The sequence below is a fragment of the Conger conger genome, chromosome 7 (assembly GCF_963514075.1).
Source record: "Conger conger chromosome 7, fConCon1.1, whole genome shotgun sequence".
NCBI classification, from domain to species: Eukaryota; Metazoa; Chordata; class Actinopteri; order Anguilliformes; family Congridae; genus Conger; species Conger conger.
The window spans coordinates 57,355,994-57,485,993 of record NC_083766.1 but is presented as its reverse complement, the minus strand read 5'-3'; the positions used below and the strand labels follow the sequence as shown (position 1 = coordinate 57,485,993).

General features: G+C 45.4%; 6 protein-coding genes and 1 long non-coding RNA gene across 14 annotated transcripts in view; 1 reads left to right on the top strand and 6 right to left on the bottom strand.

Moving 5' to 3' along the window:
* Positions 1-11,263: 11,263 nt before the first annotated feature.
* LOC133133371 (dynein axonemal heavy chain 10-like) lies at positions 11,264-19,718 on the bottom strand. The gene is made up of 4 exons (XM_061249469.1): positions 19,229-19,718; positions 12,905-13,036; positions 12,264-12,367; positions 11,264-11,267 (listed from the first exon to the last, which is right to left on the bottom strand). The coding sequence occupies exons 1-4, from the start codon at positions 19,241-19,243 to the stop codon at positions 11,264-11,266; spliced, it is 255 nt and encodes an 84-aa protein (XP_061105453.1). The 5' UTR covers positions 19,244-19,718.
* An 879-nt stretch (positions 19,719-20,597) lies between these two features.
* LOC133132272 (dynein axonemal heavy chain 10-like) lies at positions 20,598-35,771 on the bottom strand. The gene is made up of 3 exons (XM_061247610.1): positions 35,684-35,771; positions 35,408-35,536; positions 20,598-21,184 (listed from the first exon to the last, which is right to left on the bottom strand). The coding sequence occupies exons 1-3, from the start codon at positions 35,756-35,758 to the stop codon at positions 20,957-20,959; spliced, it is 432 nt and encodes a 143-aa protein (XP_061103594.1). The 5' UTR covers positions 35,759-35,771; the 3' UTR covers positions 20,598-20,956.
* An 8,283-nt stretch (positions 35,772-44,054) lies between these two features.
* Positions 44,055-55,951, bottom strand: LOC133132170 (dynein axonemal heavy chain 10-like). Its single transcript, XM_061247403.1, has 4 exons — positions 55,850-55,951; positions 55,300-55,421; positions 55,024-55,155; positions 44,055-44,361 (listed from the first exon to the last, which is right to left on the bottom strand). The coding sequence occupies exons 2-4, from the start codon at positions 55,372-55,374 to the stop codon at positions 44,302-44,304; spliced, it is 267 nt and encodes an 88-aa protein (XP_061103387.1). The 5' UTR covers positions 55,375-55,421; positions 55,850-55,951; the 3' UTR covers positions 44,055-44,301.
* Positions 55,952-63,707: 7,756 nt separating this feature from the next.
* LOC133134059 (dynein axonemal heavy chain 10-like) lies at positions 63,708-80,235 on the bottom strand. 4 transcript variants are annotated; one of them, XM_061250446.1, is made up of 4 exons: positions 79,685-80,235; positions 76,269-76,397; positions 74,961-75,137; positions 63,708-64,032 (listed from the first exon to the last, which is right to left on the bottom strand). In XM_061250446.1, exons 1-4 carry the CDS (start codon positions 79,754-79,756, stop codon positions 63,973-63,975), a joined length of 438 nt encoding a protein of 145 aa, XP_061106430.1. In that variant the 5' UTR covers positions 79,757-80,235; the 3' UTR covers positions 63,708-63,972. The 4 variants fall into 4 exon arrangements, with proteins under 4 accessions (XP_061106430.1, XP_061106431.1, XP_061106433.1 ...); XM_061250447.1 differs by lacking the exon at positions 74,961-75,137 and adding an exon at positions 69,585-69,693; XM_061250449.1 differs by lacking the exon at positions 74,961-75,137 and adding an exon at positions 65,797-65,879.
* Positions 80,236-80,781: 546 nt separating this feature from the next.
* On the bottom strand, positions 80,782-83,321 carry LOC133134133 (uncharacterized). 2 transcript variants are annotated; one of them, XR_009709252.1, is made up of 4 exons: positions 83,275-83,321; positions 82,801-82,962; positions 81,820-81,922; positions 80,782-81,738 (listed from the first exon to the last, which is right to left on the bottom strand). It is a non-coding gene; the product is annotated as an uncharacterized LOC133134133 (long non-coding RNA). The 2 variants fall into 2 exon arrangements; XR_009709253.1 differs by lacking the exon at positions 82,801-82,962 and having other exon boundaries at positions 83,275-83,300.
* Positions 83,322-98,364: 15,043 nt separating this feature from the next.
* trim47 (tripartite motif containing 47) lies at positions 98,365-105,901 on the top strand. The gene is made up of 8 exons (XM_061248899.1): positions 98,365-98,566; positions 98,755-98,972; positions 100,216-100,261; positions 101,162-101,257; positions 102,417-102,641; positions 103,377-103,399; positions 103,501-103,616; positions 104,281-105,901. The coding sequence occupies exons 1-8, from the start codon at positions 98,378-98,380 to the stop codon at positions 104,808-104,810; spliced, it is 1,443 nt and encodes a 480-aa protein (XP_061104883.1). The 5' UTR covers positions 98,365-98,377; the 3' UTR covers positions 104,811-105,901.
* A 1,709-nt stretch (positions 105,902-107,610) lies between these two features.
* The window catches only part of trim3b (tripartite motif containing 3b), a 40,022-nt gene continuing 17,632 nt past the window's right edge, over positions 107,611-130,000 (bottom strand). Inside the window, exons 1-13 of one of the 4 annotated variants that reach the window (XM_061248294.1) lie at positions 129,271-129,472; positions 121,657-121,838; positions 119,045-119,285; positions 118,077-118,228; positions 117,387-117,567; positions 115,953-116,682; positions 115,292-115,395; positions 114,131-114,298; positions 113,870-114,038; positions 112,103-112,162; positions 110,885-110,955; positions 110,308-110,448; positions 107,611-109,820 (exon numbers count right to left, since the gene is read on the bottom strand). In XM_061248294.1, coding sequence (XP_061104278.1) covers positions 109,668-109,820; positions 110,308-110,448; positions 110,885-110,955; positions 112,103-112,162; positions 113,870-114,038; positions 114,131-114,298; positions 115,292-115,395; positions 115,953-116,682; positions 117,387-117,567; positions 118,077-118,228; positions 119,045-119,285; positions 121,657-121,802 — 2,316 coding nt within the window. In that variant the 5' untranslated portion in view covers positions 121,803-121,838; positions 129,271-129,472 and the 3' untranslated portion in view covers positions 107,611-109,667. Of the gene's footprint in view, positions 109,821-110,307; positions 110,449-110,884; positions 110,956-112,102; positions 112,163-113,869; positions 114,039-114,130; positions 114,299-115,291; positions 115,396-115,952; positions 116,683-117,386; positions 117,568-118,076; positions 118,229-118,847; positions 118,862-119,044; positions 119,286-121,656; positions 121,839-129,270; positions 129,474-130,000 lie in introns of those variants that run through there. The other 3 variants (XM_061248295.1, XM_061248296.1, XM_061248297.1) reach the window with 3 other exon arrangements.

Sequence of the window (130,000 nt, the reverse complement as noted above, 5' to 3'; positions counted from 1 at the left end):
GCACGAACAGGACGGCGCCGCGTTTGGCCGCCGGCCGGTAGCCGTCCCGCAGCGTATCGATGTCCACGGCCGTGTTCGCCGCCACCTTCAGCTTCTCAAACACCTGCCGACGTGTCCGGCACGAGAGAGGGTCAGACGCCAGGAGTGTGAAGAGTGACGAGAGAGAGAGCTCCTTTCTGAACCGTAAACAGGTTTGTGTGCCAACTTTAATAGGATTAAGCATTTGAATCCGTGCCATCATTTCAACATCTCTGTTCCACAGCCTCAAGAGTTTATACTGTGACTGCTCTAACTGGGGCTGTGGAACAGCCATTGCATTACATAACAGTGATTTAGCTGATACTTTTATCCAAAGCCATTCATACTTGATTGGACAAGGCAGGGGGGTACCCCCCGCTAGCAATGTGGGCTTAAGAGCCTTGCTCAGGGCACTTATTGACCTTATCGTGGCCACATTGGGTCCAGGTCCCAGTCAAGCGCCCTAGCCGCCAGGCTACAGGCCGCCCCCAGCCAGAACCACCCGGCTGTGGGTCTCACCTCCCTGGCCTTGGTCTCCTCCAGCGTCTGCACCAGCTCCTCCAGCGTCTGCACCAGCTCCACGCTGTCCAGCATGTTCCTGGTGGAGGGGGCCGGCTCCCGCAGGAGCGAGTCCTCCAGGTCCTTCAGGAGCCGCTTGTTCTCGCTGGTCTCCTGGATCAGCCGCCCCCGCTGATCCTCCAGCTCCTTCCGCTCGAAGCCCACGATCACGCTGAGGGGCTGATCCTCCAGGCCCTTCTGCTCGAAGCCCACGATCACGCTGAGGGGCTGATCCTCCAGGCCCTTCTGCTCGAAGCCCACGATCACACTGAGGAGCTGATCCTCCAGGCCCTTCTGCTCAAAGCCCACGTTCACGCTGAGGAGCTGATCCTCCAGGCCCGTCAGAGTCACTGAGACGCAGGAGAGCAGAGTCACACACACACACAAACACAGACACACACACACACACCCACAGAGGTTTGCACGAGCAATTAATGCTCAAAGCTGGTATAAAACCCAGTTTGACCATCTTGAAAATACCAGCTAACAGCTGTTTTTATTTTCAGCAGGGAACTTTAGTCATTGCAGATGGGAAATTTTGCCATATTATTATTAGTTCTGTAGCTATCCTGTTCAAGCGACAGCCAAGATAACGGTAGGAGTTAACTCACGTTTATATAAGTTATAACGTGAGGCTAACTAACGTGAACGTTATGTTTAACAAACTAACACAATACTTTATCGGCCTCCTGATTACTTACCAACTGGTACTTCATATTCAACCTCTTCTTCCCTTAAACACTTGGAAAACAGAGGCGTAGAAACCCCCTCTTCTTCAGTGATCTCGTTCAAAAAACGTTTATTTTTTGCGCGTCGTCGCCATTCCCACGACCCAACAAGTCCTCAAAATAGCGGTTGAGGTTGTCAAGATTAGCGGTTGAGGTTGTCAAGATTAAAACAGGCGCACACGCGATCTCGTAGATATTCCACGCGTGGGTCATCGAGTGACATTTTTCTGGAATTAAATTAAAAGTTACATTTCAGTTGAGTTGGGCACTGATAATATATTATTCCATTCAAACGCCTTCGAGCTTATCTACGTCTGCGACTGAAGAGACGCTTGTGGTTGTCTTGGCAACCGGTGCACTTCCTGTGTTTCTCGGGCTCGAGGCGAGCCTACGGCTACAGAAGTTTACTTGCACACTTTTTGCCTCTGTAAAAGCTTTTATCCACACGAAGCAGCCTAACAGCCACGGGAGGAGTTAACGCCTGAGGTCGCCAAGATATCTGGATGTGTGCATCTATTTTACCCGTCTCTTTGGGTGATCAGCTATTGTCATAGCTCACTCCTGGGCCATCCCAACTGTGATTATCCTGTGCCGGTGTATTGGTCCCTAATTTCAGACACCACTATCAGCACCTGGGGGTGGTCCCTCCCATTACTGAAACAGAATGCACTGAACTGTATACAGTAGTAAATCAGTGCACGTTTAAGAAAATTGGCTGAATGCATTTGACAACAGTGTTTTGTTGTTTCAATATCTGAAAAGAATGCATCCTTAAAACATAATATTTTGAACTGTAATTGCCTTGATAATTGTCCATTATCCAAAGACCCACTGCATTGGACATTTCGCAAGGTGGCTGTCATAGACTGAGAAGACTGCAAATGTCTTCCTCAAGAGTGAAAGAAGTTTTGGAGCAGCACTTAAGATGACAATTCAAATGAAATGTGTGTACAAATAGAGGGAGCGCAGGGGGTACTAGCAAAGTTCACAAAAATGTCATGAGAGAATCACATATTATTTATGCAGCACATTTTAAAAATTATTTTCAGAAATAAAACAGTAACTCCACAACAGTGTCTCCCGATGAAGGACAGATATGTGCGGAACGTAAGCCGTTTGTTTCAATCAATAAAAGTTGCAAACACAGCAGGAGACATTGTTTTATTTAACTTCTGGCTTTCGCATGTCTCAGGCACCTGTGGTCGACATGGTCAGGTGTGCCTGACCATGAAACATACATGAATCACTGAATAATCACTGAATCCCCGGCACAGAAGACCGGTGGCCACCCTTATCTGGGTCGCAGTCAGTTTCGTTATCGAATCGTACTCTTCATCATCGTCATCGCCGTCCTTCACCACAGCCTCAGTGTCGGCATACGTTCTGCTCTCGTCCAAAGCTTCCTCGGGAACGGGCCGCATAAAATCCTCGATTTCGGCAATTCCTACCCATTGCTCGAACACGCTGATTTCTCGCAGGGGGTCAAAGAGAGTCCTTTCCTCCATGGGCATTGTGGCCAGGCCTGTTGTTCTCCAGCAATTCCTGATCATAAAAAACATTGTCACAACAGCTGTAAGCCTACCGGTAAAACATATTTATATTATTAATTTCACTATTTATTACTTATATATATCTCCAGGTACCGCCGCCTCCTCTCGGGGTCCGCGTCACGCCTGGCGCGATACCGCCTCTGCCGTTCAGCACCAGACAGCGGCGGGAGACGGCCGTGTGAACGTGGCAGTTATAACATCCATCCATCCAAGTAATGTTACGACACCGCATGGTAGTTAAGGCTAAATGTTAGGCATGACCTAAACCTCCTAATGTTAAGCAGGCTTCAACCGAATTACATTACAACCGGAAAGTACAAAGTTTCTATAACACTTGACAAAATCAAGTTTAAAAATAAAAGTATTGATGCACTGGCAATTATGTTTACAGTTCATCGTGCGTAGGGCTTCTTATATCCGGGATACTCGAAGCCCTAACGCACATTGCCGCCTCTCACAGTCCTGAATGTGAATTACAACTGAATAAACGTGTCACGAGTAAATCGCAAGGCGTAAGCATGTGGATGTTATAACCGTGAATTGTCTAGCACTTTCTTAAAATTACTCATTACACTCCATACAAACTTGTTTGACCACTTACTGTTTTCCACATAACTACTGCTGTTTGGGGATACAATTCGTCAATATTTTTTGCAGGGCAAGAGAACGGGTTCAGCATAAATGCTATCTGTCAACTGTGTCTGTGTCTCTATCCGGACTACCCCACCGATAAAATTGATGATTGTGTAAACCACGATGTGAATATGCGGAACACTAACATTATAGCAGGCATTGGACGCATCACAGATTGCCATGACAACCCAGAACTCTGTTGATTCATGACGTAGCAGTACAGAGCGATTTGCTTGTGTTCCCTCTATGACGCAATAGTCTAATATTGATGTAGACTATATAAATCAGTTCATTAAAGAACGAATTTTGCTTAAAAGTGTATTTGAAGACTTTCAACAAGACGTTCAAGTGCGTCGTTTTTGAATGAAAAAGGTAGGCTACTCTGTTGTCTTATGTCAATAATATATAATATCAATATAGTGTTTGAGTGGTTGAAATGCAGGTTATTGGTAGTTGCTATGATTCTTTCCAGGCTACATTTTATAGCAATGCACACATTAATGATCAACTGCCACTTATAGGAGCAAGAGTACTTTAAACATTATTATTATTCTTGTGGGAAACTCTTAAATGACTATACGTTGGGCCTCATGCGCGAACCACTCATACGAACAGATGTCTTTTTGAAACGCTTAAATGGCGCATTCACCAATTTTCTAGTATTTTGAATTTTCATTGATAAACCTTCAATTTTGTTACACTTAATTCGCTTATAATAGGTTGTCAGCTTAATTTGAATGAACCTAAACATTTTCATTTGAAAAAATCTAAAAAATATTGCCTACGTGTAACAACGTTTGACCAATTATTATTATTATTATTATTATTGTTATATATACGTTTAATTTTTATGATTATTATTATTATTTATTTATTTTTATTCTAAATCAAAATCACAATGGACCATCATTCTGCTGAACTTTTAAACTATATCTATATCTTGCTTTTAACAAAAAAAAATCTTTAAACTGTCTTCCCCTTCCCTGCCGTTTTGAGACAAAGGATTAAATAATTAATCTACTCATTCAAAGGTAGTAAACAGGCTTAAACAGGAGCAATAAACTGTTTTAGGGTTAAACATCCTTTTCGTCTGTGCCCCATTGCAGAATCAACACCAACGAGCATGATCAAAGGCAGTTTACCTGCCCGGATTTCATTCTCCCGGGAAGAGCTCCTTCTGCTCCATGATCCGCTCACCCCACCACCGGATATCCCGGATGAGATTCTGAGGAGGAGAGGTAGGCCGGGGGCTTTATGGACCACTTTACCTTGATGTGTGCTTTAGGTGGAGAGTATTGGTTTGTTTCTGTATATTTTCTGTATAAATCTTTGACTTGTGAAATCTTGTTACGGGAATTTCAGAGCAAGGCGAGAGAACAGGAAGAGTCAGTGGAGACATCAGTACAGATGTCATCCTTCGCAAGGCGTTACATGCCTGGAAGTCATCGATCACAAAGGGATGGGGAGAACAGGTATTTTGATCACCATTGTATTTTAATTAATGAATAAATTGTATGAGAATATGAAAATCACAAAATATCCTCAAACTGTTCAACTGTCCACCTCTAGGTCTTACCTTCAGAAATTGTGACACAATTTTAGCAAAACAGCCTTCCACCTTCCCTCATTCTCTTGTTTTGAGAGCAGGAACTCGAAAAAACAGCTGCCGACACAAAGAAGTTAAAACTTAGTTGGACCAGGAAGAATATTCCGGAACAGGCCCCGGAGGAGACCGTGATCGAGGAGCTGTTCAGCCCAATGCTCAGCACAACAAGCTGGCCATCGAAAAGTTTGAGCGGCTCATGAACCAAGTCACAGAGCGCTCAATTAATACAGAGGCTCGGCTTGAGGGTGTCGGTAGTATGATCGTTGAGAAAGCCATTTGTGAGCTCAAATTTGCCAGCACCTATGCTTTGCTGTGTCACAGCCTTAAGGAAGTGAGTATGCTATGTCCATGCTATGGTATATGCTTTAGAGGTTACCTATTGTAACAGGTAAGCCTGGGACATTTGACTTTTAAATGTTTACTCCTGCCATTGATTGCCCTTGACTAAAGCATTGGCTTCAGAATTGCAGTTGGTTCCCAGGCTTCTAAGTAGCTAGGAGTTATATTCTATAGTCTTAAATAAAGCTACAAAAATTGCCTAAAAGCTACAAATGCTTGTTACTGTGGCAGTACCGTATATATCATTTATAATTAATTTGTACCATTTTTGCTTGGAAAACATACTCATTTGTACCCAAAGAGTGTAAATTACTCTACTTTCAGGGTACTTTTGGGAAATTTGATCCTTGAAGTACAAAAATGTACCTCCACTGTCACTATATTTCTGAGTGTATTTCTGGTTATGGAATCTGATCTTTTCATTTCTCCCTCTCAGGTCCCCGTCCCCTGCCTTGATCCCACATTCATCTTACAAGATCTGGATCTGGATCTGCCACAGGTAGCACACCTTTACTTCAGTTCTGGCCTCAGTTCGTAGTTGTTTAGAAATCCTTTCCTCCCTTCTTCCCTGTTTTCTACCTACCTTTTCTACTTTTCTGCCTATGTTTCAAAATTTCCTACCATTCTGTCATCTCTTCCGTTGCAAGTTAGTATGGAAGTATTGGGTAACAGGTCCCCTCTCTTATCTCTTTCAGAATAACTGGGTCCCCAGGAGGGGTGAACAGGGTCCGGTCCATAAGGATGCCGAGATGCAGAGCCAGCTGGAAATTATTAAGGCGGAGCAGGACCTCCATTCCATCACCAACACCAACCAGCCCTGCGATACTTGCCCGGTGAGACCAAAATATCTTTCCATCTTTGCTCAAAGTAGACTGCTTATCTACCTATATGCGCAAGACCAAAATATTCCTCTCCTACACAGAGAGTTAGTTTTTTTCCACAGCTTGCTGGAGGGATCACGGAATCTTCATCCTCTGTCCACCAATAGTAGCTTCCATTATACAAACAAAGTCATTTCAACACTTGCATATTTTAATGGTTCATATGCTCCAAATGCTACACCTCAGAAATATAAAATGTTGGTCTTGATTTGGGGGAAAGTTCATAACGTACCTAGACTATGGTAACACAGTGGATAGACCACAACACCAGGGCTATATAACGTATCCATGTGGGAATATGTTTGCATTTACACTCATCTCCTGTGACCCTCAGCCCTTGGTTGACCCGCCAACTGAGCCAACTGTGGTGGAAATCATCTCCAAACCAGCTGTGGAGGGCACTGTCTCCGAACTAACTGTGGAGGAGGCACAATCTCAACCAGTTGACTCCAAAACAGTTGTGGACAAGGATGAATCTGAACTATCTGACTACGAAACGATCGTCGATGAGGATGAATCTGAACTATCTGACTACAAAACGATCGTCGATGAGGAGGAGTCTGAACTATCTGACTACAAACCGATCATCGATGAGGACGAATCTGAACTATCTGACTACGAAACGATCGTCGATGAGGATGAATCTGAACTATCTGACTACGAAACGATCGTCGATGAGGAAGAGTCTGAACTATCTGACTACGAAACGATCGTCGATGAGGATGAATCTGAACTATCTGACTACGAAACGATCGTCGATGAGGATGAATCTGAACTATCTGACTACAAAACGATCGTCGATGAGGAGGAGTCTGAACTATCTGACTACAAACCGATCATCGATGAGGACGAATCTGAACTATCTGACTACGAAACGATCGTCGATGAGGATGAATCTGAACTATCTGACTACGAAACGATCGTCGATGAGGATGAATCAGAACTATCTAACTCCGAAACGATGATGGAGGAGGTTCAGACAGAACCCACTGACTCAGAACAACCTGTAGACGAGTCTGAACTATCTGACTCAAAAACGATCATCGCTGAGGACAAGTCTGAACTATCTGACTCCAAAACAATCATCACGGAGGACGAGTCTGACGAGGTTTGTCTCCACAGGACCAGCGGGTTTTTCTCCCAGAACCCTGAAATACATCAACAGCCTGCTACAGCCAGGCTTCACACGCCTCTCCTAAGACAACAGCAACATTTCAGAGGTCAGTTCCCCGCATGCCTATCTGTCATGGTTATGTTTGTGTTTCAGCGGCTAACAGGAGCGTCTGTCTGTTACTGGTGTCCAGCTGTCGGCCTCCCAATCTGAGATATTGGCTGTAGAGTAAAATCACTCAGGCAGTGTAAGGTTTCGGCATTGCTCAGCCCGATCCCTGGAGATCTTCCATCCTGATCCTGTTGGTTTTCATTCCAACCAAAACAAAACACACCTCATCTAACAGCGAGAAATGTACTTGAGCTGCTAATTAGTAGTATCAGGTCCACCAAATTAGGGCTGGAGTGAAAACCAATGGGACTGTAGATCTCCAGGAACAAGGTTGGGCAGCCCTGCAGAGTGGGATGGCTAAGGCAGATTGTGATCACCGTTTTTTTTCTCCATGCAGGAAGTTTGAACCAGGACTATAGCGTTAATGTAATGCCGAAATTCAAGCGTGCAATGAATGCATTTGAGAGCAGAATTCCGGTTGCTTGTGCACAGATTTATCGTGTTCACACCCAACCTCTGTGCGCACACTCAGATTTGGCCTACTTGCACAAAGATTTATTCTTTGCTTGCTCAAAAGTGGGGCGGCACGGATGGTACAGTGGGTAGCACTGCAGCCTCACAGGAAGTGAGTGTGTGAGTGCCCTGTGATGGACTGGCAACCTGTCCAGGGTGTATTCCTACTGGCAACCTGTCCAGGGTGTATTCCTGCCTTTCGCCCAATGTATGCTGGGATAGGCTCCAGTCCCCCTGCGACCCTGTTCAGGATAAGCGGGTTAAGATAATGGATGGATGGATGGATGGATGAATGCTCAAAAGTTGGGGGGCACGGATGGTGCAGTGGGTAGCATTGCCGCCTCACAGCAAGGAGGTCCTGGGTTCGAATCCCCGTCGGCCGGGGCCTCTCTGTGCGGAGTTTGCATGTTCTCCCCGTGTCTGCGTGGGTTTCCTCCGGGTACTCCGGTTTCCTCCTACAGTCCAAAGACATGCAGCTTAGGCTGATGGGAGAGTCTAAATTGCCCATGGGTATGAGTGTGTGAGTGATGGTGTGTGTGCCCTGCGATAGACTGGCAACCTGTCCAGGGTGTATTCCTGCCATTTGCCCAATGTATGCTGGGATAGGCTCCACTGAATGATGGTCCTGTCTAGACGACATTAGAGCAACATTACTGCCAAAAATCCAGCCAATATTAGCTGGAAATAGAAAAATGCCCGTTTAACCAATCAGATCATTACTGATCTCATTGGTTGGGTAGGTAAGAGGCATAGAATGATGGTCCTGTCTAGATCCCATCGGAGCACACGCAACATTAGCGTGATAGCCAGCAGAGTTCATAAACTGTGTAGCTACATCTCCTTCTGATTCTCACAGTTTGTGGCCATTTTTGTGTATCTGGCAACATGCATGAGCTAGCTACCTTATGTTTGCATACCACTACGTTTCGATAACATAACCAAGTTTGTCATTCGTACGGGCCAGTAAATACCCCTAATCTCATGCCCATTGATTCGCGCCAAAAATCAGACGTATGAGAGGCCAAGGGTGGCTACTCCCGTATCGCGGTAAGCCAATGATGCAGCAACTGCTGAGCCGAGAGCAGCAACTGATTAGCCAGCAGCGGTGACTGATGAGGCAGCAGTGGTGAATAAGAGGCCATGCAAGCAGCTACTGACACTCCATGGCCGGCAACTCACTCACTTAGACTGCCTAGATCCACCTGCCTAGACTAGCGTCCCACCTGCCTAGACTACCGACCCACCTGCCTAGACTAGCTACCCAGTGGGGTTGGGTCGCTAGTTTAGGTAGGTGGGTTGCCAGTTTAGGTAGGTGGGTTGCTAGTCTCGGTAGGTGGGTCGCTAGTTCAGGTAGGTGGGTCGCTAGTCTAGGTAGGTGGGTTGCTAGTTTAGGTAGATGGGTCGCTAGTCTAGATAGGTGGGTCGCTAGTTTAGGTAGGTGGGTCGCTAGTCTAGGTAGGTGGGTCGCTAGTCTAGGTAGGTGGGTCGCTAGTTTAGGTAGGTGGGTTGCTAGTTTAGGTAGGTGGGTCACTAGTTTAGGTAGGTGGGTCGCTAATTTAGGTAGGTGGGCTGCTAGTCTAGGTAGGTGGGTCGCTACTTTTTAGGTAGGTGGGATGCTAGTTCATGTAGGTGGGTCGCTAGTCTAGGTAGGTGGGTTGCTAGTTTAGGTAGATGGGTCGCTAGTTTAGGTAGGTGGGTCGCTAGTTTAGGTAGGTGGGTCGCTACTCTAGGTAGGTGGGTCGCTACTCTAGTTAGGTGGGTCGCTAGTTTAGGTAGGTGGGTCACTAGTTAAGGTAGGTGGGTCGCTAATTTAGGTAGGTGGGTTGCTAGTCTAGGTAGGTGGGTCGCTAGTTTAGGTAGGTGGGTTGCTAGTCCAGGTAGGTGGGTCGCTAGTTTAGGTAGGTGGGTCGTTAGTTTAGGTTGGTGGGTTGCTAGTCTAGGTAGGTGGGTCGCTAGTCTAGGTAGGTGGGTCGCTAGTTTAGGTAGGTGGGTCGCTAGTTTAGGTAGGTGGGTCGCTACTCTTTAGGTAGGTGGGTTGCTAGTTTAGGTAGGTGGGTCGCTAGTTTTGGTAGGTGGGTTGCTAGTCTAGATAGGTGGGTTGCTAGTCTAGGTAGGTGGGTCGGTAGTTTAGGTAGGTGGGTTGCTAGTCCAGGTAGGTGGGTCGCTAGTTTAGGTAGGTGGGTCGCTAGTTTAGGTAGGTGGGTCGCTAGTCCAGGCAGGTGGGTCGCTAGTCCAGGCGAGTGAGTTGCCAGCCTAGGGGTGTCAGTAGCGCCTGCATGGTCATTCGCCACTGTCTGCTCATCAGTCGTCGATGCTGGCTGATCAGTGCCGCTGTTCGGTCAGCAGTCGCTGTGTCATTGGCTTACTGCGATACGTGAGTAGCCGTCCTCTGCCTGTCATACGTCACATTTTTGGCACAAATCAAACCTCTTAAGATTTGAGGTATTTACTTGCCTGTAACAGTGACAAACTTATTATGTTATCGAAACATGGAGGTACGCAAAAATAAGGAAGTTAGCTCACATACATTGTCAGCACCACAAAAATGGCCACAAACTTGAGAATCAGGAGAGGTAGCTACACAGTTTGTGAACTCTGCTGGCTATCATGCCAATGTTGCATCGAACCGTCATTCTATGCCTCTTACCTACCCAACCAATGAGATCAGTAATGATCTGATTGGTTAAACGGGCACTTAGTTGTGGATTTCCGGCTAATATTGCCTGGACCTGGCAGTCATGTTTCTGTAGAAAGAACTTGAGCACGAACGGGCCAAGCTTTGAGAGCGAAGAGCATAATTCAGTGTGCAAGCAGGAGGAATTCTGCTCTCAGATTCATTGCTTGTGCGCTTGACTTTTGGCATTAAAGTATCGCCATCCAGGACCACTCGGCACGAAGAGGACGCTGCTGCTGCCCTGTCCCACAAACCCCTGCTCTCCCTGTGGGCTCATGAAATAAAGCTCACAAACATTAACAATGCTGTTTCGAGTCCTGCATGAGATCGAGCTCCTTCTCCCCTCAATGCTTTAAGGTCTAAGTAATGTTAGAATCTAGAGTTCGAGATCATTTGAAAAAGAGAAAAAACATTCCAAAAAACCTACTCTAAGGGTTAATGTCTCTTTAAGGCAGAGTTCTCTATGCCCTCTTAGGCATACATCAAGGATCATCAAATCACGGTCCTCGAGGTCCAGCAGTAACTGCTGGTTCACCACCCTTTACCTGGGAGTCAGGTGTGGAGACAGTCTGGCCGATCAGCAGCACTAATCAGCTCATTTCTCGAGAGAAAAGAAAAGCAGGGCTGAGTTTATATTTGAGGTCTTGATTTGATGATTAGTGCACTACATAATCCTTTGCTGTACTTTCCAACGTGCACTAGACATGTCAATCCACAGTATCCAAGTCTTAATCTTAGTCATTGTAATTGACCTTAATTTGATTTGTTATTATTGTTCTCACTTGTGTCTTTCCTTGTGTTATAATGCTAGGATGATATTTTTTGCTAGTTTTGTTTGGCTCGATGAGCTGTTTAATGTTCATGTATTTGCGTTGTGCGGTACAAAAACAGTTTTTAGATATAAATATTGTCAATTAATCAGATTAATCAAATAGGCCCTAGTCCTCATCTTTGTTGTCCTGTTAGCACTTAAAATTGTCCCTCCCTCTCATGTCTTTCAGCGCACTTGTCCCTGGTTATGGGTTTGCACTTTGTTGCACATCGCTCTGGATAAGAGCATCTGCTAAATGCCAATAATGTAATGTAATGTCATGTAATTACGTGGCCTTGTCTTTCGTTCCCTAAGTTTTACACAGCCTTGTGTTCTTTCTGCCATCTAGATGATATCGTTTTATCTTCTCACAATGTATTTGCATTCAGCCACCCAGTCACATATTTCGCAAACTCTCTCTCCCTCTCTCTTCCCAGTGTCTTTTTTGTAGCCATATAGACTGCCTCATTGCCCTCCACACCTTCATGAGCTGGTACTGTACCCATAATAATACCCACAGAGCTCCCAGCCTGCTCAGCTTTACAGCAGGAGACTAAAAGTTCTATCATGGTAAATTGCTGGCGTTTAATATAGCGCCTTTATCCAAAGTGCTGTACAATTGATGCTTCTCATTCACCCATTCATACACACACTTACACTCACACACCAACGGCAATTGGCTGCCATGCAAGGTGCCAGCGAGCTCGTCAGGAGCATTTGGGGGTTAGGCGTCTTGCCGAGTTGAGTGAGTGATCTTATGCACCATCTGTATACATCTGCAGATAATATACCCAGTTGTTCCCTCATTGTTTCCTCATCCAGCCCGTCCAGCACCTGTACACAACCGCACACAAAAAACAACGCCCTGACAGACCGCACATAGAAACAACAACGCCCTGACAGACCGCACACACAGACAACAACGCCCTGACAGACCGCACACACAAACAACAACGCCCTGACAGACCGCACACACAAACAACAACGCCCTGACAGACCGCACACACAAACAACAACGTCCTGACCGACCGCACACACAAACAACAATGCCCTGACAGACCGCACACACAAACAACGCCCTGACAGAGCGCACACACAAACAACAACACCCTGACAGACCGCAGACACAACAACGCCCTGACAGACCGCACACACAAACAACAACACCCTGACAGACCGCACAGAATCGCACACACAAACAACAACGCCCTGACAGACCGCACACACAAACAACAACGCCCTGACAGAACCGCACACACAAACAACAACGCCCTGACAGACCGCACACACAGACTGCACACAACCACTGACGCTGTGACCGTCTACACACGCAACCAGCGACCGTGTGCCTCCCTGTGGTTTCCAGCTCACCATGTTTAAGTCAGTCTGGGGAACGATGGTCTTGAGCTTCTCCTCCTGCTTGCCATCCACAACTCCGTCCACGATCGTGTCGATGCACATGGGGACATACTTCTCAAACAACCTGTCCAGCTCCGGCTGCTCCTGCCACGGAAACATAACAGAACATCCATTCACACATAGCCTAACGTTTACGTGTGTTACATGCGCTACAGCTAATGACAGAAAAATTACCTCAAACAAGCCGCTTTATTATTAAATTCACTCTTCAGGGATAGGCTCGCTTACCTTGGAGCCCTTGGTTTTGACCCACTTCTGCCAGTAGGGGGCGTACCGCAGATTCCTGGGGTCCATGAAGACCATCCCGCAGCGAGACACAGTGGCAGGGGAGGCGTGCTGCAGATCTCCCACCTGAAGCAGAGACTTTATCAGTGAAATCTACAATACTCACACTCACAGTCTTTCAAGAATTACTGCACCTGTTCCTCCCTATTCACTGGGAATGGAAGCCAGGGCAATAGCTAATCAGCTTGAAACTGGAAGTTATTATCTTTACATTTTATGCATGACTCCATGCAAATAAATAATGTCTCAACAAGTTTTTTTGTCTTGTAATGAGATATATTACTAAATGTTTTTTTTTTCTCTCAGGTAGAAAATGTTAGCTTTCTTTTAGTTAGGATTTGCATGACATGCTTTACCCCACTGGCAATTCTTGAAATCTCTCTCCTCATTGGCAATCTGTCTTTTTTAGCAAACAATAATAGAAATTTGAATTTAAGTGTAAATATAAGGCTAAAATATTTGTTAAGATTGACTTATTGTTTGGTTTCTGCAGTGCATACATTTCTTTCACTTGTCTCTAGGTCCAGGGCCCTGAGCGTGTACAGGTGTGTCTGTATCAGGTGTACTGTGTGTGTGTGTGTGTGTGTGTGTGAGAGAGTGTGTGTGTGTGTGTGAGTGTGTGTGTGTGTGTAGGTGTGTGTGAGTATGTGTTTGTGTGTGCGTGTGTGTGTGTGTACAGGTGTGTCTGTATCAGGTGTACTGTGTGTGTGAGTATGTGTTTGTGTGCGCGTGTGTGTGTGTACAGGTGTGTCTGTATCAGGTGTACTGTGTGTGTGTGTGTGTGTGTGTGTGTGTGTGTACAGGTGTGTCTGTATCAGGTGTACTGTGTGTGTGTGTACAGGTGTGTCTGTATCAGGTGTACTGTGTGTGTGTGTGAGTGTGTGTGTGTGTGTGTGTGTGTGTGTGTGTGAGTGTGTGTGTGTGTGCGTGTGTGTGTGAATGTGAGTGGGTGTGTGTGCGTGTGTGTGTACAGGTGTGTCTGTATCAGGTGTACTGTGTGTGTGTGTACAGGTGTGTCTGTATCAGGTGTACTGTGTGTGTGTGAGTGTGTGTGTGTATGTGTGTGTGTACAGGTGTGTCTGTATCAGGTGTACTGTGTGTGTGTGTGCGCATTCGTGTGTGTTTGTGTGTGTGTGTGTGTGTGTACAAGTGTGTCTGTATCAGGTGTACTGTGTGTGTGTGTGTGTGTGTGTACAAGTGTGTCTGTATCAGGTGTACTGTGTGTGTGTGTGTGTGCGCATGCGTGTGTGTGTGTGTGCGTGTGTGTGTGTGTGTGTGTGTACAGGTGTCCTCACCTCAAACAGCAGGGCACAGTGTCCCTGGAGGTGGATTCTCTCCTCGTTGGCGAGGGTCAACAGCGTGCTGTCGTCCATCACAGAGTCCATGTCCTCCACCCACAGGGCGTCCACGTCCCCGTAGAACAGGATGTCCCTGTGGGCCACGCTCTCAGGAAACAGCGCTAGGTGACGACACTGCTCAATGAATGAGGATCCATAATGTTCTATAATGACATAATGACAGTGACTGCTGAATTTGAAACTACTCAAAATAACAAGGCACAATGAAGAACGTCTTGGAAAACGAAAAATTCCATGTTGATGGAAATTACAATGTCATTATTTTACTATTTACAATTCCATGTCAAGGAAACAAAGTTGAATCTAACTGACATGATCACTGAACTAATTACTACTTAGGATTTCTCCATTGCAAGCTGTTTAAATGTTGGCAGTTAAAATGGCCCGTCAGTTCCTCCTACCTCCGTTCACTTTTTGTCCGTGGGCTTGCTGATGTCCCGGAAGATGTTGGACAGGATCCCGTCGGTCCAGTCCCGGGTGACCGGGTCCAGAATACCATAGAGCTCAATCACACTCATGGCTTTGGGGTTCAGACAGTACAGTTTTGTCACCAGCCCCAACCTGTGGAATTTTGAGGAAAAGCCACAATTAACAGGTCATGCGATCATTTGAGTCAGTGACACTGATAAACAGCAAACAATAATGATGGTCATGCTAATATGAACAGCAAACAGTAATGATAATAATCCTAATATGAGCAGCGAACAATATTGATGATAATTCCAATGTGAACATCCATCCATCCATTCATTATCTGAGCCCGCTTATCCTGAACAGGGTCGCTGGCGCCTATCCCAGCATACATTGGGCTAAAGGCAGGAACACACCCTGGACAATTTAGACTCTCCAATCAGCCTAACATGCATGTCTTTGGACTGTGGGAGGAAACCGGAGACACGGGGAGAACATGCAAACTCCGCACAGAGAGGCCCCGGCCGACGGGGATTCGAACCCAGGACCTCCTTGCTGTGAGGCGGCAATGCTACCCACTGCACCATCCGTGCCGCCTCCAATGTGAACAGCGACTAGAAATTAATTAAGGCTAATTTCAACAGCTAAAAGTAAGGATGGTAATGCAACTAACAGCTAATACTCGTGATGATAATGATAATTGTAACAGCTTAGAGTAATGTTGGCAATGCTAATATGAACAGGTAACAGCAATGACGATTATGCTAATTTGAACACTAATGGCGATGACGATAATGCTACATTGAAAAGCTAACACTAATGATGATAAAGCTAGCATGCACAGGTCGCGTAAATGACGATAATGCTACATTGAAAAGCTCTAGCGTGAACATGTAGCGTTAATGACGATAATGCTACATTGAAAAGCTAACACTAATGATGATAAAGCTAGCATGCACAGGTCGCGTTAATGACGATAATGCTACATTGAAAAGCTAACACTAATGATGATAAAGCTAGCATGCACAGGTCGCGTTAATGACGATAATGCTACATTGAAAAGCTAACACTAATGATGATAAAGCTAGCATGCACAGGTCGCGTTAATGACGATAATGCTACATTGAAAAGCTAACACTAATGATGATAAAGCTAGCATGCACAGGTCGCGTTAATGACGATAATGCTACATTGAAAAGCTAACACTAATGATGATAAAGCTAGCATGCACAGGTCTGCATACGCTATGCTGTGCTTGCATCACACTGGGCATGCTCTTCAGCACATTCATCTCTGAAGAACAGTCTGTCGTTCTGCTGCTCATTCGAGCTTCACTGGCCTGCAGTAAGCCACAGTTTAAACCCAGAATATACACAGTGAAGGCACTGATCCTCAGTGAGGTTTGCGTAGCTGAGCCCTTTGTGGGCGCCCCGCTCCTCACCAGGATGAGCGCGTTGCGGATGGTCTGGATCTGGGAGGAGATGACCGACAGCATGGAGGCGTGGATCCGGTTGAACTCGTGGAAGCAGCCCCAGGCCCCACACTGAGCCAGCCGGAGAAGATCTTCCCCATGGCCTGGAGAGAGGACACAACCACTCGTTATTACCATTCCGTGGCAGCTATTGAGCTGACGCTTTTATCCAAAGCGACTTACAGTTGATTAGACTAAGCAGGGGACAATCCTCCCCTGGAGCAATGCATGGTTAAGGTTCCTCGCTCAAGGGCCTAACAGCTGTGCGGATCTTATTGTGGTTACACCAGGGCTTGAACCACCAACCTTCCAGGTCACTGTACCGTAGCCACTAGGCGACATGCTATATGCTGCCCCCACCATTTTATATTCCTATTATTAGATCATAGACATAGGCAACATTTGTCTTAACTTTGACTTCAAAATAAATGTCCAAAAATTCACAAACGCGATTTGAAAAGTGCAGTGTCCACCAAAGCTAACTCACGACACTGATAAAAACTAAACACAAACCCTCGTATTTAATTTAAAAACAATCGGTTACTGAACCCAAGTGCATACGCAGACATAGTAACAGAAGTATAATCGCAGAGAGTCTCACCATGTAGTCCATGCCCTCTCCACAGTTGGTGACCACACACAGCAGGCCTAGGGCTTTGGCCAGGCCCTTAGTGGACTCAGTTTTACCTGTACCTGCAGGGCCAGCAGGGGCGCCACCCAGGTACTTTTACACTGATCTTTTACAGCGTCTTTTACACTGATCTTTTACACTGATCATTTACAGTGTCTTTTACACTGATCTTTTACAGCGTCTTTTACACTGATCTTTTACACTGATCATTTACAGTGTCTTTTACACTGATCTTTTACAGCGTCTTTTATACTGATCATTTACAGCGTCTTTTACACTGATCTTTTACAGCGTCTTTTACACTGATCTTTTACCGCGTCTTTTACACTGATCTTTTACAGCGTCTTTTACACTGATCTTTTACAGCGTCTTTTACACTGATATTTTAGGGCGGCCTGTAGCGTAGTGGTTAGGGTACATAACTGGGACACGCAAGGTCGGTGGTTCGGTTCCCCGTGTAGCCACAATAACATCCGTACAGGGATGCTTATTATTGAGCAAGACCCTTAACCCTGCTTAGTTGCTCCAGGGGAGTCTAATCAACTGTACGCCACTCTGGATAAGAGCGTCTGCCAAATGCCAATAATGTAATGTCATGATCGTATTGAACAGCTGGCTTGCCAACTTTGAAAACAAGCTGTTAAATTAAATGGACAAATTTGTGGGTGTCAACAATCTTTAAAATGGATATCTGATTGACATCTATATCTACAGTGGTGTGAAAAAGTGTTTGCCCCCTTCCTGATTTCATATTTTTTTGCATGTTTGTCACACTTAAATGTTTCAGACCATCAAACAAATTTAAATATTAGTCAAAGACACCCAAACAGAACAACACAGGGGGAAAGGAAATACTAGCCCTGAGGTCCAGGACTCCCCAGTGCAGAGAATAAAACACAGAATAGAGGTCAATGCAAACAAAATAGAGTCACTAAGATCATATATTAATAAAATGTACAGAAAATAACACTGGCTTTAGCAAGAATGTACATTTACATAGCGTGTACAGAATTGTAAGTCCGGTAACACTTTACTTGAAGTCTTCGACATAAGGCTGACATAAGTCATAACACTGTCGTCGACATGGCGTTCATCTGTTACAAGATGACATAACAGGTGATGTCAGTTCATGTCAAATGACGTATATTTCTGGTAAATGTTATGAAGGATGTCATATGTTGATATGACAGCTTATGTCACTTGCCAAATTTAGCTGAAGCCAAAGTGTTATGACAGCTGTCATAAGCATAACAGAATGCAATCCATAAACAGTCTTGACACTTTATGGCAAACAGTGCAACAATGTCATGACTCATGATCCATTAAGCTGTAGAAGCCATACCATGTTATAACACATATTGACATGACAGCTTTTGTTGCCATACCTAGCTAGCTGTGCTAGTTGAGGCCCAACTGTTTTAACAACTGATCATAATGTAAAAATGACTACCCTGGGGTAAAATACAGGCACGACCAGCTTGGAATACCAGCTACCAGCTGTTTCAAAACATAGCTGTTTCTAGAGCTGGTCAAACCATGTTGAGTATAGAGCTGGTCTAATGGTTCAGCCAACTGTTTCAAAACCTAGGGTGAGCTGTTTATTTTCCGCAGGGTATACATCCCCTTTTAGTTTTCATGATTAGAGCCGGGATTGAGCATGCTTATACTTCTAAAATGACAGACGTCGTTGCAAGATTTTACTGACAACAAACGGTTTTTTTTATTCCCGCCAGAGGACAAGCAGAGGTTTGCGCGAGCAATGAATTTAAAAGTTCGCTAGAATCTTTCTTCCGTTGGTTTAACATATCGTTAGCTAACGTTACATTGCTGCAATTTACACCATACAGATTAATGCTCAAACCTGGTATAAAATCCAGTTTGACCATCTTGAAATTACCAGCTAACAACTGTTTTTCTTTTCAGCAGGGAATTTTACAGTTATTGCAGATGGGTAATTTAGCCGTATTATTATTAGTTCTGTAGCTATCCTGTTCAAGTGACAGCCAAGATAACGGTAGGAGTTAACTCACGTTTATATAAGTTATAACGTGAGGCTAACTAACGTTAACGTTATGTTTAACAAACTAACACAATACTTTATCGGCCTCCTGATCACTTACCAACTGGTACTTCATATTCAACCTCTTCTTCCCTTAAACACTTGGAAAACAGAGGCGTAGAAACCCCCTCTTCTTCAGTGATCTCGTTCAAAAAACGGTTTATTTTTTGCGCGTCGTCGCCATTCCCACGACCCAACAAGTCCTCAAAATAGCTGAGGCTGTCAAGATTAAAACAGGCACACACGCGATCTCGTAGATATTTCACGCGTGGGTCATCGAGTGACATTTTTCTGGAATTAAATTAAAACATTTCAGTTGAGTTAGGCACTGATAATATATTATTCCATTCAAACGCCTTCGAGCTTGTCTACGTCTGTGGCTGAAGAGACGCTTGTGGTTGTCTCGGCAACCGGTGCACTTCCTGTGTTTCTCGGGCTCGAGGCGAGCCTACGGCTACAGAAGTTTACTTGCACACTTTTTGCCTCTGTAAAAGCTTTTATCCACACGAAGCAGCCTAACAGCCACGGGAGAAGTTAACACTTGAGGTCGCCAAGATGGATGTGTGCATATATTTTACCCGTCTCTTTGGGTGATCAGCTTTTGTCTTAGCTACCTCTCCTGGGCCACCCCAACTGTGATTATCCTGTGCCGGTGTGGTCCCTAATTTCAGACACCACTATCAGCACCTGGGGGTGGTCCCTCCCATTACTGAAACAGAATGCACTGAACTGTATACAGTAGTAAATCAGTGCACTTTTAAGAAAATTGGCTAAATGCATTTGACAACAGCGTTTTGTTGTTTCAATATCTGAAAAAATGCATCCTTAAAACATAATATTTTGAACTGTAATTGCCTTGATAATTGTCCATTATCCAAAGACCCACTGCATTGGACATTTCGCAAGCTGACTGTCATAGACTGAGAAGACTGCAAATGTTTTCCTCAAGAGTAAAATAAGTTTTGGAGCAGCGCTTAAGATGACAATTCAAATGAAATGTGTGCACAAATAGAGGGAGTGCAGGGGGTACTCGCAATGTTCATAAAAATGTCATGAGAGAATCACATATTATTTATGCAGCACATTTTAAAAAGAATTTTCAGAAATAAAACAGTAACTCCACAACAGTGTCTCCCGATGAAGGACAGATATGTGCGGAACGTAAGCCGTTTGTTTCATTCAATAAAAGTTGCAAACACAGCAGGAGACATTGTTTTATTTAACTTCCGGCTTTCGCATGTCTCAAGCACCTGCGGTCTACATGGTCAGGTGTACAAACCTTTATTCCCACAAATAACTTTCACAAAATACCTAGAAAAACTCCATAGACAAGAAACATACATGAAGACATGTTAGGAGGAACCACGCCCAGAAGGAGAGCCCACCCCACTCCAGGCAGCTCAGGGAACCAAATGCAAAAACATGCAGATACAATATTTTGAGATCATAGAAAGTTAGTTAGCAACATCAGCTACTGTCAGCTTCTGTCTATTTATTCTCACACAAATGGAAAATAACAGCACTCACTGAATGGCATGAACAAAAGTGAACACACATTTGTTTCACTAGCATGTGTCAATGAACAAGGTGATATTATTTGTTAACAACTTCAATAAAATAATAAACATCATTTATTTTTTAAATGGCAAAGAACAAAGTGAGTCTGCATCTGAACTTAATTAATGTAATTCGTATAAACTGAATCTCAAATGTTTCTATTCATATTCCGTTACACGGTCAAAAACCAACCTTTTAAGCTGCCAAATGAACTTTTGAAACTTTTGCAAAGTTACTCTTTTATAAACTTGTGTAGAGGCCCCCGGAGCACTGCGCCCTCCAGGATGTTGTAGACTTCGTTCTGGAAGCGATGAAGAAGACTGAAATCACTGAATCCCCGGCACAGAAGACCGGTGGCCACCCTTATCTGGGTCGCAGTCAGTTTCGTTACCGAATCGTACTCTTCATCATCGTCATCGCCGTCCTTCACCACAGCGTCAGTGTCGGCACAGCTGTAAGCCTACCGGTAAAACATATATATATGATTAATTTCACTATTTATTACTTATATATATCTCCAGGTACCGCCGCCTCCTCTCGGGGTCCGCGTCACGCCTAGCGCGATACCGTCTCTGCCGTTCAGCACCAGACAGCGGCGGGAGACGGCCCTGTGAACGTGACAGTTATAACATCCATCCATCCATCCATTATCTGAACCCGCTTATCCTGATCAGGGTCGCAGGGGGGCTGGAGCCTATCCCAGCATACATTGGGCGGAAGGCAGGAATACGCCCTGGACAGGTCGCCAGTCTATCGCAGGGCACACACCCCATTCACTCACACACTCACACACTCATACCTACGGGCAATTTAGACTCTCCAATCAGCCTAACGTGCATGTCTTTGGACTGTGGGAGGAAACCGGAGTACCCGGAGGAAACCCACGCAGACACGGGGAGAACATGCAAACTCCGCACAGAGAGGGGATTCGAACGGGGACGGGGATTCGAACCCAGGACCTCCTTGCTGTGAGGCAGCAGTGCTACCCACTGCACCATCCGTGCCGCCCCAGTTATAACATTTCAAACGGAAATCTCCAGTAATACCCAACTCTAACTCTTCAATTAGGTAAACTGTATGGTTTGTTTTGAGGGATTATTTACACTCCTAAACCACATTATGCCTAAAATTGCTCTGCATGCGATGAAGAATAAAAGACCTATGTTCACATTGCGCTTATTGTGCTATATTGCAAACAATTACATAAAGCGAGTAACTGATCTGAACAAATTGAAGACTGAGGTGAATCGGGTGAATTTGTGAAAACTAGCTATTTGGTACATAATGTAGGAAATATTCAACTATTAAGAAAGTTATAATGAGCATATTTCTTGAGCCAATGTGTCTGTATTGGTCATCACGGCCAACACAGTTCAGTAAATAAATGAAACTTTGAAATTAATATTTTATGATCTTGATAAGAGGATTGGCCAATTAACCTGAACGAAATCAACAAATGTTTAATAATTGAATAATTCACGCTGACCTTTCTCCTGATCAAGCCGTTATGTTTCATTCTACTTTAAGCCGACCTAAATGTGATCCAGTGCGTCTGCTCGGGAAATCGCGGACGCAGGCTGCAAACTCATGTTTGTTTGGCAAGTCTCAGAATTTGACAAGCATCTAGGTAGAATGGAGCATTCAGGAACTGTGTTCAACAAAGAACAAAGAGAATGGGATTTTCAGTTATTTTAAACCCTTTGTCTGTTCACCTAGAGCATCATGTGTTTGAACCAATATAACCATTCTCTGTAAGAAAACAACATCTACAGGCAATGTCCAAGTAATGTTACGACACCGCATGCTAGTCAAGGCTAAATGTTAGGCATGCCCTAAACCTCCTAATGTTAAGCAGGCTTCAACCGAATTACATTACAACCGGAAACTACAAAGTTTGTATAACACTTGACAAAATCAAGTTTAAAAATAAAAGTATTGATGCACTGGCAATTATGTTTACAGTTCATCGTGCGTGCTGCTTCTTCTTATATCCGGGATACTCGAAGCCCTAACGCACATTGCCGCCTCTCACAGTCCTGAATGTGAATTACAACTGAATAAACGTGTCACGAGTAAATCGCGAGGTGTAAGCATGTGGATGTTATAACCGTGAATTGTCTTGCACTTTCTTAAAATTACTCATTACACTCCACACAAACGTGTTTCACCATTTACTGTTTTCCACATACTACTGCTGTTTGGGACACAATTCGTCAATATTTTTTGCAGGGCAAGAGAACGGATTCAGCATAAATGCTATCTGTCAACTGTGTCTGTGTCTCTATCCGGACTACCCCACCGATAAAATTGATGATTGTGTAAACCACGATGTGAATATGCGGAACACTAACATTATAGCAGGCATTGGACGCATCACAGATTGCCATGACAACCCAGAACTCTGTTGATTCATGACGTAGCAGTACAGAGCGATTTGCTTGTGTTCCCTCTATGACGCAATAGTCTAATATTCATGTAGACTATATAAATCAGTTCATTAAAGAACGAATTTTGCTTAAAAGTGTATTTGAAGACTTTCAACAAGACGTTCAAGTGCGTCGTTTTTGAATTAAAAAGGTAGGCTACTCTGTTGTCTTTTGTCAATAATATATAATATCAATATAGTGTTTGAGTGGTTGAAATGCAGGTTATTGGTAGTTGCTATGATTCTTTCCAGGCTACATTTTATAGAAATGCACACATTAATGATCAACTGCCACTTATAGGAGCAACAGTACTTTAAACATTATTATTATTCTTGTGGGAAACTCATAAATGACTATACGTTGGGCCTCATGCGCGAACCACTCATACGAACAGATGTCTTTTTAAAACGCTTAAATGGCACATTCACCAATTTTCTAGTATTTTGAATTCATTGATAAACCTTCAATCTTGTTACACTTAATTAACTTATAATAGGTTGTCAGCTTAATTTGAATGAACCTAAAGACATTTTCATTTGAGAAAATCTAAAAATCTAAAAATCGTATAACAACGTGATCAATTATTATTATTATTATTATTATTATTATTATTATTATTATTATTATTATATACTTTTTATTTTTTATTTTTGAGTCTAAATCAAATTCACAATGGACCATCATTCTGCTGAACTTTTAAACTATATCTATATCTTGCTTTTAGCAAAATAAATCATTAAACTGTCTTCCCCTTCCCTGCCGTTTTGAGACAAAAGATTCAATAATTAATCTACTCATTCAAAGGTAGTAAACAGGCTTAAACAGGAGCAATAAACTGTTTTAGGGTTAAACATCCTTTTCGTCTGTGCCCCATTGCAGAATCAACACCAACGAGCATGATCAAAGGCAGTTTACCTGCCCGGATTTCATTCTCCCGGGAAGAGCTCCTTCTGCTCCATGATCCGCTCACCCCACCACCGGATATCCCGGATGAGATTCTGAGGAAGTGCCCAGGTGCTGTACAAAGCAGTTTTAACTTTAGATTGATGTGTGTTTAAGGTGTAATGTACTGTGTTTATTGAATTTTTATTTGTATTATTTTTTGGCTTTTCACTCATTAAATATTTGTCCTGCAATTTCAGAGGAAGGCATCAGCTGGGTTTCATTCCATGAAGACGTCAACCTTCACAAGGCAGAGGCTGCATGGAAGCCAGTGGTGAAGAAGACTGGAGGGGAACAGGCCCCGGAGGAGACCGTGATCGAGGAGCTGTTCAGCCCAATGCTCAGCATTCTCAACAAGCTGACCCTCGAAAAGTTTGAGCGGCTCATGAACCAAGTCACTGAGCTCTCAATTAATACAGAGGCTCGGCTTGAGGGTGTTGGTAGTATGATCGTTGAGAAAGCCATTTGTGAGCTCAAATTTGCCAGCACCTATGCTTTGCTGTGTCACAGCCTTAAGGAAGTGAGTATGCTATGTCCATGCTATGGTATATGCTTTAGAGGTTACCTATTGTAACAGGTAAGCCTGGGACATTTCACTTTTAAATGTTTACTCCTGCCATTGATTGCCCTTGACTAAAGCATGGGCTTGAGAATTGCAGTTGGTTCCCAGGCTTCTAAGTAGCTAGGATCGATCAAATGCAGAGGACACTGTACATGGTTCATTACAATGTGTCTTGTCTTATCTTAAAGGGATGCTATAGTTATATTCTATAGTCTTAAATAAAGCTACAAAAATTGCCTAAAAGCTACAAATGCTTGTTACTGTGGCAGTACCGTATATATCATTTATAATTAATTTGTACCATTTTTGCTTGGAAAACATACTCATTTGTACCCAAAGAGTGTAAATTACTCTACTTTCAGGGTACCTTTGGGAAATTTGATCCTTGAAGTACAAAAATGTACCTCCACTGTCACTATATTTCTGAGTGTATTTCTGGTTATGGAATCTGATCTTTTCATTTCTCCCTCTCAGGTCCCCGTCCCCTGCCTTGATCCCACATTTATCTTACAAGATCTGGATCTGGATCTGCCACAGGTAGCACACCTTTACTTCAGTTCTGGCCTCAGTTCGTAGTTGTTTAGAAATCCTTTCCTCCCTTCTTCCCTGTTTTCTACCTACCTTTTCTACTTTTCTGCCTATGTTTCATCATTTCCTACCATTCTGTCATCTCTTCCGTTGCAAGTTAGTATGGAAGTATTGGGTAACAGGTCCCCTCTCTTATCTCTTTCAGGATAACTGGGTCCCCAGGAGGGGTGAACAGGGGTCGGAAACCATCAGCCTGGTCCATAAGGATGCCGAGATGCAGAGCCAGCTGGAAATTATTAAGGCGGAGCAGGACCTCCATTCCAAGATGGAGGAGAGCAGGAACACCATCCCTGTCTCTTCTGAGTATGCCATCACCAACACCAACCAGCCCTGCGATACTTGCCCGGTGAGACCAAAATATCTTTCCATCTTTGCTCAAAGTAGACTGCTTATCTACATATATGCGCAAGACCAAAATATTCCTCTCCTACACAGAGAGTTAGTTTTTTTCCACAGCTTGCTGGAGGGATCATGGAATCTTCATCCTCTGTACACCAATAGTAGCTTCCATTACACAAACAAAGTCATTTCAACACTTGCATATTTTAAAGATTTTAACTGGTAGTGGTTCATATGCTCGAAATGCTACACCTCAGAAATATAAAATGTTGGTCTTGATTTGGGGGAAAGCTCATAACGTATCTAGACTATGGTAACACAGTGGATTTAGACCACAACACCAGGGCTATATAACGTATCCATGTGGGAATATGTTTGCATTTACACTCATCTCCTGTGACCCTCAGCCCTTGGGTGACCCGCCAACTGAGCCAACTGTGGTGGAAATCATCTCCAAATCAGCTGTGGAGGGCACTGTCTCCGAACTGACTGTGGAGGAGGCTCAGTCTCAACCAGTTGACTCCAAAACAGTTGTGGACAAGGATGAATCTGAACTATCTGAATATGAAACGATCGTCGATGAGGATGAGTCTGATCTATCTGACTACGAAACGATTGTCGATGAGGACGAATCTGAAGCATCTGACTACGAAACGATCGTTGATGAGGAGGTGTCTGAACTGTCTGACTACGAAACGATCGTCGATGAGGATGAGTCTGAACTATCTGACTACGAAACGATCGTCGATGAGGAAGAGTCTGAACTATCTGACTACGAAACGATCGTCGATGAGGACGAGTCTGAACTGTCTGACTACGAAACGATCGTCGATGAGGAAGAGTCTGAACTATCTGACTACGAAACGATCGTCGATGAGGAGTCTGAACTATCTGACTACGAAACGATCGTCGATGAGGAGGAGTCTGAACTGTCTGACTACGAAACGATCGTCGATGAGGAAGAGTCTGAACTATCTGACTACGAAACGATCGTCGATGAGGACGAATCTGAACCATCTGACTACGAAACGATCGTCGATGAGGACGAGTCTGAACCGTCTGACTACGAAACGATCGTCGATGAGGATGAATCTGAACCGTCTGACTACGAAACGATCGTCGATGAGGAGGAGTCTCAACTGTCTGACTACGAAACGATGGTTGATGAGGAAGAGTCTGAAATGTCTGACTACGAAACGATCGTTGATGAGGAGGAGTCTGAACTATCTGACTACGAAACGATCGTCGATGAGGAAGAGTCTGAACTATCTGACTACGAAACGATCGTTGATGAGGACGAATCTGAACCATCTGACTACGAAACAATCGTCGATGAGGATGAGTCTGAACCATCTGACTACGAAACAATCGTCGATGAGGATGAGTCTGAACCATCTGACTACGAAACGATCGTTGATGAGGACGAATCTGAAGCATCTGACTACGAAACGATCGTCGATGAGGACGAATCTGAAGCATCTGACTACGAAACGATCGTCGATGAGGACGAGTCTGAACTGTCTGACTACGAAACGATCGTTGATGAGGAAGAGTCTGAACTGTCTGACTACGAAACGATCGTTGATGAGGAGGAGTCTGAACTATCTGACTACGAAACGATCGTCGATGAGGAAGAGTCTGAACTATCTGACTACGAAACGATCGTTGATGAGGACGAATCTGAACCATCTGACTACGAAACAATCGTCGATGAGGATGAGTCTGAACCATCTGACTACGAAACAATCGTCGATGAGGATGAGTCTGAACCATCTGACTACGAAACGATCGTTGATGAGGACGAATCTGAAGCATCTGACTATGAAACGATCGTCGATGAGGATGAATCTGAACCGTCTGACTACGAAACGATCGTCGATGAGGAGGAGTCTGAACTATCTGACTACGAAACGATCGTTGATGAGGAAGAGTCTGAACTGTCTGACTACGAAACGATCGTTGATGAGGAGGAGTCTGAACTATCTGACTACGAAACGATCGTCGATGAGGATGAATCTGATCTATCTGACTACGAAACGATCGTCGATGAGGAGGAGTCTGAACTATCTGACTACGAAACGATCGTTGATGAGGAAGAGTCTGAACTGTCTGACTACGAAACGATCGTCGATGAGGACGAGTCTGAACTGTCTGACTACGAAACGATCGTCGATGAGGAGGAGTCTGAACTATCTGACTACGAAACTATCGTCGATGAGGATGAATCTGATCTATCTGACTACGAAACGATCGTCGATGAGGAGGAGTCTGAACTATCTGACTACGAAACGATCGTTGATGAGGAAGAGTCTGAACTATCTGACTACGAAACGATCGTCGATGAGGACGAGTCTGAACTGTCTGACTACGAAACGATCGTCGATGACGAAGAGTCTGAACTATCTGACTACGAAACGATCGTCGATGAGGAGGAGTCTGAACTATCTGACTACGAAACGATCGTCGATGAGGATGAATCTGATCTATCTGACTACGAAACGATCGTCGATGAGGAGGAGTCTGAACTATCTGACTACAAAACGATCATCACTGAGGACAAGTCTGAAATATCTAACTCCGAAACGATGATGGAGGACGTTCAGACTGAACCAACTGACTCTGAACAATCTGTGGAGGAGTCTGAACCAACTGACTCTGAAACCATCGTGGACAAGGACAAGTCTGAACTATCTGACTCCAGAACGATCATCGCTGAGGACGGGTCTGAGCTATCTAACTCCGAAACGATGATGGAGGAGGTTCAGACTGAACCCACTGACTCTGAAACCATCGTGGACAAGGACAAGTCTGAACTATCTGACTCAAAAACGATCGTCGCTGAGGACGAGTCTGAACTATCTGACTCTAAAACGATGATGGAGCAGGTTCAGACTGAACCAAGTGACTGTGAACAACCTGTGGAGGAGTCTGAACCAACTGACTCCGAAACAATCATCGCCGAGGACAAGCTATCTGACTCTGAAACAATGATGGAGGAGGTTCAGACTGAACCAACTGACCCCAACCAAACTGTGGAGGTGGCTGAGACTGAAATAACTGTGAAGGAGACTACCTCCACACCAACTGTGCAGAATGACTCGCCAGGTGTGGAGGAGAAGAGTGGAAAGGACATAGTGTCTGCTAACTGCAGCAGCATGGACACCAGTCAGTGCTGTGAGATCCCCATGGTGAGAACAGAACCTAATTTCTGCCATTCCTTTAGTTCATAGTTTCTTGTTAATGATTTTTAAGGTTCGAATTCCACCTTGATTGAATTAGGTGGCATATAACTTAAACATCTCAAAAGATGTGATCAGCAGTACTGATGTGGAGGAGCTGGGGCTACAGGGTTAATATATACTATAATCTATATTTTGATAACATTGTGCCAGTGCCTTACTCAAAACGTGTACTTGTATTAACTGCCTAATCATACATTCACTGTCATACCTCTCCATTTCGTTCCCCTTTTCATTTGTCATGTCCATGTCTGGCAGCAGCAGCTCCAAGCCAAAAGAAAGAACTTGGACCAACAGGGCTATCGTAGAGAACATTGGAACTGGGGTAGAGAACAATTCTGGAACCACAGGGAACACCAGGCCCATCGAGCAGAGGAGCGTTGGGGCTATGGGGAACGTAGAGGAGGAGCGGAACGTCGGAGATGTGGGGAGCCACAACCTACTTGGAACCATGGCGGCCGACGGCAGAATGAGGCCATAAACAGAACACCTCTGTCTGAACAAACCACGCCTAGCAACACCAGCCAGGGTGGCAACTTCGACCAACAGGGCTATAGACAAAACCGACGGAATGGATGCGAACAGCATGATTCTGGAAGGGAAGAACGTGGAAAACGCAGGGATCATGGCCACGGGAGACAACAAGGATTGTACCGTCAGGAATGGAACGGAAGGGAAGAGCATGGGAAGCGCGGGGAACGGCAGGTCTTTGGTTGGGAACGCCATTGGTACCGTGGGGAACGCAGGGACCGTAGGGAAAGCAGGGACCGTGGAGGAGATGAAAGTTCGCGCCGCGTAGAACACAGGGACCGTGGAGGAGAGGAACGCAGGGACCGTGGAGGAGTGGAACATAGGGACCGTGGAGGAGAGGAACGTAGGGATCGTGGAGGAGAGGAACGCAGGGACCACGGGGGAGAGGAACGTAGGGATCGTGGAGCAGAGGAACGTAGCAGATCTGGGGAGCCACAACCTGCTTGGACCCGTAGCGGCCAACAGCAGAACGAGGGCATAAAAACACCTCTTCCTGAAACTAAAAAGGCCATCAACACCAGCCAAAGTAAGTCTACGTACTCCCTTATTGACACACATAAACACACCCTCAACAACACCAGCCAAAATAGGTCTACAAACTCTCTCATTTACACACACAAACAAAACCCCAACAATACCAGCCATATATATAAGCATTTAAGTATCATGGTTTGTCTCCACAGGACCAGCGGGTTTTTCTCCCAGAACCCTGAAATACATCAACAGCCTGCTACAGCCAGGCTTCACACGCCGCTTCTAAGACAACAGCAACATTCCAGAGGTCAGTTCCCCACATGCCTATCTGTCATGGCTATGTTTGTGTTTCAGCCGCTTACAGGAGCGTCTGTCTGTTACTGGTGTCCAGCTGTCGGCCTCCCAATCTGAGATATTGGCTGTAGAGTAAAATCACTCAGGCAGTGTAAGGTTTCGGCATTGCTCAGCCCGATCCCTGGAGATCTTCCATCCTGATCCTGTTGGTTTTCATTCCAACCAAAACAAAACACACCTCATCTAACAGCGAGAAATGTACTTGAGCTGCTAATTAGTAGTATCAGGTCCACCAAATTAGGGCTGGAGTGAAAACCAATGGGACTGTAGATCTCCAGGAACAAGGTTGTGCAGCCCTGCAGAGTGGGATGGCTAAGGCAGATTGTGATCACCGTTTTTTTTCTCCATGCAGGAAGTTTGAACCAGGACTATGGCGTTAATGTAATGCCAAAATTCAAGCGTGCAATGAATGCATTTGAGAGCAGAATTCCGGTTGCTTGTGCACAGATTTATCGTGTTCACACCCAACCTCTGTGCGCACACTCAGATTTGGCCTACTTGCACAAAGATTTATTCTTTGCTTGCTCATAAGTGGGGCGGGACGGATGGTGCAGTGGGTAGCACTGCAGCCTCACAGGAAGTGAGTGTGTGAGTGCCCTGTGATGGACTGGCAACCTGTCCAGGGTGTATTCCTACTGGCAACCTGTCCAGGATGTATTCCTGCCTTTCGCCCAATGTATGCTGGGATAGGCTCCAGTCCCCCTGCGACCCTGTTCAGGATAAGCGGGTTAAGATGGATGGATGGATGGATGGATGGATGGATGGATGGATGGATGGATGCTCAAAAGTTGGGGGGCACGGATGGTGCAGTGGGTAGCATTGCCGCCTCACAGCAAGGAGGTCCTGGGTTCGAATCCCCGTCGGCCGGGGCCTCTCTGTGCGGAGTTTGCATGTTCTCCCCGTGTCTGCGTGGGTTTCCTCCGGGTACTCCGGTTTCCTCCTACAGTCCAAAGACATGCAGCTTAGGCTGATGGGAGAGTCTAAATTGCCCATGGGTATGAGTGTGTGAGTGATGGTGTGTGTGCCCTGCGATAGACTGGCAACCTGTCCAGGGTGTATTCCTGCCATTTGCCCAATGTATGCTGGGATAGGCTCCACTGAATGATGGTCCTGTCTAGACGACATTAGAGCAACATTACTGCCAAAAATCCAGCCAATATTAGCTGGAAATAGAAAAATGCCCGTTTAACCAATCAGATCATTACTGATCTCATTGGTTGGGTAGGTAAGAGGCATAGAATGATGGTCCTGTCTAGATCCCATCGGAGCACACGCAACATTAGCGTGATAGCCAGCAGAGTTCATAAACTGTGTAGCTACATCTCCTTCTGATTCTCACAGTTTGTGGCCATTTTTGTGTATCTGGCAACATGCATGAGCTAGCTACCTTATGTTTGCATACCACTACGTTTCGATAACATAACCAAGTTTGTCATTCGTACGGGCCAGATACCCCTAATCTCATGCCCATTGATTCGCGCCAAAAATCAGACGTATGAGAGGCCAAGGGTGGCTACTCCCGTATCGCGGTAAGCCAATGATGCAGCAACTGCTGAGCCGAGAGCAGCAACTGATTAGCCAGCAACGGTGACTGATGAGGCAGCAGTGGTGAATAAGAGGCCATGCAAGCAGCTACTGACACTCCATGGCCGGCAACTCACTCACTTAGACTGCCTAGATCCACCTGCCTAGACTAGCGTCCCACCTGCCTAGACTACCGACCCACCTGCCTAGACTAGCTACCCAGTGGGGTTGGGTCGCTAGTTTAGGTAGGTGGGTTGCCAGTTTAGGTAGGTGGGTTGCTAGTCTCGGTAGGTGGGTCGCTAGTTCAGGTAGGTGGGTCGCTAGTCTAGGTAGGTGGGTTGCTAGTTTAGGTAGGTGGGTCGCTAGTCTAGGTAGGTGGGTCGCTAGTCTAGGTAGGTGGGTCGCTAGTTTAGGTAGGTGGGTTGCTAGTTTAGGTAGGTGGGTCACTAGTTTAGGTAGGTGGGTCGCTAATTTAGGTAGGTGGGCTGCTAGTCTAGGTAGGTGGGTCGCTACTTTTTAGGTAGGTGGGATGCTAGTTCATGTAGGTGGGTCGCTAGTCTAGGTAGGTGGGTTGCTAGTTTAGGTAGATGGGTCGCTAGTTTAGGTAGGTGGGTCGCTAGTTTAGGTAGGTGGGTCGCTACTCTAGGTAGGTGGGTCGCTAGTCTAGTTAGGTGGGTCGCTAGTTTAGGTAGGTGGGTCACTAGTTAAGGTAGGTGGGTCGCTAATTTAGGTAGGTGGGTTGCTAGTCTAGGTAGGTGGGTCGCTAGTTTAGGTAGGTGGGTCGCTAGTCCAGGTAGGTGGGCCGCTAGTTTAGGTAGGTGGGTCGTTAGTTTAGGTTGGTGGGTTGCTAGTCTAGGTAGGTGGGTCGCTAGTCTAGGTAGGTGGGTCGCTAGTTTAGGTAGGTGGGTCGCTAGTTTAGGTAGGTGGGTCGCTACTCTTTAGGTAGGTGGGTTGCTAGTTTAGGTAGGTGGGTCGCTAGTTTTGGTAGGTGGGTTGCTAGTCTAGATAGGTGGGTTGCTAGTCTAGGTAGGTGGGTCGGTAGTTTAGGTAGGTGGGTTGCTAGTCCAGGTAGGTGGGTCGCTAGTTTAGGTAGGTGGGTCACTAGTCCAGGCAGGTGGGTCGCTAGTCCAGGCGAGTGAGTTGCCAGCCTAGGGGTGTCAGTAGCGCCTGCATGGTCATTCGCCACTGTCTGCTCATCAGTCGTCGATGCTGGCTGATCAGTGCCGCTGTTCGGTCAGCAGTCGCTGTGTCATTGGCTTACTGCGATACGTGAGTAGCCGTCCTCTGCCTGTCATACGTCACATTTTTGGCACAAATCAAACCTCTTAAGATTTGAGGTATTTACTTGCCTGTAACAGTGACAAACTTATTATGTTATCGAAACATGGAGGTACGCAAAAATAAGGAAGTTAGCTCACATACATTGTCAGCACCACAAAAATGGCCACAAACTTGAGAATCAGGAGAGGTAGCTACACTCTGCTGGCTATCTCGCCAATGTTGCATCGAACCGTCGTTCTATGCCTCTTTCCTACCCAACCAATGAGATCAGTAATGATCTGATTGGTTAAACGGGCACTTAGTTGTGGATTTCCGGCTAATATTGCCTGGACCTTTGGCAGTCATGTTTCTGTAGAAAGAATTTGAGCACGAACGGGCCAAGCTTTGAGAGCGAAGAGCATAATTCAGTGTGCAAGCAGGAGGAATTCTGCTCTCAGATTCATTGCTTGTGCGCTTGACTTTTGGCATTAAAGTATCGCCATCCAGGACCACTCGGCACGAAGAGGACGCTGCTGCTGCCCTGTCCCACAAACCCCTGCTCTCCCTGTGGGCTCATGAAATAAAGCTCACAAACATTAACAATGCTGTTTCGAGTCCTGCATGAGATCGAGCTCCTTCTCCCCTTAATGCTTTAAGGTCTAAGTAATGTTAGAATCTAGAGTTCGAGATCATTTGAAAAAGAGAAAAAACATTCCAAAAAACCTACTCTTCAAAGGGTTAATGTCTCTTTAGGGCAGAGTGCTCTCGACAACCCTATTCATACATTTTTTGCTACCCCACCTGCACTATCAATCCCTCTTAGGCATACATCAAGGATCATCAAATCACGGTCCTCGAGGTCCAGCAGTAACTGCTGGTTCACCACCCTCCCTTTACCTGGGAGTCAGGTGTGGAGACAGTCTGGCCGATCAGCAGCACTAATCAGCTCATTTCTCGAGAGAAAAGAAAAGCAGGGCTGAGTTTATATTTGTGGTCTTGATTTGATGATTAGTGCACTACATAATCCTTTGCTGTACTTTCCAACGTGCACTAGACATGTCAATCCACAGTATCCAAGTCTTAATCTTAGTCATTGTAATTGACCTTAATTTGATTTGTTATTATTGTTCTCACTTGTGTCTTTCCTTGTGTTATAATGCTAGGATGATATTTTTTGCTAGTTTTGTTTGGCTCGATGAGCTGTTTAATGTTCATGTATTTGCGTTGTGCGGTACAAAAACAGTTTTTAGATATAAATATTGTCAATTAATCAGATTAATCAAATAGGCCCTAGTCCTCATCTTTGTTGTCCTGTTAGCACTTAAAATTGTCCCTCCCTCTCATGTCTTTCAGCGCACTTGTCCCTGGTTATGGGTTTGCACTTTGTTGCACATCGCTCTGGATAAGAGCATCTGCTAAATGCCAATAATGTAATGTAATGTCATGTAATTACGTGGCCCTGTCTTTCGTTCCCTAAGTTTTACACAGCCTTGTGTTCTTTCTGCCATCTAGATGATATCGTTTTATCTCCTCACAATGTATTTGCATTCAGCCACTCAGTCACATATTTCGCAAACTCTCTCTCCCTCTCTCTTCCCAGTGTCTTTTTTGTAGCCATATAGACTGCCTCATTGCCCTCCACACCTTCATGAGCTGGTACTGTACCCATAATAATACCCACAGAGCTCCCAGCCTGCTCAGCTTTACAGCAGGAGACTAAAAGTTCTATCATGGTAAATTGCTGGCGTTTAATATAGCGCCTTTATCCAAAGTGCTGTACAATTGATGCTTCTCATTCACCCATTCATACACACACTTACACTCACACACCAACGGCGATTGGCTGCCATGCAAGGTGCCAGCGAGCTCGTCAGGAGCATTTGGGGGTCAGGCGTCTTGCCCGCCGCCCGCAGGACACGGAGTTGAGTGAGTGATCTTATGCACCATCTGTATACATCTGCAGATAATATACCCAGTTGTTCCCTAATTGTTTCCTCATCCAGCCCGTCCAGCACCTGTACACAACCGCACACAAACAACAACGCCCTGACAGACCGCACACACAAACAACAACGCCCTGACAGACCGCACACACAAACAACAACGCCCTGACAGACCGCACACACAAACAACAACGTCCTGACCGACCGCACACACAAACAACAATGCCCTGACAGACCGCACACACAAACAACGCCCTGACAGAGCGCACACACAAACAACAACACCCTGACAGACCGCACACACAAACAACAACGCCCTGACAGACCGCACACACAAACAACAACACCCTGACAGACCGCACAGAATCGCACACACAAACAACAACGCCCTGACAGACCGCACACACAGACCGCACACACAGACTGCACGCAGCCACTGACGCTGTGACCGTCTACACACGCAACCAGCGACCGTGTGCCTCCCTGTGGTTTCCAGCTCACCATGTTTAAGTCAGTCTGGGGAACGATGGTCTTGAGCTTCTCCTCCTGCTTGCCATCCACAACTCCGTCCACGATCGTGTCGATGCACTTGGGGACATACTTCTCAAACAACCTGTCCAGCTCCGGCTGCTCCTGCCACAGAAACATAACAGAGCATCCATTCACACATAGCCTAACGTTTACGTGTGTTACATGTGCTACAGCTAATGACAGAAAAATTACCTCAAACAAGCCGCTTTTTTATTAAATTCACTCTTCAGGGATAGGCTTGCTTACCTTGGAGCCCCTGGTTTTGACCCACTTCTGCCAGTAGGGGGCGTCCCGCAGGTTCCTGGGGTCCATGAAGACCATCCCGCAGCGAGACACAGTGGCAGGGGAGGCATGCTGCAGATCTCCCACCTGAAGCAGAGACTTTATCAGTGAAATCTACAATAGTCACACTCTCAGTCTTTCAAGAATTACTGCACCTGTTCCTCCCTATTCACTGGGAATGGAAGCCAGGGCAATAGCAAATCAGCTTGAAACAGGAAGTTATTATCTTTACATTTTATGCATGACTCCATGCAAATAAATAATGTCTCAACAAGTTTTTTTGTCTTGTAATGAGATATATTACTAAATGTTTTTTTTATTCTCTCAGGTAGAAAATGTTAGCTTGCTTTTAGTTACGTTTTGCATGACATGCTTTACCCCACTGGCAATTCTTGAAATCTCTCTCCTCATTGGCAATCTGTCTTTTTTAGCAAACAATAATAGAAATTTGAATTTAAGTGTAAATATAAGGCTAAAATATTTGTTAAGATTGACTTATTGTTTGGTTTCTGCAGTGCATACATTTCTTTCACTTGTCTCTAGGTCCAGGGCCCTGAGCGTGTACAGGTGTGTCTGTATCAGGTGTACTGTGTGTGTGTGTGTGTGTGTGTGTGTGTGTGTGTGTGTGTGTGTGTGTGTGTGTGTGTGTGAGAGAGTGTGTGTGTGTGTGTGAGTGTGTGTGTGTGTGTAGGTGTGTGTGAGTATGTGTTTGTGTGTGCGTGTGTGTGTGTGTACAGGTGTGTCTGTATCAGGTGTACTGTGTGTGTGAGTATGTGTGTGCGCGTGTGTGTGTGTACAGGTGTGTCTGTATCAGGTGTACTGTGTGTGTGTGTGTGTGTGTGTGTGTGTACAGGTGTGTCTGTATCAGGTGTACTGTGTGTGTGTGTGTACAGGTGTGTCTGTATCAGGTGTACTGTGTGTGTGTGTGAGTGTGCGCGTGTGTGTGTGTGTGTGTGTGTGAGTGTGTGTGTGTGTGCGTGTGTGTGTGAATGTGAGTGGGTGTGTGTGCGTGTGTGTGTACAGGTGTGTCTGTATCAGGTGTACTGTGTGTGTGTGTACAGGTGTGTCTGTATCAGGTGTACTGTGTGTGTGTGAGTGTGTGTGTGTATGTGTGTGTGTACAGGTGTGTCTGTATCAGGTGTACTGTGTGTGTGTGTGCGCATTTGTGTGTGTTTGTGTGTGTGTGTGTGTACAAGTGTGTCTGTATCAGGTGTACTGTGTGTGTGTGTGTGTGTGTGTGTGTGTACAAGTGTGTCTGTATCAGGTGTACTGTGTGTGTGTGTGCGCATGCGTGTGTGTGTGTGTGTGTGTGTGTGTGTGTGTGTGTGTACAAGTGTGTCTGTATCAGGTGTACTGTGTGTGTGTGTGCGCATGCGTGTGTGTGTGTGTGTGTGTGTGTGTGTGTGTGTGTACAGGTGTCCTCACCTCAAACAGCAGGGCACAGTGTCCCTGGAGGTGGATTCTCTCCTCGTTGGCGAGGGTCAACAGCGTGCTGTCGTCCATCACAGAGTCCATGTCCTCCACCCACAGGGCGTCCACGTCCCCGTCGAACAGGATGTCCCTGTGGGCCACGCTCTCAGGAAACAGCGCTAGGTGACGACACTGCTCAATGAATGAGGATCCATAATGTTCTATAATGACATAATGACAGTGACTGCTGAATTTGAAACTACTCAAAATAACAAGGCACAATGAAGAACGTCTTGGAAAACGAAAAATTCCATGTTGATGGAAATTACAACGTCATTATTTTACTATTTACAATTCCATGTCAAGGAAACAAAGTTGGATATAACTGACATGATCACTGAACTAATTACTACTTAGGATTTCTCCATTGCAAGCTGTTTAAATGTTGGCAGTTAAAATGGCCCGTCAGTTCCTCCTACCTCCGTTCACTTTTTGTCCGTGGGCTTGCTGATGTCCCGGAAGATGTTGGACAGGATCCCGTCGGTCCAGTCCCGGGTGACCGGGTCCAGAACACCATAGAGCTCAATCACACTCATGGCTTTGGGGTTCAGACAGTACAGTTTTGTCACCAGCCCCAACCTGTGGAATTTTGTGGAAAAGCCACAATTAACAGGTCATGCGATCACTTGAGTCAGTGACACTGATAAACAGCAAACAATAATGATGGTCATGCTAATATGAACAGCAAACAGTAATGATAATAATCCTAATATGAGCAGCGAACAATATTGATGATAATTCCAATGTGAACAGCGACTAGAAATTAATTAAGGCTAATTTCAACAGCTAAAAGTAAGGATGGTAATGCAACTAACAGCTAATACTCATGATGATAATGATAATTGTAACAGCTTAGAGTAATGTTGGCAATGCTAATATGAACAGGTAACAGCAATGACGATAATGCTAATTTGAACACTAATGGCGATGACGATAATGCTACTTTGAAAAGCTAACACTAATGATGATAAAGCTAGCATGCACAGGTCGCGTTAATGACGATAATGCTACATTGAAAAGCTAACACTAATGATGATAAAGCTAGCATGCACAGGTTGCGTTAATGACGATAATGCTACATTGAAAAGCTAACACTAATAATGATAAAGCTAGCATGCACAGGTCGCGTTAATGACGATAATGCTACATTGAAAAGCTAACACTGATGATGATGATAAAGCTAGCATGCACAGGTCACGTTAATGACGATAATGCTACATTGAAAAGCTAACACTAATGATGAAAAAGCTAGCATGCACAGGTCGCGTTAATGGCGATAATGCTAATTAAGTGGCTAACTGCTCTCTCTCTCCCACTCACTCTCACTCTCTCACTCACTCTCTCATGCTCTTACTCTTTCTCTCACTCACTCTCACTCCCACTTTAACTCTCTCTCTCCCACTCACTCTCACTCACTCTCTCTCTCTCCCACTCACTCTCACTCTAACTCTCTCTCCCACTCACTCTCACTCACTCTCTCCCACTGACTCTCACTGACTCTCTCTCTCCCACTCACTCTCTCTCTCTCTCTCACTCACTCACTCTCTCTCTCTCTCTCTCTCTCTCTCATGCTCCTGCTCTTTCTCTCACTCACTCTCTCACTCACTCTCACTATATTACTCACTTGCTCTCACTCTCTCACTTTCCCACTGTCATTGTCTCTCTTTCATTCTTACACTCTCTCCCTCACATTTAACAGAGGCCCAGGGCTTTGGCCAGGCCCTTAGTGGACTCAGTTTTACCTGTACCTGCCGGGCCAGAAGGGGCGCCACACAGGTACTTTTACACTGATCTTTTACACTGATCTTTTACAGTGTCTTTTACACTGATCTTTTACAGCGTCTTTTACACTGATCATTTACAGTGTCTTTTACAGTGTCTTTTACACTGATCATTTAAACTGATCATTTACAGTGTCTTTTACACTGATCTTTTACAGCATCTTTTACACTGATCTTTTAAAGCATCTTTTACACTGATCATTTACAGTGTCTTTTACACTGATCATTTACAGCGTCTTTTACACTGATCTTTTACAGTGTCTTTTACACTGATCTTTTACAGTGTCTTTTACACTGATCATTTACAGCGTCTTTTACACTGATCTTTTACAGTGTCTTTTACAGTGATCTTTTACACTGATCATTTACAGCGTCTTTTACACTGATCTTTTACAGTGTCTTTTACACTGATCTTTTACAGTGTCATTTACAGTGATCTTTTACAGCGTCTTTTACACTGATCATTTACAGTGTCTTTTACAGTGTCTTTTACACTGATCATTTACACTGATCATTTACACTGATCATTTACAGTGTCTTTTACAGTGTCTTTTACACTGATCTTTTCCAGCGTCTTTTACACTGATCATTTACAGTGTCTTTTACACTGATCTTTTACAGCGTCTTTTACACTGATTATTTACAGCGTCTTTTACACTGATCTTTTACAGCGTCTTTTCTTTTAGGGCAGCCTGTAGCATAGTGGTTAGGGTACATAACTGGGACACGCAAGGTCGGTGGTTCGGTTCCCCGTGTAGCCACAATAATATCCGTACAGGGATGCTTATTATTGAGCAAGACCCTTAACCCTGCTTAGTTGCTTCAGGGGAGTCTAATCAACTGTACGCCACTCTGAATAAGAGCGTCTGCCAAATGCCAATAATGTAATGTCATGATCATATTGAACAGCTGGCTTGCCAACTTTGAAAACAAGCTGTTAAATTAAATGGACAAATTTGTGCGTGTCAACAATCTTTAAAATGGATATCTGATTGACATCTATATCTACAGTGGTGTGAAAAAGTGTTTGCCCCCTTCCTGATTTATTTTTTTGCATGTTTGTCACACTTAAATGTTTCAGATCATCAAACAAATTTAAATATCAGTCAAAGACAACACAAATAAAAACACAAAATGCAGTTTTTAAATGAAGGTTTTTATTATTAAGGGAGAAGAAAATTCCAAACCTACATGGCCCTGTGTGAAAAAGTGATTGCCCCCCCTGTTAAAACATAACTTAACTGTGGTTTATCAAACCTGAGTTCAATTTCTCTAGCCACACCCAGGCCTGATTACTGCCATACCTGTTCTCAATCAAGAAATCACTTAAAACACTGGCTGTAGCCCCCGTCACTGGTCTTCAGCTGACTCACGGACCCATTGCCTTGTTTTTAATTTGTCAGGCACCTGGTTGAGGATGGTTTAATTTGTCACGCACCTGGTTGAGGAGGAGTTTCAGTATCAGCAAAGGTGTCCTTTCATCATTCCTGTCTGCAGCATCCCCGGCATCATGTCATTGGCCTGCTTAATGTCCAGAGGCTCAGTGATTGGCTCTGCAATCAGTAAAAAGCAATAAGAATAATAACAATAACAATAACAATAATAATAATAATAATAATAATAATAATAATAACTAGAAAAAATTCCAGGGAAATTTTAAGTGTGCTGCTGCTGGTGCCCATCCCTCACACAAACACAGATGTAACCCACAATTTGGTCCTCACAAAAATGGAGAACCTCATCTATACACTTGTGTGTGTGTGTGTGTGTGTGTGTGTGTGTGTGTGTGTATTTGCCCTTATGATAAGTTCATCATACACACACACACACACAGATCTAAAACAAAATTTGGTCCTCACAAAAATAGACATCCTCATCTATACACATGTTCTGGGCAGTTACTAGGGTGTCCTGGGCGGTTGCTAAGGTGTTCTGGGCGGTTGCTAGGGTGTTCTGGGTGGTTGCTAGGGTGGTCTGGGCAGTATAAGGGTACAATTCCCAAGGTGGCGTTGTCTGGCTAAGTATGGGTTGCCCAACCACACCCACCCTCCTGTTACAGTTAGCACAACCATTAAGACATGGACATAGAAATAAAACAGTTAAAAACCTCGGTATTTTCATATAATGTGGACAGGATGGAGTCAGTCAGTTAGCTAGTTATTTAGTTAATTATTCTTATTAATTACTTAGTTAGACGTGTTAGGCAGAGGCAGAACATACATACAGTTCAACAGCATCACAAACTACAGATAACAAACAACCAAATCAACACCTCTCTAAAATAATAAAAACTTTATAGAATATTACACTGCATTAGTTTTGGTAAATATAAATTACAGTGACAGTTCACTAATCAGCTGAGCTTAGTTAGTCAGTCAGCTGACTAGTTAGCCAGTCAGCTAGCTAGCTAGTTAGTTAGTTAGTCAGTCAGTCAGCTAACTAGTTAGCCAGTCAGCTAGTTAGTTAGTTAGTTAGTCAGTCAGCTAACTAGTTAGCCAGTCAGCTAGCTAGCTAGTTAGTCTGTCAGTAAGAGAGCTAACTAGCTAGTTAGTTAGTTAGCCAGTCAGCTAGCTAGTTAGCCAGTCAGCTAGTTAGTTAGTTAGCCAGTCAGCTAACTGTGACATTTTTTTAAATAAAAATAGACACAATGCCATGAGAGACAAAACATTACTTGAGGTTAAATAAATGATAGATTAGATAGATTTATAAAACAAATATAAATACATTCATTTCATTAAGACACCCAAACAGAACAACACGGGGGGAAAGGAAATACTAGCCCTGAGGTCCAGGACTCCCCAGTGCAGAGAAAAAAACACAGAATAGAGGTCAATGCAAACAAAATAGAGTCACTAAGATCACATATTAATAAAATGTACAGAAAATAACACTGGCTTTAGCAAGAATGTACATTTACATAGCGTGTACAGAATTGTAAGTCCGGTAACACTTTACTTGAAGCCTTCGACATAAGGCTGACATAAGTCATAACACTGTCGTCGACATGGCGTCCAGCTGTGACAAGATGACATAACAGGTGATGTCAGTTCAGGTCAAATGACGTATATTTCTGGTAAATGTTATGAACGATGTCATATGTTGATATGACAGCTTATGTCACCTGCCAAATTTAGCTGAAGCCAAAGTGTTATGACAGCTGTCATAAGCATAACAGAATGCAATCCAAACAGTCTTGACAGTTTATGGCAAACAGTGCAACAATGTCATGACTCATGATCCATTAAGCTGTAGAAGCCATACCATGTTATAACACATATTGACATGACAGCTTATGTTGCCATACCTAGCTAGCTGTGCTAGTTGAGGCCCAACTGTTTTAACAACTGACCATAATGTAAAAATGACTACCCTGGGGTAAAATACAGGTACGACCAGCTTGGAATACCAGCTACCAGCTGTTTCAAAACATAGCTGTTTCTAGAGCTGGTCAAACCATGTTGAGTATGGAGCTGGTCTAATGGTTCAGCCAACTGTATCAAAACCAAAGGTGAGCTGTTTCTTTTCAGCAGGGTATACATCCCCTTTTAGTTTACATGATTAGAGTCGGGATTGAGCATGCTTATAGACTTCTACAATGACAGAAGTCGTTGCAAGATTTCGCTAGAATCTTTCTTCCGTTGGTTTAACGCATCGTTAGCTAACGTTACATTGCTGCAATTTACACCATACAGATTATTGCTCAAACCTGGTATAAAATCCAGTTTGACCATCTTGAAATTACCAGCTAACAGCTGTACAGTTATTTAGCCGTATTATTATTAGTTCTGTAGCTATCCTGTTCTTCAAGTGACAGCCAAGATAACAGTAGGAGTTAACTCACGTTGATATAAATTATAACGTGAGGCTAACTAACGTTAACGTTAGGTTTAACAAACTGACACAATACTTTATCGGCCTCCTGATCACTTACCAACAGGTACTTCATATTCAACCTCTTCTTCCCTAAAACACTTGAAAAACAGAAGCGTAGAAACCCCCTCATCTTCAGTGATCTCGTTCAAAAAACGGTTTATTTTTTGCGCGTCGTCGCCATTCCCACGACCCAACAAGTCCTCAAAATAGCTGAGGTTGTCAAGATTAAAACAGGCGCACACGCGATCTCGTAGATATTCCACGCGTGAGTCATCGAGTGACATTTTTCTATAATTAAATTAAAAGTTACATTTCAGTTGAGTTAGGCACTGATAATACATATTATTCGAGCTTGTCCACGTCTGTGAAGAAAGAGACGCTTGTGGTTGTCTTGGCAACCGGTGCACTTCCTGTGTTTCTCGGGCTCGAGGCGAGGCTACGGCCACAGAAGTTTACTTGCACACTTTTTGCCTCTGTAAATACTTTTATCCACACGAAGCAGCCTAACAGCCACGGGAGGAGTTAACGCCTGAGGTCGCCAAGATATCTGGATGTGTGCATATATTTTACCCGTCTCTTTGGGTGATCAGCTTTTGTCAAAGCTCACTCTCATGGGCCATCCCAACTGTGATTATCCTTGCCGGTGTATTGGTCCCTAATTTCAGACACCACTATCAGCACCTGGGGGTGGTCCCTCCCATTACTGAAACAGAATGCACTGAACTGTATACAGTAGTAAATCAGTGCACTTTTAAGAAAATTGGCTAAATGCATTTGACAACAGTGTTTTGTTGTTTCAATATCAGAAAAATGCATCCTAAAAACATAGTATTTTGAACTGTAATTGCCTTGATAATTTTCCATTATCCAAAGACCCACTGCATTGGACATTTCGCAAGGTGGCTGTCATAGACTAAGAAGACTGCAAATGTCTTCCTCAAGAGTGAAAGAAGTTTTGGAGCAGCACTTAAGATGACAATTCAAATGAAATGTGTGTACAAATAGAGGGAGTGCGGGGGGTACTCGCAATGTTCACAAAAATGTCATGAGAGAATCACATATTATTTATGCAGCACATTTTAAAAATAATTTTCAGAAATAAAACAGTAACTCCACAACAGTGTCTCCCGATGAAGGACAGATATGTGCGGAACGTAAGCCGTTTGTTTCAATCAATAAAAGTTGCAAACACAGCAGGAGACATTGTTTTATTTAACTTCTGGCTTTCGCATGTCTCAGGCACCTGTGGTCGACATGGTCAGGTGTGCCTGACCATGAAACATACATGAATCACTGAATAATCACTCTTCATCGTCGTCATCGCCGTCCTTCACCACAGCGTCAGTGTCGGCACACGTTCTGCTCTCGTCCAAAGCTTCCTCGGGAACGGGCCGCATAAAATCCTCGATTTCGGCAATTCCTACCCATTGCTCGAACACGCTGATTTCTCGCAGGGGGTCAAAGAGAGTCCTTTCCTCCATGGGCATTGTGGCCAGGCCTGTTGTTCTCCAGCAATTCCTGATCATCAAAAACATTGTCACAACAGCTGTAAGCCTACCGGTAAAACATATTTATATTATTAATTTCACTATTTATTACTTATATATATCTCCAGGTACCGCCGCCTCCTCTCGGGGTCCGCGTCACGCCTGGCGCGATACCGCCTCTGGCGTTCAGCACCAGACAGCGGCGGGAGACGGCCGTGTGAACGTGGCAGTTATAACATCCATCCATCCAAGTAATGTTACGACACCGCATGCTAGTCAAGGCTAAATGTTAGGCATGACCTAAACCTCCTAATGTTAAGCAGGCTTCAACCGAATTACATTACAACCGGAAAGTACAAAGTTTCTATAACACTTGACAAAATAAAGTTTAAAAATAAAAGTATCGATGCACTGGCAATTATGTTTACAGTTCATCGTGCGTGCTGCTTCTTTTTATATCCGGGATACTCGAAGCCCTAACGCACATTGCCGCCTCTCACAGTCCTGAATGTGAATTACAACTGAATAAACGTGTCACGAGTAAATCGCGAGGTGTAAGCATGTGGATGTTATAACCGTGAATTGTCTTGCACTTTCTTTAAATTACTCATTACACTCTACACAAACGTGTTTTACCATTTACTGTTTTCCACATACTACTGCTGTTTGGGGATACAATTCGTCTCGTCAATATTTTTTGCAGGGCAAGAGAACGGGTTCAGCATAAATGCTATCTGACAACTGTGTCTGTGTCTCTATCCGGACGACTCCACCGATAAAATTGATGATTGTGTAAACCACGATGTGAATATGCGGAACACTAACATTGTAGCAGGCATTGGACGCATCACAGATTGCCATGACAACCCAGAACTCTGTTGATTCATGACGTAGCAGTACAGAGCGATTTGCTTGTGTTCTCTCTGTGACGCAATAGTCTAATATTGATGAAGACTATATAAATCAATTCATTAAAGAACGAATTATGCTTAAAAGTGTATTTGAACACTTTCGTTCAAGTGCGTCGTTTTTGAATGAAAGAGGTAGGATACTATGTTGTCTTATGTCAATAATATATAATATCAATATAGTGTTTGAGTGGTTGAAATGCAGGTTATTGGTAGTTGCTATGATTCGTTGCAGGCTACATTTTATAGCAATGCACACATTAATGATCAACTGCCACTTATAGGAGCAACAGTACTTTAAACATTATTATTATTATTCTTGTGGGAAACTCTTAAATGACTATACGTTGGGCCTCATACGAACAGATGTCTTTTTAAAACGCTTAAATGGCGCATTCACCAATTTTCTAGTATTTTGAATTTTCATTGATAAACCTTCAATTTTGTTACACTTAATTCGCTTATAATAGGTTGTCAGCTTAATTTGAATTAACCTAAACATTTTCATTTGAGAAAATCTAAAAAATATTGCCTACGTGTAACAACATTTGACCAATTATTATTATTATTATTATTATTATTATTATTATTACTATTATTATTATTATTATTATTATTAATTTATTTTTATTCTAAATCAAAATCACAATGGACCATCATTCTGCTGAACTTTTAAACTATATCTATATCTTGCTTTTAACAAAAAAAAATCTTTAAACTGTCTTCCCCTTCCCTGCCGTTTTGAGACAAAGGATTAAATAATTAATCTACTCATTCAAAGGTAGTAAACAGGCTTAAACAGGAGCAATAAACTGTTTTAGGGTTAAACATCCTTTTCGTCTGTGCCCCATTGCAGGCTTCTGAGAATCAACACCAACGAGCATGATCAAAGGCAGTTTACCTGCCCGGATTTCATTCTCCCGGGAAGAGCTCCCTCTGCTCCATCCGCTCACCCCACCACCGGATATCCCGGATGAGATTCTGAGGAGGAGAGGTAGGCCGGGGGCTTTATGGACCACTTTACCTTGATGTGTGCTTTAGGTGGAGAGTATTGGTTTGTTTCTGTATATTTTCTGTATAAATCTTTGACTTGTGAAATCTTGTGACGGGAATTTCAGAGCAAGGCGAGAGAACAGGAAGAGTCAGTGGAGACATCAGTACAGATGTCATCCTTCGCAAGGCGTTACATGCCTGGAAGTCATCGATCACAAAGGGATGGGGAGAACAGGTATTTTGATCACCATTGTATTTTAATTAATTAATAAATTGTATGAGAATATGAAAATCACAAAATATCCTCAAACTGTTCAACTGTCCACCTCTAGGTCTTACCTTCAGAAATTGTGACACAATTTTAGCAAAACAGCCTTCCACCTTCCCTCATTCTCTTGTTTTGAGAGCAGGAACTCGAAAAAACAGCTGCCGACACAAAGAAGTTAAAACTTAGTTGGACCAGGAAGAATATTCCGGAACAGGCCCCGGAGGAGACCGTGATCGAGGAGCTGTTCAGCCCAATGCTCAGCATTCTCAACAAGCTGACCGTAGAAAAGTTTGAGCGGCTCATGAACCAAGTCACTGAGCCCTCAATTAATACAGAGGCTCGGCTTGAGGGTGTTGGTAGTATGATCGTTGAGAAAGCCATTTGTGAGCTCAAATTTGCCAGCACCTATGCTTTGCTGTGTCACAGCCTTAAGGAAGTGAGTATGCTATGTCCATGCTATGGTATATGCTTTAGAGGTTACCTATTGTAACAGGTAAGCCTGGGACATTTGACTTTTAAATGTTTACTCCTGCCATTGATTGCCCTTGACTAAAGCATTGGCTTCAGAATTGCAGTTGGTTCCCAGGCTTCTAAGTAGCTAGGAGTTATATTCTATAGTCTTAAATAAAGCTACAAAAATTGCCTAAAAGCTACAAATGCTTGTTACTGTGGCAGTACCGTATATATCATTTATAATTAATTTGTACCATTTTTGCTTGGAAAACATACTCATTTGTACCCAAAGGGTGTAAATTACTCAACTTTCAGGGTACTTTTGGGAAATTTGATCCTTGAAGTACAAAAATGTACCTCCACTGTCACTATATTTCTGAGTGTATTTCTGGTTATGGAATCTGATCTTTTCATTTCTCCCTCTCAGGTCCCCGTCCCCTGCCTTGATCCCACATTCATCTTACAAGATCTGGATCTGGATCTGCCACAGGTAGCACACCTTTACTTCAGTTCTGGCCTCAGTTCGTAGTTGTTTAGAAATCCTTTCCTCCCTTCTTCCCTGTTTTCTACCTACCTTTTCTACTTTTCTGCCTATGTTTCAAAATTTCCTACCATTCTGTCATCTCTTCCGTTGCAAGTTAGTATGGAAGTATTGGGTAACAGGTCCCCTCTCTTATCTCTTTCAGAATAACTGGGTCCCCAGGAGGGGTGAACAGGGTCCGGTCCATAAGGATGCCGAGATGCAGAGCCAGCTGGAAATTATTAAGGCGGAGCAGGACCTCCATTCCATCACCAACACCAACCAGCCCTGCGATACTTGCCCGGTGAGACCAAAATATCTTTCCATCTTTGCTCAAAGTAGACTGCTTATCTACCTATATGCGCAAGACCAAAATATTCCTCTCCTACACAGAGAGTTAGTTTTTTTCCACAGCTTGCTGGAGGGATCACGGAATCTTCATCCTCTGTCCACCAATAGTAGCTTCCATTATACAAACAAAGTCATTTCAACACTTGCATATTTTAATGGTTCATATGCTCCAAATGCTACACCTCAGAAATATAAAATGTTGGTCTTGATTTGGGGGAAAGTTCATAACGTACCTAGACTATGGTAACACAGTGGATAGACCACAACACCAGGGCTATATAACGTATCCATGTGGGAATATGTTTGCATTTACACTCATCTCCTGTGACCCTCAGCCCTTGGTTGACCCGCCAACTGAGCCAACTGTGGTGGAAATCATCTCCAAACCAGCTGTGGAGGGCACTGTCTCCGAACTAACTGTGGAGGAGGCACAATCTCAACCAGTTGACTCCAAAACAGTTGTGGACAAGGATGAATCTGAACTATCTGACTACGAAACGATCGTCGATGAGGATGAATCTGAACTATCTGACTACAAAACGATCGTCGATGAGGAGGAGTCTGAACTATCTGACTACAAACCGATCATCGATGAGGACGAATCTGAACTATCTGACTACGAAACGATCGTCGATGAGGATGAATCTGAACTATCTGACTACGAAACGATCGTCGATGAGGAAGAGTCTGAACTATCTGACTACGAAACGATCGTCGATGAGGATGAATCTGAACTATCTGACTACGAAACGATCGTCGATGAGGATGAATCTGAACTATCTGACTACAAAACGATCGTCGATGAGGAGGAGTCTGAACTATCTGACTACAAACCGATCATCGATGAGGACGAATCTGAACTATCTGACTACGAAACGATCGTCGATGAGGATGAATCTGAACTATCTGGCTACGAAACGATCGTCGATGAGGATGAATCAGAACTATCTAACTCCGAAACGATGATGGAGGAGGTTCAGACAGAACCCACTGACTCAGAACAACCTGTAGACGAGTCTGAACTATCTGACTCAAAAACGATCATCGCTGAGGACAAGTCTGAACTATCTGACTCCAAAACAATCATCACGGAGGACGAGTCTGACGAGGTTTGTCTCCACAGGACCAGCGGGTTTTTCTCCCAGAACCCTGAAATACATCAACAGCCTGCTACAGCCAGGCTTCACACGCCTCTCCTAAGACAACAGCAACATTTCAGAGGTCAGTTCCCCGCATGCCTATCTGTCATGGTTATGTTTGTGTTTCAGCGGCTAACAGGAGCGTCTGTCTGTTACTGGTGTCCAGCTGTCGGCCTCCCAATCTGAGATATTGGCTGTAGAGTAAAATCACTCAGGCAGTGTAAGGTTTCGGCATTGCTCAGCCCGATCCCTGGAGATCTTCCGTCCTGATCCTGTAGGTTTTCATTCCAACCAAAACAAAACACACCTCATCTAACAGCGAGAAATGTACTTGAGCTGCTAATTAGTAGTATCAGGTCCACCAAATTAGGGCTGGAGTGAAAACCAATGGGACTGTAGATCTCCAGGAACAAGGTTGGGCAGCCCTGCAGAGTGGGATGGCTAAGGCAGATTGTGATCACCGTTTTTTTTCTCCATGCAGGAAGTTTGAACCAGGACTATGGCGTTAATGTAATGCCAAAATTCAAGCGTGCAATGAATGCATTTGAGAGCAGAATTCCGGTTGCTTGTGCACAGATTTATCGTGTTCACACCCAACCTCTGTGCGCACACTCAGATTTGGCCTACTTGCACAAAGATTTATTCTTTGCTTGCTCAAAAGTGGGGCGGCACGGATGGTGCAGTGGGTAGCACTGCAGCCTCACAGGAAGTGAGTGTGTGAGTGAATGGTGTGTGTGCCCTGTGATGGACTGGCAACCTGTCCAGGGTGAATTCCTACTGGCAACCTGTCCAGGGTGTATTCCTGCCTTTCGCCCAATGTATGCTGGGATAGGCTCCAGTCCCCCTGCGACCCTGTTCAGGATAAGCGGGTTAAGATAATGGATGGATGGATGGATGGATGGATGGATGGATGGATGGATGGATGCTCAAAAGTTGGGGGGCACGGATGATGCAGTGGGTAGCATTGCCGCCTCACAGCAAGGAGGTCCTGGGTTCGAATCCCCGTCGGCCGGGGCCTCTCTGTGCGGAGTTTGCATGTTCTCCCCGTGTCTGCGTGGGTTTCCTCCGGGTACTCCGGTTTCCTCCTACAGTCCAAAGACATGCTGGTTAGGCTGATGGGAGAGTCTAAATTGCCCATGGGTATGAGTGTGTGAGTGATGGTGTGTGTGCCCTGCGATAGACTGGCAACCTGTCCAGGGTGTATTCCTGCCATTTGCCCAATGTATGCTGGGATAGGCTCCACTGAATGATGGTCCTGTCTAGACGACATTAGAGCAACATTACTGCCAAAAATCCAGCCAATATTAGCTGGAAATAGAAAAATGCCCGTTTAACCAATCAGATCATTACTGATCTCATTGGTTGGGTAGGTAAGAGGCATAGAATGATGGTCCTGTCTAGATCCCATCGGAGCACACGCAACATTAGCGTGATAGCCAGCAGAGTTCATAAACTGTGTAGCTACATCTCCTTCTGATTCTCACAGTTTGTGGCCATTTTTGTGTATCTGGCAACATGCATGAGCTAGCTACCTTATGTTTGCATACCACTACGTTTCGATAACATAACCAAGTTTGTCATTCGTACGGGCCAGTAAATACCCCTAATCTCATGCCCATTGATTCGCGCCAAAAATCAGACGTATGAGAGGCCAAGGGTGGCTACTCCCGTATCGCGGTAAGCCAATGATGCAGCAACTGCTGAGCCGAGAGCAGCAACTGATCAGCCAGCAACGGTGACTGATGAGGCAGCAGTGGTGAATAAGAGGCCATGCAAGCAGCTACTGACACTCCATGGCCGGCAACTCACTCACTTAGACTGCCTAGATCCACCTGCCTAGACTAGCGTCCCACCTGCCTAGACTACCGACCCACCTGCCTAGACTAGCTACCCAGTGGGGTTGGGTCGCTAGTTTAGGTAGGTGGGTCGCTAGTTTAGGTAGGTGGGTTGCCAGTTTAGGTAGATGGGTTGCTAGTCTCGGTAGGTGGGTCGCTAGTTCAGGTAGGTGGGTCGCTAGTCTAGGTAGGTGGGTTGCTAGTTTAGGTAGATGGGTCGCTAGTCTAGGTAGGTGGGTCGCTAGTTTAGGTAGGTGGGTCGCTAGTCTAGGTAGGTGGGTCGCTAGTCTAGGTAGGTGGGTCGCTAGTTTAGGTAGGTGGGTTGCTAGTTTAGGTAGGTGGGTCGCTAGTTTAGGTAGGTGGGCTGCTAGTCTAGGTAGGTGGGTCGCTACTTTTTAGGTAGGTGGGATGCTAGTTCATGTAGGTGGGTCGCTAGTCTAGGTAGGTGGGTTGCTAGTTTAGGTAGATGGGTCGCTAGTTTAGGTAGGTGGGTCGCTAGTTTAGGTAGGTGGGTCGCTAGTTTAGGTAGGTGGGCTGCTAGTCTAGGTAGGTGGGTCGCTACTTTTTAGGTAGGTGGGATGCTAGTTCATGTAGGTGGGTCGCTAGTCTAGGTAGGTGGGTTGCTAGTTTAGGTAGATGGGTCGCTAGTTTAGGTAGGTGGGTCGCTAGTTTAGGTAGGTGGGTCGCTACTCTAGGTAGGTGGGTCGCTAGTCTAGTTAGGTGGGTCGCTAGTTTAGGTAGGTGGGTTGCTAGTTTAGGTAGGTGGGTCGCTAGTTTTGGTAGGTGGGTTGCTAGTCTAGATAGGTGGGTTGCTAATCTAGGTAGGTGGGTCGGTAGTTTAGGTAGGTGGGTTGCTAGTCCAGGTAGGTGGGTCGCTAGTTTAGGTAGGTGGGTCGCTAGTCCAGGCAGGTGGGTCGCTAGTCCAGGCGAGTGAGTTCCCAGCCTAGGGGTGTCAGTAGCTCCTGCATGGTCATTCGCCACTGTCTGCTCATCAGTCGTCGATGCTGGCTGATCAGTGCCGCTGTTCGGTCAGCAGTCGCTGTGTCATTGGCTTACTGCGATACGTGAGTAGCCGTCCTCTGCCTGTCATACGTCACATTTTTGGCACAAATCAAACCTCTTAAGATTCGAGGTATTTACTTGCCTGTAACAGTGACAAACTTATTATGTTATCGAAACATGGAGGTACGCAAAAATAAGGAAGTTAGCTCACATACATTGTCAGCACCACAAAAATGGCCACAAACTTGAGAATCAGGAGAGGTAGCTACACAGTTTGTGAACTCTGCTGGCTATCATGCCAATGTTGCATCGAACCGTCGTTCTATGCCTCTTACCTACCCAACCAATGAGATCAGATTAATGATCTGATTGGTTAAACGGGCACTTAGTTGTGGATTTCCGGCTAATATTGCCTGGACCTTTGGCAGTCATGTTTCTGTAGAAAGAACTTGAGCACGAACGGGCCAAGCTTTGAGAGCGAAGAGCATAATTCAGTGTGCAAGCAGGAGGAATTCTGCTCTCAGATTCATTGCTTGTGCGCTTGACTTTTGGCATTAAAGTATCGCCATCCAGGACCACTCGGCACGAAGAGGACGCTGCTGCTGCCCTGTCCCACAAACCCCTGCTCTCCCTGCGGGCTCATGAAATAAAGCTCACAAACATTAACAATGCTGTTTCGAGTCCTGCATGAGATCGAGCTCCTTCTCCCCTTAATGCTTTAAGGTCTAAGTAATGTTAGAATCTAGAGTTCGAGATCATTTGAAAAAGAGAAAAAACATTCCAAAAAACCTACTCTAAGGGTTAATGTCTCTTTAGGGCAGAGTGCTCTCGACAACCCTATTCATACATTTCTTTGCTACCCCATCTGCACTATCAATCCCTCTTAGGCATACATCAAGGATCATCAAATCACGGTCCTCGAGGTCCAGTAGTAACTGCTGGTTCACCACCCTCCCTTTACCTGGGAGTCAGGTGTGGAGACAGTCTGGCCGATCAGCAGCACTAATCAGCTCATTTCTCGAGAGAAAAGAAAAGCAGGGCTGAGTTTAGATTTGAGGCCTAGATTTGATGATTAGTGCACTACATAATCCTTTGCTGTGCTTTCCAACGTGCACTAGACATGTCAATCCACAGTATCCAAGTCTTAATCTTAGTCATTGTAATTGACCTTAATTTGATTTGTTATTATTGTTCTCACTTGTGTCTTTCCTTGTGTTATAATGCTAGGATGATATTTTTTGCTAGTTTTGTTTGGCTCGATGAGCTGTTTAATGTTCATGTATTTGTGTTGTGTGGTACAAAAACAGTTTTTAGATATAAATATAATCAATTAATCAGATTAATCAAATAGGCCCTAGTCCTCATCTTTGTTGTACTGTTAGCACTTAAAATTGTACCTCCCTCTAGGGTCTTTCAGCGCACTTGTCCCTGGTTATGGGTATGCACTTTGTTGCACATCGCGCAGGATAAGAGCATCTGCCAAATGCCAATAATGTAATGTAATGTCATGTAATTACGTGGCCCTGTCTTTCGTTCCCTAAGTAACGATAGCTTAGTTTTACACAGCCTTGTGTTCTTTCTGCCATCTAGATGATATCGTTTTATCTTCTCACAATGTATTTGCATTCAGCTACCCAGTCACACATTTCGTGAACTCTCTCTCCCTCTCTCTCTCTCTCTCTCTCCCTCTCTCTTCCCAGTGTCTTTTTTGTAGCCATATAGACTGCCTCATTGCCCTCCACACCTACATGAGCTGGTACTGTACCCATAATAATACACACAGAGCTCCCAGCCTGCTCAGCTTTACAGCAGGAGACTAAAAGTTCTATCATGGTAAATTGCTGGCGTTTAATATAGCGCCTTTATCCAAAGTGCTGTACAATTGATGCTTCTCATTCATCCATTCATACACACACTTACACTCACACACCAACGGCGATTGGCTGCCATGCAAGGCGCCAACAAGCTCGTCAGGAGCATTTGGGGGTTAGGCGTCTTGCCGAGTTCAGTGAGTGATCTTATGCACCATCTGTATACATCTGCAGATAATATACCCAGTTGTTCCCTAATTGTTTCCTCATCCAGCCCGTCCAGCACCTGTACACAACCGCACACAAACAACAACGCCCTGACAGACTGCACACACAAACAACAACGCCCTGACAGACCGCACACACAAACAACAACGCCCTGACAGACCGCACACACAAACAACAACGCCCTGACAGACCGCACACACAAACAACAACGCCCTGACAGACCACACATACAAACAACAACGCCCTGACAGACCGCACACACAAACAACAACGCCCTGACAGACCGCACACACAAACAACAACGCCCTGACAGACCGCACACACAAACAACAACGCCCTGACAGACCGCACATACAAACAACAACGCCCTGACAGACCGCACACACAAACAACAACGCCCTGACAGGCCGCACACACAAACAACAACGCCCTGACAGACCGCACACACAAACAACAACACCCTGACAGACCGCACACACAAACAACAACGCCCTGACAGACCGCACACACAAACAACAACGCCCTGACAGACCGCACACACAAACAACAACGCCCTGACAGACCGCACACACAAACAACAACGCCCTGACAGACCGCACACACAAACAACAACGCCCTGACAGACCGCACACACAAACAACAACGCCCTGACAGACCGCACACACAAACAACAACGCCCTGACAGACCGCACACACAAACAACAACGCCCTGACAGACCGCACACACAAACAACAACGTCCTGACAGACCGCACACACAAACAACAACGCCCTGACAGACCGCACACACAAACAACAACGCCCTGACAGACCGCACACACAAACAACAACGCCCTGACAGACCGCACACACAAACAACAACGCCCTGACAGACCGCACACACAAACAACAACGCCCTGACAGACCGCACACACAAACAACAACGCCCTGACAGACCGCACACACAAACAACAACGCCCTGACAGACCGCACACACAAACAACAACGCCCTGACAGACCGCACACACAGACCGCACACACAAACAACAACACCCTGACAGACCGCACAGAATCGCACACACAAACAACAACGCCCTGACAGACCGCACACACAGACCGCACACATAGACTGCACGCAGCCACTGACGCTGTGACCGTCTACACACGCAACCAGCGACCGTGTGCCTCCCTGTGGTTTCCAGCTCACCATGTTTAAGTCAGTCTGGGGAACGATGGTCTTGAGCTTCTCCTCCTGCTTGCCATCCATGACTCCATCCACGATCGTGTCGATGCACATGGGGACATACTTCTCAAACAACCTGTCCAGCTCCGGCTGCTCCTGCCACGGAAACGTAACAGAACATCCATTCACACATAGCCTCACGTTTACGTGTGTTACATGTGCTACAGCTAATGACAGAAAAATTACCTCAAACAAGCTGCTTTTTTATTAAATTCACTCTTCAGGGATAGGCTTGCTTACCTTGGAGCCCCTGGTTTTGACCCACTTCTGCCAGTAGGGGGCGTTCCGCAGGTTCTTGGGGTCCATGAAGACCATCCCGCAGCGGGACACAGTGCAGGGGAGGCATGCTGCAGATCTCCCACCTGAAGCAGAGACTTTATCAGTGAAATCTACAATACTCACACTCACAGTCTTTCAAGAATTACTGCACCTGTTCCTCCCTATTCACTGGGAATGGAAGCCAGGGCAATAGAAAATCAGCTTGAAACTGGAAGTTATTATTTTTACATTTTATGCATGACCACATGGAAATAAATAAAGTTTTTTGTCTTGTTTTTTTTCTCTCAGGTAGAAAATGTTAGCTTGCTTTTAGTTACGTTTTGCATGAAAAAATGCAAAATTCCATGTTGATGGAAATTACAATGTCATTATTTTACTATTTACAATTCCATGTCAAGGAAACAAAGTTGGATCTAACTGACATGATCACTGAACTAATTACTACTTAGGATTTCTCCATTGCAAGCAGTTTGAATGTTGGCAGTTAAAATGGCCCGTCAGTTCCTCCTACCTCCGTTCACTTTTTGTCCGTGGGCTTGCTGATGTCCCGGAAGATGTTGGACAGGATCCCGTCGGTCCAGTCCCGGGTGACCGGGTCCAGAATACCATAGAGCTCAATCACACTCATGGCTTTGGGGTTCAGACAGTACAGTTTTGTCACCAGCCCCAACCTGTGGAATTTTGAGGAAAAGCCACAATTAACAGGTCATGCGATCATTTGAGTCAGTGACATTGATAAACAGCAAACAATAATGATGGTCATGCTAATATGAACAGCAAACAGTAATGATAATAATCCTAATATGAGCAGCGAACAATATTGATGATAATTCCAATGTGAACAGCGACTAGAAATTAATTAAGGCTAATTTCAACAGCTAAAAGTAAGGATGGTAATGCAACTAACAGCTAATACTCATGATGATAATGATAATTGTAACAGCTTAGAGTAATGTTGGCAATGCTAATATGAACAGGTAACAGCAATGACGATAATGCTAATTTGAACACTAATGGCGATGACGATAATGCTACTTTGAAAAGCTAACACTAATGATGATAAAGCTAGCATGCACAGGTCGCGTTAATGACGATAATGCTACATTGAAAAGCTAACACTAATGATGATAAAGCTAGCATGCACAGGTTGCGTTAATGACGATAATGCTACATTGAAAAGCTAACACTAATAATGATAAAGCTAGCATGCACAGGTCGCGTTAATGGCGATAATGCTAATTAAGTGGCTAACTGCTCTCTCTCTCCCACTCACTCTCACTCTCTCACTCACTCTCTCATGCTCTTACTCTTTCTCTCTCTCCCACTCACTCTCACTCTAACTCTCTCTCCCACTCACTCTCACTCACTCTCTCCCACTGACTCTCACTGACTCTCTCTCTCCCTCTCTCTCTCTCTCTCTCTCACTCTCTCTCTCTCTCTCTCTCTCTCATGCTCCTGCTCTTTCTCTCACTCACTCTCTCACTCACTCTCACTATATTACTCACTTGCTCTCACTCTCTCACTTTCCCACTGTCATTGTCTCTCTTTCATTCTTACACTCTCTCCCTCACATTTAACAGAGGCCCAGGGCTTTGGCCAGGCCCTTAGTGGACTCAGTTTTACCTGTACCTGCCGGGCCAGAAGGGGCGCCACCCAGGTACTTTTACACTGATCCTTTACACTGATCTTTTACAGTGTCTTTTACAGTGATCTTTTACAGCGTCTTTTACACTGATCATTTACAGTGTCTTTTACAGTGTCTTTTACACTGATCATTTACACTGATCATTTACAGTGTCTTTTACACTGATCTTTTACAGCGTCTTTTACACTGATCTTTTACAGCGTCTTTTACACTGATCATTTACAGTGTCTTTTACACTGATCATTTACAGCGTCTTTTACACTGATCTTTTACAGTGTCTTTTACACTGATCTTTTACAGTGTCTTTTACACTGATCATTTACAGCGTCTTTTACACTGATCTTTTACAGTGTCTTTTACACTGATCTTTTACACTGATCATTTACAGCGTCTTTTACACTGATCTTTTACAGTGTCTTTTACACTGATCTTTTACAGTGTCATTTACAGTGATCTTTTACAGCGTCTTTTACACTGATCATTTACAGTGTCTTTTACAGTGTCTTTTACACTGATCATTTACACTGATCATTTACAGTGTCTTTTACAGTGTCTTTTACACTGATCTTTTCCAGCGTCTTTTACACTGATCATTTACAGTGTCTTTTACACTGATCTTTTACAGCGTCTTTTACACTGATTATTTACAGCGTCTTTTACACTGATCTTTTACAGCGTCTTTTACAGCGTCTTTTACACTGATCTTTTAGGGCAGCCTGTAGCATAGTGGTTAGGGTACATAACTGGGACACGCAAGGTCGGTGGTTCGGTTCCCCGTGTAGCCACAATAATATCCGTACAGGGATGCTTATTATTGAGCAAGACCCTTAACCCTGCTTAGTTGCTTCAGGGGAGTCTAATCAACTGTACGCCACTCTGAATAAGAGCGTCTGCCAAATGCCAATAATGTAATGTCATGATCATATTGAACAGCTGGCTTGCCAACTTTGAAAACAAGCTGTTAAATTAAATGGACAAATTTGTGCGTGTCAACAATCTTTAAAATGGATATCTGATTGACATCTATATCTACAGTGGTGTGAAAAAGTGTTTGCCCCCTTCCTGATTTATTTTTTTGCATGTTTGTCACACTTAAATGTTTCAGATCATCAAACAAATTTAAATATCAGTCAAAGACAACACAAGTAAACACAAAATGCAGTTTTTAAATGAAGGTTTTTATTATTAAGGGAGAAGAAAATTCCAAACCTACATGGCCCTGTGTGAAAAAGTGATTGCCCCCCCTGTTAAAACATAACTTAACTGTGGTTTATCAAACCTGAGTTCAATTTCTCTAGCCACACCCAGGCCTGATTACTGCCATACCTGTTCTCAATCAAGAAATCACTTAAATCACTGGCTGTAGCCCCCGTCACTGGTCTTCAGCTGACTCACGGACAGCAAAGGAATGTGCACCTGCAAGGGGAGGGGCCCCCGGGTCAGAAAAGGCTTAAGCCAGGTGTGCACAACTCCGGTCCTCCAGGGCCGGTCTGCGCACTGGTTTTTGTTCCAACCCATAGGACCTGCCTGACAAAGTGAAGTAGACCAAATGATCCTCAAAAGCTACACATCATGCCGAGATCTAAAGAAATTCAGTAACAAATGAGAAAGAAAGTAATTGAGATCTAGCAGTCTGGAAAAGGTTATAAAGCCATTTCTAAAGCTTTGGGACTCCAGCGAACCATAGTGAGAGCCATTATCCACAAATGGCTTCCCAGGAGTGGCCGGCCAACCAAAATTACCCCAAGAGCGCAGCGACGACTCATCCAAGAGGTCACAAAAGACCCCACAACAACATCCAAAGAACTGCAGGCATCACTTGCCTCAGTTAAGGTCAGTGTTCATGACTCCACCATAAGAAAGAGACTGGGCAAAAATGGCCTGCATGGCAGAGTTCCAAGACGAAAACCACTGCTGAGCAAAAAGAACATTAAGGCTCGTCTCAATTTTGCCAGAAAACATCTTGATGATCCCCCAAGACTTTTGGGAAAATACTCTGTGGTCTGACGAGACAAAAGTTGAACTTTTTGGAAGGTGTGTGTCCCATTACATCTGGTGTAAAAGTAACGCCGCATTTCAGAAAAAGAACATCATACCAACAGTAAAATATGGTGGTGGTAGTGTGATGGTCTGGGGCGGTTTTGCTGCTTCAGGACCTGGAAGACTTGCTGTGATAAATGGAACCATGAATTCTGCTGTCTACCAAAAAATCCTGAAGGAGAATGTCCGGCCATCTGTTTGTGACCTCAAGCTGAAACGAACTTGGGTTCTGCAGCAGGACAATGATCCAAAACACACCAGCAAGTCCACCTCTGAATGGCTGAAGAAAAACAAAATGAAGACTTTGGAGTGGCCTAGTCAAAGTCCTGACCTGAATCCTATTGAGATGCTGTGGCATGACCTTAAAAAGGTTCATGCTCAAAAACCCTCCAATGTGGCTGAATTACAACAATTCTGCAAAGATGAGTGGGCCAAAATTCCTCCACAGCGCTCTAAGAGACTCATTGCAAGTTATCGCAAACGCTTGATTGCAGTTGTTGCTGCTAAGGGTGGCCCAACCAGTTATTAGGTTTAGGGGGCAATCACTTTTTCACACAGGGCCATGTATGTTTGGATTTGTTTTCTCCCTTAATAATAAAAACCTTCATTTAAAAACTGCATTGTGTGTTTACTTGTGTTGTTTTGACTAATATTTAAATTTGTTTGATGATCTGAAACATTTAAGTGTGACAGACATGCAAAAAAATAAGAAATCAGGAACACTTTTTCACACCACTGTATATAGGCCAAGGCAAGAGTGTACTACAGATCGCATTGTTAAAATTCTATATTCAGCAGAATACACTTTTCAAAATTATATTAAATGTTGAAATAATGGCATGGATTAAATTGTTTAACTATAAAGTAGTGCCTGCACAAACACCCAATTGCACTTCGTGCATTTCGTCACGGATCATGAGCACCCCCGTGGACTCCTTGTCCTTGGGCTGATGCCCCCCCTGGCTGTAGCCCCCGTCACTGGTCTTCAGCTGACTCACGGACAGCAAAGGAATGTGCACCTGCAAGGGGAGGGGCCCCCGGGTCAGAAAAGGCTTAAGCCAGGTGTGCACAACTCCGGTCCTCCAGGGCCGGTCTGCGCACTGGTTTTTGTTCCAACCCATTGCCTTGTTTTTAATTTGTCACGCACCTGGTTGAGGATGGTTTAATTTGTCACGAACCTGGTTGAGGAGGAGTTTCAGTATCAGCAAAGGTGTCCTTTCATCATTCCTGTCTGCAGCATCCCCGGCATCATGTCATTGGCCTGCTTAATGTCCAGAGGCTCAGTGATTGGCTCTGCAATCAGTAAAAAGCAATAAGAATAATAACAATAACAATAACAATAACAATAACAATAATAATAATAATAATAATAATAACTAGAAAAAATTCCAGGGAAATTTTAAGTGTGCTGCTGCTGGTGCCCATCCCTCACACAAACACAGATGTAACCCACAATTTGGTCCTCACAAAAATGGAGAACCTCATCTATACACTTGTGTGTGTGTGTGTGTGTGTGTGTGTGTGTGTATTTGCCCTTATGATAAGTTCATCATACACACACACACACACACACACACACACACAGATCTAAAACAAAATTTGGTCCTCACAAAAATAGACATCCTCATCTATACACATGTTCTGGGCAGTTACTAGGGTGTTCTGGGCGGTTGCTAAGGTGTTCTGGGCGGTTGCTAGGGTGTTCTGGGTGGTTGCTAGGGTGGTCTGGGCAGTATAAGGGTACAATTCCCAAGGTGGCGTTGTCTGGCTAAGTATGGGTTGCCCAACCACACCCACCCTCCTGTTACAGTTAGCACAACCATTAAGACATGGACATAGAAATAAAACAGTTAAAAACCTCGGTATTTTCATATAATGTGGACAGGATGGAGTCAGTCAGTTAGCTAGTTATTTAGTTCATTATTCTTATTAATTACTTAGTTAGATGTGTTAGGCAGAGGCAGAACATACATACAGTTCAACAGCATCACAAACTACAGATAACAAACAACCAAATCAACACCTCTCTAAAATAATAAAAACTTTATAGAATATTACACTGCATTAGTTTTGGTAAATATAAATTACAGTGACAGTTCACTAATCAGCTGAGCTTAGTTAGTCAGTCAGCTGACTAGTTAGCCAGTCAGCTAGCTAGCTAGTTAGTTAGTTAGTCAGTCAGCTAACTAGTTAGCCAGTCAGCTAGTTGGTTAGTTAGTTAGTCAGTCAGCTAACTAGTTAGCCAGTCAGCTAGCTAGCTAGTTAGTCTGTCAGTAAGTCAGCTAACTAGCTAGTTAGTTAGTTAGCCAGTCAGCTAGCTAGTTAGCCAGTCAGCTAGTTAGTTAGTTAGCCAGTCAGCTAACTGTGAATTTTTTTTTTATAAAAATAGACACAATGCCATGAGAGACAACACATTACTTAAGGTTAAATAAAAATGATAGATTTATAAAACAAATATAAATACATTCATTTCATTAAGACACCCAAACAGAACAACACGGGGGGAAAGGAAATACTAGCCCTGAGGTCCAGGACTCCCCAGTGCAGAGAAAAAAACACAGAATAGAGGTCAATGCAAACAAAATAGAGTCACTAAGATCACATATTAATAAAATGTACAGAAAATAACACTGGCTTTAGCAAGAATGTACATTTACATAGCGTGTACAGAATTGTAAGTCCGGTAACACTTTACTTGAAGCCTTCGACATAAGGCTGACATAAGTCATAACACTGTCGTCGACATGGCGTCCAGCTGTTACAAGATGACATAACAGGTGATGTCAGTTCATGTCAAATGACGTATATTTCTGGTAAATGTTATGAACGATGTCATATGTTGATATGACAGCTTATGTCACCTGCCAAATTTATCTGAAGCCAAAGTGTTATGACAGCTGTCATAAGCATAACAGAATGCAATCCAAACAGTCTTGACAGTTTATGGCAAACAGTGCAACAATGTCATGACTCATGATCCATTAATCTGTAGAAGCCACACCATGTTATAACATGTAATAAAATACAGGTACGACCAGCTTGGAATACCAGCTGCCAACTGTTTCAAAACCTAGGGTGAGCTGTTTATTTTCAGCAGGGTATACATCCCCTTTTAGTTTTCATGATTAGAGCCGGGATTGAGCATGCTTATACTTCTAAAATGACAGACGTCGTTGCAAGATTTTACTGACAACAAACGTTTTTTTTTTATTCCCGCCAGAGGACAAGCAGAGGTTTGCGCGAGCAATGAATTAAAAGTTCGCGAGAATCTTTCTTCCGTTGGTTTAACATATCGTTAGCTAACGTTACATTGCTGCAATTTACACCATACAGATTAATGCTCAAACCTGGTATAAAATCCAGTTTGACCATCTTGAAATAACCAGCTAACAGCTGTACAGTTATTGCAGATGGGAAATTTAGCCGTATTATTATTAGTTCTGTAGCTATCCTGTTCTTCAAGTGACAGCCAAGATAACGGTAGGAGTTAACTCGCGTTGATATAAATTATAACGTGAGGCTAACTAACGTTAACGTTAGGTTTCACAAACGAACACAATACTTTATCGGCCTCCTGATCACTTACCAACAGGTACTTCATATTCAACCTCTTCTTCCCTAAAACACTTGAAAAACAGAAACCCCCTCAACTTCAGTGATCTCGTTCAAAAAACGCTTTATTTTTTGCTCGTCGTCGCCATTCCCACGACCCAACAAGTCCTCAAAATAGCTGAGGTTGTCAAGATTAAAACAGGCGCACACGCGATCTCGTAGATATTTCTATAATTAAATTAAAAGTTACATTTCAGTTGAGTTGGGCACTGATAATATATTATTCGAGCTTGTCCACGCCTGTGAAGAAAGAGACGCTTGTGGTTGTCTTGGCAACCGGTGCAGTTCCTGTGTTTCTCGAGCTCGAGGTGAGCCTACGGCCACAGAAGTTTACTTGCACACTTTTTGCCTCTGTAAAAGCTTTTATCCACACGAAGCAGCCTAACAGCCACAGGAGGAGTTAACGCCTGAGGTCGCCAAGATATCTGGATGTGTGCATATATTTTACCCGCCTCTTTGGGTGATCAGCTTTTGTCAAAGCTCACTCTCATGGGCCATCCCAACTGTGATTATCCTGTGCCGGTGTATTGGTCCCTAATTTCAGACACCACTATCAGCACCTGGGGGTGGTCCCTCCCATTACTGAAACAGAATGCACTGAACTGTATACAGTAGTAAATCAGTGCACTTTTAAGAAAATTGGCTAAATGCATTTGACAACAGTGTTTTGTTGTTTCAATATCTGAAAAATGCATCCTTAAAACATAGTATTTTGAACTGTAATTGCCTTGATAATTTCCCAGTATCCAAAGACCCACTGCATTGGACATTTCGCAAGGTGGCTGTCATAGACTGAGAAGACTGCAAATGTCTTCCTCAAGAGTGAAAGAAGTTTTGGAGCAGCACTTAAGATGACAATTCAAATGAAATGTGTGTACAAATAGAGGGAGTGCAGGGGGTACTAGCAATGTTCACAAAAATGTCATGAGAGAATCACACATTATTTATGCAGCACATTTTAAAAATAATTTTCAGAAATAAAACAGTAACTCCACAACAGTGTCTCCCGATGAAGGACAGATATGTGCGGAACGTAAGCCGTTTGTTTCAATCAATAAAAGTTGCAAACACAGCAGGAGACATTGTTTTATTTAACTTCTGGCTTTCGCATGTCTCAGGCACCTGTGGTCGACATGGTCAGGTGTGCCTGACCATGAAACATACATGAATCACTGAATAATCACTCTTCATCATCGTCATCGCCGTCCTTCACCACAGCGTCAGTGTCGGCACACGTTCTGCTCTCGTCCAAAGCTTCCTCGGGAACGAGCCGCATAAAATCCTCGATTTCGGCAATTCCTACCCATTGCTCGAACACGCTGATTTCTCGCAGGGGGTCAAAGAGAGTCCTTTCCTCCATGGGCATTGTGGCCAGGCCTGTTGTTCTCCAGCAATTCCTGATCATCAAAAACATTGTCACAACAGCTGTAAGCCTACCGGTAAAACATATTTATATTATTAATTTCACTATTTATTACTTATATATATCTCCAGGTACCGCCGCCTCCTCTCGGGGTCCGCGTCACGCCTGGCGCGATACCGCCTCTGGCGTTCAGCACCAGACAGCGGCGGGAGACGGCCGTGTGAACGTGGCAGTTATAACATCCATCCATCCAAGTAATGTTACGACACCGCATGCTAGTCAAGGCTAAATGTTAGGCATGACCTAAACCTCCTAATGTTAAGCAGGCTTCAACCGAATTACATTACAACCGGAAAGTACAAAGTTTCTATAACACTTGACAAAATCAAGTTTAAAAATAAAAGTATTGATGCACTGGCAATTATGTTTACAGTTCATCGTGCGTGCTGCTTCTTTTCATATCCGGGATACTCGAAGCCCTAACGCACATTGCCGCCTCTCACAGTCCTGAATGTGAATTACAACTGAATAAACGTGTCACGAGTAAATCGCGAGGTGTAAGCATGTGGATGTTATAACCGTGAATTGTCTTGCACTTTCTTAAAATTACTCATTACACTCTACACAAACGTGTTTTACCATTTACTGTTTTCCACATACTACTGCTGTTTGGGGATACAATTCGTCAATATTTTTTGCAGGGCAAGAGAACGGGTTCAGCATAAATGCTATCTGACAACTGTGTCTGTGTCTCTATCCGGACGACTCCACCGATAAAATTGATGATTGTGTAAACCACGATGTGAATATGCGGAACACTAACATTATAGCAGGCATTGGACGCATCACAGATTGCCATGACAACCCAGAACTCTGTTGATTCATGACGTAGCAGTACAGAGCGATTTGCTTGTGTTCCCTCTGTGACGCAATAGTCTAATATTGATGAAGACTATATAAATCAATTCATTAAAGAACGAATTATGCTTAAAAGTGTATTTGAAGACTTTCGTTCAAGTGCGTCGTTTTTGAATGAAAAAGGTAGGATACTATGTTGTCTTATGTCAATAATATATAATATCAATATAGTGTTTGAGTGGTTGAAATGCAGGTTATTGGTAGTTGCTATGATTCGTTCCAGGCTACATTTTATAGCAATGCACACATTAATGATCAACTGCCACTTATAGGAGCAACAGTACTTTAAACATTATTATTATTATTCTTGTGGGAAACTCTTAAATGACTATACGTTGGGCCTCATACGAACAGATGTCTTTTTAAAACGCTTAAATGGCGCATTCACCAATTTTCTAGTATTTTGAATTTTCATTGATAAACCTTCAATTTTGTTACACTTAATTCGCTTATAATAGGTTGTCAGCTTAATTTGAATTAACCTAAACATTTTCATTTGAGAAAATCTAAAAAATATTGCCTACGTGTAACAACATTTGACCAATTATTATTATTATTATTATTATTATTATTACTATTATTATTATTATTATTATTATTATTATTAATTTATTTTTATTCTAAATCAAAATCACATCATTCTGCTGAACTTTTAAACTATATCTATATCTTGCTTTTAACAAAAAAAATCTTTAAACTGTCTTCCCCTTCCCTGCCGTTTTGAGACAAAGGATTAAATAATTAATCTACTCATTCAAAGGTAGTAAACAGGCTTAAACAGGAGCAATAAACTGTTTTAGGGTTAAACATCCTTTTCGTCTGTGCCCCATTGCAGGCTTCTGAGAATCAACACCAACGAGCATGATCAAAGGTAGTTTACCTGCCCGGATTTCATTCTCCCGGGAAGAGCTCCTTCTGCTCCATGATCCGCTCACCCCACCACCGGATATCCCGGATGAGATTCTGAGGAGGAGAGGTAGGCCGGGGGCTTTATGGACCACTTTACCTTGATGTGTGCTTTAGGTGGAGAGTATTGGTTTGTTTCTGTATATTTTCTGTATAAATCTTTGACTTGTGAAATCTTGTTACGGGAATTTCAGAGCAAGGCGAGAGAACAGGAAGAGTCAGTGGAGACATCAGTACAGATGTCACCCTTCGCAAGGCGTTACATGCCTGGAAGTCATCGATCACAAAGGGATGGGGAGAACAGGTATTTTGATCACCATTGTATTTTAATTAATTAATAAATTGTATGAGAATATGAAAATCACAAAATATCCTCAAACTGTTCAACTGTCCACCTCTAGGTCTTACCTTCAGAAATTGTGACACAATTTTAGCAAAACAGCCTTCCACCTTCCCTCATTCTCTTGTTTTGAGAGCAGGAACTCGAAAAAACAGCTGCCGACACAAAGAAGTTAAAACTTAGTTGGACCAGGAAGAATATTCCGGAACAGGCCCCGGAGGAGACCGTGACCGAGGAGCTGTTCAGCCCAATGCTCAGCACAACAAGCTGGCCATCGAAAAGTTTGAGCGGCTCATGAACCAAGTCACTGAGCTCTCAATTAATACAGAGGCTCGGCTTGAGGGTGTTGGTAGTATGATCGTTGAGAAAGCCATTTGTGAGCTCAAATTTGCCAGCACCTATGCTTTGCTGTGTCACAGCCTTAAGGAAGTGAGTATCCTATGTCCATGCTATGGTATATGCTTTAGAGGTTACCTATTGTAACAGGTAAGCCTGGGACATTTGACTTTTAAATGTTTACTCCTGCCATTGATTGCCCTTGACTAAAGCATTGGCTTCAGAATTGCAGTTGGTTCCCAGGCTTCTAAGTAGCTAGGAGTTATATTCTATAGTCTTAAATAAAGCTACAAAAATTGCCTAAAAGCTACAAATGCTTGTTACTGTGGCAGTACCGTATATATCATTTATAATTAATTTGTACCATTTTTGCTTGGAAAACATACTCATTTGTACCCAAAGGGTGTAAATTACTCTACTTTCAGGGTACTTTTGGGAAATTTGATCCTTGAAGTACAAAAATGTACCTCCACTGTCACTATATTTCTGAGTGTCCTCTGCGGGTTATGGAATCTGATCTTTTCATTTCTCCCTCTCAGGTCCCCGTCCCCTGCCTTGATCCCACATTCATCTTACAAGATCTGGATCTGGATCTGCCACAGGTAGCACACCTTTACTTCAGTTCTGGCCTCAGTTCGTAGTTGTTTAGAAATCCTTTCCTCCCTTCTTCCCTGTTTTCTACCGACCTTTTCTACTTTTCTGCCTATGTTTCATCATTTCCTACCATTCTGTCATCTCTTCCGTTGCAAGTTAGTATGGAAGTATTGGGTAACAGGTCCCCTCTCTTATCTCTTTCAGAATAACTGGGTCCCCAGGAGGGGTGAACAGGGTCCGGTCCATAAGGATGCCGAGATGCAGAGCCAGCTAGAAATTATTAAGGCGGAGCAGGACCTCCATTCCATCACCAACACCAACCAGCCCTGCGATACTTGCCCGGTGAGACCAAAATATCTTTCCATCTTTGCTCAAAGTAGACTGCTTATCTACCTATATGCGCAAGACCAAAATATTCCTCTCCTACACAGAGAGTTAGTTTTTTTCCACAGCTTGCTGGAGGGATCACGGAATCTTCATCCTCTGTCCACCAATAGTAGCTTCCATTATACAAACAAAGTCATTTCAACACTTGCATATTTTAATGGTTCATATGCTCCAAATGCTACACCTCAGAAATATAAAATGTTGGTCTTGATTTGGGGGAAAGCTCATAACGTACCTAGACTATGGTAACACAGTGGATAGACCACAACACCAGGGCTATATAACGTATCCATGTGGGAATATGTTTGCATTTACACTCATCTCCTGTGACCCTCAGCCCTTGGTTGACCCGCCAACTGAGCCAACTGTGGTGGAAATCATCTCCAAACCAGCTGTGGAGGGCACTGTCTCCGAACTAACTGTGGAGGAGGCACAATCTCAACCAGTTGACTCCAAAACAGTTGTGGACAAGGATGAATCTGAACTATCTGACTACGAAACGATCGTCGATGAGGATGAATCTGAACTATCTGACTACAAAACGATCGTCGATGAGGAGGAGTCTGAACTATCTGACTACAAACCGATCATCGATGAGGACGAATCTGAACTATCTGACTACGAAACGATCGTCGATGAGGATGAATCTGAACTATCTGACTACGAAACGATCGTCGATGAGGAAGAGTCTGAACTATCTGACTACGAAACGATCGTCGATGAGGATGAATCTGAACTATCTGACTACGAAACGATCGTCGATGAGGATGAATCTGAACTATCTGACTACAAAACGATCGTCGATGAGGAGGAGTCTGAACTATCTGACTACAAACCGATCATCGATGAGGACGAATCTGAACTATCTGACTACGAAACGATCGTCGATGAGGATGAATCTGAACTATCTGACTACGAAACGATCGTCGATGAGGATGAATCAGAACTATCTAACTCCGAAACGATGATGGAGGAGGTTCAGACAGAACCCACTGACTCAGAACAACCTGTAGACGAGTCTGAACTATCTGACTCAAAAACGATCATCGCTGAGGACAAGTCTGAACTATCTGACTCCAAAACAATCATCACGGAGGACGAGTCTGACGAGGTTTGTCTCCACAGGACCAGCGGGTTTTTCTCCCAGAACCCTGAAATACATCAACAGCCTGCTACAGCCAGGCTTCACACGCCTCTCCTAAGACAACAGCAACATTTCAGAGGTCAGTTCCCCGCATGCCTATCTGTCATGGTTATGTTTGTGTTTCAGCGGCTAACAGGAGCGTCTGTCTGTTACTGGTGTCCAGCTGTCGGCCTCCCAATCTGAGATATTGGCTGTAGAGTAAAATCACTCAGGCAGTGTAAGGTTTCGGCATTGCTCAGCCCGATCCCTGGAGATCTTCCGTCCTGATCCTGTAGGTTTTCATTCCAACCAAAACAAAACACACCTCATCTAACAGCGAGAAATGTACTTGAGCTGCTAATTAGTAGTATCAGGTCCACCAAATTAGGGCTGGAGTGAAAACCAATGGGACTGTAGATCTCCAGGAACAAGGTTGGGCAGCCCTGCAGAGTGGGATGGCTAAGGCAGATTGTGATCACCGTTTTTTTTCTCCATGCAGGAAGTTTGAACCAGGACTATGGCGTTAATGTAATGCCAAAATTCAAGCGTGCAATGAATGCATTTGAGAGCAGAATTCCGGTTGCTTGTGCACAGATTTATCGTGTTCACACCCAACCTCTGTGCGCACACTCAGATTTGGCCTACTTGCACAAAGATTTATTCTTTGCTTGCTCAAAAGTGGGGCGGCACGGATGGTGCAGTGGGTAGCACTGCAGCCTCACAGGAAGTGAGTGTGTGAGTGAATGGTGTGTGTGCCCTGTGATGGACTGGCAACCTGTCCAGGGTGAATTCCTACTGGCAACCTGTCCAGGGTGTATTCCTGCCTTTCGCCCAATGTATGCTGGGATAGGCTCCAGTCCCCCTGCGACCCTGTTCAGGATAAGCGGGTTAAGATAATGGATGGATGGATGGATGGATGGATGGATGGATGCTCAAAAGTTGGGGGGCACGGATGGTGCAGTGGGTAGCATTGCCGCCTCACAGCAAGGAGGTCCTGGGTTCGAATCCCCGTCGGCCGGGGCCTCTCTGTGCGGAGTTTGCATGTTCTCCCCGTGTCTGCGTGGGTTTCCTCCGGGTACTCCGGTTTCCTCCTACAGTCCAAAGACATGCTGGTTAGGCTGATGGGAGAGTCTAAATTGCCCATGGGTATGAGTGTGTGAGTGATGGTGTGTGTGCCCTGCGATAGACTGGCAACCTGTCCAGGGTGTATTCCTGCCATTTGCCCAATGTATGCTGGGATAGGCTCCACTGAATGATGGTCCTGTCTAGACGACATTAGAGCAACATTACTGCCAAAAATCCAGCCAATATTAGCTGGAAATAGAAAAATGCCCGTTTAACCAATCAGATCATTACTGATCTCATTGGTTGGGTAGGTAAGAGGCATAGAATGATGGTCCTGTCTAGATCCCATCGGAGCACACGCAACATTAGCGTGATAGCCAGCAGAGTTCATAAACTGTGTAGCTACATCTCCTTCTGATTCTCACAGTTTGTGGCCATTTTTGTGTATCTGGCAACATGCATGAGCTAGCTACCTTATGTTTGCATACCACTACGTTTCGATAACATAACCAAGTTTGTCATTCGTACGGGCCAGTAAATACCCCTAATCTCATGCCCATTGATTCGCGCCAAAAATCAGACGTATGAGAGGCCAAGGGTGGCTACTCCCGTATCGCGGTAAGCCAATGATGCAGCAACTGCTGAGCCGAGAGCAGCAACTGATCAGCCAGCAACGGTGACTGATGAGGCAGCAGTGGTGAATAAGAGGCCATGCAAGCAGCTACTGACACTCCATGGCCGGCAACTCACTCACTTAGACTGCCTAGATCCACCTGCCTAGACTAGCGTCCCACCTGCCTAGACTACCGACCCACCTGCCTAGACTAGCTACCCAGTGGGGTTGGGTCGCTAGTTTAGGTAGGTGGGTCGCTAGTTTAGGTAGGTGGGTTGCCAGTTTAGGTAGATGGGTTGCTAGTCTCGGTAGGTGGGTCGCTAGTTCAGGTAGGTGGGTCGCTAGTCTAGGTAGGTGGGTTGCTAGTTTAGGTAGATGGGTCGCTAGTCTAGGTAGGTGGGTCGCTAGTTTAGGTAGGTGGGTCGCTAGTCTAGGTAGGTGGGTCGCTAGTCTAGGGAGGTGGGTCGCTAGTTTAGGTAGGTGGGTTGCTAGTTTAGGTAGGTGGGTCGCTAGTTTAGGTAGGTGGGCTGCTAGTCTAGGTAGGTGGGTCGCTACTTTTTAGGTAGGTGGGATGCTAGTTCATGTAGGTGGGTCGCTAGTCTAGGTAGGTGGGTTGCTAGTTTAGGTAGATGGGTCGCTAGTTTAGGTAGGTGGGTCGCTAGTTTAGGTAGGTGGGTCGCTACTCTAGGTAGGTGGGTCGCTAGTCTAGTTAGGTGGGTCGCTAGTTTAGGTAGGTGGGTCACTAGTTAAGGTAGGTGGGTCGCTAATTTAGGTAGGTGGGTTGCTAGTCTAGGTAGGTGGGTCGCTAGTTTAGGTAGGTGGGTTGCTAGTCCAGGTAGGTGGGTCGCTAGTTTAGGTAGGTGGGTCGTTAGTTTAGGTTGGTGGGTTGCTAGTTTAGGTAGGTGGGTCGCTAGTCTAGGTAGGTGGGTCGCTAGTTTAGGTAGGTGGGTTGCTAGTTTAGGTAGGTGGGTCGCTAGTTTAGGTAGGTGGGTCGCTACTTTTTAGGTAGGTGGGTTGCTAGTTTAGGTAGGTGGGTCGCTAGTTTTGGTCGGTGGGTTGCTAGTCTAGATAGGTGGGTTGCTAGTCTAGGTAGGTGGGTCGGTAGTTTAGGTAGGTGGGTTGCTAGTCCAGGTAGGTGGGTCGCTAGTTTAGGTAGGTGGGTCGCTAGTCCAGGCAGGTGGGTCGCTAGTCCAGGCGAGTGAGTTCCCAGCCTAGGGGTGTCAGTAGCTCCTGCATGGTCATTCGCCACTGTCTGCTCATCAGTCGTCGATGCTGGCTGATCAGTGCCGCTGTTCGGTCAGCAGTCGCTGTGTCATTGGCTTACTGCGATACGTGAGTCGCTGTCCTCTGCCTGTCATACGTCACATTTTTGGCACAAATCAAACCTCTTAAGATTCGAGGTATTTACTTGCCTGTAACAGTGACAAACTTATTATGTTATCGAAACATGGAGGTACGCAAAAATAAGGAAGTTAGCTCATACATTGTCAGCACCACAAAAATGGCCACAAACTTGAGAATCAGGAGAGGTAGCTACACAGTTTGTGAACTCTGCTGGCTATCATGCCAATGTTGCATCGAACCGTCGTTCTATGCCTCTTACCTACCCAACCAATGAGATCAGTAATGATCTGATTGGTTAAACGGGCACTTAGTTGTGGATTTCCGGCTAATATTGCCTGGACCTTTGGCAGTCATGTTTCTGTAGAAAGAACTTGGGCACGAACGGGCCAAGCTTTGAGAGCGAAGAGCATAATTCAGTGTGCAAGCAGGAGGAATTCTGCTCTCAGATTCATTGCTTGTGCGCTTGACTTTTGGCATTAAAGTATCGCCATCCAGGACCACTCGGCACGAAGAGGACGCTGCTGCTGCCCTGTCCCACAAACCCCTGCTCTCCCTGTGGGCTCATGAAATAAAGCTCACAAACATTAACAATGCTGTTTCGAGTCCTGCATGAGATCGAGCTCCTTCTCCCCTTAATGCTTTAAGGTCTAAGTAATGTTAGAATCTAGAGTTCAAGATCATTTGAAAAAGAGAAAAAACATTCCAAAAAACCTACTCTTCAAAGGGTCTCTTTAGGGCAGAGTGCTCTCGACAACCCTATTCATACATTTCTTTGCTACCCCACCTGCACTATCAATCCCTCTTAGGCATACATCAAGGATCATCAAATCACGGTCCTCGAGGTCCAGTAGTAACTGCTGGTTCACCACCCTCCCTTTACCTGGGAATCAGGTGTGGAGACAGTCTGGCCAATCAGCAGCACTAATCAGCTCATTTCTCGAGAGAAAAGAAAAGCACGTGTCGTGAGCCACGGACCCCTTGCCGAGCTCAGACCTCACGTTCCCACGAGCAGTACCTCACCATGAGGTGTCTCGGGGACGAAATCAAATACTCCGAACGTCCTGGAGCCCTGGTAAGTTCTACTGAACTTCCAGCCCAGTCTCGAAGTGAAGGGTGTGATGCAAATCTGGTAATCGATGTCCTGTATTCAATGTATTTCCTCTAAAGACTCTTTGTCACATATGATTATAGTAAGATATATTTTATTATAATCAATCAAAAGAATAGAGTTGTACAGATTACAGTGTACATATCATCTTTTGCAGTTTGCTAATCACATGCAAGTTACATATACCCCTCTTAGCTCTTTCTAAATTACCTTTCCACCACGATGTTTAAAAATCAAGGTACACCCTTCCTATATCCATCCTCTTTGGCCTTAGCCTTATCCTATAGCTCCCCCTTCTTGACGTTTAAAAAGAAACTATTCCTATAATATTATATTTATCTAAATATGATAATTTCTCTACATTTTTCTACTTTATATAGTATCCTAATAAGAAATAAAAGATATATAAAAGTAAACTTATAATATGTTACTTTTCCTACTTCTACAAGTAATATAGATTATAATTACCACTCCAGCTTGGTTATAATTGTTCTGCGTGGATCTTTCTTCACCAGCTCGTAGATATCTTCTGAAGCCAAATTCTGGGATCCTGCTCTAAGGTCTAAAAACTTATCCCTTATATATCTTTTTTGTATACAAAAGTGTCCCCATTATGTCAAGCGGGAAGACATTTATCTTTTATATAACTTGTTTTTCAATGACCATATTAATTATTTCTGTTTTTCCAATTGTCATTTTCTCATACCTCCAAAGAACCGTCCCCAATATTTTATTTCATGGGCCCCTCTGGTTTGGGAATTTCCCCCAACTTAATATATGAGTGGAAAAACACTAGCCCTTATGTTGTTTTTAATGAACCTATTCATCACTGGTGTCTGTGTCAGTTTCATAATCTCTCCTTGACTTCCTCCAAACTTTGATTTCATGTAAGCCAGACGTTAAAGCCTGCCACCATCCCAACACACTCTTCAGGTGCCCCTCTCCGCGGCGCCTTAAGGGATCTACAAAGGACATCCAGCCAATAGCGGAGTGTAAATCATCCTCCATTAATCATTAATTTTCTTTCGGTATTGACATCCCTTCCGTTTTCCTTATTTTTGTTTTTCTTTAGCCAGGCATTGTGCCCCTCCCCTGTAGGGTTGGGGTATTCTCAGTCAGAACTTTAACCTTGCTCCTTAAAACCCTAAATCTAAGTCCCCCGACTTCAGACTCCTCTACTGACAAGTATGGCTGCTCATTCTCTGAACCACATATTTTTCTTCTTACGGGCGTTCTTACTACCACCTCGATGGCGTGTGCGAGGGGTTAACAATGCATTCCTTTCTAACCCATCCCCCGTCAATCTCTCATCAGGGGGGCCTAGGGCCGGGTCCTCGACACACGGCTGAGTTTATATTTGAGGTCTAGATTTGATGATTAGTGCACTACATAATCATTTGCTGTGCTTTCCAATGTGCACTAGACATGTCAATCCACAGTATCCAAGTCTTAATCTTAGTCATTGTAGTTGACCTTAATTTGATTTGTTATTATTGTTCTCACTTGTGTCTTTCCTTGTGTTATAATGCTAGGATGATATTTTTTGCTAGTTTTGTTTGGCTCGATGAGCTGTTTAATGTTCATGTATTTGCGTTGTGCGGTACAAAAACAGTTTTTAGATATAAATATAATCAATTAATCAGATTAATCAAATAGGCCCTAGTCCTCATCTTTGTTGTACTGTTAGCACTTAAAATTGTACCTCCCTCTAGGGTCTTTCAGCGCACTTGTCCCTGGTTATGGGTATGCACTTTGTTGAACATCGCTCTGGATAAGAGCATCTGCCAAATGCCAATAATGTAATGTAATGTCATGTAATTACGTGGCCCTGTCTTTCGTTCCCTAAGTAACGATAGCTTAGTTTTACACAGCCTTGTGTTCTTTCTGCCATCTAGATGATATCGTTTTATCTTCTCACAATGTATTTGCATTCAGCTACCCAGTCACACATTTCGTGAACTCTCTCTCCCTCAACTCTCTCTCTCTCTCTTGCCCTCTCTCTTCCCAGTGTCTTTTTTGTAGCCATATAGACTGCCTCATTGCCCTCCACACCTTCATGAGCTGGTACTGTACCCATAATAATACCCACAGAGCTCCCAGCCTGCTCAGCTTTACAGCAGGAGACTAAAAGTTCTATCATGGTAAATTGCTGGCGTTTAATATAGCGCCTTTATCCAAAGTGCTGTATAATTGATGCTTCTCATTCATCAATTCATACACACACTTACACTCACACACCAACGGCGATTGGCTGCCATGCAAGGCGCCAACAAGCTCGTCAGGAGCATTTGGGGGTGAGGCGTCCTGCCGAGTTGAGTGAGTGATCTTATGCACCATCTGTATACATCTGCAGATAATATGCCCAGTTGTTCCCTCATTGTTTCCTCATCCAGCCCGTCCAGCACCTGTACACAACCGCACGCAAACAACAACGCCCTGACAGACTGCACACACAAACAACAACGCCCTGACAGAGCGCACACACAAACAACAACGCCCTGACAGACCGCACACACAAACAACAACGCCCTGACAGACCGCACACACAAACAACAACGCCCTGACAGACCGCACACACAAACAACAACGCCCTGACAGACCGCACACACAAACAACAACGCCCTGACAGACCGCACACACAAACAACAACGCCCTGACAGACCGCACACAAAAACAACGCCCTGACAGACCGCACACACAAACATCAACGCCCTGACAGACCGCACACACAAACATCAACGCCCTGACAGACCGCACACACAAACAACAACGCCCTGACAGACCGCACACACAAACAACAACTCCCTGACAGACCGCACACACAAACAACAACGCCCTGACAGACCGCACACACAAACAACAACGCCCTGACAGACCGCACACACAAACAACAACGCCCTGACAGACCGCACACACAAAAAACAACTCCCTGACAGACCGCACACACAAACAACAACGCCCTGACAGACCGCACACACAAACAACAACGCCCTGACAGACCGCACACACAAACAACAACTCCCTGACAGTCCGCAAACACAAACAACAACGCCCTGACAGACCGCACACACAAACAACAACGCCCTGACAGACCGCACACACAGACAACAACGCCCTGACAGACCGCACACACAAACAACAACGCCCTGACAGACCGCACACACAAACAACAACGCCCTGACAGACCGCACACACAGACAACAACGCCCTGACAGACCGCACACACAAACAACAACGCCCTGACAGACCGCACACGCAAACAACAACGCCCTGACAGACCGCACACACAAACAACAACACCCTGACAGACCGCACAGAACCGCACACACAAACAACAACGCCCTGACAGACCGCACAGAACCGCACACACAAACAACAACACCCTGACAGACCGCACACACAAACAACAACACCCTGACAGAACGCACACACAGACTGCACACAACCGCACACATAGACTGCACGCAGCCACTGACGCTGTGACCGTCTACACACGCAACCAGCGACCGTGTGCCTCCCTGTGGTTTCCAGCTCACCATGTTTAAGTCAGTCTGGGGAACGATGGTCTTGAGCTTTTCCTGCTTGCCATCCACAACTCCATCCACGATCGTGTCGATGCACTTGGGGACATACTTCTCAAACAACCTGTCCAGCTCCGGCTGCTCCTGCCACGGAAACATAACAGAGCATCCATTCACACATAGCCTAACGTTTACGTGTGTTACATGTGCTACAGCTAATGACAGAAAAATTACCTCAAACAAGCCGCTTTTTTATTAAATTCACTCTTCAGGGATAGGCTCGCTTACCTTGAAGCCCTTGGACCCACTTCTGCCAGTAGGGGGCGTACCACAGTCAATCACAGGGCACACACACCATTCACTCACACACTCATACCTCCAGGCAATTTAGACTCTCCAATCAGCCTAACATGCATGTCTTTGGACTGTGGGAGGAAACCGGAGTACCCGGAGGAAACCCACGCAGACACGGGGAGAACATGCAAACTCCGCAGAGAGGCCCCGGCCGACGGGGATTCGAACCCAGGACCTCCTTGCTGTGAGGCGGCAGTGCTACCCACTGCACCATCTGTGCCACCTCCAATGTGAACAATGACTAGAAATTAATTAAGGCTAATTTCAACAGCTAAAAGTAAAGATGGTAATGCAACTAACAGCAAATACTCATGATGATTATGATAATTGTAACAGCTTAGAGTAATGTTGGCAATGCTAATATGAACAGGTAACAGCAATGACGATAATGCTAATTTGAACACTAATGGCGATGACGATAATGCTACATTGAAAAGCTAACACTGATGATGATAAAGCTAGCATGCACAGGTCGCGTTAATGACGATAATGCAACATTGAAAGGCTAACACTAATGATGATAAAGCTAGCATGCACAGGTCGCGTTAATGACGATAATGCTACATTGAAAAGTTAACACTAATGATGATAAAGCTAGCATGCACAGGTCGCGTTAATGACGATAATGCTACATTGAAAAGCTAACACTAATGATGATAAAGCTAGCATGCACAGGTCGCGTTAATGACGATAATGCTACATTGAAAAGCTAACAATAATGATGATAAAGCTAGCATGCACAGGTCGCGTTAATGACGATAATGCCACATTGAAAAGCTAACACTAATGATGATAAAGCTAGCATGCACAGGTCGCGTTAATGACGATAATGCTACATTGAAAAGCTAACAATAATGATGATAAAGCTAGCATGCACAGGTCGCGTTAATATTAGATCATAGACATAAGCAACATTTGTCTTAACTTTGACTTCAAAATAAATGTCCAAAAATTCACAAACGCGATTTGAAAAGTGCAGTGTCCACCAAAGCTAACTCACCACACTGATAAAAACTAAACACAAACCCTCGTATTTAATTTAAAAACAATCGGTTACTGAACCCAAGTGCATACGCAGACATAGTAACAGAAGTATAATCGCAGAGAGTCTCACCATGTAGTCCATGCCCTCTCCACAGTTGGTGACCACACACAGCAGGCCCAGGGCTTTGGCCAGGCCCTTAGTGGACTCAGTTTTACCTGTACCTGCAGGGCCAGCAGGGGCGCCACTCAGGTACTTTTACACTGATCTTTTACAGCGTCTTTTACACTGATCATTTACAGTGTCTTTTACACTGATCTTTTACAGCGTCTTTTACACTGATCATTTACAGCGTATTTTACACTGATCTTTTACAGCGTCATTTACACTGATCTTTTAGGGCGGCCTGTAGCGTAGTGGTTAGGGTACATAAGTGGGACACGCAAGGTCGGTGGTTCGGTTCCCCATGTAGCCACAATAACATCCGCACAGGGATGCTTATTATTGAGCAAGACCCTTAACCCTGCTTAGTTGCTCCAGGGGAGTCTAATCAACTGTACGCCACTCTGAATAAGAGCGTCTGCCAAATGCCAATAATGTAACGTCATGATCGTATTGAACAGCTGGCTTGCCAACTTTGAAAACAAGCTGTGAAATTAAATGGACAAATTTGTGGGTGTCAACAATCTTTAAAATGGATATCTGATTGACATCTATATCTACAGTGGTGTGAAAAAGTGTTTGCCCCCTTCCTGATTTCATATTTTTTTGCATGTTTGTCACACTTAAATGTTTCAGATCATCAAACAAATTTAAATATTAGTCAAAGACACCCAAATAGAACAACACGGGGGGAAAGGAAATACTAGCCCTCAGGTCCAGGTCTCCCCAGTGCAGAGAGTAAAACACAGAATAGAGGTCAATGCAAACAAAAGAGAGTCACTAAGATCATATATTAATAAAATGTACAGAAAATAACACTGGCTTTAGCAAGAATGTACATTTACATAGCGTGTACAGAATTGTAAGTCCGGTAACACTTTACTTGAAGCCTTCGACATAAGGCTGACATAAGTCATAACACTGTCGTCGACATGGCGTTCAGCTGTTACAAGATGACATAACAGGTGATGTCAGTTCATGTCAAATGACGTATATTTCTGGTAAATGTTATGAAAGATGTCATATGTTGATATGACAGCTTATGTCACTTGCCAAATTTAGCTGAAGCCAAAGTGTTATGACAGCTGTCATAAGCATAACAGAATGCAATCCATAAACAGTCTTGACACTTTATGGCAAACAGTGCAACAATGTCATGACTCATGATCCATTAAGCTGTAGAAGCCATACCATGTTATAACACATATTGACATGACAGTTTTTGTTGCCATACCTAGCTAGCTGTGCTAGTTGAGGCCCAACTGTTTTAACAACTGATCATAATGTAAAAATGACAGGTACGACCAGCTTGGAATACCAGCTACCAGCTGTTTCAAAACATAGCTGTTTCTAGAGCTGGTCAAACCATGTTCAGTGTGGAGCTGGTCTAATGGTTCAGCCAACTGTTTCAAAACCTAGGGTGAGCTGTTTATTTTCAGCAGGGTATACATCCCCTTTTAGTTTTCATGATTAGAGCCGGGATTGAGCATGCTTATAGACTTCTAAAATGACAGACGTCGTTGCAAGATTTTACTGACAACAAACGGTTTTTTTAATGACCGCCAGAGGACAAGCAGAAGTTTGCGCGAGCAATGAATTTAAAAGTTCGCTAGAATCTTTCTTCCGTTGGTTTAACGTATCGTTAGCTAACGTTACATTCCTGCAATTTACACCATACAGATTATTGCTCAAACCTGGTATAAAATCCACTTTGACCATCTTGAAATTACCAGCTAACAGCTGTACAGTTATTGCAGATGGGAAGTTTAGCCGTATTATTATTAGTTCTGTAGCTATCCTGTTCTTCAAGTGACAGCCAAGATAACGGTAGGAGTTAACTCACGTTGATATAAATTATAACGTGAGGCTAACTAACGTTAACGTTAGGTTTCACAAACTAACACAATACTTTATCGGCCTCCTGATCACTTACCAACAGGTACTTCATATTCAACCTCTTCTTCCCTAAAACACTTGAAAAACAGAAGCGTAGAAACCTCCTCATCTTCAGTGATCTCGTTCAAAAAACGGTTTATTTTTTGCGCGTCGTCGCCATTCCCACGACCCAACAAGTCCTCAAAATAGCTGAGGTTGTCAAGATTAAAACAGGCGCACACGCGATCTCGTAGATATTCCACGCATCGAGTCATCGAGTGACATTTTTCTATAATTAAATTAAAAGTTACATTTCAGTTGAGTTAGGCACTGATAATATATTATTCGAGCTTGTCCACGTCTGTGAAGAAAAAGACGCTTGCGGTTGTCTTGGCAACCGGTGCACTTCCTGTGTTTCTCGGGCTCGAAGTGAGCCTACGGCCACAGAAGTTTACTTGCACACTTTTTGCCTCTGTAAAAGCTTTTATCCACACGAAGCAGCCTAACAGCCACGGGAGGAGTTAACGCCTGAGGTCGCCAAGATATCTGGATGTGTGCATATATTTTACCCGTCTCTTTGGGTGATAAGCTTTTGTCATAGCTACCTCTCCTGGGCCATCCCAACTGTGATTACCACTATCAGCACCTGGGGGTGGTCCCTCCCATTACTGAAACAGAATGCACTGAACTGTATATAGTAGTAAATCAGTGCACTTTTAAGAAAATTGGCTAAATGCATTTGACAACAGTGTTTTGTTGTTCCAGTATCTGAAAAAAATGCATCCTTAAAACATAATATTTTGAACTGTAATTGCCTTGATAATTGTCCATTATCCAAAGACCCACTGCATTGGACATTTCGCAAGGTGGCTGTCATAGACTGAGAAGACTGCTAATGTTTTCCTCAAGACTGAAAGAAGTTTTGGAGCAGCACTTAAGATGACAATTCAAATGAAATGTGTGCACAAATAGAGGGAGTGCAGGGGGTACTCGAATATGAGAGAATCACATATTATTTATGCAGCACATTTTAAAAATAATTTTCAGAAATAAAACAGTAACTCCACAACAGTGTCTCCCGACGAAGGACAGATATGTGCGAAACGTAAGCCGTTTGTTTCAATCAGTAAAAGTTGCAAACACAGCAGGAGACATTGTTTTATTTAACTTCCGGCTTTCGCATGTCTCAAGCACCTGTGGTCTACATGGTCAGGTGTACAAACCTTTATTCTTACAAATAACTTTCACAAAATACCTAGAAAAACTCCATGGACAAGAAACATACATGAAGACATGTTAGGAGGAACCACGCCCAGAAGGGGAGCCCACCCCACTCCAGGCAGCTCAGGGAACCAAATGCAAAAATATGCAGATATTTTGAGATCATAGAAAGTTAGTTAGCAACATCAGCTATTGTCAGCTTCTTTCTATTTATTATCACACAAATGGAAAATAACAGCACTCACTGAATGGCATGAACAAAAGTGAACACACATTTGTTTCATTAGCATGTGTCAATGAACAAGGTGATTATTTGTTAACAATTTCAATAAAATAATAAACTAACATAATTTATTTTATAAATGGCAAAGAACAAAGTGAGTCTGCATCTGAACTTAATTAATGGAATTCGTATAAACTGAACCTCAAATGTTTCTATTCATATTCCGTTACACGGTCAAAAACCAACCTTTTATGCTGCCAAATGAACTTTTGAAACTTTTGCAAAGCTACTCATTTATAAACTTGTGTAGAGGCCCCCGGAGCACTGCGCCCTCCAGGATGTTGTTGACTTCGTTCTGGAAGCGATGAAGAAGACTGAAATCACTGAATCCCCGGCACAGAAGACCGGTGGCCACCCTTATCTGGGCCGCAGTCAGTATCGTTACCGAATCGTACTCTTCAACATCGTCATCGCCGTCCTTCACCACCGCGTCAGTGTCGGCACACGTTCTGCTCTCGTCCAAAGCATCCTCGGGAACGGGCTGTATAAAATCCTCCATTTTGGCAATTCCTACTCATTGCTCGAACACGCCGATTTCTCGCAGGGGGTCAAAGGCAGTACTTTCATCCATGGGCTTTGTGGCCAGTCCTGTTGTTCTCCAGCAATTCCTGATCATCAAAAACATTGTCACAACAGCTGTAAGCCTACCGGTAAAACATATTTATATGATTAATTTCACTATTTATTACTTATATATATCTCCAGGTACCGCCGCCTCCTCTCGGGGTCCGCGTCACGCCTAGCGCGATACCGCCTCTGCCGTTCAGCACCAGACAGCGGCGGGAGACGGCCCTGTGAACGTGACAGTTATAACATCCATCCATCCATCCATTATCTGAACCCGCTTATCCTGATCAGGGTCGCAGGGGGGCTGGAGCCTATCCCAGCATACATTGGGCGAAAGGCAGGAATACACCCTGGACAGGTCGCCAGTCTATCGCAGGGCACACACCCCATTCACTCACACACTCACACACTCATACCTACGGGCAATTTAGACTCTCCAATCAGCCTAACGTGCATGTCTTTGGACTGTGGGAGGAAACCGGAGTACCCGGAGGAAACCCACGCAGACACGGGGAGAACATGCAAACTCCGCACAGAGAGGGGATTCGAACGGGGACGGGGATTCGAACCCAGGACCTCCTTGCTGTGAGGCAGCAGTGCTACCCACTGCACCATCCGTGCCGCCCCAGTTATAACATTTCAAACGGAAATCTCCAGTAATACCCAACTCTAACTCTTCAATTAGGTAAACTGTATGGTTTGTTTTGAGGGATTATTTACACTCCTAAACCACATTATGCCTAAAATTGCTCTGCATGCGATGAAGAATAAAAGACCTATGTTCACATTGCGCTTATTGTGCTATATTGCAAACAATTACATAAAGCGAGTAACTGATCTGAACAAATTGAAGACTGAGGTGAATCGGGTGAATTTGTGAAAACTAGCTATTTGGTACATAATGTAGGAAATATTCAACTATTAAGAAAGTTATAATGAGCATATTTCTTGAGCCAATGTGTCTGTATTGGTCATCACGGCCAACACAGTTCAGTAAATAAATGAAACTTTGAAATTAATATTTTATGATCTTGATAAGAGGATTGGCCAATTAACCTGAACGAAATCAACAAATGTTTAATAATTGAATAATTCACGCTGACCTTTCTCCTGATCAAGCCGTTATGTTTCATTCTACTTTAAGCCGACCTAAATGTGATCCAGTGCGTCTGCTCGGGAAATCGCGGACGCAGGCTGCAAACTCATGTTTGTTTGGCAAGTCTCAGAATTTGACAAGCATCTAGGTAGAATGGAGCATTCAGGAACTGTGTTCAACAAAGAACAAAGAGAATGGGATTTTCAGTTATTTTAAACCCTTTGTCTGTTCACCTAGAGCATCATGTGTTTGAACCAATATAACCATTCTCTGTAAGAAAACAACATCTACAGGCAATGTCCAAGTAATGTTACGACACCGCATGCTAGTCAAGGCTAAATGTTAGGCATGCCCTAAACCTCCTAATGTTAAGCAGGCTTCAACCGAATTACATTACAACCGGAAACTACAAAGTTTGTATAACACTTGACAAAATCAAGTTTAAAAATAAAAGTATTGATGCACTGGCAATTATGTTTACAGTTCATCGTGCGTGCTGCTTCTTCTTATATCCGGGATACTCGAAGCCCTAACGCACATTGCCGCCTCTCACAGTCCTGAATGTGAATTACAACTGAATAAACGTGTCACGAGTAAATCGCGAGGTGTAAGCATGTGGATGTTATAACCGTGAATTGTCTTGCACTTTCTTAAAATTACTCATTACACTCCACACAAACGTGTTTCACCATTTACTGTTTTCCACATACTACTGCTGTTTGGGACACAATTCGTCAATATTTTTTGCAGGGCAAGAGAACGGATTCAGCATAAATGCTATCTGTCAACTGTGTCTGTGTCTCTATCCGGACTACCCCACCGATAAAATTGATGATTGTGTAAACCACGATGTGAATATGCGGAACACTAACATTATAGCAGGCATTGGACGCATCACAGATTGCCATGACAACCCAGAACTCTGTTGATTCATGACGTAGCAGTACAGAGCGATTTGCTTGTGTTCCCTCTATGACGCAATAGTCTAATATTCATGTAGACTATATAAATCAGTTCATTAAAGAACGAATTTTGCTTAAAAGTGTATTTGAAGACTTTCAACAAGACGTTCAAGTGCGTCGTTTTTGAATTAAAAAGGTAGGCTACTCTGTTGTCTTTTGTCAATAATATATAATATCAATATAGTGTTTGAGTGGTTGAAATGCAGGTTACTGGTAGTTGCTATGATTCTTTCCAGGCTACATTTTATAGAAATGCACACATTAATGATCAACTGCCACTTATAGGAGCAACAGTACTTTAAACATTATTATTATTCTTGTGGGAAACTCATAAATGACTATACGTTGGGCCTCATGCGCGAACCACTCATACGAACAGATGTCTTTTTAAAACGCTTAAATGGCACATTCACCAATTTTCTAGTATTTTGAATTCATTGATAAACCTTCAATCTTGTTACACTTAATTAACTTATAATAGGTTGTCAGCTTAATTTGAATGAACCTAAAGACATTTTCATTTGAGAAAATCTAAAAATCTAAAAATCGTATAACAACGTGATCAATTATTATTATTATTATTATTATTATTATTATTATTATTATTATTATTATTATTATATATATACTTTTTATTTTTTATTTTTGAGTCTAAATCAAATTCACAATGGACCATCATTCTGCTGAACTTTTAAACTATATCTATATCTTGCTTTTAGCAAAATAAATCATTAAACTGTCTTCCCCTTCCCTGCCGTTTTGAGACAAAAGATTCAATAATTAATCTACTCATTCAAAGGTAGTAAACAGGCTTAAACAGGAGCAATAAACTGTTTTAGGGTTAAACATCCTTTTCGTCTGTGCCCCATTGCAGAATCAACACCAACGAGCATGATCAAAGGCAGTTTACCTGCCCGGATTTCATTCTCCCGGGAAGAGCTCCTTCTGCTCCATGATCCGCTCACCCCACCACCGGATATCCCGGATGAGATTCTGAGGAAGTGCCCAGGTGCTGTACAAAGCAGTTTTAACTTTAGATTGATGTGTGTTTAAGGTGTAATGTACTGTGTTTATTGAATTTTTATTTGTATTATTTTTTGGCTTTTCACTCATTAAATATTTGTCCTGCAATTTCAGAGGAAGGCATCAGCTGGGTTTCATTCCATGAAGACGTCAACCTTCACAAGCCAGAGGCTGCATGGAAGCCAGTGGTGAAGAAGACTGGAGGGGAACAGGCCCCGGAGGAGACCGTGATCGAGGAGCTGTTCAGCCCAATGCTCAGCATTCTCAACAAGCTGACCCTCGAAAAGTTTGAGCGGCTCATGAACCAAGTCACTGAGCTCTCAATTAATACAGAGGCTCGGCTTGAGGGTGTTGGTAGTATGATCGTTGAGAAAGCCATTTGTGAGCTCAAATTTGCCAGCACCTATGCTTTGCTGTGTCACAGCCTTAAGGAAGTGAGTATGCTATGTCCATGCTATGGTATATGCTTTAGAGGTTACCTATTGTAACAGGTAAGCCTGGGACATTTCACTTTTAAATGTTTACTCCTGCCATTGATTGCCCTTGACTAAAGCATGGGCTTGAGAATTGCAGTTGGTTCCCAGGCTTCTAAGTAGCTAGGATCGATCAAATGCAGAGGACACTGTACATGGTTCATTACAATGTGTCTTGTCTTATCTTAAAGGGATGCTATAGTTATATTCTATAGTCTTAAATAAAGCTACAAAAATTGCCTAAAAGCTACAAATGCTTGTTACTGTGGCAGTACCGTATATATCATTTATAATTAATTTGTACCATTTTTGCTTGGAAAACATACTCATTTGTACCCAAAGAGTGTAAATTACTCTACTTTCAGGGTACCTTTGGGAAATTTGATCCTTGAAGTACAAAAATGTACCTCCACTGTCACTATATTTCTGAGTGTATTTCTAGTTATGGAATCTGATCTTTTCATTTCTCCCTCTCAGGTCCCCGTCCCCTGCCTTGATCCCACATTCATCTTACAAGATCTGGATCTGGATCTGCCACAGGTAGCACACCTTTACTTCAGTTCTGGCCTCAGTTCGTAGTTGTTTAGAAATCCTTTCCTCCCTTCTTCCCTGTTTTCTACCTACCTTTTCTACTTTTCTGCCTATGTTTCATCATTTCCTACCATTCTGTCATCTCTTCCGTTGCAAGTTAGTATGGAAGTATTGGGTAACAGGTCCCCTCTCTTATCTCTTTCAGGATAACTGGGTCCCCAGGAGGGGTGAACAGGGGTCGGAAACCATCAGCCTGGTCCATAAGGATGCCGAGATGCAGAGCCAGCTGGAAATTATTAAGGCGGAGCAGGACCTCCATTCCAAGATGGAGGAGAGCAGGAACACCATCCCTGTCTCTTCTGAGTATGCCATCACCAACACCAACCAGCCCTGCGATACTTGCCCGGTGAGACCAAAATATCTTTCCATCTTTGCTCAAAGTAGACTGCTTATCTACATATATGCGCAAGACCAAAATATTCCTCTCCTACACAGAGAGTTCGTTTTTTTCCACAGCTTGCTGGAGGGATCATGGAATCTTCATCCTCTGTACACCAATAGTAGCTTCCATTACACAAACAAAGTCATTTCAACACTTGCATATTTTAAAGATTTTAACTGGTAGTGGTTCATATGCTCGAAATGCTACACCTCAGAAATATAAAATGTTGGTCTTGATTTGGGGGAAAGCTCATAACGTACCTAGACTATGGTAACACAGTGGATAGACCACAACACCAGGGCTATATAACGTATCCATGTGGGAATATGTTTGCATTTACACTCATCTCCTGTGACCCTCAGCCCTTGGGTGACCCGCCAACTGAGCCAACTGTGGTGGAAATCATCTCCAAATCAGCTGTGGAGGGCACTGTCTCCGAACTGACTGTGGAGGAGGCTCAGTCTCAACCAGTTGACTCCAAAACAGTTGTGGACAAGGATGAATCTGAACTATCTGAATATGAAACGATCGTCGATGAGGATGAGTCTGATCTATCTGACTACGAAACGATTGTCGATGAGGACGAATCTGAAGCATCTGACTACGAAACGATCGTTGATGAGGAGGTGTCTGAACTGTCTGACTACGAAACGATCGTCGATGAGGATGAGTCTGAACTATCTGACTACGAAACGATCGTCGATGAGGAAGAGTCTGAACTATCTGACTACGAAACGATCGTCGATGAGGACGAGTCTGAACTGTCTGACTACGAAACGATCGTCGATGAGGAAGAGTCTGAACTATCTGACTACGAAACGATCGTCGATGAGGAGTCTGAACTATCTGACTACGAAACGATCGTCGATGAGGAGGAGTCTGAACTGTCTGACTACGAAACGATCGTCGATGAGGAAGAGTCTGAACTATCTGACTACGAAACGATCGTCGATGAGGACGAATCTGAACCATCTGACTACGAAACGATCGTCGATGAGGACGAGTCTGAACCGTCTGACTACGAAACGATCGTCGATGAGGATGAATCTGAACCGTCTGACTACGAAACGATCGTCGATGAGGAGGAGTCTCAACTGTCTGACTACGAAACGATCGTTGATGAGGAAGAGTCTGAAATGTCTGACTACGAAACGATCGTTGATGAGGAGGAGTCTGAACTATCTGACTACGAAACGATCGTCGATGAGGAAGAGTCTGAACTATCTGACTACGAAACGATCGTTGATGAGGACGAATCTGAACCATCTGACTACGAAACAATCGTCGATGAGGATGAGTCTGAACCATCTGACTACGAAACAATCGTCGATGAGGATGAGTCTGAACCATCTGACTACGAAACGATCGTTGATGAGGACGAATCTGAAGCATCTGACTACGAAACGATCGTCGATGAGGACGAATCTGAAGCATCTGACTACGAAACGATCGTCGATGAGGACGAGTCTGAACTGTCTGACTACGAAACGATCGTCGATGAGGAAGAGTCTGAACTATCTGACTACGAAACAATCGTCGATGAGGAGTCTGAACTATCTGACTACGAAACGATCGTTGATGAGGAAGAGTCTGAACTATCTGACTACGAAACAATCGTCGATGAGGAGTCTGAACCATCTGACTACGAAACGATCGTTGATGAGGACGAGTCTGAACCGTCTGACTATGAAACGATCGTCGATGAGGATGAATCTGAACCGTCTGACTACGAAACGATCGTCGATGAGGAGGAGTCTGAACTATCTGACTACGAAACGATCGTTGATGAGGAAGAGTCTGAACTGTCTGACTACGAAACGATCGTTGATGAGGAGGAGTCTGAACTATCTGACTACGAAACGATCGTCGATGAGGATGAATCTGATCTATCTGACTACGAAACGATCGTCGATGAGGAGGAGTCTGAACTATCTGACTACGAAACGATCGTTGATGAGGAAGAGTCTGAACTGTCTGACTACGAAACGATCGTCGATGAGGACGAGTCTGAACTGTCTGACTACGAAACGATCGTCGATGAGGAGGAGTCTGAACTATCTGACTACGAAACTATCGTCGATGAGGATGAATCTGATCTATCTGACTACGAAACGATCGTCGATGAGGAGGAGTCTGAACCATCTGACTACGAAACGATCGTTGATGAGGAAGAGTCTGAACTATCTGACTACGAAACGATCGTCGATGAGGACGAGTCTGAACTGTCTGACTACGAAACGATCGTCGATGACGAAGAGTCTGAACTATCTGACTACGAAACGATCGTCGATGAGGAGGAGTCTGAACTATCTGACTACGAAACGATCGTCGATGAGGATGAATCTGATCTATCTGACTACGAAACGATCGTCGATGAGGAGGAGTCTGAACTATCTGACTACAAAACGATCATCACTGAGGACAAGTCTGAAATATCTAACTCCGAAACGATGATGGAGGACGTTCAGACTGAACCAACTGACTCTGAACAATCTGTGGAGGAGTCTGAACCAACTGACTCTGAAACCATCGTGGACAAGGACAAGTCTGAACTATCTGACTCCAGAACGATCATCGCTGAGGACGGGTCTGAGCTATCTAACTCCGAAACGATGATGGAGGAGGTTCAGACTGAACCCACTGACTCTGAAACCATCGTGGACAAGGACAAGTCTGAACTATCTGACTCAAAAACGATCGTCGCTGAGGACGAGTCTGAACTATCTGACTCTAAAACGATGATGGAGCAGGTTCAGACTGAACCAAGTGACTGTGAACAACCTGTGGAGGAGTCTGAACCAACTGACTCCGAAACAATCATCGCCGAGGACAAGCTATCTGACTCTGAAACAATGATGGAGGAGGTTCAGACTGAACCAACTGACCCCAACCAAACTGTGGAGGTGGCTGAGACTGAAATAACTGTGAAGGAGACTACCTCCACACCAACTGTGCAGAATGACTCGCCAGGTGTGGAGGAGAAGAGTGGACAGGACATAGTGTCTGCTAACTGCAGCAGCATGGACACCAGTCAGTGCTGTGAGATCCCCATGGTGAGAACAGAACCTAATTTCTGCCATTCCTTTAGTTCATAGTTTCTTGTTAATGATTTTTAAGGTTCGAATTCCACCTTGATTGAATTAGGTGGCATATAACTTAAACATCTCAAAAGATGTGATCAGCAGTACTGATGTGGAGGAGCTGGGGCTACAGGGTTAATATATACTATAATCTATATTTTGATAACATTGTGCCAGTGCCTTACTCAAAACGTGTACTTGTATTAACTGCCTAATCATACATTCACTGTCATACCTCTCCATTTCGTTCCCCTTTTCATTTGTCATGTCCATGTCTGGCAGCAGCAGCTCCAAGCCAAAAGAAAGAACTTGGACCAACAGGGCTATCGTAGAGAACATTGGAACTGGGGTAGAGAACAATTCTGGAACCACAGGGAACACCAGGCCCATCGAGCAGAGGAGCGTTGGGGCTATGGGGAACGTAGAGGAGGAGCGGAACGTCGGAGATGTGGGGAGCCACAACCTACTTGGAACCATGGCGGCCGACGGCAGAATGAGGCCATAAACAGAACACCTCTGTCTGAACAAACCACGCCTAGCAACACCAGCCAGGGTGGCAACTTCGACCAACAGGGCTATAGACAAAACCGACGGAATGGATGCGAACAGCATGATTCTGGAAGGGAAGAACGTGGAAAACGCAGGGATCATGGCCACGGGAGACAACAAGGATTGTACCGTCAGGAATGGAACGGAAGGGAAGAGCATGGGAAGCGCGGGGAACGGCAGGTCTTTGGTTGGGAACGCCATTGGTACCGTGGGGAACGCAGGGACCGTAGGGAAAGCAGGGACCGTGGAGGAGATGAAAGTTCGCGCCGCGTAGAACACAGGGACCGTGGAGGAGAGGAACGCAGGGACCGTGGAGGAGTGGAACATAGGGACCGTGGAGGAGAGGAACTTAGGGATCGTGGAGGAGAGGAACGCAGGGACCACGGGGGAGAGGAACGTAGGGATCGTGGAGCAGAGGAACGTAGCAGATCTGGGGAGCCACAACCTGCTTGGACCCGTAGCGGCCAACAGCAGAACGAGGGCATAAAAACACCTCTTCCTGAAACTAAAAAGGCCATCAACACCAGCCAAAGTAAGTCTACGTACTCCCTTATTGACACACATAAACACACCCTCAACAACACCAGCCAAAATAGGTCTACAAACTCTCTCATTTACACACACAAACAAAACCCCAACAATACCAGCCATATATATAAGCATTTAAGTATCATGGTTTGTCTCCACAGGACCAGCGGGTTTTTCTCCCAGAACCCTGAAATACATCAACAGCCTGCTACAGCCAGGCTTCACACGCCGCTTCTAAGACAACAGCAACATTTCAGAGGTCAGTTCCCCACATGCCTATCTGTCATGGCTATGTTTGTGTTTCAGCCGCTTACAGGAGCGTCTGTCTGTTACTGGTGTCCAGCTGTCGGCCTCCCAATCTGAGATATTGGCTGTAGAGTAAAATCACTCAGGCAGTGTAAGGTTTCGGCATTGCTCAGCCCGATCCCTGGAGATCTTCCGTCCTGATCCTGTAGGTTTTCATTCCAACCAAAACAAAACACACCTCATCTAACAGCGAGAAATGTACTTGAGCTGCTAATTAGTAGATCCACCAAATTAGGGCTGGAGTGAAAACCAATGGGACTGTAGATCTCCAGGAACAAGGTTGGGCAGCCCTGAAGAGTGGGATGGCTAAGGCAGATTGTGATCACCGTTTTTTTTCTCCATGCAGGAAGTTTGAACCAGGACTATGGTGTTAATGTAATGCCAAAATTCAAGCGTGCAATGAATGCATTTGAGAGCAGAATTCCGGTTGCTTGTGGACAGATTTATTGTGTTCACACCCAACCTCTGTGCGCACACTCAGATTTGGCCTACTTGCACAAAGATTTATTCTTTGCTTGCTCAAAAGTGGGGCGGCACGGATGGTGCAGTGGGTAGCACTGCCGCCTCACAGCAAGGAGGTCCTGGGTTTGAATCCCCGTCGGCCGGGGCCTCTCTGTGCGGAGTTTGCATGTTCTCCCCGTGTCTGCGTGGGTTTCCTCCGGGTACTCCGGTTTCCTCCCACAGTACAAAGACATGCAGGTTAGGCTGATGTCGGAGAGTCTGATTGGAGACATGCAGGTTAGGCTGATTGGAGAGTCTAAATTGCCCATCGGTATGAGTGTGTGAGTGAATGGTGTGTGTGCCATGCGATGGACTGGCGACCTGTCCAGGGTGTATTCCTGCCTTTTGCCCAATGTATGCTGGGATAGGCTCCAGGCCCCCTGCGACCCTGTTCAGGATAAGCGGGTTAAGATAATGGATGGATGAATGGATGGATGGATGGATGGATGGATGGATGCTCAAAAGTTGGGCGGCACGGATGGTGCAGTGGGTAGCATTGCCGCCTCACAGCAAGGAGGTCCTGGGTTCGAATCCCTGTCGGCCGGGGCCTCTCTGTGCGGAGTTTGCATGTTCTCCCTGTGTCTGCGTGGGTTTCCTCCGGGTACTCCGGTTTCCTCCCACAGTCCAAAGACATGCAGGTTAGGCTGATGGGAAAGTCTAAATTGCCCATGGGTATGAGTGTGTGAGTGAATGGTGTGTGTGCCCTGCGATGGACTGGCAACCTGTCCAGGGTGTATTCCTGCCTTTCGCCCAATGTATGCTGGGATAGGCTCCAGCCCCCCTGCGACCCTGTTCAGGATAAGCGGGTTAAGATGATGGATGGATGGATGGATGGATGGATGGATGGATGATGGATGGATGGATGGATGGATGGATGGATGCTCAAAAGCTGGGCGGCACGGATGGTGCAGTGGGTAGCATTGCCGCCTCACAGCAAGGAGGTCCTGGGTTCGAATCCCCGTCGGCCGGGGCCTCTCTGTGCGGAGTTTGCATGTTCTCCCCGTGACTGCGTGGGTTTCCTCCGGGTACTCCGGTTTCCTCCCACAGTCCAAAGACATGCAGGTTAGGCTGATGGGAGAGTCTAAATTGCCCATGGGTATGAGTGTGTGAGTGAATGGTGTGTGTGCCCTGCGATAGACTGGCAACCTGTCCAGGGTGTATTCCTGCCATTTGCCCAATGTATGCTGGGATAGGCTCCACTGAATGATGGTCCTGTCTAGACGACATTAGAGCAACATTACTGCCAAATATTAGCTGGAAATAGAAAAGTGCCCATTTAACCAATCAGATCATTTCTGATCTCATTGGTTGGGTAGGTAAGAGGCATAGAATGATGGTCCTGTCTAGATCCCATCGGAGCACACGCAACATTAGCGTGATAGCCAGCAGATTTCATAAACTGTGTAGCTACACCTATTTCTGATTCTCACAGTTTGTGGCCATTTTTGTGTATCTGGCAACCTATGTGAGCTAGCTACCTTATGTTTGCATACCACTACGTTTCGATAACATAACCAAGTTTGTCATTCGTACGGGCCAGATACCCCTAATCTCATGCCCATTGATTCGCGCCAAAAATCAGACGTATGAGAGGCCAAGGGTGGCTACTCCCGTTTCGCGGTAAGCCAATGATGCAGCAACTGCTGAGCCGAGACCAGCAACTGATCAGCCAGCAGCGGTGACTGATGAGGCAGCAGTGGTGAATAAGAGGCCATGCAAGCAGCTACTGACACTCCATGGCCATAGTTTAGGTAGATGGGTTGCTAGTCTCGGTAGGTGGGTCGCTAGTTCAGGTAGGTGGGTCGCTAGTCTAGGTAGGTAGGTCGCTAGGTTAGGTAGGTGGGTCGCTAGTTTAGGTAGGTGGGTCGCTAGTTTAGGTAGGTGGGTTGCTAGTCTAGGTAGGTGGGTTGCTAGTCTTGGTAGGTGGGTCGCTAGTCTAGGTATGTGGGTCGCTAGTTTAGGTTGGTGGGTCGCTAGTGTAGGTCGGTGGGTCGCTAGTTTAGGTAGGTGGGTTGCTAGTCTTGGTAGGTGGGTCGCTAGTTCAGGTAGGTGGGGCGCTAGTTTATGTAGGTGGGTTGCTAGTCTAGGTAGGTGGGTTGCTAGTCTAGGTAGGTGGGTCGCTAGTTTAGGTGGGTGGGTCGCTAGTTTAGGTTGGTGGGTTGCTAGTCTAGGTAGGTGGGTTGCTAGTCTAGGTAGGTGGGTCGCTAGTCTAGGTAGGTGAGTCGCTAGTCTAGGTAGGTGGGTTGCTAGTCTAGGTAGGCGGGTCGCTACTTTAGGTAGGTGGGTTGCTAGTCTAGATAGGTGGGTTGCTAGGCTAGGTAGGTGGGTCGCTAGTTTAGGTTGGTGGGTTGCTAGTTTAGGTAGGTGGGTTGCTAGTCTAGGTAGGTGGGTCGCTAGTCTAGATAGGTGGGTCGGTAGTTTAGGTAGGTGGGTCGCTAGTCCAGGCAGGTGGGTCGCTAGTCCAGGCGAGTGAGTTGCCAGCCTAGGGGTGTCAGTAGCGCCTGCATGGTCATTCGCCACTGTCTGCTCATCAGTCGTCGATGCTGGCTGATCAGTGCCGCTGTTCGGTCAGCAGTCGCTGTGTCATTGGCTTACTGCGATACGTGAGTAGCCGTCCTCTGCCTGTCATACGTCACAGTTTTGGCACGAATCAAACCCCTTCAGATTCAAGGTATTTACTTGCCTGTAACAGTGACAAACTTGGTTATGTTATGGAAACATGGAGGTACGCAAAAATAAGGAAGTTAGCTCATACATTGTCAGCACCACAAAAATGGCCACAAACTTGAGAATCAGGAGAGGTAGCTACACAGTTTGTGAACTCTGCTGGCTATCACGCCAATGTTGCATCGAACCGTCGTTCTATGCCTCTTTCCTACCCAACCAATGACATCAGTAATGATCTGATTGGTTAAACGGGCACTTAGTTGTGGATTTCCGGCTAATATTGCCTGGACCTTTGGCAGTCATGTTTCTGTAGAAAGAATTTGAGCACGAACGGGCCAAGCTTTGAGAGCGAAGAGCATAATTCAGTGTGCAAGCAGGAGGAATTCTGCTCTCAGATTCATTGCTTGTGCGCTTGACTTTTGGCATGAAAGTATCGCCATCCAGGACCACTCGGCACGAAGAGGACGCTGCTGCTGCCCTGTCCCACAAACCCCTGCTCTCCCTGCGGGCTCATGAAATAAAGCTCACAAACATTAACAATGCTGTTTCGAGTCCTGCATGAGATCGAGCTCCTTCTCCCCTTAATGCTTTAAGGTCTAAGTAATGTTAGAATCTAGAGTTCGAGATCATTTGAAAAAGAGAAAAAACATTCCAAAAAACCTACTCTTCAAAGGGTCTCTTTAGGGCAGAGTGCTCTCGACAACCCTATTCATACATTTCTTTGCTACCCCACCTGCACTATCAATCCCTCTTAGGCATACATCAAGGATCATCAAATCACGGTCCTCGAGGTCCAGTAGTAACTGCTGGTTCACCACCCTCCCTTTACCTGGGAGTCAGGTGTGGAGACAGTCTGGCCAATCAGCAGCACTAATCAGCTCATTTCTCGAGAGAAAAGAAAAGCAGGGCTGAGTTTATATTTGAGGTCTAGATTTGATGATTAGTGCACTACATAATCCTTTGCTGTGCTTTCCAATGTGCACTAGACATGTCAATCCACAGTATCCAAGTCTTAATCTTAGTCATTGTAATTGACCTTAATTTGATTTGTTATTATTGTTCTCACTTGTGTCTTTCCTTGTGTTATAATGCTAGGATGATATTTTTTGCTAGTTTTGTTTGGCTCGATGAGCTGTTTAATGTTCATGTATTTGCGTTGTGCGGTACAAAAACAGTTTTTAGATATAAATATAATCAATTTATCAGATTAATCAAATAGGCCCTAGTCCTCATTTTTGTTGTACTGCTAGCACTTAAAATTGTACCTCCCTCTTGGGTCTTTCAGTGCACTTGTCCCTGGTTATGGGTATGCACTTTGTTGCACATCGCTGTGGATAAGAGCGTCTGCCAAATGCCAACAATGTAATGTAATGTCATGTAATTACGTGGCCCTGTCTTTCGTTCCCTAAGTAATGATAGCTTAGTTTTACACAGCCCTGTGTTGTGTTCTTTCTGCCATCTAGATGATATCGTTTTATCTTCTCACTGTGGCAGTGGGGTGCGGAGTTAGGAAGTTACACTAAATAGCCACTAGATGGCTTATGTTTGAAACTGGTTCCTCCCTATATGTGATGGGGGAAGGGATAGTTCAATGAAGGCCACTGATTTTCATCACCTGTCCCAAGCTTCTCACAACGTGTGTGTGCAGCCAGTGGAAGGAAGCTGCTGATTGTTGTCCTGGTATGGAGGTATGTGACAAGGCCTGTGTTTGTGCACTGTTTGTAGAGTGTGTAAAGAGTATGAGCTGTTTTTTTATATAAAAATGTTTTATCTTGTAACAGATGTGAGCGCGTACTGTTTCCTGGGGTATGTATTTGTTCACAACGACCACAGGCAATGTGTCATTGTGAGGACAACAGCAGAGTGGAAGTGTGTGGCAATCGCTGTTCCTCTGGTGTTCTTTTTCACGTTTCTTTTGTTTGATTTTGTTTCCAAGTGTTTAATCCTTTTTGCTAGCCAGCGCCCATGATAATGCTGATTAGTTGATCAGCCTGTGTTCACTTAGTACTCTGGCCTGTGGCGGTGCTGGTTAGCAGCTTTGTATATTTGTTTGTTTGTTTGTCAAAACCTTCCTGATTGTTTGCCAGGCTAACCCAGCGCCGGATATATGCATGTTGGGAGGAAGAGCAGGGCTAATGTTTGCAGTGCCACATTGTGTGAAAATTTGAACTTGGTTCTTTGTTTGCACCTGGTGATCCTTTATGTGTGGGGTGTTTCTGACTGACGGTGTGTTTAACCCCTTGCTCTGCCTCAGAAGAGTAAAATAATTGTTTTAAGTTTGGGGTTAGTCCTTGTTAGCTGTGGGGAAGTTTTATTGTGCTCTCAAACATTCTGTAATGAAATCAATGTTTAATAAATTATATTTTGATACTTCCAAATTTTCCTTGCTCTGCATTGACCAGATTACATCACAATGTATTTGCATTGAGCTACCCAGTCACACATTTCGTGAACTCTCTCCCCAGTGTCTTTTTTGTAGCCATATAGACTGCCTCATTGCCCTCCACACCTACATGAGCTGGTACTGTACCCATAAAAAAAACCCACAGAGCTCCCAGCCTGCTCAGCTTCAGTTATATCATGGTAAATGGTTGGCGTTTAATATAGCGCCTTTATCCAAAGTGCTGTACAATTGATGCTTCTCATTCACCCATTCATACACACACTTACACTCACACACCAACGGCGATTGGCTGCCATGCAAGGCGCCAACAAGCTCGTCAGGAGCATTTGGGGGTTAGGCGTCTTGTTGAGTGAGTGATCTTATGCACCATCTGTATACATCTGCAGATAATATACCCAGTTGTTCCCTCATTGTTTCCTCATGTGTGTAGGACTGCTACTCACCACCATTTGTATCTTCTCTCGTATGATTAGATCTATTCTAGGGTAACATCCCCAGTGGCACACGGTGGCCAGCGACTTCACCCAATCCCAGCCCCTCCAGTTGTTTTTTTTATCTTTTGGGTACAACATTATGTTCCCTACTTTACTCCTCCCCATTGCAATGCACCTTCTAGGACTCTCTTGAAAAAAATTTTGGGGGGGAGGGGGGGGGTTTGGAGCAACCACTGTGTCCCTAGTTTTATATGTATTTTCCTTAGAGGGGTTTCTCCCAGCTCTATCAGATGTGCTGGAATTCAGGTTGTTGTTTGGTAGGCCCCACAACACACCCTCAGTGTCTTTGCCTGTACTACAGCCAGTCTTTTAAGTGTAAATTTGGCTGCTGCGCCATAGGCTACATTTACATTTTAGTCATTTGGCAGACGCTTTTAATCCAAAGCGACTTACAAGTGCATAGGTTCTACCCTAAGTCAAAGCATCACATCCAGAAACTAGCAAAATACACATGAAATGCTGTTCTAAACATAGTTGTCATCATAAGTGCATAAGGATAGGGATATCAGAAAGGAGGGGCAGGGGAAATCAGGAGGGAGGACTAAGGTAGAGTTTGAAAAGGTGGGTTTTGAGTCTGCGTCGAAATAGGGGGAGGGATTCTGCTGTTCTGACAGTGGTAGGCAAGTCATTCCACCACTGAGGAACCAGAACGGAAAACAGGCGTGAACGTGCAACTCGACCGCCAGGTGCACGTAGAGAGGGAACCGTAAGGCGACCAGAGCTGGCAGACCGGAGTGGTCTAGCTGGGGAGTAGGGAGTGATCAGGGATTGTATGTAAGGTGGGGCAGTCCCCTTAGCAGCCTGAAATGCCAACACTAGGGCCTTGAAACGGATGCGTGCGGCAATAGGAAGCCAGTGGAGGCCAATGAGAAGCGGGGTGACATGAGCCGACCTGGGCTGACTGGTGATCAGGCGGGCTGCAGCATTCTGGACCAGCTGGAGGGGCTTGATGGCACACGCTGGGAGACCGGTTAGGAGGGAGTTGCAATAATCCAGGCGGGAAATGATGAGCGCCTGGACTAGGAGCTGGGTGGCTTTCTCAGTAGGGAGATGACGGATACGGCGTATATTATACAGAAAGAACCTGCAGGTTCTGGCAGTGGAGGATACTTGTGGAGCCAGGGTGAGGCAGTTATCAAGAGAGTTACATCGATTGCCTATAGCTGATCTTATCGTAGCAAAGTAAGTTATTATGGCAGCCAATCACATTTTTTTTTCACTTAAAAAAACTTTTTTACGATATCTGTCTTCTCCGTGTCAACCTCTCATCGCGATGGATTCCTAAGAATTAATCCACCCTTTCAAATGAGAAATATAAATTTGCGCCAAACGGTTCCATCGTTGTTGCTGCACAGTCTGCAGATTCCGTGCATTCTTCTGCCTGTCAAGCAGATATTTTACAGGATAGGCATGACCGCCAGCAGATTACCTACATTACAGTTGTGTCGCCTACATGTAGGCTGCGCTGCATACGCATTGTGTTTTATCTGTTGTCTACCTGCGCAACGTTGACAGAAATGTTGCCTCTAAAGCGGTTTGCTGCGCAAAAAAAACATTCCGTAATCGTTCCCAGAATCCCTTGCCTTCACCCGCTTTATTCCCTTTGCAGCCACTGTTCGTAAACATGGCGACGGCCGCAGCTGCAGGCGTGGGAGAGCTGCAAAAGGAGTTGGTTTGTCCAATTTGCTTGGATTATTTCGATGATCCGGTTATTTTAAAATGTGGCCACAACTTCTGCCGAAGCTGTATTTTAATGCATTGGGAGGAAAATGGAGAGGATGATGTCGGGTATCGGTGTCCGGAATGCAGACAGGTTTGTAGCTCTATCTAGCCATCTAACGGCCCTGTGTGTTTCCAGAACTAGCGACATTGTTACCCAACTCTGTAATGGGAAGCTTATTCATCAAACAGTGTTTCTAAATTACCTTGAGCTTGTAGCCAGTTAGTTTTATGTGTGTCATTTTATTTTGTTTGCTGTTTAATGTCGTTGTCACCTCTCAGGTATTTAGCAAAATAAGCTTCACGACTAATTACCTGGTGAAGAACTTGGTGGACAGATTGGACAGACTGGAATTTTTTAAGTCCAGTAAACCTCCCACCCCAGTCAAACCCACCAAACTGGACGGCAAGTGTGACAAACACGGCGAAGAACTAAAACTCTACTGCCACACAGACAGCAAACCAATCTGCGTCGTGTGTCGGGAATCGAGAGCACACAGGTATGTTGTGGTTGAATGCATTGTGGTCGAATTTACGCTTTTCATTGATCTTGAACCTGGTTGGCAAGCTAGCGTGCACACCAGCGGCTTGGGAGTTTTTGTTTGCTCCGCGATCCCGACGGTTGCTAATCTTTGGCTTTGTAAGCTGGCTTTATTACTAGCAAGGCCACTGCCAAGGTAACCACACAGACAATACAGCAATGTTTTGTAACCCAGCATGCCGTGCAATCATAACGGTGATAGAATGCAATACTTGGACATTTTTTTGTAAGACTAATGTTAGCTATTCGACTTTGACTCGAATTGTGTTCACTCAGATTTAAACCTTTAATATTGTTTTGACTGAATACACCCACCAGCTAACTTTACTTGAATAACGTTAAACGTTAGCTGATTTAGTGCAAGTTGCCTGTCTTAACTAGCGGTGATACTAGCTAACTAATGCTAGCCAGTGCTGGTCGCATATCTCGACGTCTACACACAATTTATCCCGGTGAATTGTGCAGCTAGTGTGGCATTTTCGCGTCGCTTACCCCCAGTAAATTATCAAACGTTATGTTACGATGGGAGTGGGATCCTCGTCACCCATTCCCTCCAAACATGTTCCCCTAGCCGCACCCCATCCCGTGTCCCTCCGGACAGTCCAACGTAAAAAGAAAAAAACAAATAGCTTGGCGAGCTGTCTTGGCACTGTGATGAGGTGTTTGCGTCATCTGTTCTGTCCGTTACAAAACAAAGCGAAATACGATTGGAGAAAACAAATAAAATCTTAGGAGGTTGGGGCTTTGGCTGCCATTCCCTGAACCCAGAATTCTGTGCCAGTTTAACTGAGTTGATGCATAATTCCTTTCGGGGATTGTGTGTGTGTGTGTGTGTGTGTGTGTGTGTGTGTGTGTGTGTGTGTGTCGCGCGCAAGACGTGACGTGTAATGCGTGCACAACAGATGCTCTGTGTAATGCGATGATTGTGTGTAGGCAGGTGATATATATATGTGTGTATTGTACACGTGCATATTACGTTTGAATATATTCGTGACAATATTAGGGACAATATTATTTTATTTTTGTACACTCTTGATAAACTATAGACCCGGTAATGATTATGCTCATTTGTGATGTTCCATTGTCAGTTATTTAATCAGTTATTTTATTAGTTATTTCTATATTGTTTTATTCGTACTTAGCCTGCTCAGTCTTGCATTCAACTGTCTCAAAGCCAGTTCTACGATGTACTTTGTTTTAAGGCACCATGACGTAGCGCCTTTGCCAGAGGTCATCGAAGACATGAAGGTGAGCTCAGGCCTGCTCGTGTTCTTTGCTTTTGCGGTCATACTGTCTTCTGCCTTGCTTTCGATATACGTATTATAGCTTTTCCGCTTTACTTGTACTGATAAAAAATCTTACGATACTATAATGGTGCGGTCAATCAATTACAATCCAGGGATTCTGTTTTTTAAGCTTGTGCATTTTTAGGTTTGGGTTTGTTGCACTTCTTGTAGCCCTACTCCTAGCGTTCAAAATCTTACCCTACAATAATGAGTCTGGCCGACTTCCAGCGAATGTGCTTTGACAATGAGCTCATTGTCAGCCAATCGCTGCTGGTGTGGAATTGTGATCTTGTTTCGATGGGAATGTAGACTGAGGGGATGACTCAAGCCAATGTGAACACTGAGCCCGTAACAAAACTGTCTAAAACCCAATTTACTTTACCTTCCCTTTTATGGAGCATCTGCATACTGGTGGCCTGTAGCCACAATAAGATCCGCAAAGCCGCTGGGCCCTTGAGCAAGGCCCTTAACCCTGCATTGCTCCAGGGGAGGATTGTCTCCTGCTTAGTCTAATCAACTTAGTCGCTTTGGATAAAAGTGTCAGCCAAATGACATGTAATGTAATGTAATGCATGCAGGGCTACACATTCATATTATTCAGTTGAGGAATTGTTTCAGTTTTGCATCATAATATTGAAGCTGGTGTTAAGCTGGTGCTAAAACCACAAAGCAGGGTTTCTGAGTTGGCTGGATAGCTGCACTGAACAATACCCGGAACAGGTTTTTCTTAAACTTCAGTCCATGTTCCAGATTTGGGCGGGTGTCTGGATTTTACTCCGTGCAGTTATCCGGCGTAACTCGGTACTCGGCGTGTGGTGGAGGCCTCTCTTTGCGTTGGGTGATTTTTCGCGGTCTCTCTCAGGGGGAGCTCAGGATGAGGCTCATCAAGCTGACCTGGCAGAAGTCCGTGTGCGAGAGGGTGAGGACGACCGACGAGGCGGCCAAGGCGGACGCCAAGGTGAGGCCCCGCCCGTTTCTCTCCACCAATGAAGCGCGACGGGGCGGCCTGTAGCGTAGCGGTTAAGGTGCGTGACTGGGACACGCAAGGTCAGTGGTTCTAATCCCGGTGTAGCCACAATAAGGTCCGCACAGCCGTCGGGCCCTTGAGCGAGGCCCTTAACCCTGCATTGCTCCAGGGGAGGATTGTCTCCTGCCTCGTCTAATCAATTGTACGTCACTCTGGATAAAAGCGTCAGCCAAATGACATCAATGTAACGTCGCACAACTTTTTTTAATGGAGCGCCGGTTAGCTTAGCTGCTCTGTCCCTCTTGTTGATTGTCCACTTCATTCATTTATTTTTATTCATTCCATTCATCCACCATCTCAGACTCTTCAGAGGACATCTTTTTCAATGGTTGCATTTTTGGCAATGTATTTATTTGCGTGTTTTATTTACTCGGGAAGTGCCAGAAAATATTGTTGCAATGCTCTGCACTGTGTTCATGTGTGTTCTTGGCTAATTTCCCATATTCAACTGAAATCGGAGAGAGTTTGTTGGGGTGGCGGAGATGCAAAACGGGAGATAGTTGTCGAATGTGAACTCGCTGCAGGGCGTCCTTGCAAATTTGTGCCTTTATAAGAGTGGTGATGTCACAGTCACAGCCAAGGACTCTGTCTGTGTGCACAAGAGGCTGGGGAACCTTCCAACCCCAAACTACCGCAGGCCCTCCTGCGTTCCCGTCTCTTATTTGACTTTATCGCTGACGGCGCTTTGCCTGTACCCAAACATACGCCTGCACGTCCGCGCTGGCCTTCGCCTGTTTTCTGTACTTTAGACTATCGTTTTGTGTCCAGGGGTCGACGACCCTGGTCCTGGAGAGCCGCAGGGTGTGCTGGTTTTTGTTCTCACCTTAAACTCAGTGACCGATTCAGACCCATGACACAAGGTGAAGTGAGTTAACTCCGTAAAATCATTTGCGGTTATTGATCGATTACTGTAGTTGCTGGGTACGGCGAAAGCCAGCACACCCTGCGGCTCTCCAGGACCAGGGTTTTACCGACTCTTGGTTGGTGTCCATTCCCCCTCCCATATCCCTGTTCCCCACCTGTTGTATGTGAAATTCGGTGTCAGTGTGGGGGCGTGTTTTTATTATAATTCTTTTTGTGATGACACCAGCGTAAGAAGCAGGACCTGAAGAGGAAGATCGAAAACGACATCGGCGCCCTTGTCCAGTTCCTCCTGGACGAGAAGGAGGACATGCTGGCCAGCCTGGAGGCGGAGGAGGTGGCCACCGTCGCCATGATCGAGGAGAACCTGAAGGACGTGGCCAAGGAGGTGGCAGCCGTGGAACGGGCCGTCGCCGACATTCAGAACCACGTGAGCGGGAAGTCCAGCTTCGAGGTGCGTCTGTTTTATATATGGTAGTCTGTTTAGTTCAAGTCTCGAGTCTCAAGAGTTTTGCACAAACTCGTGATTCTAATGGATGAGGGCCATGCCTGTGCTTTTGTGAGATGTTTTTGAGATGGCGTTGCCCCCGCTTGTGTCTGTGATCTGGCATAATTCAACAGTGTAGATTGTTCTCATTCTTATCCAAAAGCCTTTGGGAGTCTGAAATTGAATGAAATCTAGTTTCTACTGCATTCTGGGTAAAAGTGGTGGAGACACAGCTCTTCTCCCACTTTTTAAAAGTTATGAGAACATTTTTGGAGGGAACCTTTTCTTTTCGACCTCTTCCCCCGTCAGCAAGAAAGCCTAAAAAGGGTCAACATGAAATTTGACTTCAGTCTAGCAGCACTGTCGCTGGACTGTAAACTGACCTCGACCATACAAGTAATGCTGGCACACAGCTGTGGTACAGCCGTCTGAGGAGACTACTGTTTCTATGCAGCCTGTGTGCTCTCTCTGATGTAACCATGCGATGCGTCATAATTTCAGTAATTTCCTTTCCTTAAGCATGTTTCATAAATCTACAAATCATATTCCGTGACATTAAGTAGTATGCCGTCTCACAGTGGCATTTGTGCGTAAATATGACGCAACCTCGTGAGATCAGAAACTTTGTATTGTGTTTTTACTTTTTGTCTGTTGCTGTGGTGATCTAATCCCACCCCCCCCCCCCTCTCTCTTCCCTTGCAGGCCATTAATCAGACGGTTGTATGGTAAGAGTTTCTGTGTGGTGTCACTGACGTGTCGTTGGGACTGTTGGGGGCTGGTTTTCGGGGTTTCTCAGACCTCCTGTCCTCCTCCTCCTCCTCCCCAGCCCGTTCCACGTCTCCCCCTCCATACAGGCCACCAACTGTCCCCCGAACTGGGAGGAGTTCAACGGCCCCGTCCAGCTCATCATGTGGAAGAAGATGATGCACGTGCTGCACACGGGTACGAGCCGGGGTCCCGTCACTCCGTCCCGTTCGTCCGTCCCGTCCTTAAACCCCTGCGGCGCCCCGCGTTACCTGTGAGGCACCGTGTGATCGGGGTGCTATGCGCAACACTGGCTGGCAACTCGCGTACAAATTGAACTGACTTTGAATGACTGATTTAATGACTGGCCAAACGTTGGGGGCAGCCTGTAGCCTCGTGGCTAACGTACGTGACTGGGACCTACAAGGTTTGTGGTTCAAGCCCCGATGTAGCCGCAGTGAGATCGGTGCGGCGGTTGGGTCCTGGAGCAGGCCCTTAACCCCACATTGCTCCAGGGGTGATTGTCCCCTACTTAGTCTATTCAACTAAGTCACTTTGGATAAGTTCCAGCTAACTAATGGTAGTAATAATACTGAATAATTGGACTGACTGACCCGTTGGACTCACTGGCTAATTGATTCATTGATTTTATTCTGTAATCATCAGAAACACAAGTTCAAGAAGGTCATCCGGTACCACTCTTTTAAAAACTACCTGGGGTAACACAAGAAAGCTTTGAAACCTTATTTCCGTTGTGGTCCATAATTTTAGTTGTTCGATAACTGGACTGGCTGGCTAAGTTAATGAGTTGTACTGGCTAACTGGGTCCTCTCCCCCCCCCTCCTCTGTCTGGCTGCCTCAGTTCCCGCGAACCTGGCCCTGGACATGGACACGGCCCACCCGGGCCTCCAGATCAGCGACTTCGACACCCGGGTGGAGGAGGGCCAGACGCGCTCGCTGGAGCCCGACCTGCCCCAGCGCTTCACCCGCTTCCTGGGCGCCCTGGCCACCGCGCAGTTCTCCAGCGGCCAGCACTACTGGGAGGTGGACGTGCGCGACAAGGGCGTGTGGTACCTGGGCGTGACCACCGAGTACAGCAACCGCAAGGGCTACGTCAACCTGTCGCCCTCGGCCGGCTACTGGAGCCTGTGCCTGCAGGACCGGCTGTACGCCAACGAGGAGGACGCCCGGCTCTCGCTGGCCGACTACTGGAACTCGCCCCGCGTGGGCGTGTTCCTGGACTACGAGCGCGGCCGCGTCTCCTTCTACGACGCGGTCACCATGAAGCACGTCTACACGTTCGAGGCCTACTTCGACGAGCCGGTCTTCCCCTTCTTCAGCCCCGGGAAGAACGACCCGGGGAGCCGGCTGCAGGTCTGCCACTACTACTGACCCCCCTCCCCACCCCACTGCCACGCCCCTCTCCCCCGAAACCCCCCGCTCCCACAGGCAACGGGTCGGGAGGGGGCCCTGCCACTACCCGCTGGGAGGAGGCCTTCGTGTTGTTCCGTCGACCACTACCGTCGCAAAACCGCTTCTCGCGGTTCGCGCATGTGCCGTTAGCCTGTCCGGTTTCAAGCGGGGCTCTACGCCGTGCGGAAGGTCGCGTTTATATTTCACTGGATTTTCTAATAACGTAGGCTAGTGCAAAAACCTTTTTTTTTTTTCTTTCTTTTTTTAATTAAAAGACTCCAAATGTAGCCCCACAGAAATTGACAGTTTAGATGTAAATAATCATGTTTTGAATAGACGCTCTTATAGATGATTTTTGGACAACTGTTGTACTGCAAGAAATTATGAACGGACAATTTAGCGACTGCTAATTTGTCAAGAGCTTTCTTTGTGCCACGTTACCTCGGGGTATAAGTTACTCTTTTCTAGTCTGCCATGGTCATTTTTTAAATTATTTATAATTTTAGATGGACTATACTTTGTTTTAGGTTCTGTCTTCAGTTGGTCATGATTGGGGGCAGAATGTTAATTGAACATTCACACAAGGTTATCACTTGCAGGCACTGGTGTTTGCAGATTATTGTGGTTTTATTTGGAGTACACGTTGTGGCTTGTTTAGGGTGGCCATGCTGATGCTTCCAGGTTCAGCTTCTGGTCTGGTGGTTGGCATGGTGGATGTGTTCTACACAAACTTAACTTCACTGCAAAATCTCCTCTTTGTTCAACAGTTAAAACTGTCTTTCTCCCTGTCACATTGTTTAAACATCAGTATTTGTTTATACTTTGACTTTTGAGGTTTCTGTATTAGTGCTTTTAACTGTATTTTTTTAACCTATGAATTTTCTATTTTTCTTTCTTTGTTTTAATATTGGATCATGGGATCATTTATCATGTCAATTCAAGGGGTATAATCCATTTTATTATGTGTACATGTTGTTTGTGCATTAACCTTGTATCGATGCGATATGTGAAGTTAATTTTCAGCTGTACTTTGACATCAATCTTCAAAATAAAATAAAACTGTATTTCAAGGTTTTGGACATCTTTTGACTTGTTGATCTACATGTGAAACTTTTGTATGAGTTTTACTTGAGTGACTTGAGTAAATGGGGGTGAACCCAGTTAACCTGTGGAATGTGTCATTCACTGGGCCAAAGCCTTGCAGTTCTGTTCAGCTGTACATTAATTTACATACAGGAACTATTACTCAAATCATAATGTAGTGTTCTATCCATGATTCCAACAATATTTCTCAAAGGCATTTCTAAATGTGTGATTGTCATATCAACAGACACAGGGCTCATTGGATTGGGGGTATGCACTCTGCTTTTATACACCCTGAGAGGGTCAACTGTCAACTTAATGTCTGGAGGGTCACAGGCTGACACTCCATGGAGGTCTGGCTAAGAATTACTATCCCAAACCTTTTTTATTATTTTTTATTTTTTATAGGTGATTTGATAATGCACATTTACTGCAGAGTGTACGTGTAAGTCTGCTTGTAATTTAATATCCATTAACAAACCACGTCTATCTGCTGTTCATGAGACAAAGAACTCTCTCAGGAGGCCCGCGAGAATAGAGAGGGAGTACGAGGGAGCGAAACACGGACAGAATGTGCGGGAGAGGTAGCGAGGCAGAGACTGAAGGCCTCCGGAATCGTGCCGCAGACCGAAATCTCCATGGAAACGGTAACGTGGGCCTGGGCAGAAGGCCTCGCTAAGAGAAGAGAAACGGTGAGTCAGCGGACGGAACAGCTGGCAGGGCCCCGATCGCTGTGGACAGGCGACGGTTTCTCGGAGAGAAAGGGTCAGCCCTACAGCGTGTGGGAGCCGTGCCTTCAAAGCACTGTATCGTACAAACAGTCAACCGCTATTACACGCATCGTGCGACTTACGGTTGGCGGTTTGTCTATTATCTGTTTTCTGTTAAAAGGTCAAGTTTCTTTAAGCTGATTATATAAGTCGCAGTGACGTTTTCAGGGCTGCGTCTCGGTGCCAGAATCTGTTTTTCAGTCTCAAGGCCTCGGGAAGGTTTGGCCTATCTTTTTGTCCCCAGCTTGGGGCCTCGGAAGTGGAGTTGCATGATAAGAATGACAGCTGTTCTGCCACCCAGAGGTGGCCAAGAAAGACGCCTGTTCAAAAATGTGTTCGTTTGTATTTGTACAGCTGTTGAGGTTAGCCTAATTAACTTAAAAATAATGTAACTCCAGCTCGTATAGTGTGCAACAGCATTCTGTTATAAATTAGTCTTGTTTTAGGATGTTTTCATGGGAAAAGCTTATAGAAGCCATCCAACCTGTGGGGAAACATCTGTTTCCCAGCGTGAAGCGGAATTGCGATTATTTGACACCTGGATGTCCTCTTGGGTTACAAAAGTCCTATTTCAAATCTTGTTTTTGACCGTTCTCTCCTTTTGATAAAAATAATTATATGTTCTTGTTGTTGACACAGGAGGCAGGAAACGCTAGTGCTTTAGCGTAGCGCCTTGGCCTTGCTTTGACCCCATTTACTTCTCATTGTACTTGTCATAACTTCTATTAGCCTAAAGCAGTCCTCCTCCGCCCCTCCGATATCCGCCTGCTAAATTCAGATCACGGACGCATCAGCTTCCCTTCAATCCTTTCCACGTCCAAGCGTTATACAGCCGACTGGTAGGGTCCAACTTTATTCTAGACTCCACAATTTGTTTCTCCGGTCAGAACACAAACTGTGAAACAAACAAGGCTGAAACCAACAGGGCTTATTTTCAGTTTAATATTTACAATTTGTACTACATACTGCTTCAGTTGAAACCAATGAGTAAAACATGAATACACAGGTGACTATTTTTCTTTGATGTATTACGTAGGTTTTCTTTTTGTTCACACAATGACAGATTTTTTTTTTTAGCTTCTCTCTTTTTCCTCCAAGCATGATTTCACGCATTGGAGGGATCTGAGACAGTTCACACACATGGTAGGAATTTGGGTTGTAATGAATATGATTGTAGAACAGGTGATGTTTTAATTTACCGTTTAACCAGTATGTGGAGCTAACACATAGAGGTGAAATGAGTTCCCTCTGGCCCCGGGGGGGGGGGGGGGGGGAGAACACAAGGGCTGGGAGCACTGCTGTAACCTGCACCTCGATATCAAACCATCCTAACCATCCTAACCATCAGCATGCAGAAAGTTACCCATACAAAATAATATATAATAAAGTACTCCACCAACCTTGCTGTCAGCCATTTCCTTTTCACAACCTTTTTTTTTTTGTGAAAGGAAGTAACAGAACAATAGTGACTTTGTGGAAGTAACTGAACAATAGTGACTTTGCATATACAGCTCGACTGAAACGTATTCCCACACTCAAAATCCACCAGACGAAAAAGATTAATCTATAGGAAAAGTGCTGGTCAAAGCCAATAACACTCTATCCACACTGGTAGGCCAAAGGTTAATGATAATCATGGCTCGGGTGCCATGAACACAAAGTGAGTCCAAATAAGGGTGACTGCAAACTAAGGAGAAATACTGACCAATTGATGGCAATGATTTTTTTTTCTCCACAGTAATAACAATGATATTCTATACATATAGCATACTTTATATGACAATAATATTTATATATACACATAGGCATATATATTACTCTTTACCTTATATTATGTTCAATAACAACCGAGTTTTAGAAATTTTGGCAGATGCATTTGATGAGGGTTCAGTTTTTGTGATTGGTTCCGCTAGGTTGTCATGGAAACGGTGTACAGAAAAGGTAAAAATTCCACCGGTATGGTAATTATGGTATGGCGCGTTACTAGGTGATGGCTCGGACTTGAGATTTGGCAGCGAAACAAAATATTTAGACACATCAAATTAGAAAAATAATTTGTAAAAGATAAAATCATGTAGAAAAGAAAATAAATTAAGCAAACATATTCCTCTTTTAAAAAGAGCACAAATCAAGTGTGCATAATTATTGTGCTGTTGATGTCTCCAATAAATATGGTCCTACAAACCAACCCCGGTGTGCCTCATAGGCACATATGCTGTGTGTGCTAAAATGGTGGATATCTGAACTGCCAAAGACTATTAGAATGTGTGCAAGTTCATAAAATGGAGTGTGGAGCTTTAGCCCGCAGGTAAATTTACAGGTGTGTGTGTGTGTGTGTGTGTGTGTAAGTAAATATACATGAAGATTAAATGCACGGATGGTGTTGCAGTCATCTGAAAAGGCTGCATTTCTGAAAGGGTAGATTACATTTGCTGTTGTATTGAGAAGCAATTCTGTCTAAATCTCTTTCCCACTCTTCCTTTTTCTATTGGCCGTCAGGGTTTTCCTCTGTTAGCTTTCCAAAACTACTGTGAATTAAATGCTTTCAGATTGTGGCTGTTCTGGTAGGCTACAGCTTCATGCGTTTGGAGATGGTCTTCTGCTGGAATAGGTTCAAGCTTGTTTGCGTTTGCGACAGGCCTCGTAAACCGTCTTCTCGAACAGCCTCGTCAAGGTGAAGTTGCGTCGTTTGAACCCCTCGGTTTCCTCTGGACACAGCCTTCTTTTGTGTTTCTTTCCCGGTGCAAAAGAAAGGCGAGTCTCTTCGTCCGAAGGGTAACAAAAAAGGTGACTCGCTTTTGTCGATTTGTTGCTTTAAAATCCTTGTAGCGAAAGAAGGTCGGGGAAAGTTTCGATGTAGCTGCACTGCAAACGCAGAAACGGAACGGAAGGCGGGAATAAACAGATCGCCGCACCCCGTACACTCCCTGCGTCTCCCTCGCCCCGCCCCGCCCCGCCCCGGCCCCGGCTCTCTCTCTCCGCTCTACTGCAGGTAGCGGTACACCTTGAAGCAGTGGTTCCCGGAGTCCGCCACCACCACGTGGCCGTCCGACGTCAGGGCCAGGCCCTGGGGGCCGTACAGCGGGTCTGCCGAGGTGTTGATGTAGGACAGGAAGGAGCCGGAGCTGTCGAACACCTGCGGAGGACAACGGCGCGTGGGGATTAGCCGCTATTCCCGACAGAACGGGGCCATGTTTCACAACGCGGGATCACCGTGCTACTGGATGAGCACAGAGGAGAACTCTTTTTTTTTTTTTTTTTTACTTCGGCCCATGTTTAAGATTTGAGGGCGTCCAGTTTTTTACTCCAGTGGAGTTATCCGGCTAACTCTGTAATCCTGCTTTGTGAAACAGGGCCCGGAGCTGAAAACTGAGTGGAAAAAATCAGGGCTGGATTTTGATTTGAGGGCCAGATTTGATGATCCCTGCTGTAGACAGAGAAACACAGGGAAGCACCAGTATTCTCTTTGCTTGGTGTGAGGAATATTTGGTGTTGGGTGTTTGGTGATGGGAATGTTTGATGCTGATGTCGTTTGGTGATGGGAATGTTTGGTGTTGGGTGTTTGGTTTTGGGAATGTTTGATGCTGATGTCGTTTGGTGTTGGGAACCTTAGTCTTGCCCACCTGTATTCGGCTGTTGCCCCAGTCTGCCACAATGATGTTCCCATTGGCATCGACAGCCACACCTGTGGGGGCGTTAAACTGGCCGTTTCCCTCTCCGTGGGAGCCAAACTTGAAGAGGAACTCCCCGTCAGCGTTGTAGACCTGAGGAGAGGAAGTGGTCACATCATACCCTGACAGCGCCTCTGTACGGTCAACGCTAGTCAACACATCATAAACAATGTAATGTGGCATTCCTGGACCAGCCAGTGTTGATAGGCTATAGGTAGCCATCTGTATTGAGACCATATTCCCCAAAACCATCATCAAATAAATCAGGGGCCTGTTCCACAAAGCAAGAGTATTGAGTTAGCTGGATAACTGCACCCGGACATCAACATGGGCTGAAGCAAAAACAGCTGTTCCAGGTTTTACACTGTGTGTGTGTGTGTGTGCTCAATTATCCGGCTAATTCAGTAATGCTTTTTGAAACAGGTCCCAGGCCGTCTTTACAGAGACGGCTGTTGAGATATTCAATGAAAATATTGTAGATATAAATGTTCATCTGCTTGAACCATGGAAAAATGTGGAAAGGCCTTACCTTCACAGAGTGATTGTGAAAGTCCGTCACGACGATTTCGTTCTTGTTATTCACGGCGACAAAGTGAGGGCCTGGAGGGAAGGGGGGGCCGGGGCGGGGGGGTGGGGGGGGGGGGTGGAAGAGGAAGAAAGAGGAAGATAAGAACAGCAAGAACCAAATGAACTATGAAATCATTTGGTCTCAGAGGAAGTGGTGTCTGAAAGCACTTCCTCCCTCACTTCAGAGTCTCAGCCTTTATCCAAATAGGAGCGTACGTTTCGTGCTTCTTGTCTGCAATTATTTGTTGTTAAGAAAAAAAAAATGGTTTTACACCATTCAAGCAGGGACACGTTTCTGTGGAATCAAAGGCATGGATTTGTTGTGCATGGATTTATTCCTTGATTGTGGCAAGGTGATTTGAAAACTAAAAATCTTATATGAACTACATAATTGATACAGCAAATATTGGATGCTAACCACTAATCATTAGGATTATTTGGAATTATTCAAATGATTGGGTTTCTGTCTTAATACTTAAAGCTAGAGGTAGCGGGAATAATCAGTTGCAGATCTTGGTCCAATACGTAATTGTTTTGGATTCAAATACTCTTCTGTGCTCAGTTGATCTTGCCTGTTGCAATTGAGCCCACCGAGAGGACCAGAAGGTGGGGTTTTCCCTTTTTGTGACAGTATTTCATGGTAAATGGTACATGGCAGGCATTTATATCGCGCCTTTATCCAAAGCGCTGTACAATTGATGCTTCTCCATTCACCCATTCATACACACACTCACACACTGACACACTGATGGAGATTGGCTGCCATGCAAGGCCCCAACCAGCTCGTCAGGACACAGGCAGGGGATCGAACCAGCGACCCTCCGACTGCCAGACGACTGCTCTTACTGCCTGAGCCAATGAGATGACTGCTCTTACTGCCTGAGCCAATGAGACGACTGCTCTTACTGCCTGAGCCAATGAGACGACTGCTCTTACTGCCTGAGCCAATGAGACGACTGCTCTTACTGCCTGAGCCAATGAGACGACTGCTCTTACTGCCTGAGCCATGTCGCCCTGCCTGAGCATGGGGTTCCAATACATCAGACAAGCTCAGTAAAGCGTAGGAAAGTATTTGAATCCAAAGCAATGACGTATTTGAACCAGGTCTGGTCAGTTTGAACTCTTTCCCATTGAACAGAGGCAGGACTGCTGTTTACAGGGGTACGCACACAATACTTACTGAACGCGGGACCAGATTTACTAAGCTTTTGCTCCAGTGCTAAGTGTGCACCGCTTTTTTCTAAAAGGAATGAAAAACAAAAAACAAAAATGCAGAGTCAGAAACGAAAGACCAACACCCAAAACAACGACACGGGGCAGCATCCTCCCGCCAACCACTGCAGCCAATCACAAGCAGGAGATAAACATTTGCAGCGCCCTCATTGGTCAGCCAGTCCCACACAGTTTGCACACCGTAACCAATCACCGGCTGGTATCTCCCATGCACGACACCAGTCCCACCGCACAGACAGAACACGAGTGAAAAGGACCGGTGTAGCTGTTGAGTTCACAGATTAGGCTTGCAGGAAGCCAGGCAAAGACAAGGGCCGGACAAGGAGAGGAAGATGGAGAAAATAGGGGGGACGGTGGCAAAAGAGGGGAAAAGGGAAAGAACGAGACAGACAGACGGAGGTCTATGGGGAGTTTCGGGCTCAGACCCAATCGGATCTGGTAATCTCTCAAGACTGTGGGGGAACATGCATTAGAAGGAGGCTCTCGGTCTTCTTTATTGAACGTGTAGGAGTGCCTCCTACTCTACATCAAAATGGCCACCACGGACGGGGGCTTTTTTCAACACAAAAACAGGCCCGTCAAACAGAAAGAGAACCTCGGTCGGTGTAAACCCCAGGGCAGAAAGAAGGAGAAAATTATAAGTGTTTAAAGAAATGGGAAAAAACTACATAAAAAAAAAAAAGTACTGATGAGAGAGTGAGGCTTCAGCAATGGTTTCAGCTACAATTAGCTGTGTCAATCACTGAGTCAGACCTGAGTCAAATACGTAATTGTTTTGAATTCTAAATATTTTTCTGTGCTCAATTTATCTTGCCTGGTGCAATTGAGCCAACCAAGAAGACCAGATGGCAGGTTTGCACTTTTAAATAGTATTTATGCCTGGCCCACCAATACACCAGACAAGCTCGGTAAATTGTAGAAATGTATTTGAATTCAAAACAACTATGCATTACGCAGGTCTGTAAATTTTTGGTTCAAGAGGCCTTGTCTCTCATCGCTTTACATTTGACTGAATGATTTTTTTAAAAGTTGCTACGTGTAGATTTAAAAGAAATCCTTCAACACTGGCACTCAAGCCTGGGTAAATCTGGCCCAGCTCACCTCATCCCTCACAGAGGCAGTGGGGGAATTCACTCATAGCAATTCAACTGCATTGTATTCCTCAAGCTCTCATTTGGATTATTGTATTCTCCTTTTTTTTTTGTTTGCTTGTTTGTTTGTTTTACAATGTGAGAACAATATGTATAAATACATATACATATATACATATACATATATATAAGATGGCACAAAGTTCCTCAAGAAGTCCTGCTTTCAAATGCTTGACTGGAGGAAGTGGAACGATTATCCTCGATTAGATTGGACAAAAAATGTTAATCATCATCCTGACTGCAAAACAAACTTTCTTGGCTGATCTTTTATCTTAACTCGTTGCATTTTAACAGTACTGGTTAAATGGTGTTTAGGGTTTAGTTTATTACGCAAGTTTGTGTTAAGACTCAGAATTTCAGGCAAAAGCAAGCTGGCAAGCTGGTGATAGCCCAAAGTTGGGTGCAAAGCACTCCACACCATCTTTAGCTGTAAGGTTATTTTAACAGTAACGTGCAAAGAGCTTTGCCCTGGAAGTGGAAGGTCATCGCGGCGGGCCTTCGTCTGGCCCTCGAGGACATGGACGGGGTGTTCTGCTCCTTGTGTGAACCCCCCTCCCCTGTACCTGCAAACTGCCTGTCGGAGGTCCCTCTGGCTCCGAACTTAGTCACCAGTTTCCCGTTGGACTGGAAGATGAAGACGCAGCAGGCCTTGTTGTCGACGGCGATTATGTGACCGTTCCGATCCACAGCGACGCCCTTTGGACCCATGAGACGGCCCGCTCCAATTTTGTTCTGCAAAGGAAGGTCGCGGTCACCCCCAAGAGAGTCAAGCATACCACTGGGAGAGACACTAGAGAACCTGCCGGAACGATCTTCTCTCGCACCTTGAACTTCCCGTCCGAGGAGAAGATGCTGACCCATCGGTTGTCGTAGTCAGCCACGATGATGTCACCGTTCATGTCCACGGTGACGCCCGTGGGCCGCTGGAGCTGCCCGGGGGAGCGACCTCTGACCCCGAACCTCAGCTTGAACTGCCCGTCGTTGGAGAACACCTTCGAAAAGGAACGACGGGAACGGGTGAGCGACTTCTGACAGCGTGACAGCAGAGACAGCGTTTTTTCAGAGAAAAGGAAAGCCACAGGAAACCACACGTTGATCGCTCTTTAGTTCACTTCTGAAACAAGAAGATTTAGCAAATATGGGTAGCATCACGTAACATCCATATTGGCAACATCCCATAATTGTAATAAATTTTTCTTGTTTCCATGGTTTCTGTCACTGCATGCAGTATCACATATTTTTTTCTTGTGATCGTTAGTCATCTGCTGTGCTTTCTGTAGCAATATAATTTTCCCCCGAGAGATTGATAAAATATTTATATTAATATAACATATTAATCATCATCCATTCCATACAGATTATGAACCAAGTTGAATCTTCAGTGGCCCTGCATGCACTCACCTGGATACACTATGGCCCAGGTAACACACCTGTACTCACCTGGATACACTATGGCCCAGGTAACACACCTGTACTCACCTGGATACACTATGGCCCAGGTAACACACCTGTACTCACCTGGATACACTACAGCCCAGGTAACACACCTGTACTCACCTGGATACACTATGGCCCAGGTAACACACCTGTACTCACCTGGATACACTACAGCCCAGGTAACACACCTGTACTCACCTGGATACACTACAGCCCAGGTAACACACCTGTACTCACCTGGATACACTATGGCCCAGGTAACACACCTGTACTCACCTGGATACACTATGGCCCAGGTAACACACCTGTACTCACCTGGATACACTACAGCCCAGGTAACACACCTGTACTCACCTGGATATACTATGGCCCAGGTAACACACCTGTTCTCACCTGGATACACTATGGCCTAGGTAACACACCTGTACTCACCTGGATACACTATGGCCAGGTAACACAACTGTACTCACCTGGATACACTATGGCCCAGGTAACACAACTGTACTCACCTCGATACACTATGGCCTAGGTAACACACCTGTACTCACCTGTATGCACTGGTTGTTGCTGTCTGCCACCACCACTCTGCCATTGCTGGAGGTGGAGATGCCCTGCAGGTTGGTGAACTCTCCCCTCTCCCGCCCACGCGTACCTGCAGCGATTCACAGTAAAGCAGCGCTGTGGTCACTAAGCTACCGTGGAACCCTCTGAGAACAACAACCTAAATGTCAGAGACTCCGGAACATTGGTTTCCATCCTCGGTTCTAGGGGACCAACTGTGTATGCTGGTTTTCGGTCCAACCACAATTGCAAACCCCAAAAAAAGCAGATCGAACATCATTAGATGCATTTCGTGTTTGGAGGGATTATTTACCCTCCTAAGCCACATTATGTCATTACATTACATTATGGGCATTTAGCAGACGCTCTTATCCAGAGCGACGTACAGTTGATTAGACTAAGCAGGAGACAATCCTCCCCTGGAGCAATGCAGGGTTAAGGGCCTTGCTCAGGGGCCCAACGGCTGTGCGCATCTTATTGTGGCTACACCGGGGATTAGAACCACCGACCTTGCGTGTCCCAGTCATTTACCTTAACCGCTACGCTACAGGCCGCCCCATATGTCAGAAATAGCTACTTAAACCCCTAAGTCCCGCAAAACCAGGGTAAACGGCGGCGTATGAAACAGGAACAGGTGCGCGCGCTCACCGACTCGGTAGATGAGCTCGTCCTCGATGGGGTTCTCCTTCTTCCTGCTGGTGCTGTACATGCTGGAGGGGCGGCGGACGGCCTTCTGCCGCACGTGGCCGCCGCCGCCGCTGGGCGACTTGACCCGGCGCTTGACGTCGTCGGGGGACTGCGGCACGTCGGAGGGCTTGACGGCGCGCAGGCGGAAGGGGCTGCCGCGCACGGGCTGCCCGTACAGCAGCAGGGCGAAGGAGAACTCGCCCTCGGCGCGCAGGGTGTAGCCCACCTCGTACGTCCCGTTCTTGTTGTCCACCACCTCCGCCTCGGCCCGCGCCCCGTCGGGCCCGGCGATCTCCGCCTGGAGGGCGGCGTTGCCCGTCCGCACCAGCTCGCCCGCCTTGTCCTTGGTGGTCACGGTGACGGAGGTGTGCTGGCCCACCAGGGCGTGCCGGAGGCCCTCGCCCGTGGCCACGCTGGTGTGGCCCACGGCCCCCGTGGTCAGCAGGACGCCCAGGTTTTGGATGGAGCGGCGCAGGCCCTCCGTCTCCACCAGGCAGTCCAGGTGGCCGTTCTCGTGCGGCTGCTCGGGGAACTCCTGGCGGGCCAGGGCGCCGACCCGCTCGCTCATCTGCTTCTGGACCAGCAGGACCTCGGTGGCGCTGCCGTGGTCCAGGGCCTGCTCCGTGAAGCTGCAGCTGCTCTGGATGTGCTCCTTCCCCTGGAGCAGGGAGGCCAGCTGGGCCTGCAGCACCTGGGACAGACAGCGGCTCGCTCATACCCCATCACCACAACGCCCCAACATCCCAACACCCCAACATCCCATCACCCCAACATCCCATCACCCCATCACCCCAACACCCCAACATCCCAACACCCCATCACCCCAACACCCCAACATCCCAACACCCCATCACCCCATCATCCCAACACCACAACACCCCAACACCCCATCACCCCATCACCCCAACACCCCATCACCCCAACACCACAACACCCCAACACCACAACACCCCAACATCCCATCACCACAACACCCCATCACCCCAACATCCCAACACCCCAACACCCCATCACCCCAACATCCCATCACCCCATCACCCCAAAACCTCAACATCCCAACACCCCAACGCAGGGCTGTCTGCCACACATAGGTAGAAACAGATAGAAAGCAGAGAGAACAGCAGTGGTAGGTGCTAGAGGGAGCAAAGGATTCTGGGAGAGAGAGTAAAGCGTGACAGACTGAAAGCAGAGAACAGCAGTGGCGGGTGACAGAGGGATCGGAGGATTGTGGGAGAGACAGTAAAGAGCAGAAAGCAGAGAGAACGGCAGTGGCGGGTGACAGAGGGAGCAGAGGATTCTGGGAGACAGAGTAAAGCGTGACAGACTGAAAGCAGAGAGAACAGCAGTGGCGGGTGACAGAGGGAGCGGAGGATTGTGGGAAGGCGGCGGGCGGACCTTCTGCTTGGCGCTGCAGATGCTCTCCAGGTCGCTGATGAGGGCGCTCTTGCGCAGGTGCAGCGCCCGCTCCAGCTCCTCGAAGGTGGCGCTGATCTCGCTCACCGCCTCGTTCTTGCGCTCCGTCAGCTGCCGCGAGATCTCGTTCACCAGCTCGATGGCCGCCGTGAGCTGGGGCAGCCTGGGGGAGGGGGTCAGAGCGGAACACGCCGGAACCTTTCAGCCCAAACCGTTCGGCCCAAACCCTGCGCAAGCTACCAGTGCAAAGCTGAGTGTACTGTCTGTATTCAATCATTCAAACTTTGCTGACTGTTCATCCATTTTTTCCCACCTCACTGAGTGCATATACTGCGTATGTGATCTCACTGCTTCTTCATCAAAACTTTAAAAAGTGTACTCGCTACAAGTTATGATACTAACTTACCACCATGGAGTATTTGCAGTTTGAGTACTTTAAAACATGTAACTTCTGATTACACTTTTTGAAATATGCACCAACTTAAAAGAAGAAGCAATGCCAACAAACCTATTCCAGCTCATTAAAAGGCAAAAACCCCCCGATAGCTCAGTTCCATTATTGTATTGTCACTGCAGCTTTAAGGCGTTATGATCGTTGCCACGGTAACGCTGTGGAGCCCTGCCCGGGGGTGCATACGGACGAAACGTGGCGGCGCAGGGTCCGGCCCGTACCGGTTGCGAATGGCGTCCAGCTGGTTCTTGAGCGCGGCCTTGTGCTGCTCCAGGACGTCCCTCAGCGGGACGGTCACGTGCTCCCGATGCTCCCCCTCCGTGCAGTCCAGGCACATCGCCGTCTCGCACGACTCGCAGTAGAACTCCATCACCTGCAGGGGGCAGCGGAGGACCGGCCGGGCGCGCTGCGGTAATCTGCTCTGCGCAGGAGAGCGAGCCAAGCTTCTGCGCTTTTCTGCTCCCCGACTGAGAGCTGCTCCCTTCACACTCCCCTGCTTCTCCCCCCGCGGCCCGCGAGCCGAGCCGAAGACACCCGGGCCTGGACTCAATCAACATCGCTCCCTAATTCTGCGAATGTTACTAATTTCCGTCGCAAACGCAGTTTGGCGAATCGGTTTTGGTGATTACTTAGCTTGGCAAGCGACGGAGCTCGCAGAAAGGAAGAGAGACCGTAAGAGCAAATGAAGTTTAAGGATAAACGCTGATTGAATCCAGGCCCGAATGTTTAGGTGCCTCGGGCCATTCTTTCCCGTGCGTTTAGGGACTTGTGCAGCTTTGATTGCGGAGGATCTTGCCTCGCCGTGGTGACTGGGCCAGAATGGGGTCAGGGCAGTGTAGGATAAGGCAGTGTAGGACAGGGCAGTGGAGGACATCTGATGACCTTTGCACCTTGAAACATTGTTGACACTTTTTTTTCTAGATTTTAAGTCAGTGTTTTAGAACTCCACATTGCTGTCAGTTACCCAGCAGGACAGTGGTTTTAGGGACTACCTTGCCCTCGTGGTTGGGGCCTCACGGTGGTTCTGGGGCCTACCTTGCCCTCGTGGTTGGGGCGTTTTGGGGCCTACCTTGCCCTCGTGGTTGGGGCGTTTTGGGGCCTAGCTTGCCCTCGTGGTTGGGGCCTGACGGTGGTTCTGGGGCCTACCTTGCCCTCGTGGTCGGAGCAGCACGGCGGTTTCGGGGCCTACCTTGCCCTCGTGGTTGGGGCAGCACAGCGGCTTCCCCGCGGCGGCAGCGCTGACGGACTCCAGCACGCTGCAGGCCTCCGGTCGCGAGCACTCCGGGTCCCTCTGCAGCACCTCCATCAGGTTGGTGATGAAGAAGTTGTTCTGCAGGGCGGCCACGCCCTTCTCCGGGAGGATGGACGTCTGTCTGCACACGGGGCAGGACAGGGTCAGGGACTGAGGGGGGATGTAGTTCTGTAGGCACCTGGAGGAGGAGAGAGGGGGGGGAGAGAGAGAGAGAGAGGGGAACTTTAATTTTCACGACAAGTGTGTGAGAGAGATGGTGATGTCGTCTTCATTCCTGGTCCTGGTGGGCCTGCAGGTTGTTGTTTTCACCTTAATATCAGCAACCAATTCAGACCCAAGAAACAAGGTGAGGTGAGAACCGTGTAGGTCTAATGGACTGTTTTCAGCAATCAAGTGCCGAGTAACAACACAAACCGGAGAGACCCTGCGGCTCTCCGGGACCAGGAATGAAGATCACTAATAAAGAAGGAGAGAGACAGAGTCTGACAGGGAGGGAATGAGAAAGAAAGAGAGAAAACGAGGACACAGAAGAACAGTTAAGTGAAAGAATAAGAGGTAGAGAGAAACAAAGTGAAAGAGGAAGGAGAAAGAAGACAATGGTGAGAAATCAGAGGTGGCAATTACGATCCTGGATTTCGATGCTGGTTTTTTAACAATTACTCTGGCTAAATTAGCTAACTGGCTGTATACACCAACAACGGTTCACTCGTAGATTAGATCACAGTAAAACGTTTAACATAGGGACACAAGAACAGTCTTTAGCTGTAAGTCATGCAGTTATCAATACACCTAAACTGTCAGTTGGAGTAAATGTTTGGCTAATTATGTCATTCAGGCCAGAAGTTGGCATGAAAGCCAGTCACAAAAACAGCACTTATTGTCCGACTCAAAGGGTCGCATGAGTACAGTGTCCTGGAGAGACCTCCAGCCTCCACGTGGGACTCCAGGTATGTCTGTCGAACAGCCGTACTTTCGAAACGTCTGAATGATGACTGGAAAACACCAGGGGTCCACGGCTCTACCCCGCAAAGGTTACACTGCCTGTACCTCCATTGGAATCTTCTTTAAGTCATCCAATATTTTCCAGAACTTTCCGCCTCTTCCTCCACCACAGATGAACAGTTTCAACACACCGATAACAACAGTTTACATTATAATCGAGGAAAGGCTTGCAAAGCCTTGGGCCGTCTCCAGGCCAATTCTCTGTGCTTAAGCAACAGCAACAACATTCTCAAATAGGCGAGGCGCAGGTATTGAGGCCAGTTACGCCGGACTTTGGTTAAAACGGGAGAGCCCGGTGGAGCAGAAAGAGTGGTTTCCGGAGGTTTCCCGTTTGTGCGCGGGAATCGGAGCGTTGGGAAGAGCGACCGGCCGCGGGGGTGGCATTGTGCCCCCAACAATGCAGTCACCGCCGTTGCTTTTCAGATAACTCAAGGGCGGCCATTTTACGGAGCGGTCGTCTTCTCCTTCTTAGGAGAAGACGGTTGCTTTATCTCCGTCAGAATGGCCTTCATCCTCAGGCGTCCGCCTTTGTGTCGGCCATTTTACGGGACTCGCACTACGCGTAGCGCCGTTGCGATACGCCTCGTGGCTTCAAGAATGGCCGCCATTTTTAACCGCGTGCCACGGAGAATGCACTTTATCACTTCAATGTATCCTCATAAAATTTCCATTCAGTAATTATAATGCGTCTTCGGCGATGCGTGTCATTCTGTTTCATTTTAATTATGAAGTAAAACCGTGAAATCAACTAATGGATCTTTTTCTCAGAAGGACGGGATTGTTTTACCTCGTTCATTATGAGCTCACTCCTCTGAGAGAGAGAGGATTTTTATGCTCATGTTGCCTTGTTTGCAACCGCAGACGAACAGACACTGATGGAAGATGTCTGAAACCTTTACCGTTTCTCTGGGCACTTACTCACTTCATTAAGCGCTCTTTTCTCTGTGTAATCCAATACTGGCTTTTCCCCAAGAGAAAACATTTGATGAAATTAGTTTATCTGTAGTTTTTTTCGCAGGCTTTTCTCACAGAAGGAAACTTCTCACCCTACTCGTGTATTACACACTGTCCATTCCGCTTCTTAAGAACAAGAGAAAACACACGTTTTCTACTTCACAGCAGTACAATACAGTGAAAACAACAACGACCATAGTAACAACCCATAGTGACCTTGGTAATGGCCCTTAATGAATTTGGGCATCATAATTGCTTCAACGGCTGGGAGTCTGCATCGCAAAAACCAATAAATAAGTCAGTCTCAACGAGTATTTTAGTCATAACATCTTATTTCTTATTACTTTAAAAAAACAAAAAAAACTAAAACAAAGATATCAAGCAAGCAGTAACAAGCTAACACTTTCTACTTGAGGGAAAAACAAAAGACAATGAGCCTCATTACAACACTAAAACACTTAAAAGTATTTTTTGCGGCGTGAACCTTGAATGTTGGGATACGACACCGAGTGCCAGGTGTGTTCTGAAACCCAGGTGGTGCTGTCAGGGAGAGATGGGGGGTTGGTGGTGGTTGCCGTGGAAACAGCGCCTACCTTTCGCAGAAGGTGTGCAGGCAGGGCAGGACCTTGGGGTTGTGGTAGTGCTCCAGGCAGATGCTGCACACCAGGAACTGCTTGTCTATCTGCCGCACCACCGGGCTGGTGCTGCCGGTTTCACGCTTCGCCATGGCGACAGACATTCACGGGGGAGGCCAGGGGCGCGGACACCGGTTAACCTGGGGGGGGCGGGAGGGGGGGGGGGGAGGGAGACCAGGACATTAACCTCTGACCCAACCGGAGTGATTCATCACTACTGTACCCCAAAACCTAGCTGTTCTGAAGAGGACTTTGTGGTCGAAGCGTTATCCGTCTGCATAGTTTAATCAACATCGACTTCATGGGGCATTAGAGCAAATTACACTGAATTACTCGCAAGAAGTCGCGTCGATTTACGAAGAACAAGCTGAAGTTTCGGTCCGCAGACCGGCTCTATTTAACTGCAAGTCCTGCAGGCGTTTGCTCCAACCGTGCGCTACACCACCTGATTTCATTCATTATTTCACCTGCTCGGTTCAAATAATAAGCGAATTAGTGAAATCAGGTGGTGTAGTGCGCAGTTGAATCTCAACTCCACGCCCGCAGGACCTTCAACAGAGCTTGACAACTTTTTTTAAATTATTCTATGAGGGACCCCGATAAAACTAACAATATATAATATAACTAACAATCTCATCACCGACATGGTCTGTATGTGATTTTCATAGTGTAAAATAAATTAACAACCCAACCGTTGCCAGCCAAGGAGACAATGATCTTAATTTCCAACACAACAGATATTCAGTTCATAAACTGTATAAGCATTGATATTGTTTTAATTTACGATCCATTGTTTGCACCCTTTAAAGCGAGAAGTTTCACACTTATCTCGCATACTCTTGCGGTGGATTTTATTGACTCAGTGATTTATTGCCTTTGACAGAAACAGCAGCGAGCGTTCATGTTTAAAACCGCATAATCCCTGCGCGAGACTGGCATTAGCACAAAAGGGCCGGGGAGCAGAGCGAGAGGCATCGGGACGTGACAATAACCGTCAGAACCGCTCCCTCGCGCTGGCAGTAAACAAGGTGAAACCACAGAAAGGGAATCCTGTCTATGTGCTCCACGGTTTAACATGCTATCGTAAGTGCCTGGGGGGGGGCGGGGGAGGGGTGTGATTTTCCCTGTAAATATTTTGGAAATAAAACGCTGTGACTGAGACAGAGGTTGGCGAAGGGCCAGTCTCCGCCCCGCCTGTCTCACGTTCCTGCCCGTCTCCAGGTCACTCTGATGTAACCTGGCCCGGGACGGGGCCTTCTCCCCCCGGGGTGCAGCCAGAGATTTTGGGCCCCATGAAAATATCTCCCATCGGGCCCCTCCCACCCCAGGACGATCCCTTCCCAGCACATTTTTTGAGGGCCCCCGGACTCATCCAACTCGCTGTAACGCCTATAATCACTCTATCCTTCCCTGATTACCTCATCGCACACGATCAAACACGTGGCTCTCAGTCCGAGAGGACAGAAGGTAGTGTGGAGAACTTCACCGTCTCAGTGAAACTAAGGAAAAGCTGAGGTGGAATAATCCAGGTCAGGTTCAGAAACTACAAGTCCTGCCCAGAAGTCATTTGCTCCAGTCACCGGGATTTAGCGAATTAGCAATAATTCTTCATGCGATGTAGAGCTAATTAGTTAAATCAGCTGACTGAGTTCACAGGTGGAAGATACATATGGCAGGACTTTCACTCTTTGACCACTGGACCTGCCACCTCCGACTGAAAGGTCAGAGTTCACAGGCACAGATATGGGCGAAACGGGGTCCTTCCGCGTAGCATCCGTTCTAATCCATTATTGTGAAATGCCGTTATTTGCGGTTTTCTTCTGCGGTTATAAGGTGAAATATACAGACGGTGGCACATGCAGTAATATCACGTATTGAGACCTCACTATGCCCAGATGAGCAACTATCTAAGAAATATAAACACAAACAGAAGTTGCATCAGATACCTCACCTTTATCAGTCATTTTTCTATACTGTTATATTTTCCAAAGACAGCACACATAAACCATGAACCTGTTTGCTCCTCTGTGGCATTTTATAGGGCTATGTTAAAAGCAGGATCCAATCCATGGCTGCTTGAGATAATTTATCATATCATGACTTATCATGTACCACGACACACAGGAAGCACACACTGGAATGTTTTTGCTGAAGCAATTCTAGATAAGCGCATTACTAAAGCAATAAATAACATCCCGATGACTAAGCCTACGATAATCAATTAAATAAGCAGTCAGTCAACTGATCAATCAAGAGCCCAAACAGCTCAGTACGTTTAGAAAAATCTGTATGCAACACACACACGCACATACACGGTTTTTCTCTTTTACTGCGTGTTGATGTGCTTATACTAATATAGCCGTAACGCCATCCGAGAGATGCGCTTGACATTGGATCGTCGGAAACAAAATGAGCGCTCTCCCTGCCTGGCGACGACGTTTTATTTCCGTCTTTAAATACTTATCCGTCCAGGTCTGCCAGCGGACTTACGGAACGGGCTATAAAAAGATCCCAACCGGTGCCAGTTCTGGCGGACCGCGGACGTTATTTTGAAGCCGCTCCGCGTTCGGGCGAGGTAACGGTCTGCTGGACAAAGCTCGCGCCGAACGTGATCGAGACCCCGGCCACGTCGAGCCGCTGCAGTGGCACCGGGCGAATGAATGCAATCAGCAAGTATAGGGCCGTGCTACGTGGTCAGCTAAACTGCAGGCAGGCAGCAATTCAGGCAGAATATCAAGTAGTGATTTTCACTGAAGGACTGTCCTTGTTACCTTGGAGAAGCAGACATAGAATCTACAGAGAAGAAGAGAAAATACAAGAGCCACAAACCTTGCACCCTGCAATGGCATTCTCTCACAACCAACACAAATAGATAATTTCTCATTTTTATAATTTTTATATATTTTTTTGTTTACAATATCTTTTCTCTCTTGATACCTCTTTCTCTCAGTTCAATTTAAACCATTTTATGGCGTGATAAATCTACAGTAATTATTGTCAAGCCTCATATATACAATGAAATACACAAAGTTATGGTTAAAAGAAAATAAAAAGATAATTCAAACACAAAAACAATTCCGCTAATATAAAATAGTCGGAAGTAATAAGCATAAAAAACAGTAGACCATGTTGTTATTAAGAGGGGTTGCTGTGAAACCACTGTTTCTCTCTCTCCCTCTCCTTCCCAAATCTCCTTTTTTAGAGCCCCTAGTAGCGGAGTCTAAACCTCACGTGGTCATGTGAGGATCTGGTCATGGGTTACCCGGCCCTCCCTGCCAACGGCAGCAAGCGCCACATCCCCAATCTCTACTCCCAGCATGCATCAGGCAAGACCAGACTTGACGGGCACCTGCTTCTGCAGAGCTCTCACCTGTGCCACTGCCTCGGGGAACACCTGCCCAGGAGACCAGGCCCCCACCGGTTCCCATTGGACGAGGAATGTGGGCACGGAGGCTGCACTGTGACCTTTTGACTTTGAAAACTCCAAATTTACAAAGCCAAACCCCCTCCACTTCCACAATAAACACTAGTGATGTTTACAGTTAAATGAAAAACTACTGGGACAGTGACCCACATTTGTTTTTTGGCTCTATACTCCAGCACACTGGATTAGAGATAAAACAATGAACATTTGGTTAAAGTCCAGACTGCCAGCTTTAATTTTGAGGGTATTTACATCCATATTAGGTGAGGAATTGAAACTTTTTTTTAACACAAAGTCCCCCCCATTTTTGAATCGGATAATTGGCTGCTCAGCTAAAAGGCTGCTCTAAAAGATTCTAGGTGTGGAATTTGCATTTTGAGTGCTGCTATCGTTTCTCAATGTGTGTGTGTGTGTGTGTGTGTGTGTGTCCAAATCTGCAATGCTGGTTTTGTATGTTTGGGCTAGGGTTCTAAACAAACACTGAGGCTTCATTTTGCAAACAGCTGTACTACAGAGCGGTAATGGTTGACTTCTGCATCAGGTCCGAATTTGAACGTTTCACAAAGGGCTCAATGTTCAGTGCTGCAGTCGAGCGCTCATGACTTTTTATCAAAAATGCCAGATGAAATCAATGTTTGGTCTGATAAAATGGATTAAGTGCAGAAGTCCCCAGGAAACACTGAAACAGACAAGCCTTTGTAAGCCCATTTTACAGAGGTTACACGGCGGAATAATCAGATAAATGTATATATGGGAACAACGATGGTGGCCTTACTCGACCTGTGCCTTGACGCTGTTTTCCAACAAGCGCTGCTTTTCAAAATAGAGCCATACATGGCTTCCTTTCCTTCCTTTATTATTAAGTGGCTCAGGCCGTAAGAGCAGTCGTCTCATTGGCTCAGACAGTAAGAGCAGTCGTCTCATTGGCTCAGGCAGTAAGAGCAGTCGTCTCATTGGCTCAGGCAGTAAGAGCAGTCATCTCATTGGCTCAGGCAGTAAGAGCAGTCGTCTGGCAGTCGGAGGGTCGCCGGTTCGATCCCCTGCCTGGGCTATGCCGAAGTGTCCCTGAGCAAGACACCTAACCCCCAAACGCTCCTGACAAGCTGGTCGGCACCTTGCATGGCAGCCAATCGCCGTTGCTGTGTGAGTGTGTGTATGAATGGGTGAATGAGAAGCATTAATTGCACAGCGCTTTGGATAAAGACGCTATATAAATATATATATATTTACCATTTCCTTTCCAACGATATGTGCACACACTCAGAAATAAAGGTATGAAAAGTGCCTAAAAAGGTAAAAATACTTGTCACTGGGACAGTACCCTAGAGGGTACATTTGGGAAATTTGAGTCTTGAAGAACAAAAGCGTACCTCCACCATCACTTCATTTCTGAGAGTGCATTTTGGCAGCTGACTCATGTTGAATTACTTGAATGAATAAATGAATACTTGAAGTACTTATGTGGGAGGCATCGCAGTCTGCTATGTATCTGTATGTGCATATGTGTGTGTGTGTGTGTGTATGTACATATGTGTCTGTGTGTGTGTGTGAGTGTGTGTGTATGTACATATGTGTAAGTGTGAGTGACTGTGTGTGCATGCGTGTACATGTACATATGTGTCCGTGTGTGTCCGTGTGTGTGTGTGTGTGTGTGTGTCCATGAATTCCTCTGCCCCATGAGAAGCACAGCTGTTCGTCCAACAGAACTCACTGAATGTCGTGCCAGAGTGGCTAGGCCTAACACCTGCTGGTTGAGCTTACTGTACCAGCAAGCGAGCTCCTGCAGTGTCTGTCCAAAGCACACATTACTGCCCACAGCACAGCGAGCTGCGCTCCGTCAGCAGAACAAGAACACGGTGGGTGGGTATAATTTAGCTAAACATCCCTGCTGAAAAAATACAGCTCAAGGTTTTGAAACAGCTGGGAGCTAGCTGGTGGATCGGCTTCGACCCGCTCTGTACTCAACGTGGTCTGACTAGCTCAAGCTGCGTTTACCGGCTGGTAGCTAGTCATTTCAAGCTGGTCATAGCTGGATTGTACAGCAGGGATGTATTCTGCACTGGTATCAGGGCATTATGTCACATAGCTTTCATTGCCTGGAACAAGCTTAACTGAGTCAAGCAGCAGAGGAGAAGACCCTTGGACACTGGATCGTCCCTATTGTGCAGGTAAATGATGAGACAAGATTGGCCGAATGGCCTGTCATTCAAGGCGTCAATTAAATCTGATTGGTTTATTAATCCCTATCGCTTCGCAGGTCAGCATGATGCTTCTGCGTATTTGGCTGTGGTGAAAAGGGGGAGGGGCTGACACAAAGCTGGCACCCTTGGTGACAGTTAACTGCTGCTTACACGTTGACAGACAGGTTTTTCTGTTATTACGGCGCGCTAAATATCGGCCAGAGGTTATGGCAGCAGAACAACATCAAAGCAGAAGAGTTCAAGCCAACAGATACAGATCCAGATCCCATATGTTTACGAAAGAGGAAAAAATGGAAAACTCCAGAAAGTCTAATGACAAGAGGAAATCATTTTTCAAAAAGCAGGCGGTTCAGTTTACTCAGCGGTGGGACGTACAGAATAACTCAAAGGTTGTGTGGAAGGGACAGAACACGGGGTGGAAAAAACACACAACACACCAGTGGAAACACAATACAATCAGTGTTTGCACAGAGAATCACATGAACAGACACTGACACACACACGCACGCACGCACACAACACACACACACACTCACACACACACACACATACACACAACACACACACACATACACACACACACACTCACACATACACACACATACACACAACACACACACATACACACACGCACACACATACACACACACACACACACACACAACACACCAGTGAAAACACAATACATTCAGTGTTTGCACAGAGAATCACATGAACAGACACTGACACACACACACACGCACGCACGCACGCACACACACACACACAAATACATACACACACATACACACACACAAACATAACACACACACACACACAACACAAAGAATGCTTATGCAGTGCTCTTTGTCTTTTGTCTTTTGTGCACATGATCTTCCACAAATCCACTTTTTACACAGAGCGCATGGGAAAGACTCTGCGGTCATAGCTCAGAGACTGGGGCAGATAATGTTGAGTCAACAGATCTCAAGGACACAGCAGACTGATATATATATACACTTTTCTCTCCAACCATCCAATCAATCAATCGGGTCTCTTAATCCTTATTTTTGTTTAGTGCCAGTTATAACCTGTTTGCGACACAGCACTGCACAGCGGCCATTTTACAGGGGAACCGAAGAAGCCTAATTTTGGCCCGGGCTGCCTGAAACTGGAACCGATCCTTCATAACAGTGACCTCAGCATCTAATGTCTGGTGCTCTGTCACTCAGACACATCCTCTTCCTCCTTTTGTCTGAAACTTTATTAGTAAACCACAGAGGCCCTACAACCCTACAGCCCTGCGGTTTCATAGCTCAGAGTTAGAGAGTGTCCCTGTGTCTTTTCTGTCTCTCCCTCTGTTTCTCTCTCTCCCTCTGCACCCCCAACTCTCTCTCCCTCTGTTTCTCTCTCTCCCTCTGCACCCCCAACTCTCTCTCTCTCTCTCTCTCTCTCTCTCTCTCTGATCTTAGCCCTGAGTTCACAAGCTCTGAGGTCTAAGAGGGGAAAGAGAGGAAGCCTTAATCGGCACTCCCGAAAAGTACTCCCCTCGTGGTTCCGCCCCGCCCCGGTCCCGCACCAGCAGAGAGAGAGAGGGAGAGGGAGAGAGAGAGAGAGAGAGAGAGGGGGAGAGAGAGAGAGAGAGAGAAAGAGACGGTAAAGATCCAGAAAACTCTCCCCTCTCTGACCCCCCAGACCAGCACCCAAACAACGGTGCCTAAGGAATGAGTGAGGCACCTTAACAATGGAATTCCTCCCCGTTTCAATCACTGTCCGGCTGAAACACACACCCACACACCCACACACACACACGTACACGCACACACACACACACACCCACACACCCACACACACACACTCACACACACACACACGTACACACACACACACACACACACACACGCAGTCAGACGGGAGCCGGGAGTGAAGCTCTGGAGCGTGTGGCTGAGCGGGAGAGCGGTCACTTACGGTGCGGAGAGACAGGGAGAGACAGGCTCTCTCAGGAAGCTCCCATTGTTGTTTCCAAGCCTGGATGTTTCAGGGCCCGGAGTCTGTGCAGCTCCATAACTCCATAACTTTCTGCCACTGCCCCTCAAAACGCACGATTCAGCCGCCTCTCCCCCCTCCGCCTGCAACAACCCCCCTTCCCTTTTCTCTCTGCCTCCGCCCCCTTCCTTCACACACACACACACACACACGCCCGCACACACGCGCACAGACGCCCGCCCGCTCTGAATGGGAACAGCTGAGCAGTGATGTCACAGGGGAGGTGGGCTGAGCCTCAGGGCTGTAGTCTGGCTACTCCCTTAGCTCCGCCCACATGCTCTGATACAATTGGCTCAGAGGAGGTACTGTTTTAAGCATGGATTGCCTCAGAGGGGAACAATTCCTGCTGACAAAATAGGGTGGGGTGGAGAGTGAGAGAGAGAGAGAGAGAGCGAGAGAGAGAGAGAGAGAGGGGGGGAAGGACAGACAGAGTTGTTCCTTCACACAAAATGAAATGACAATATTTATATGCAGAATACACAGAATTACAGAATATAAAATAAAGCGTTACCTATTTTTTTTCCCCCAAATTCAAAGATATAGAGAGAAAGAGAGAAAGAGAGAGAAAGAGAGAGAGAGGAAGACGGTGAGCTCACACACTGCTCTCTGCAGTGTGAGTGTATTTTTGCACATTTCATGAATCAGAGGAAGT

Coding starts and splice junctions, on each gene's coding strand:
- LOC133133371 (XM_061249469.1), bottom strand. Junction 12,368..12,904: donor CCCAGACTGACTTAAACATG/GTGAGCTGGAAA, acceptor GGTTGTGTACAG/GTGCTGGACGGGCTGGATGA.
- LOC133132272 (XM_061247610.1), bottom strand. CDS start 35,758: ATGGTCTTCATGGACCCCAGGAACCTGCGGGACGCCCCCTACTGGCAG. Junction 35,537..35,683: donor TCAAAACCAGGGGCTCCAAG/GTAAGCAAGCCT, acceptor CTGTGGCAGGAG/CAGCCGGAGCTGGACAGGTT. Junction 21,185..35,407: donor CCCAGACTGACTTAAACATG/GTGAGCTGGAAA, acceptor TTTTACCGGTAG/GCTTACAGCTGTGCCGACAC.
- LOC133132170 (XM_061247403.1), bottom strand. CDS start 55,374: ATGGTCTTCATGGACCCCAAGAACCTGCGGAACGCCCCCTACTGGCAG. Junction 55,156..55,299: donor TCAAAACCAGGGGCTCCAAG/GTAAGCAAGCCT, acceptor TTTCCGTGGCAG/GAGCAGCCGGAGCTGGACAG. Junction 44,362..55,023: donor CCCAGACTGACTTAAACATG/GTGAGCTGGAAA, acceptor TTTGATGATCAG/GAATTGCTGGAGAACAACAG.
- LOC133134059 (XM_061250446.1), bottom strand. CDS start 79,756: ATGAGGAGGTTTCTACGCTTCTGTTTTTCAAGTGTTTTAGGGAAGAAG. Junction 75,138..76,268: donor CCCAGACTGACTTAAACATG/GTGAGCTGGAAA, acceptor GGTTGTGTACAG/GTGCTGGACGGGCTGGATGA. Junction 64,033..74,960: donor ATCGCCGTTGGTGTGTGAGT/GTAAGTGTGTGT, acceptor TTTGATGATCAG/GAATTGCTGGAGAACAACAG.
- trim47 (XM_061248899.1), top strand. CDS start 98,378: ATGGCGACGGCCGCAGCTGCAGGCGTGGGAGAGCTGCAAAAGGAGTTG. Junction 102,642..103,376: donor GCGGGAAGTCCAGCTTCGAG/GTGCGTCTGTTT, acceptor CTTCCCTTGCAG/GCCATTAATCAGACGGTTGT. Junction 103,400..103,500: donor ATTAATCAGACGGTTGTATG/GTAAGAGTTTCT, acceptor CCTCCTCCCCAG/CCCGTTCCACGTCTCCCCCT.